General features: G+C 35.2%; 3 protein-coding genes, 1 long non-coding RNA gene and 2 pseudogenes across 12 annotated transcripts; 3 read left to right on the top strand and 3 right to left on the bottom strand.

The window, feature by feature from the left end:
• Window positions 1-8,749: 8,749 nt before the first annotated feature.
• On the bottom strand, window positions 8,750-11,496 carry LOC141406108 (uncharacterized). The gene is made up of 3 exons (XM_073991190.1): window positions 11,178-11,496; window positions 9,150-9,357; window positions 8,750-9,094 (listed from the first exon to the last, which is right to left on the bottom strand). The coding sequence occupies exons 1-3, from the start codon at window positions 11,251-11,253 to the stop codon at window positions 9,064-9,066; spliced, it is 315 nt and encodes a 104-aa protein (XP_073847291.1). The 5' UTR covers window positions 11,254-11,496; the 3' UTR covers window positions 8,750-9,063.
• Window positions 11,497-18,761: 7,265 nt separating this feature from the next.
• On the top strand, window positions 18,762-19,947 carry LOC141390781 (uncharacterized). The gene is made up of 3 exons (XM_073963747.1): window positions 18,762-19,250; window positions 19,315-19,391; window positions 19,477-19,947. The coding sequence occupies exons 1-3, from the start codon at window positions 18,866-18,868 to the stop codon at window positions 19,789-19,791; spliced, it is 777 nt and encodes a 258-aa protein (XP_073819848.1). The 5' UTR covers window positions 18,762-18,865; the 3' UTR covers window positions 19,792-19,947.
• Window positions 19,948-46,788: 26,841 nt separating this feature from the next.
• Cerk (Ceramide kinase) lies at window positions 46,789-112,681 on the top strand. 9 transcript variants are annotated; one of them, XR_012413314.1, is made up of 6 exons: window positions 46,789-47,663; window positions 103,796-104,230; window positions 108,767-110,304; window positions 110,373-110,584; window positions 110,786-111,308; window positions 112,361-112,681. XR_012413314.1 is itself a non-coding variant. In XM_073991099.1 (5 exons), the coding sequence occupies exons 2-5, from the start codon at window positions 103,966-103,968 to the stop codon at window positions 110,895-110,897; spliced, it is 2,127 nt and encodes a 708-aa protein (XP_073847200.1). In that variant the 5' UTR covers window positions 46,946-47,957; window positions 103,796-103,965; the 3' UTR covers window positions 110,898-112,681. The 9 variants fall into 9 exon arrangements, 5 of the variants coding, with proteins under 5 accessions (XP_073847200.1, XP_073847235.1, XP_073847209.1 ...); XR_012413312.1 differs by having other exon boundaries at window positions 46,946-47,957; XR_012413315.1 differs by having other exon boundaries at window positions 46,991-47,058.
• On the bottom strand, window positions 76,859-78,802 carry LOC141406099 (U4/U6 small nuclear ribonucleoprotein Prp31-like; annotated as a pseudogene).
• Window positions 77,143-77,645, bottom strand: LOC141399572 (U4/U6 small nuclear ribonucleoprotein Prp31 pseudogene; annotated as a pseudogene).
• On the top strand, window positions 92,146-94,313 carry LOC141390780 (uncharacterized). Its single transcript, XR_012409468.1, has 2 exons — window positions 92,146-92,370; window positions 92,449-94,313. It is a non-coding gene; the product is annotated as an uncharacterized lncRNA (long non-coding RNA).
• Window positions 112,682-112,914: the final 233 nt, after the last annotated feature.

Raw genomic sequence — 112,914 nt, 5'->3', positions numbered from 1 at the left:
TCTAAATTTACCTAAATTTCGTCAATTTTATTTTATTATATTTAAGTTAAGACACTAACGTAAAAATATAACCAGTAAGGAAAGGATCAAAGTCGGGCTGGGCCGACTATATGATACCCTACAACACTGTGAATATGTAAAATAGAAATCGGAGCGATATCTAGATCTTAACCGATTTTGATATAATTTGGCACATTTATTTCCACACCGAATTCAGTCACACATTCCAGATATCATTGAAATCGGACTTATATATCATGTTTGGAGCAGAAAATACACGAAATCGGCCGAAAATATATATGGGAGCTATATCCAAATCTGAACCGATTTCGATATAATTTGGCACATTTATTTCTAGACTGAATTCAGTCACACATTCCAAATTTCATCGAAATCGGAAATTTGGTACAGAAAATACGTGAAATCAGCCGAAAATATATATGGTAGCTATATCCAAATCTGAACCGATTTCTATATAATTTGGCACATTTATTTCTAGACTGAATTCAGTCACACATTCCAAATTTCATCGAAATCGGAAATATATAGCGTGTTTGGTACAGAAAATACGTGAAATCGGCCGAAACTATATATGGGAGCTATATCCAAATCAGAACCGATTTCGATATTATTTGGCACATCTATTTCTAGACCGAATTCAGTCAAACATTCCAAATTTCAGCAAAATCGGATGTATATAGCGTGTTTGGTGCAGCAAATAAGTGAAATCGGGCGAACATATATATGGGAGCTATATCCAAATCTGAACCGATTTCGATATAATTTCGCTCATTTATTTCTAGACTGAATTCAGTCACACATTCCAAATTTCATCGAAATCGGACATATATAGCGTGTTTGGTGCAGCAAATACGTGAAATCGGGCGAAAATATATATGGGAGCTATATCCAAATCTGAACCGATTTTCACCAAATGCAATAGCGTTCTTCCTATGGCTAAAAAAGTTGTATTCCCCAATTTTCAGCTGAATCGGACAAAAATGCGACCTGTATGTTGCGAACAAAAATACATGGACGGACGGACAGACAGACGGACGGACACGCATAAATCGACTCAGAAAATGATTATATGTATATCCCCAAAAGGAACTGTGGGTCTATTTCGTTTCCTTTTGTATGTTACATACAAATGCACAAAGACATAATACCCCTTACCACTGTGTGGTGTAGGGTATAAAAAGGAATGAAATCGCTATAATTAACCAATTCTTAGCAATCGCAGTTTTAATGAAAGAAACTGAAGTGGATACTTTTGACTGTGATTCACTGTATATAAAATCTAATGGAATTTGACACTAACATTACAGCCCAGTTCAGTCACCTGGGTATTGGTGTTACCTTATATTGTTCTACCATGGTTATGTTAAATAATTCTATAATAAATTTATTAAATAATTATCGTAGTTTGAATAATCTCAAATTTATATTGAAAATGTCATTCCCGCTTTCTTTGTGTCATTACCGTGGTTAGAAAATAACCATGGTAACAAGCACACGGCAATGATGGAAACGTAATTATTCTTGCATTCTCTTTGCAACCTTGGTATAGTGAAGACATACATAAGTTCATTTCATTTCACTGCAGTGAAAAAACCAATTAATGAACTTTATGTTCAATTGATATAATTAACATTTTTCGTGTACAAAGCTGCAACAAAAAACAGTTCCAATTGGATTAAAAAAAGAAAAACAAATCAAAAGGGTTTGGCTCAGAAAGAAAGGACTTTCAATTTTCATTTTTGTCATGAATTAAACTATAATCATCAACATACAAATACAATAATCAATCAGAAAATCATCTCAAAAACATTATAAATTCATCGAATCATCATCAAATTTAATACATATGTATGTACAGTCAACCAAAAAAGTCTACATACACCCTATAAATCTCGAGTTTTAAGGGTAAGGAAGCATTTTTATGAAAATCCAAGTACATAGATCTATTTCATATCCCTAATAAACAATATTACATACAACAAAAATATATTCCATAATACGAATAACGGTAAATTCTATAAAAATTAAAAAATTAGTAGGGAAAAAGTGTACATACACCCAATGAAATATTAAGATTACCGTAAAATTCATGAAATAAGCAATACAAATTTTACATTTTATTGCTTTATCGAATGTCTCTCGTTGTCTATGATATATTTTAGACAAAATAGGAACATATTTGTGCTTTAATTGACGTTATTTAAGGTCAGACTTCGCGTATAGCTCGTTAAGGCGGACCCTTGCAGATTTCTTTGAATTTTTCAGTCTGGTAGTTTATGAAACCCCAGGAAATACAGTAGGACTAATTACTTTTGAGATCCTAGAGCGCTTTGAAGTTGTTCTTATGGATAATATATGCTCCCGAGCTTCGCTAAATATGCGATTTCCTGAGTTTTTCATAAATTTTATAGTTTTCACAGCATTCCAAGGGTCAAATTTCAAGCAAGAACCTTGGAATCAACTTGTAATAAATTTTTGGACCTTAACTCAATCAGAAATGTACAACATTATTATACAAACCCGCTCCTAAGGTTTCCAAAGCATCAAAATAAAAGCACCACCAAATAATGCATGCAATTTGTATGAAATTTACACTGTTAACTAGTATGCCCTCGTATTATGATCGTTAGGGTCACTTGAAGCGCTATAAATGTCGGATACTTTTACATAGCTGATTCAAGGGATGCACGAGGATTGTACCAGACCTTATTACAAGGTAATTCGAAGTCTTCTGCATGTAATTTGCCCCTTGGAATGTTGTGAAAACTATAAAATTTATGAAAAACTCAGGAATTCACATATTTAGCGAAGCTCAGGAGCATATATTATTCATAAGAACAACTTCAAAGCGCTCTAGGATCTCAAAATAAATAGTTCCACTGTATTTCCTGGGGTTTCATAAAGAAATCTGCAAGGGTCCGCCTTAACGAGCTATACGCGAAGTCTGACCTTAAATAACGCCAATTAAAGCACAAATATGTTCCTATTTTGTCTAAAATATATCATAGACAACCAGAGACATCCGACAAAGCAATAAAATGTAAAATTTGTATTGCTTATTCCATAAATTTTACGGTAATCTTAATATTTCATTGGGTGTATGTACACTTTTTCCCTATTAATTTTTTAATTTTTATAGAATTTACCGTTATTCGTATTATGGAATATATTTTTGTTGTATGTAATATTGTTTATTAGGGATATGAAATAGATCTATGTACTTGGATTTTCATAAAAATGCTTCCTTACCCTTAAAACTCGAGATTTATAGGGTGTATGTAGACTTTTTTGGTTGACTGTATGTACAGTCAGAGTCAAAAGAAAGTTTACACCTCACAAAAAGTTGTTAATAGCAAAATTACACCGGTATAGGGATATAATAAATATAAAATATAAATGCAGTTTTTTAAGTGTGTAGTGGTGAATTAAAATCCATAAAATATTAGGTCTTGCATAAGCTTTATTATGAAATAAATGAAGATAGATAAAATAACTCAAAATTTTAAGAGTCAAAAGAAAGTTTACTCTCTTGCCAAAAGTAGGACAGTATTTTAATTCTTTTGGTTAACATGCCTTCATTTTGGCTTTTTACCTTATTTTGATCCTATTCGAGTGTCTAAATAATAAATTAACCTGTATATTGTGTGAAATCCGGTGATAATCCCCCCATTGGACCCGTAGTATTGCTTTCGAGCTATTTTGGCAAAAATTGGGCTTTATTTAACTTTCTTTCGAATTTTTTCGGTAAGCACTCAATGGATTTGAGGTCTAGAGACTACAATGAGTGATCCTAGTTGCATGGGAGTAAAATATAGCAACATGGTATTCATAGATGCGGGCGAAGCCTTCATATCCCTGCCCAAATGTCAGATCCCTCTTTGGTAAAGGCCTCATTTTAGTCCACTAGGGTCATTAATCTCGTGTCAATATGAGCATATGATATTGTTCTCGTACCTTTGAACCCATACAAACTATTTCTTTGAACCCCGCTGCTATCAGGTACCCGATGAACATATATAGGACATTCCATAAAGTTTGATTCTGTATACAACATTTTCACCGTTAAAAGCTTTGGTCATAATTTTCCACAGGTTTGACATGTTTTCACCAAATATAGTTTGGGAAAATGTATTTTTCTATTGCCATAACCATTTTCACATATTTGGTCGCAAAATATGCCACAACTGTCGAAAAACATGAACGAAGCTTTTAACGTTGAAAATGTTGTATACATAGTCAAACTTGATGGAGTGTCTTATATATGTTCATCGGGTGCCTGACAGAAGCGGGGTTCAAAGAAATAGTTTGTATGGGTTCAAGGATACAAGAATAATATCAGATACTCGTATTGACACGAGATTACTGATCCTAGTAAACTGAAATGGGGCTTATATCAAAGGGGGAGCTGACATTTGGGCAGGGCTATGAAGGCTTCGCCCATATTTATGAATAAAGTATTGCTTTATTTTACTCCCATGCAACTAGGATCACTCATTGTAGTCTCTAGACCTCAAATCCACTGAGTACTTACCGAAAAAATTCGAAAGAAAGTTAAATAAAGCCCTATTTTTTGCCAAAATTGCCAGAAAACTGTACTACAGGTCCAATGGGGTATTATCACCGGATTTCCCCAAAATACTGGTGGATTTATTATTTAGACAGTCGAATAGGATCAAAATAAATTAAAAAGCTTAAATAAAGGCATGTCAAGCTAAAGAATTAAAAATATCTTACTTTTGGCAAGAGTGTAAACTTTCTTTTGACTCTTAAAATTCTGGGTTATTTTATCCATCTTTATTTATTTCATAATAAAGCTTATGCAAGGCTTAATATTTTATGGATTTTAATTCACCACTACACACTTAAAAAAACTGCATTTATATTTTATATTTATTATATCCCTATACCGGTGTAATTATGCTATTAACAACTTTTTGTGAGGTGTAAACTTTCTTTTGACTCTGACTGTATGTACAGTGAGCGTCAAAATAAAGTTTACACCTCAAAAATATTATACGTATAACATATAAATGCAACTTTTTTTAAGTATTTAGTGGTGAATTAAAATCCAGAAAATATTAGGGCCTTCCCACGTTTCATTAGGGAATAAATGAAAATTGCCGAAATAACCCAAAATTTGACGCGTCAAAATAAAGTTTACACTTTTGCCAAACGCAAGAATTTTCTTTTTTCTTTAACAAAATGAATAGATATTTTTGCTTTTGAACTTATTTTCATCACTTACGAGCCTCCAAACAATAAATTAACGAGTGTTTTGGTGTAATCCGGTGATATTTCCCTCCATTGGGCCCGTGGTACCACTTTCATGTAATATTGGTATAAAATAGGCCTCTATTAAGGTTTTTGCCGAATTTTTTCGGCAAGTACTCTAAGGATTTGTAGTCTAGAGACTTCAATGGGTGTTCCGATATACATATGTACATAGGAGTCAAATATAGCAACTTGTTATTCATAATTATAGCCGAATGCGTTAGATCCCTGCGCATATGTTACGTAAAGCTTTGGTTTTAGCCCCATTCCTCCAGACTAGGGTCTTTAATATAGTGTCAATAAAGTTGGAAGATATTGCTCTCATATCCCGGAACCTATAAAAGCCATTTATCCGCACTTCGTTACTGTTATGGACCTCCTAAAGATACTACTTGTACTACTACAGGAATCGTAGTAGTACAAGAAGCAGTACCAAAAAACCAAGAACCAATGAGCAACAAGGTTGTCCAACCCAAAGTGCAAAATATCCTTTAAATAACAACGCATCAAATGAAAAGATTTCCTCCGATACTGTAAGTATCCAAATAGCAATGTTCGCGAGGAAATTAATACTATTCACCTATCCAAACTACTTTCAACATTAAATATAGAGGGCTTTCTGGACGTTTTTAACCCAGATATGCCCATTGCTTGATCGTTATGATTTTAAAATTATTTTTATATTATTTTAGAAGTAAATGTGAAATAATAACAGTATGTTTATATGTTTTTTAAAAATTTTTTGAAAAAAGTGGTTTTTGAGGCCACTTTTGGACACAAGGTTTTATCATATAACTGGGAGTTATGGGACACAAAACCTTTGACATATAGTCCAAAGACACCTTTTCGGCATCTAGTTAACGTTTTTTCGTAGTAGGCTCCACATCGTGTATGTTTTCGTTATAAAACTACCCAATAATTAATCGGTCATAACGCAAATCATTGTAAAAACTAAGCGATAGGTGGCAACTTCGACGAACTAGACCTCAAAACTCAAAAATAGTAGCTCAAAATAATTGAATCACATAATATCCCAATAGCTACAGATGTGTACTGAGTATATCGCCAAAATAAACGGTACTTTGATCAACATAACATATCAAATTAGCAAAAATTTTGTGTGTCCTATATATAGGACGTTGGGCATATCTGGGTTAAAATTGGCTTTGGCAGTGTCGAAGTCACGTGCAGAAGCGGTCCCGTCGCAAATCTTCTTACAGAAGATCAAAGAATTAAAGACCAAAGTTGCCAAGCCAGAACTGATTAAAGCAATTCAATCAGAAGTAGAGACCATTAATATCAAGAGAATGACCAGAATGGTCAATAAGGAGAGAGTACTTTCACAAAGATTGAAAAATTTTTTTGAAGGGATCAAACTTCCCTAATCGGTTAGATCTTACTAAGCGCGATGTTGAACATTTCATTTCATTCTGGCAATGTTATAATTGTTTCCGTTATAATCACTTCTCTGAGCACTGCAAACAAAAAATAGCCAATTGCAGGAAATGTTTTTGGGCTCATGATGATAGTAAACCGTGCACTCCAGATAATACTTGTCCAAATTGCGAAGGAGATCATAAGTCAACGGACAAAAAACGTCCAGCGAGAGAAAAGGCTTATGAGATTAAAAAAATTATGACCAAATATATGATTTCGTTCAAAGAAGCGAAACTAAAATATGCGCCAGTTTTCACAAATAGATTTGAGTTACTGAGTGAAGATTGAGCAGCTGCAAGTGTTTTACATTCAAAAAATTCCTTTTCTATGGTAACAAAAACAAATGCCAACAGAAAAAGGGAGGCAGAAAACGCAAAAAGAGATATGCAGGAGTACCAAGACGCCCTAAATCAAGGTGAAACATACATATGCTTCTCCTAACGGGGTCGCCCTACAAAACCCAAGTATTAAACCCTCAGAATATGAGAAACTCTTAAACTCATTGCTGCACATTGCCAAAGACGTGGAAGGCAAGGACAATTTGAATAGAGATCAAGCAGATATTTTAAACAAAATAAATCCACACTGGATAATGAAACTATTGGTCTGTTCCAGTACTGCTAGAATCTACTATTTTTAATATTTTTTCGATAACATAAAGGAAACATGTTATCATAGTAAAAATAGTAGCTTCTTGCAGGTTCTGGAACAGAGCGTATAAAAATTGAACTGTTTTTAATAAAATAGACCATGCCAGGTGACTGTAATTCTCAGTCTCAGGAATAGATGAAATACTTTAATCACGATTAGATTGTTACAATATAACATACAAAGTTTGAATAAAAATGAGAATAAAGACATGTTGGAACTATTTATTGATAATAATAATATTGATTTTGCGGTACTTACAGAGACTTGGGTGAGTGATACATACGTCCTCAACCAACATCTGTAATTATAATTTTGTAGGGAAGTGTAGAAAAGATGGTTACGATGGCATAGACCTTATATTATAAGAAATATCAGATTTTCATTGTTAAAATTTACTGGTGACGTGAAGTCATTGGAATCACAACCTTGAATCTTAAGAAAACCGTGAAGATAATATCCGTTTATTTACCTCCCAATCTAAACAGAAGTAGAGCTGGCAAAACATCTATGGGAATATCGATATTATCGATACTTAATTTTTTACGCCAATATCGATGAATAGTTTTTTATATCGATACTATCGAAAATTTTGTCATCACTATAGCTCTCTTCCTTTACTTCAAGAATCTTCAAGTTTTACGACTTTTTACTCCAAAAGCGTTCCTTTACTTCAGACACCATACAAATCATATAGGAGCGTTTTACAAATTTTACTACTTTTACCAGTTTTATAATTTTCAGTAGTAAAGGAACATACCATAAATAGGAACCAAAAAGAAATGGCCACAATTTTTTTCATCAAATTATGCGTTCCTAGATCAAGTTCCATAGTCCCGGTCCACACTAGAGTGATTTCATTGAAAAAAACTCGTGAAATTATGCGTTTATAGATCGAGTTCCATAGTAGAGTAAAATCATGAAATTGCTGCAGTGAGGAATTGGGTCTAAGAACGCCTAATTTCATAAAATTGTAGGACCGTGGACCGAGACAAACAGATGTGATTGATTCTACAAGCTTTTTGTGTAAACGAATAAAACGATTTCATGAAGATTTTTAGAAGTTTAAGGAGAATGGCGCGGATGGTATGGTGGGATAGGAACGAGCTTGACCACCACCACCAACATCAGCCCATACACCAGGAGGTTGATGAAGAAGTTACACAGTCTTACATATGTAAGTATACGTACGCCCCATAAATCTCGGGTTTTAGAAAAAGTAATGATATTTATGAAATTCCAAGTACACAGGTTTATTTCGTCTCACTAATAAACAATATTTAATACAACAAAAGTATATTCCATAATATAAATAACGGTAAATTTTACAAAAACCAAAAAATGATACTTACAAAAGAATACATACGCCCCAAGGAAATATGAGTATTATCGTACAATTTATGGAATTAGCAGCAAAATTTATACATTTTATTGTTTTGTTTATCCGTTTTAGGTATTTGAGTATACAAAAGCCACAATATTAGTGTCAGATTATAGATTTTGAGATCCTAGAAAGCTTTTTAGTTGACCTTGTGCATAACACACCTTCCTGGGTGTCGATAAATTCACATTTTTCCTGGGATATCTCAGGAAGTTAATAGATTCCTCGGAATTCTTGGCTCAAATTACATACAGAAGACCTTGAATTGTGTTTTAATATGGCGTTATATAATCCTTGGACACCAATTAAATCGCCGATGAGTTGGGGGACAAAGTACTGTGAAAAAAGAAAAAATTGTACATTTGAAAAATATATTTATATATATTTATACCTATTATTTTTTCTATAAAGTTGTTTCCGTTGATTGTCTATCCATGTTTTAAGTCGCGCAGCCATCCTGTTGCGGAGACAATCAGTATTTATTATTAAGTCGTTGCATTCTTTTAAGCTTGGTAAGGTTTTTAAAGTAGAAAGCTCTCCAAATGTGGACTTCACTGCTTCTATTTCTTTACTTGTCCACTTGGAACGTTTGACTTTTTCTGGAATTTATAATATTTTTAAAAAGTTGGAAAATATTGAATATTAGGGTAAATTTTTAAAAAATACCTCATAACAAAATAAATTTTTGTGGTTTTTCTTTTTAATAAATGGTGCTATATCTTCTGAACCAATTAGAATTTTTATTGTTGGTATTCTATTAGGAATAAGGTCGTTATATATGAAAGTTTTAATTAATGGAGAAATCAAGATCTAAGGAGAGTGCAATGCAATTTTTTCAAGTACAGCTTAATTTACATTTCTGTTCTTCTGCTTAAGCTCTACAATTTTGGCAAATATTGCAAAACAATATTCCAATTGGTTTTTGAGTTTAATACAAAAAACGAAATTGAGTCGGGTTTACACAAAATCGACTTGGGATTTTGTTTTAGTATGCATATAGATTAAAAGAAATTGTTGTTAGAAGCGGTTTGCGTTATTAGTGTCGCATAGTGTTAAGGCCCCGGCACATACGGTCCGTTCTGCGTCGCGTCACGCGTTAAGAACAACAACCACATGAAAAATGTGTAAGTGATGCCAAGTTTGTTCTTGAAGTTGTCACGTGGTTGTTGTAACGCGACGCTCAACGTACCGTATGTGCCGCGGCCTTTAGAAACCCGTTAATATCGCACGTGTTAAACAAAGAATTTTGAAATTTTCACATTTTATAAAAAAACGGTACATAATGGTCAAATCTTCAACATAAATACAGGTATGTGATGGAAACCATTTCGACTCAATTTGCCATAAATCGAAATCGTATATCTCAAATATGGCTTAATGTTTTATTGAAATAATGACTGAATTTCAATGAACGGAAACAAACAAAACGATTCCCGTACTAATCACACAAAGTCACAAACTTTTCAGCTTCTCTGAATCGTTTCATTCTCACAACCAAAACAAAAACACAAACTTTTCAATGTAAAAAGATGGAAACCGTACGATTGCGGAAATGTAACTTCGGTTATGCTTTGCCGAGTTGTTTCATTCACCACCGAAACAAGAAGTATTTTTGGGAAACGTTTGCCGTGCGTATTGTCAATGACACACACACATGTGATTGCTTAACAACCCTATAAGATAGCATCAGCATACCACAGTGAATTTTATCAACCACCAATCAGAATACCACAGTGAATTTTATCAACCACCAAACGTTTTTGATTTATTCACATGTGTTTATTACTATTCCGTTTTCTATCTGCTCTTGTGGAGTTGAGTACTTTTCGCTTTTCGTTTTGTTCGCACTCACGAATATATATAAAACAAAACTAAACAGCGAGCTCGGCCTATGTTCCTATGGAAAATACGAAACGAAACGATGTTATGTTATTTAAGTATTTTTACGTACTCTGCTGAATTTTGAAAACATTGTTAAAAAAGACATTTTGTGAAAGAAATTTTAATTTATCATTTAAGACAACTGAAATGTTTATATATAATTTCGATTCTACAAATCGACTCGAATCGTTTTCCATCACACATCAGATAGTTTTTGTTTCTAGTTAAGAAAATTTTGACTTACTGCCCTTTTGTTGAACAGGAGAGATATCGCACCTGTTCAACAAAAGGGTAGCAACTCCAAATTCTCTTTTTTTCAGTAGAGACAAAAAACTGTTTATGCATACGTAGTATCTCTGTGGACACGAAGAGTGAAATAACGGTATTTTTGACGAAAGAGTAGACAAAATGATGTGAGATTTTTACAGGAGGTGGAGTTGATCATTATGTAAAATTTTTTAATAAAAATTGAAAATATCAAAATTTTGAGTTGCTAACCTTTTGTTGAACAGGTGCGATATGTATTTTTTGCACTTACTCATTTTTATTGGTGGTTCTATCAACATCGAATTTTCTGTTGACGCTGAATGGTCGGATAAGTCGCCCACATCCATATCTTGATTTTCCCCACCAGAGTTAATATTTTTCTCATTGTCTCTCCTGCAGCGGCCAACAAAAGTTTCGACACAGTTGCTATTTCAGCCACCTGTACAGGTATTCTATATATTGACTTGTGTATGGCTTTGTGATGTCCCATAAAATTCGCCAGTTGATCAATGGTGGCGTTATCTACTTTAAGCAAAGATGTATAGGTGGCAAGGTGCTTGCGCAATTTGGTTCCCATTAAAGTCCATGGTTTCTCCGCTCCACATTCTATGGCAAATTTTCTCAACAGTGGACAGGCCCGTTTATATTCTTTTGACAAATTTGACTGCATAACGGTGCTGAATATGTACTTATTTTTTCTTTTTACACCCGCCTTTTCCCTGTGTTCCAAAATAGCATCGATAGCTGCGATACACAATGGATCCAGAAGAATACTGACGGTTCTTCCTAGTTTGCCTCTTAATGAGACACGTACGTATTGCTTGGCAAATTCTATAGCATCTTTGGAAATTGTTTCAAAAAGACCACCAGTGTCAGTTATTCGTTCCTTCTTATCGTAATTGTCTTTTTCGAGGCGCTCAATTTCGCCAGCTCTCCTTCTGTTAAAAAGTTGTATACAAGTAAGAGTTGCCTCCATGAGAACTTTCCATGTCTTCAAACTAAACTCCTGATTTATCTCTTTTATGCAATTCAACATTTTTTTTCTTAGTAATTCGTAAAGCTTCTTATTATCGTCTTTACTAGGTACATAGTTCATCTGCTTTAGTCCGTCGTTTATTGGCACGATCTTCCAGGGCTTTTTTATGAATTAGTGTTGGCGTTTCTTCAACCCATAGGGCGATAAAATTTTTTCTTATCGTCATTTTGACATTTTATGAATTCATTTGATTGAATTTTTGCACACTTTTTAATTAAGCTAGACAAATTTGTTGCAACTGAAGGCGTAGCGAATCCCTTTCGAGGGTCCCAGTGAGCTGTTATTCGTAAATGTAAATGTAGTATTAATCTTGGTTTAGACTATACACGTATATGCTTCGTTTACATTTACGAAATCTACTCGATTTCAACTGTCATTTCCTTTGGGTATACGTCAAATGAAAACTCATCTGACGTTTGAGCAATGGAATTGACAGTTGAAGTCGAGTGGATTTCGTAAATGTAAACGTAGTATAAGAAGCATATCTTTCAAATAAATGACGCAAAACGCCTTTTACACTTGCACTTAAAACATGTGTGTTGAGTCGGGTTTACACAAAATCGACTTGGGATTTTGTTTTAGTATGCATATAGATTAAAAGAAATTGTTGTTAGAAGCGGTTTGCGTTATTAGTGTCGCATAGTGTTAAGGCCCCGGCACATACGGTCCGTTCTGCGTCGCGTCACGCGTTAAGAACAACAACCACATGAAAAATGTGTAAGTGATGCCAAGTTTGTTCTTGAAGTTGTCACGTGGTTGTTGTAACGCGACGCTCAACGTACCGTATGTGCCGCGGCCTTTAGAAACCCGTTAATATCGCACGTGTTAAACAAAGAATTTTGAAATTTTCACATTTTATAAAAAACGGTACATAATGGTCAAATCTTCAACATAAATACAGGTATGTGATGGAAACCATTTCGACTCAATTTGCCATAAATCGAAATCGTATATCTCAAATATGGCTTAATGTTTTATTGAAATAATGACTGAATTTCAATGAACGGAAACAAACAAAACGATTCCCGTACTAATCACACAAAGTCACAAACTTTTCAGCTTCTCTGAATCGTTTCATTCTCACAACCAAAACAAAAACACAAACTTTTCAATGTAAAAAGATGGAAGTTGTTGTTTCATTTCATGATTTCGATTCTACAAATCGACTCGAATCGTTTTCCATCACACATCAGATAGTTTTTGTTTCTACTTAAGAAAATTTTGACTTACTGCCCTTTTGTTGAACAGGAGAGATATCGCACCTGTTCAACAAAAGGGTAGCAACTCCAAATTCTCTTTTTTTCAGTAGAGACAAAAAACTGTTTATGCATACGTAGTATCTCTGTGGACACGAAGAGTGAAATAACGGTATTTTTGACGAAAGAGTGGACAAAATGATGTGAGATTTTTACAAGGAGGTAGAGTTGATCATTATGTAAAATTTTTTAATAAAAATTGAAAATATCAAAATTTTGAGTTGCTAACCTTTTGTTGAACAGGTGCGATATGTATTTTTTGCACTTACTCATTTTTATTGGTGGTTCTATCAACATCGAATTTTCTGTTGACGCTGAATGGTCGGATAAGTCGCCCACATCCATATCTTGATTTTCCCCACCTGAGTTAATATTTTTCTCATTGTCGTCTTTTTTTCTCCTGCAGCGGCCAACAAAAGTTTCGACACAGTTGCTACACAGTCTTACATAAGTATACATCAAACCCGTTCGTGGGTATTGATTTGGTTACGAAGTTTTTCGGCAAATCACACACACGCGACCCGAACGCAAAGTAAGAGAGCAAATGTTTTGATTTTTTTACTTCAGTTTTGTACTGAATGTCATGCAAGCAGGTTGATGCCGCTTTATTTGTTTTTTTGGGTACACTGAAAAGATTTTGCAGTTGTACAGCAAATATGTGGAGGGAAGAATTTGAAAATGATTTTTTGTTTTGTATTAATATTTTTAATGACGCAGAATGCCTCGTCTGCAATGCAACAATAAAACATGTACATATATCCATCTTACCTTAGGCGTCATTATAATACGCATACAAAATATCATTTAATGACGGGAAATGTGCGAAAAAAAATAATATGAGTGGATAATTTTCACTGTGAGGTTGAAATCGATGTTGTTTAACAATTTTTATTTTTTTATCTAAATTTACCCGAATTTCGTTAATTTTATTATATTTAAGTTAAGACCCTAATGTACAAATATAAAAAGAACTAAATCGCAATCATTAATCAACTCTTAGCAATCGCAGTTTTAATAAAAGAAACTGAAGTGGATACTTTTGACTGTGATTCACTGCATATTATTTTTAATTTTAGTCATAAAAAGCGAACGCGCCAACAATATATTTTTTCTATTTGAAAATTTTGCATTTTTAGGCGAAGATCATTTTTAGTATTAATTTTTTTTAATTTATTAATCGGGCTTTTTTATGATCTATAATGCAAATGAAAAAAGGAAAAAGGAAATGAAAAAGGAAAAATGTACAGGTTTCCAAGGATTATATAACGCCATATTAAAACACAACTCAAGGTCTTATGTACAGTATGCAAAGTTCATATTCGTACACCCCTAAAAAATGAATAAAATCGTTATTAATTCCATATTTTATGTGCAAATATGAAATAATTGATAGGAATTACCATAACGAAGAAAGATTGAAGGATAACAAAACTAATTTTTAATTTATTCCGTTATTTAGTTATAGATGGCGCCTGTGTGGTGGCAAAGTTCGTATTCGTACACCTATAAGCACTATATATTTAGAGTTTTTAAGGATTTTCAAAGCCAAATACCGCAAATTGTTGTTCTTTTCTTCTTTTAGAATGCCTCTGGTATAGAAATATGTAAAAATAACGGTAATTTTATCAAAAATTTTGCATAAATAAAAAGTCGGACGAATATTTGAAATACTTAAGAAAAATGTGCTAGATATGATTAACTGTTGCAATTTATTCCCGAATTTTGTACCAAAATAGTAAATAGCAGTCCTTCTGTAACAATATTCGAAGTCTAATATGAAAATAAATGTTGCCGGCGTTTGGAAATGCAAAGAAACGTAATCCGGGCTTAGGTAAAGTAAGCACATTTTTGGTTTTTACTTGGTAAAAATCGCAAGTTTCGTTTTATATTTGACATTAAAAGCATTGAAGTTTTAGAATACGGCTTCGAAAATCATTTTATGTCGAAAACTGTGAGAAATTATGAAGAAAAACTAAACTGTACAAGTTTTCATACTGTCTGCGTACGACTGAAATTCTATGCTTACTATGAACGAGGGTTATGACTGCCAAAATTGCGAAAATAATGGTTTTTACTTCTTGAAAATTATTTTTCTTTACCGAAGGATCCAAAGTGAGTACAAAAATGTCAAAAGAATGAAGTAAATTGTCTAGGAAAGAACGTGGGTTAACCTTTTGAAGAAACGAGTTATTTTCGGGGAAATTTTCTTCCTTAAAAATGTATTATTCCTCGTAATTTCCGATATGTCTTGACATAAAATGATTTTCGAAACCGTATTCTAAAACTTCAATACATTTAATGTCAAATATAAAACGAAACTTGCGATTTTCACCAAGTAAAAACCAAAAATGTGTTTACTTTACCTAAGCCCGGATTACGTTTCTTTGCATTTCCCAACACTGACAACATTTATTTTCATATTAGACCTCGAATATTATTACAGAAGGACTGCTATTAGCTATTTTCGTCCAAAATTTGGGAATAATTTGCAATAGTTAATCATATCTAGCAAATTTTTCTTAAGTATTTCAAATATTCGTCCAACTTTTTATTCATGCAAAATTTTTAATAAATTTGCCGTTATTTTTAGATAGTTCTATAGCAGAGGCATTCCAAAAGAAGAAAAGAACAAAAATGTGCAGTATTTTGCTTTGAAAATCCTTAAAAACTCAAAATATATAGTGTTTATAGGTGTACGAATACGAACTTTGCCACCACACAGGCGCCATCTATACCTAAATGACGGAATAAATTAAAAATTTGTTTTGCTATTCTTGAATCTTTCTTTGTTATGGTAATTCCTATCAATTATTTCATATTTGCACATAAAATATGGAATTAATAACGATTTTATTAATTTTTTAGGGGTGTACGAATATTAACTTTGCATACTGTATGTAATTTGAGCCAAGAATTCCGAGGAATCTATTAACTTCCTGAGATATCCCAGGAAAAATGTGAATTTATCGACACCCAGGAAGGTGTGTTATGCTCAAGGTCAACTAAAAAGCTTTCTAGGATCTCAAAATCTATAATCTGACACTAATATTGTGGCTTTTGTATACTCAAATACCTAAAAGGGAAAGAAATCAGCAAGGGTCCGCTTTAACGAGCTATACAAGAAGTTTGGCATTAAATAACGGCACTTAACACCCAAAAATTATTATTTTTTCTCTAAAATATATCTCGGACACCCAGACACATTCGCCAAAACAATAAAATGTATAAATTTTGCTGCTAATTCCATAAATTGTACGATAATACTCATATTTCCTTGGGGCGTATGTATACTTTTGTAAGTATAATTTTTGGTTTTTGTAAAATTTACCGTTATTTATATTATGGAATATATTTTGTTGTATTAAATATTGTTTATTAGTGAGACGAAATAAACCTGTGTACTTGGAATTTCATAAATATCATTACTTTTTCTAAAACCCGAGATTTATGGGGCGTACGTATACTTATGTAAGACTGTGTATTTCAGCCACCTGTACAGGTATTCTATATATTGACTTGTGTATGGCTTTGTGATGTCCCATAAAATTCGCCAGTTGATCAATGGTGGCGTTATCTACTTTAAGCAAAGATGTATAGGTGGCAAGGTGCTTGCGCAATTTGGTTCCCCTTAAAGTCCATGGTTTCTCCGCTCCACATTCTATGGCAAATTTTCTCAACAGTGGACAGGCCCGTTTATATTCTTTTGACAAATTTGACTGCATAACGGTGCTGAATATGTACTTATTTTTTCTTTTTACACCCGCCTTTTCCCTGTGTTCCAAAATAGCATCGATAGCTGCGATACACAATGGATCCAGAAGAATACTGACGGTTCTTCCTAGTTTGCCTCTTAATGAGACACGTACGTATTGCTTGGCAAATTCTATAGCATCTTTGGACATTGTTTCAAAAAGACCACCAGTGTCAGTTATTCGTTCCTTCTTATCGTAATTGTCTTTTTCGAGGCGCTCAATTTCGCCAGCTCTCCTTCTGTTAAAAAGTTGTATACAAGTAAGAGTTGGCTCCATGAGAACTTTCCATGTCTTCAAACTAAACTCCTGATTTATCTCTGTTATGCAATTCAAAATTTTTTTTCTTAGTAATTCGTAAAGCTTCTTATTATCGTCTTTACTAGGTACATAGTTCATCTGCTTTAGTCCGTCGTTTATTGGCACGATCTTCCAGGGCTTTTTTATGAATTAGTGTTGGCGTTTCTTCAACCCATAGGGCGATAAAATAGTCACACAATTTTTTCTTATCGTCATTTTCACATTTTATGAATTCATTTGATTGAATTTTTGCACACTTTTTAATTAAGCTAGACAAATTTGTTGCAACTGAAGGCGTAGCGAATCCCTTTCGAGGGTCCCAGTGAGCTGTTATTCGTAAATGTAAATGTAGTATTAATCTTGGTTTAGACTAAACACTTATATGCTTCGTTTACATTTACGAAATCTACTCGATTTCAACTGTCATTTCCTTTGGGTATACGTCAAATGAAAACTCATCTGACGTTTGAGCAATGGAATTGACAGTTGAAGTCGAGTGAATTTCGTAAATGTAAACGTAGTATAAGAAGCATATCTTTCAAATAAATGACGCAAAACGCCTTTTACACTTGCACTTAAAACATGTGTTTGGGAGTTTACGTCATTTATTTCACAGTTATTGTATGGAATTGACAACTTAAATGATGCATGTTTTACAAAACGTGTTAAATGTAAAAAGCGTTTAAATTTGATGCATGTTTTACAAAACGTGTTAAATGTAAAAAGCGTTTAAATTTCCAAAACACCAGCATTAAATGTAAGTGTAAAACGCGTTTTACAGTTCAAGCTAATACCCCGGTTACACTTAACAGGATTTAATAAACCCACTGGCTTCAAATCTTCATGAAGTGGGTTAACCCGGCAAAAAAACTCTAATGTGACCGTGCTATAAAGACTACTGCTTGGTTTACATTTACGAAATCCACTCGATTTCAAACGTCAATTCCTTTGCGTATACGTCAAATGAAAACTCATCTGAAATCGATTGGATTTCATTTGACGTTTAAGCAAAGGAATTGACAGCATACTACTTTAGGCATTTTTGTAAATTTTTCATTATTGATTTGCAAACAAACTATTAAAGGGATATAAACTATTTAGAATGCGACTTCCGATTTCTTGCTATAGACCTTGTATTTAGGTGAAAAGATAACTTTTTATCTTTTCACCAAAATACAAGCCCTTTAATGACACAAAACTTTTTTGTTTATTGTGCTTTCGATTTTACATTGCACTGCATTTAGTAAATATTGCAAAAGTTCTAATGTAAACACGACTTATGCTAAAACGTTCACTAATTTATTTCCATTTTATAAATATATGGCCCGTTATTACATCTTGTCTTTTAAGGAAACTTTAGTTATACCGTACTTTAAATAAAGTTTGGTAAAAAGTAGACTTTAACCGGTTTTCATTATTACAACTTCCCTTTAAAGTAAATGTCACTTTTTCAGACATGTGGCAACAAAATGGTTACTTTTTGCAGATGTAATTGGTATTAAATGTTTTTTATCATAGTGGCATCTTCATTTTAGTTAAAAGAAAACAAAACAAATTTGTAAATTATTTTGTGAAAGAAAAAATTATTTATTCTTGCAAAAAAAAATCTTAAGCCACAATGGAAACCTGTCAAAGAAAACGGGCAAAAAATTTTACAAAGGAGGAAGAGCTCCTGCTTGTAAAATTAGTAGAGGAACAAAGAAATGTTATAGAAAACAAAAAATCAGATTCCGTTGTTTGGAAGCAAAAAGAAGAAGCCTGGAAGAAAATTGAGGACGACTTGGCAGCCAATATTGGAACACGTCGACCTTGGAGGACACTACGTGATAAATATGACGTCATGAAACGTCGGTCAAAGAGTGAAATTGCAGAACAAAAGTTACAGACTTATCGTACGGGTGGTGGATCGGCGACCTGTAAAGTGTCTACTGTTTCGGAGAAAATTGCGTCCATGCTGGGAGATTCGGCAACAGGCTTTGAAAATACTTATGACAGCGATTTTAGTAAGTCCAAAAGAGCAAATGACTCGTTTAACAAATGTGTGAAATTTGTATATTTTCGTTGTAGTTGTTGAACCTGATGTCACTGATTACTGTGAGCTAGATACCTCCAATGAATTTATTGTGGAAAGCAATAAGGAAAATGTAAGTTCCACAGTGGGTCCCAAACCAACATTTTAACTTTAGGGTGACTTGTTTTATTTAACTTTACATTTTTATATATTTTTAGAACAACAACATGAATATTACCATAGAAAGAAACGACTGGTCGACCGACTTTGGCCCGCAGTCTTTAAAAAAGCCTAAATCAAAGGTGCTTGTTACCGGTGGCAAAAGGAAACGTAATTTAGAAGAAGAAAAGATTGAACTTGTTCTTTTACAGCAGAGCTTTTACAAGAATGAAAACCTTCGTGCTCAGGAGAAGCATGAACAGGAAAACATGCGTACTCAAGAGAAACATGAACAAGAGATGTCCTCTTTGAAGCTAAAAAATGAAATTCTGCAGCTAGAGTTGGAGGAAAAGAAATTAAAATTTTTAGTGTAATTCATTTTGTTGCTTTATTAATCTCCTTTTTTAAATTCATTGTATTTTTTGTTACATAGTTTAGAATTATAAATAATTAACATTGTACCTTCTTTAAAAGACTGAATATAAACATTGAAATAAAAACTGAAGTACAAATACAGTTGGTCGAAAAAAGTTTTAAAGCGGAGTTTTAGTTAATCGGCATTCGTTAAAAGGCTGAAAGTAGATTTCAAATACTGAAGTATTAACTGAAGTACAAATACAAATTCTATTCCAGAACGTACAAAAAGCTACTAATTTTAACTACGATAACATTTTTTATTTATGATATTAGTAGATTCTCGCAGTACTGGAACAGAAATAGTGTTGGCCATAACTTGTTTAAAACTAAAGTATATTAACAGAGTAATAGCTAATAGGTTTTCATTACAAAATCCATTGGCATAAGTCACATAAAAACGTATCTGAAATCCAGTGAATTTAATTTTCGCATAAGGAATGGATTTGAGATCCCCTGGATTTCGTAAATGTAAACGTAGTGTAAAGCAAAAACAGCAATAGTTTTCTTTATATGGCTATACTGTGTGTGTTAGTACTGTGATATTTTCAAAGCCGCAGATATGAATGTTCCGGCTCACAATAGAGTAATTTCAATGAAATTTTTTACATGAAATTTTGCTTTTTTGGAAAAACATGCTTTCATGCGTTCGTCAAATTTGCTTTGTGTTACTGTTCGTATTGTTACGAATGTAACTGATAGGTTTAAGTTAGTTTAGTTTAATTTCCGTTAATTTAAAAATTTGAATTATAACGTAAAGTTTGTATTACGCAGTTACTTTATTTAAGCAACAACAACTACCATGTAGAACTCTCTTCATCATTCTAGTCGTTACATTACCTTTTGTTAATGTTCTTTTGTTTGTTTTGCCATAATAATGTAATTATCGTTTAGTTCCTACTTCTTGTATTTCGTGTAGTTGTTTGTTGTTGTAATTACGTCATTACTGTGCTTGTCTACTTGTATGTATGTGAGTATGGTTGTTCGCTTAGTGCGAATGTGCGTCTGTGTGTTCGCTGCACAGATTCGAGAGGTCGCCATATGTTCTAGATATTTCTAGACCAAGGAGATTTTGGGTATAAATAGAGTTACGAATGGCAACATTGAGTTGAGTTGTGTTTTAAGCGTTGAACTGAACAGATCGATAAAAGAGTAGCTGCGTGCTAACTAGAGACTTGCTGTGTGCTTTGTAATTAAAGTCGGTTCTGAATAAGTGTAATAAAGTAAATAAAGCATTGTAGAAACGTAATCTAAAACGAACCCTGTTTTATTTGGTACAAATCGTATCGGGGAATAAAACAACGTCTACACGGAGATTAGTTAAACCTAATTCCGTAACAGTATGAAACAAACAGTCCGTTTTATTTTACATTTGTTTTTAATTGCATGTCAAAATTTCTGTGAAATTACTCCTAGTGTGCACCGCGAATATATTAAATCAGTCTCGTACTGTAATTGTTACAGTACAGCAAACTAATAGTTTTTACATCTTCCACTATAAGAGGAGGGTATAAATATCTTTGCCATTCTGTTTGTAACACTTCGAAATATTCGTCGGATATGCTGCGAACGAAAATATTATATCTCCATGCTACGTTTAAATTTGGAAGATCTTTTAGGAAGTTCGTACCAAAATCTAAACAGTAATCGAGAAACGGATAGAAGAACGTCGCAATAAGAAAAATACCAAGCCAGTGCCAGGAAAACTATAGCACACAGTTTTATCATAAAAAAAAATAGTTGGCAACCTAAACTTCTGAATATACCTTGTAAAATAATTTTCAATCAAAATCGTTCTTGCAAATGAATTGGCTTGATTTATAACTTGAGTGTCCTCCATATAATCTGGAAAATTTTCTTCAGGTATTAGTTCAGTCTCAGTTGGCGGAAGTGGGTCCTTCTCTATTATGGCTATATTGTGAAGAACTGCACATGCCACGATAACTGCCATTTTCGTTGCAGTAGCCAAACGCAGACCTGTTGATAATACAGGAAAACGTCTCTTCCAAACACCAAAGCATCTCTCAATCGTATTGCGTGTACGAATTTGAGATTCATTATAAAGTGCTTCTGCTCTAGTGCTTGGATTTAGCAATGGAGTCATCATATATTTACATTGTTTATATCCAGAATCTCCGAGAAGAACATAATTTTGAAAATGACCCTCTTCGAATCGAAATTTTAAACGACTATTTTGGAAAATATTGCTGTCATGTGAAGATCCTGGCCATCTAGCTACCAAGTCTTGAAACATAAGTTTAGCATTACACACGGCTTGAACATTGAATGAAAAGTATCCTTTTCGATTACGAAATATTTCTCCGTCATTTCCTCCTGGGGATTGAATACGGACGTGGGTACAATCAATGGCTCCAATAACTTTTGGAAATTTTGCAATATAAAAGAAATCTGACGATATCTTTTGCATTCCGTTCACATCAGAGGGAAATTTAATATAATCCTTTGACATTGAGGCCAAATCACTCGACGTTTCTTTAACTACACGACTTGCTGTAGTGACACTAACGCCACAAAAGTCACCAACCGTAATTAGGAAGCTTCCACTGGCATAAAACCTTAATGTAATCAATAGCTTCGTTTGAGGTGACACGGCATATGGTCTGAAATAAAATCGATTAGTGATTCAGCGATTTATAAATTATTTTGTACATACTTTAACACTTTTGCCTGTATGGAACAGCCGATTTTTTGTAATAGAAATTGAAACGTACTTTTTGAAATTCTGAACCTTTTTACAAACTCCTTTTCATCATAAAATTTAAGATAGTCCACTTGTTGACGGAATGTTTTTGCTGCTCTTCTTTTTGGCTGAATATTTTCGTAAATATCATCCAGTTCTTCAATATAAAACAAACGATTTGTATTTTCCATTTTTTATTTGAATATATTTTGCTGTTATTGTCATATTATTTATATAAAATATGGCAACATGAATTGAGTAAACTCAACTTTAAAAGTTATAAGGAAGATGGTCTAACCTTTTGCTTATCGGACAGTTCATAGGTAAATGGAACTCGTAATAACCAAAGCTGGTTTATCTGTCCGATAATATAATTTCTTTAACTATCGGTCACATATAATAACGGGCCTATGTATATTATTTTTATAAAAGAGGGACTAGAATACAAGAATAGAAGAAATACGTTGTTTTGTTGCATATTAAATGATTTCGTTTTACGAAATCCTAGAATCAAATGAAGTGTATTTACATCTGTTTTTTTTTTGCGTCATTTGCTTACGCACACAATCGCACATACACACTTATACAATAACACAAACACACGCAGACAATATATTTATTCAGAAAAATAGGAATTTCACAACACAAATGTGTATCAAATAACTTAAATTAATTCCAAAAACAAACAAAACATAATTTTTGCAAGTTTTTTAACCATTTATTTTCACTTTTGTCATCGTTTGAGTATTTTTGTTTTTCTACAACACACACAAACAAAGACATCATAAAACAGTTGCATTTTTTGGTAGTTTATGACGAAAAAGCAGGGTTGCGTATAAAAGTATGGTGTTTTCGAGCGTTGTTTAGAATAAATGACGTAGCTATCGTCATTTATTTTTGTATGGTAAATGATGCAAAATGTTGCCTGTTTTAGCAAATACATGACGAAACAGCTCTAAATGACGAAAAAGTTGCTAATGTAAATTGGACATTACTCGAATCAACCGTTTTATATGTTTTTGCAAGATACTAACCATGCCGAATCGCCATTCATGCCAATGCAAATTTATAGTAATGACTTTAAAAATATGTTTTCAAACCTGAAACCTTCATTCTAGTCATGCATTAATTGAAACTGCCGAGTCGCGATATTCATAGAAATACATAGTCACCCTTATTACGGTTGGCGTTGTCGTATCCAAAATTGCAAACTGACGTGTCGTAACGTCTAATTGGTATTATGTATGTATTTGTACAAAAAAGCAAAAATTTAAATTTTTAAAGAATTCTTTTGGTAACAGAAATTAATAGAATTAATAGTAGATGATTTTTAAACTATTAATTCAGAAGAACAACTAACACAACAGTTTTTACAATCAAAATAAGTGTTCGGCGTAGACGTTTTTGTGGTCGTTGGCGTAGTCGTTGTCGTAGGGATATTTTTTTGGTACCACGTAACATTTACGACAACGACAATTTTTTTTCTCATACAAAATTAAAAAAATTATATTTTTTTAATTGTAAAACAATTCGTAGGAAATCATCTCTTGAACAAAAATTAAGAAATTTGCATTGCATGAATCCTTATGGGAGGACTCTAACAGATTTTCAATAGAAAGTTTGTCATCTGATAAAAACACGAAATTTATCTTATGCAAATGAATAAAAGTAGTAAAGTTTGTATTTATTATAGTTATTTTCCAATATGTTTTAATAATCATTGCCTAAAAATCTTTTGAAATTGATTTGTTTCTATTTTTATATGCTGTCGTTTACAAAATCGGTCACGCTCTTTCCTCGTATTTCAACGCCATACGTAATACCCATTTGTCGTATTAAATAAAATAAATGTTATATTTAAAACGAGAAATCCGTTCTGGGAATTAAGAATGTATTTCTTTCGATTTTTTAAGGATGTAACATGCTATAAAAATCAAAAATTTTCGTTGTATATAATTTTTCATCACACAAAAAATGTAACTTACGACTACGCCTACGACAACGTCTACGTCACTCGAACGTCTACGACTACGCCAACCGTAATAAGGGTGAGTACGTCGTATGTCTTTTTGGAGAACAATTATGCATTTCTTGGTATTTTTGCAGGGATGCACTGAAGATGGGGCCGAAGTGCTGGAAGTTGTCGAACGTTAAGTAAAATTAACCAGAAACAGTTTAATCGAAAAAATGGTGGAATATAAATGAAATCGCGTGTCCTGTCGTTGATCTGTTAATTGATACCAGCCGCACGAATGTTCACAAAATGCGTTTAAATGCAACTAATGTCACATTTTGGATCGTTTCAAAATTTGCCGTGCTGAAGCACATATAATGCTAAGTTTTCATTTACGAAATCCACTCAATTTCAACTGTCAATTCCATAGCTTAAACGTCAAATGAAATCTCATCTGGATTTCATATGACGTTTAACCTATGGATTTGACAGTTGAAATCGAGTGGATTTCGTAAATGTAAACCAAGCATAAGACAATGTTTCAAGTTACGAAATGAAACTCACGGATGCAATCCTTTAAACGGATAATAAAATACAATATATGATTATTTCAGCATATAAAACTATGTACGTATGTATATCAGTACCAAAGTGAAACAAGAAAAATTTAATAATACCCCGTTTATATATATCAGGATTTAACAAACCGACTGGGTTTTAAATGTCAATTCCATTGCTTATATTTCAAACAAATCCTCATAAAGAAGGTTAACCCTGCAAAAAGCTCTAATATAAACAGCATATAAAATGAAGTATAAAATGATATAAAAATTTTTTTCAATTGCAGAAACGATCAGTTCATAAAAATAGGCGGCATCGTCCATTTTTCTATGAGTTTCAAGTAGTTCTATCTTAGCCGACAATTGTGGTTCCTTCATTCTAGTCTAGCCTTCAAACTTCTCCACGATATATCGTCGGAAACTTTGTTTTGCTTTTCTCTTGAAACAAATTAATTGATGTAATAAGCGTTGTTTCAAATTTCAGTACCGCTTCCAACATACTGGACGAGCGGTATGAAAATGGTTTAATTATTCAAATTCCAATGGTGGGATATCATTGTCATTAAAATCTGCATCAGTATACATGTATTTGTTGTTGTTTTCAATTTGAAATACATGTATTTTGTTTTTATATTTTTGAACGCAACACGCAGAGCTATAGGTTTCGCCCTTAGAAAAAAAAAATTATAACAACAAGCCGTTCATATTCAGTTCGTCTTCGGACGGCTCACCGTGAAGACATAAAATTACATGTAGAGACTACGCCTACGGGCTTTAAAACAATATGGCGTCATGTTAGGCTATCGCTTGACATGTGCGCTTTCGAAAATTAACCTATTACGCCTACGGGCTTCAAAATAAAATAAATTTAACTTACTGCTTGTTGTGGCGATATAAGTCAAAAGACTGGCCAAAACCACTTTAAAACCAAAACAAAACAAAGCCGTTCATATTCATAAATTTTTTATTAAAAATCAATTGAATTATAATTTTGTCATACGCCGACCGATATACGTCAACCGCCAACGCTTAGAAGATTTGACAAGTAAAGGGGTTTGACATTTCATATTCAAACGTTGGCATACCTCTACAATGTAAACAAACGAGAGTAAACAAAACAGAAGGCCAATAAAGAAAACTAAAGTCTTTCTCAATTGTAAGAAAAATATTGTTTAAAAAATCGTCAAATATTGTTGTGGCGATATCTCAGAGGGACTGGCCCAACTCAACTGTCGCTCCAACACTGGAAATATTTCCTCTCCCTTCAAATCGATCTGTGATGCCGAAGAAAATGCAGAGGTGCCACACAAGGAAGGTGTATTAACTTGTCAATTTCTGGTAAAGTTTTAATAAATTTCTATGAAAACTTGTGTTGTTTTAGGAAAACCTCATCAAAGATTTATGGGTGTGGTGGAAAAATCAGCAGACGATTTAAAGGACCAATAACGAAGATGGCAATTTTAACGAAATTGAGGAAGAGATGGATCCTAATGAAGATTATGATGACTTACTATGAAGAAAGGGTGCTTCTATAGTCCCTTTCGGAAAGAAAGCGTGCTTCTATAGTCCCTTTCGGAAAGAAAGGGTGCTTCTATAGTCGCTTTTGGAAGGAAAGGGTCCTTCTATAGTCCCTTTCGGAAGGAAAGGGCGCTTCTATAATCCCTTTCGGAAAGAAAAGGTGCTGTGTAGACCCTTTCTAGAGTCCGTTTATGAAAGAAATGGTGATTCTAAAGTTCCTTTCGAAAAGAAAGGGTGCTTCTATAGTCCCTTTCAGAAAGAAAGAGTGCTTCTATAGTCTGTTTGAGAGAGAATGGTGTTCTATAGCCCCTTTCTGAAAGAAAGGGTTTTCTCTAGTCCCTTTCTAAAAGAAAGAAAGGGTGTTCTATAGTCCCTTTCTAAAAGAAAGAAAGGGTGTTCTATAGTCCCTTTCTGAAGGAAAGTGTGCTTCTACAACCCATTTCGGAAAGAAAGGGAGTTTTATAGTCACTTTCTGAATGAAATAGTGCTTCTATAATCCCTTTCGGAAAGCAAGGGCGCTTCTATAATCCCTTTCGGAAAGAAAGGGTGCTTCTATAGTCCCTTTCGGAAAGAAAGGGTGCTTCTATAGTCCCTTTCGGAAAGAAAGCGTGCTTCTATAATCCCGTTCGGAAAGTAAGGGTGCTTCTATAGTCCCTTTCGGAAAGAAAGGGTGCTTCTACATCCCTTTCGGAAAGAAAGCATGCATCTATAGTCCCTTTCGGAAAGAAAGGGTGCTTCTATAGTCCCTTTCGGAAAGAAAGAGTGCTTCTATAGTCCCTTTCGGAAAGAAAGGGTGCTTCTATAGTCCCTTTCGGAAAGAAAGGGTGCTTCTAAAGTCCCTTTCGGAAAGAAAGGGTGCTTCTAAAGTCCCTTTTGGAAAGAAAGGGTTCTTCTAAAGTCCCTTTCGGAAAGAAAGGGTGCTTCTAAAGTCCCTTTCGGAAAGAAAGGGTGCTTCTAAAGTCCCTTTCGGAAAGAAAGGGTGCTTCTAAAGTCCCTTTCGGAAAGAAAAGGTACTTCCAAAGTCCCTTTCGGAAAGAAAGGGTGCTTCTAAAGTCCCTTTCGGAAAGAAAGGGTGCTGTGTAGGCCCTTTCTAGAGTCCGTTTCTGAAAGAAATGGTGATTCTAAAGTCCCTTTCGAAAAAAAGGTTGCTTCTACAGTCCCTTTCGGAAAGAAAGGGTGTTCTATAGTCCCTTTCAGAAAGAAAGAGTGCTTCTATAGTCCCTTTCGGAAAGAAAAGGTGCTTCTATAGTCCCTTTCGGAAAGAAAATGGCTTCTACAGTCCCTTTCGGAAAGAAATGGTGCTTCTGTAGTCGCTTTCGGAAAGAAAGCGTGCTTCTATAGTTTCGAAAAGAAAGGGTGCTTCTATAATCTATTTCTTAAAAAAGGTGCTTCTATAGTCCCTTTCGGAAAGAAAGGGTGCTTCTAAAGTCCCTTTCGAAAAGAAAGCGTGCTTCTATAATCCCGTTCGGAAAGTAAGGGTGCTTCTATAGTCCCTTTCGGAAAGAAAGGGTGCTTCTACAGTCCCTTTCTGAAAGAAAGCATTTTTCCATAGTCCCTTTCGGAAAGAAAGGGTGCTTCTATAGTCCCTTTCGGAGAGAAAGAGTGCTTCTATAGTCCCTTTCGGAAAGAAATGGTGCTTCTATAGTCCCTTTCGGAAAGAAAGGGTGCTTCTAAAGTCCCTTTCGGAAAGAAAGGGTGCTTCTAAAGTCCCTTTCGGAAAGAAAGGGTGCTTCTAAAGTCCCTTTCGGAAAGAAAGTGTGCTTCTAAAGTCCCTTTCGGAAAGAAAGGGTGCTTCTAAAGTCCCTTTCGGAAAGAAAGGGTGCTGTGTAGGCCCTATCGGAAAGAAAGGGTGCTGTGTAGGCCCTATCGGAAAGAAAGGGTGCTGCGTAGCCCCTTTCTAGAGTCCGTTTCTGAAAGAAATGGTGATTCTAAAGTCCCTTTCGAAAAAAGGGTTGCTTCTACAGTCCCTTTCGGAAAGAAAGGGTGTTCTATAGTCCATTTCAGAAAAAAAGAGTGCTTCTATAGTCCCTTTCGGAAAGAAAAGGTGCTTCTATAGTCCCTTTCAGAAAGAAAATGGCTTCTACAGTTCCTTTCGGAAAGAAAGGGTGCTTCTGTAGTCGCATTCGGAAAGAAAGCGTGCTTCTATAGTTCCTTTCGGAAGGAAAGGGTCCTTCTATAGTCCCTTTCGGAAAGAAAAAGTCCCTTTCGAAAAGAAAAGGTGATGTGTTGTCCCTTTCTAGAGTCCGTTTATGAAAGAAATGGTGATTCTAAAGTCCCTTTCCGAAATAAATGGTGATTCTAAAGTTCCTTTCGAAAAGAAAGTGTGCTTCTATAGTCTATTCTATAGTGCTTTCCGGAAATAAAGCGTGCTTCTATAGTCCGTTTCGGAAAGAAAGGGTGCTTCTATAATCTATTTCTTAAAAAAGGTGCTTCTATAGTCCCTTTCAGAACGAAAGAGTGCTTCTATAGTCCGTTTCAGAAAGAAAGGGAGTTCTAAAGCCACATTCTGAAAGAAAGGGTAAAGTCCCTTTCAGAAAGAAAGGGTGTTCTATAGTCCCTTTCTGAAGGAAAGTGTGCTTCTACAACCCATTTCGGAAAGAAAGGGAGTTTTATAGTCACTTTCTGAATGAAATAGTGCTTCTATACTCCCTTTCGGAAAGAAAGGGTGCTTCTATAGTCCCTTTCGGAAAGAAAGGGTGCCTCTATAGTCCCTTTCGGAAAGAAAGCGTGCTTCTATAGTCCCTTTCGGAAAGGAAGCGTGCTTCTATAATCCCGTTCGGAAAGTAAGGGTGCTTCTATAGTCCCTTTCGGAAAGAAAGGGTGCTTCTACAGTCCCTTTCGGAAGGAAAGCATGCATCTATAGTCCCTTTCGGAAAGAAAGGGTGCTTCTACAGTCCCTTTCGGAAAGAAAGGGTGCTGCTATAGTACCTCTCGGAAAAAAGGATACTGCTATAGTCCATTTCGGAAAGAAAGGGTGCTTCTAAAGGCCCTTTCGGAAAGAAAGGGTGCTTCTATAGTCCCTTTCGGGAAGAAAGGGTGTTCTATAGTCCCTTTCAGAAAGAAAGGGTTTTCTATAGTCCCTTTCAGAAAGAAAGGGTTTTCTATAGTCTCTTTCTGAAGGAAAGTGTGATTCTACAACCCATTTCGGAAAGAAAGGGTGTTCTATAGCCCCTTTCTGAAGGAAAGGGTCTTCTATAGCCCCTTTCTGAAGGAAAGTGTGCTTCTACAACCCATTTCGGAAAGAAAGGGTGCTTCTATATACCCTTTCGGAGAGAAAGGGAGTTTTATAGTCACTTTCTGAATGAAATAGTGCTTCTATAATCCCTTTCGGAAAGAAAGGGTGCTTCTATAGTCCCTTTCGGAATGAAAGGGTGGTTCTACAGTCCCTTTCGGAAAGAAATGAAGCTTCTATAGTCCCTTTCGGAAAGAAAAGGTGCTTCTATAGTCCCTTTCGGAAAGAAAGAGTGCTTCTATAGTCACTTTCGGAAAGAAAGGGTGCTTCTATAGTCCTGTTCGAAGTGTGCTTCTATAGTCCCTTTCGGAAAGAAAGCGTGCTTTAAAATCCCGTTCGGAAAGTAAGGGTCCTTATATAGCCCCTTTCGGAAAGAAAGGGTGATTCTACAGCCCCTTTCGGAAAGAAAGGATGCTTCTATAGTCCCTTTCGAAAAGAAAGGGTGCTTCTATAGTCCCTTTCGGAAAGAAAGAGTGATTCTACAGTCCCTTTCGGAAAGAAAGAGTGCTTCTATAGTCCCTTTCGGAAAGAAAGAGTGCTTCTAAAGGCCCTTTCGGAAAGAAAAGGTGTTTCTAAAGTCCCGTTCGGAAAGAAAGGGTGCTGTGTAGGCCCTATCGGAAAGAAAGGGTGCTGCGTAGCCCCTTTCTAGAGTCCGTTTCTGAAAGAAATTGTGATTCTAAAGTCCCTTTCCGAAATAAATGGTGATTCTAAAGTTCCTTTCGAAAAGAAAGGGTGCTTCTATAGTCGCTTTCGGAAAGAAAGCGTGCTTTATAATAACGTTCGGAAAGTAAGGGTCCTTATATAGCCCCTTTCGGAATGAAAGGAAGAATACAAAGCAACACGTTTCGACGTAAGTCAACGCCGTCATACTACAGAGGCACTCGAAACGACTTTATAAAACGGCGTCAGAATGTTGATAAAACACGGCAACTCTATAAGAAATAAAAAAAATATTTTTTAATAAAATTCGAATTTATATGCAGTGTACATCAAAATATGAGATAAAAATTGGCTCAGATTAGCGCAATATTCACATTTAATATGTTCCCTCATATTTTATATTTTAGGTCTTCAATATTACCAAGTCTTTAAAATTGTCGCTGCAAATTGTCACAGCACCACCACAAAACGTAACTTTCATCAGCAAAAGTAGATTGTATCAAGAACTGAAAAATTCAGATGTTGGCAACAACTTAGACGAGATTCATAACAATTTCCAGAGGTGTATTAAAAAAATACCATTAAAATAGACAGCCGGAACAAATATGTTCCAAACCCTATTACTGAACTTTTCGACGAAATAACCAGACTGAGAAGAATTTACGGAACCACTAGGAGCTGGGAAGACGCTTTGAAGCTGGATGACATAGAAAAAAATAAGTATAAACTAATTGCAAAAAAGAAGAAAAAGAACTTCAACAATTTTACAAAGGAGCTCTCGGAAACGAGAAACTCAAAATAAATGTGGAAAGCACTGAGGAATGTAAAAAATATCAGAAAGAGAAACCACCTAATAATCAATGGAGCGAAGAATAAAAGGAAGAACAGTTACCAACAGTCCCAATTTCAGACCAGAAACCAGATTTAGACATAAATGATATGAAAAAGTTCCTCAGCGCTAGAAATCCAGACTCGGCAGCAGGTGCAGATGCAATTTCCTACAAAATGATTGACAGTCTCAGTGTTATCGGCAAATCTAATTATTTCAAAGCCCTTTCGGATGTATGGTTAAACGGTGAGTTCCCAGAGCAGTGAAGAAGTATTACGCTGGCACCGGGGCCAAAAAGAAACAAGGATTTATCCAACAAATAACAAAAATTCCAAGAGGATCCTATGCTTTCATGCAGGGAAAATCAACATCATTATGTATCAATGACATTATCAACACCACAGAAATATTGAAGAAAAAGGGCAAAAAAGTAATAGCAGCTGTTATAGACGTCGAAAAAGCGTTCGACAATGCAGAAATGGGCCTCAACTCCCACATAGTAAAATGGTTAAATGACGATGAGCAGAGAGTTAGTTCTAGGCAATAAAAAAATCAGCATTTATAACGGGTTATCGCAAGGCAGTGGGCTCAGCCCAATATTATTTAGCGTATACACTGCAACGTTACACGACATCCCATCCGAAAATTGTGATTTGTTCCAATTTGCGGATGATTTTCTGCTACTTTGATACGACAGAGATCAATCAAATCAAATATTAAGGCATACATCTTTCCTCCAGTGGTTCCGCTAAAATCCACTTAGACACAACAACATCTTCAATCAATAAAAAACTGTTCTTTTCTAAAAAGTATTAAGTGGCTGTTTGGAGGCAAGCCATCAAAAGCGCTGCATTTCTACAAAGCATTTGCGAAACCGAAAATTGAATATGGTACCTCGACTATTTCCAACCTGACAAAAACATCCGAACAGAAACACAAAGTGTGTATGCAAAGTAGCTTAAGAAGAGCTTTAGGACTAATTAGATCCACCCCAGTACCAATTCTTTACCACATAGCGGCTGAATTGCCATCCGGTTTCAGGTTCGAAATCGCAACCGCCAAAGAGTTGGCGAAATGTGTGGCCTTCGATCTGCCGGGAGCGTGCCTTATGAGACGAAACGATTAAATAAACACCAGCTATGCAAACGTTTGGAAAAATTCAAAAACACATTAATCGACATCGGCCCAACTAATTTAATTAGCAAATCTACACAGATTATCAAAACATATGGAGATTTCTTTTATGGTAAAAGTAAAAAAGAACCTAGCCACGACGCACAGTGTTGCCGCTTCCTTGTAAACGTGGACAAAAATAGAAGGAGTTGACCTAGGTCGATTAATTTTTATACAAGTACTTATGCGGGCATAGGAATGAAAAATTCCCATTTTGGACCATATCGGTTCAGATTTGGATATATCCCCCATATATATATTTCTCCGATTCTGCTATAACTCAGCCAATTTTAATTGAACCGCCTTCAAATTTAATATGCGATATTTGCTTGGGCGTCTGATCAGTTTTAGCGATTTTGTTAAAAATCGGATCAGATTTCGATATAGCCCCCACATATATATTTCCCCGATTTTGCTATAACTCAGTATATTTTAATTGAACCGCCTTCAAATTTAATATGTTATGAATCGGATCAGTTTTCTATATAGCCCCCATATAATATCCCCCCGATTTTGCTATAACTCAGTCAATTTTAATGGAACAACCTACGAATTTGTTATGTGCCTCTCAAACTGATTTGAAATTGGTAGCTAAATTTAAATTCATACTTTTATTAAATATTAAAGTCAAAGTTTATTGAGACTCATATAAAAACATTAAAAATGGTATTGGGAAACAAATACATAAATAAAGAAACTTAAAACTATAAGGTATTATTTTCATTTCCATAATATGTTTATGTTTTTTTATTAAATATTATTATTATTTTTTATTAAATATTCTTATATATAAGTAAATAAAACTGTTATTACATATTTAATCATTATTAATTGAATCAAATTCTGTTACAATGTATGGTTGAATGTCTATCAGCTGCGCTAATTCTTCCTTTTTGGCTTAAAACGCTAATTGATGGCTCTGATTGTAATAGCATATACCTAAAAAGATCTGTATTTGTTTTTTCTCGGTCACATTTTCGTGTATGATTTAATCTGGCACTTCTTATTTTATGACATGATTCGATTGCTTCCTCAGACAAATTACCTAACGAAATCGTAAAATATTTTACGAAACCTATGCCATGGACCAGCACCTTGTGTACCGTTGCGGGCATATAATACCAGGGATAGAGTTTCAAATATATGTTATGGTTTCCTTTAGAAGTGTGTTAAATTGTTCTACGTTAATTTGTTTACCAGAAGAAATTATTTTCAAAATTAAAGAGAAGTTTTTAATTAAATTAATATCAACTCGTGTAATCTCGGAGAACAATTCAATGTTTGCGAAGAAGGCCCTGGCAGTATTGCCATCATTTGTAGTGCGCTAGATGCCACTATCTTCGTAATTGTGCCATGGTCATGATTAATGGCTTCCTATCTCGATTTAGTTGACGTGACCAAATCAAGATATCTATCTGCGTCTAAAATAAGAAAGTTTACAGGTTAAATTTACCATAAATGTAACCAATCATATCACACTTCTATCCCAACAGTGACATCTACTATCGGCAAAATTATTTCAAATTCGATCTTTTTGACGTGTTTTCGACAACGTAAAAGCGTTTTAACAAAAATAAAGCGAAGTAGTCAAATAATGTGAATTTATCCACTGAGGCAGAACAGGGATTCTTGCTCCTTTCGTACAAATTGTTTATGATGATATGGTTGTGGCTCCGAGAATCGGATTTTATAGGATGTAAACTTTGCATTTTTTAATTCGAAAGGGATGTCTGTTTCATGTACCAAATGTGTCGAAACTGCAATTTGCTGCAATTTTTAGATACACTCCATGAAAGAACACGAAGAACACGTTACTGTTTCAATCAACATAACGGTACTTTATGTATACACATTATATGTAATCTTTTTTTTTCATAAATTGCAAGACTATCGACCACTCTTTAATTCCCTATTCAAAAGTTGTGGAATATGTCAATAACTTCTTTAAAAAATTTCCATGAACATGGATTTCTTTTTCAAATACATTTTAGTAAATTTCACATACGAAAAATGTTTTATGTTTAACGAGCTACAGTATGCAAAGTTCTTATTCGTACACCCCTAAAAAATTAATAAAATCGTTATTAATTCTATATTTTATGTGCAAATATGAAATAATTGATAGGAATTACCATAACGAAGAAAGATTTAAGAATAACAAAACAAATTTTTAATTTATTTCTTCATTTAGGTGTAGATGGCGCCTATGTGGGCGGCAAAGTTCGTATTCATACACCTATAAGCACTATATATTTGGAGTTTTTAAGGATTTTCAAAGCGAAATACCGCAAATTTTTGTTCTTTTCTTCTTTTGGAATGCCTCTGCTATAGAAATATGTAAAAATAACGGTAATTTTATTAAAATTTTTGCATGAATAAAATGTCGGACGAATATTTGAAATACTTAAGAAAAATGTGCTAGATATGATTAACTATTGCAATTTATTCCCGAATTTTGGACGAAAATAGCTAATTGCGGTCGTTCTGTAACAATATTCGAGGTCTAATATGAAAATAAATTTGGTCGGCGTTTGGGAATGCAAAGGAACGTAATCCGGGCTTAGGTAAACTAAACACATTTTTGGTATTTACTTAGTGAAAATCGCAAGTTTCGTTTTATATTTGACATTAAATGTATTGAAGTTTTAGAATACGGGTTCTAAAATCATTTTATGTCAAGACATATCGGAAATTACGAGGAATAATAAATTTTTCAGGAAGAACATTTCCCCAGAAATAATGAATTTCTTCAAAAGGTTACCCCACGTTCTTTCCTGGAAAATTTACTTCATTCTTTTGACATTTCTGTACTCATTTTGGATCCTTCGGTAAAGAAATATAATTTTCAAGAAGTAAAAACCATTATTTTCGCAATTTTGGAAGCTATAACCCTCGTTCAAAGTAAGCGTAGAATTTCAGTCGTACGCAGACAGTATGAAAACTTGTACAGTTTCATTTTTCTTCATAATTTCTCACAGTTTTCGACATAAAATGATTTTCGAAACCGTATTCTGAAACTTCAATACATTTTATGCCAAATATAAAACCAAACTTTCGATTTTTACCAAGTAAAATCCAAAAATGTGTTTACTTTACCTAGGCCCGGATTACGTTTCTTCGCATTTCAAAACGCTGACAACATTTATTTTTAAACTAGACCTCGAATATTGTTGTTCTTAAATCTTTCTTCGTTATGGTAATTCCTATCAATTATTTCATATTTGCACATAAAATATGGTATTAATAACGATTTTGTTAATTTTTTAGGGGTGTACGAATATGAACTTTGCATACTGTATAACTTTATAGCAGTGTTCGAAAATAAACACTATGGTATCGTACCGTACCGTTCTGCACTAAAAATCGTAGTGCTCCGACTGCGGAGGACTAAAAATCGTAGGGTTCCGACTGCGGAGCACTAAAAATTTTAGTGTTCCGACTGCCGGAGCACTAAAAATCGTAGTGCTCCGACTGCGGAGCACTAAAAATTTTAGTGCTCCGACTGCGGAGGACTAAAAATTTTAGTGTTCCGACTGCCGGATCACTAAAAATCATAGTGCACCACGTGTTGGAACACTAAAAAATAATAAAGGTATTATGTTTTCTTATGAAAATTAAATATTTGGTTAAATTTGATCAAGTGAAAATTAAGATAAACTGTTACATCCATGTATGTTTAAATTAGTTAAACGCATTGCGAAATATGGTCAAAATTATGAAAAAACAATATGTAGTTTTTGTGGAATGAAGCAGAAAGATCGTCGTGCCGGAGCACAAAAATCGTTTTGTACCACGTTTTGAAACTATAAGGTAATGAACCATACATTAATTTATTATGATTTCTGAGGAAATTAAATATTATATATATATTTTTAATAAATAAAAATTAAAAGAAAATGTGAAAAACATCTGATTTGGTTTTTGGACAATGGAGCACTAAAAATCGTAGTGTTCCGACTGTCGGAACACTAAAAATCGTAGCGTACCACGAGCCGAAACGCTAATAATAATGTTAAGATAATCGTCTGTTTATTATGTGTTTATTAAATATTTTATGTTTTTAGAATAAATAAATATGTATTTATTTATTATTTAATAAATTATTTATTAAATTATTATTTAATAAATAAAAATTAGAAGAAAATGTGTAAAATATCTGATTTGATTTTTAGACATTGGAGCACCAAAAATCGTAGTGTTCCGACTGTTGGAACACTAAAAATTTTAGTGTTCCGACTGCCGGATCACTAAAAATCGTAGTGCACCACGTGTTGGAACCTAAAAAAACAAACGAATTATGTTTTCTTAGGAAAATGAAATATTTGGAAATTGTACCTGTAACTTTTTGTATCAAAAACAAAATTCCTCAGTGAATTCAGTTGAAGAAAGTATGTATGTGGATTTTCCCAAGTAGACTTGTACGTTTGAAGACACTTATTAGTTTGGGGAAATTGTACCTGTTGATATTTGTACAACAAACAGTATCACTCAATGAGAATGTGCTGATTTTCCGCAAGCAGGATTGTACATTTAAAGTCAACTTTATGATTTCGGGATAAATACTACCACACACTTATTATTTTGGGGAAATTGTACCTGTTGCCATTTGTACAAGAAACAATATTCATCAATTAATGATGATGATTTTTTTCTAATTTTCTAAAAGCTCTCAACGTTTGTAACTAATTTAAAACACGTGCATTTTATTTATTAATTTTTACTCGTCCCACAACCCATAAAATATTTAATTTTCCTAGGAAATTCTAATTAACAGCGTTTCGATTTTTAGAGATCCGGCAGTCGGAACACTACAATTTTTAGTGATCCGGCAGTTGGAACACTACGATTTTTAGTGATCCGGCAGTCGGAACACTACGATTTTTAGTGCTCCGCAGCCGAACACTACGATTTTCATTGTTCCATTGTTTCGATTTTTAGAGATCCGGCAGTCGGAACACTACGATTTTTAGTGATCCGGCAGTCGGAACACTACGATTTTTAGTGCTCCACAGCAGAACACTACGATTTTTATTGTTCTATTGTTTCGATTTTTAGAGATCCGGCAGTCGGAACACTACAATTTTTAGTGATCCGGCAGTCGGAACACTACGATTTTTAGTGATCCGGCAGTCGGAACACTACGATTTTTAGTGCTCCGCAGCCGAACACTACGATTTTTATTGTTCCATTGTTTCGATTTTTAGAGATCCGGCAGTCGGAACACTACAATTTTTAGTGATCCGGCAGTCGGAACACTACGATTTTTAGTGATCCGGCAGTCGGAACACTACGATTTTTAGTACTCCGCAGCCGAACACTACGATTTTTATTGTTCCATTGTTTCGATTTTTAGAGATCCGGCAGTCGGAACACTAAAATTTTTAGTGATCCGGCAGTCGATTTTTAGAGATCCGGCAGTCGGAACACTAAAATGTTTAGTGATCCAGCAGTCGGAACACTACGATTTTTAGTGATCCGGCAGTCTGAACACTACGATTTTTAGTGCTCCGCAACCGAACACTACGATTTTTATTGATCCATTGTCCAAAAATCAAATCAGGCGTTTTTCACGTGTTCTATTAAATTTTATTTTTTAATTTGTATTTATTAAAAAAATTATAAAATATTTAATTTTCCTCACAAATCATAATAAACTCATGTATCCACAGTCAGAACACTACAATTTGTAGTGCGCCATTGTACAACAACCGAATCAATGTTTTTCATATTTTCTACTTAAGTTCCCAACGTTAATATATGTCTTAATTTGTACTTATCTCAAAAATTATAAATATTTAATTTTCCTCGCAAATCATAATAAACTCGTGTGTGGTACATTATCATTACGTTATTTTTTAGTGTTCCCGACATGTGGTACACAACGATTTTTTAGTGCTCCGACTGCGGAACACTACGATTTTTAGTGTTCCGACTGCGGAGCACTACGATTTTTAGTGCTCCGACTGCGGATCACTACGATTTTTAGTGTTCCGACTGCGGTACCCAACGTTTTTAGTGTACCAAAATGTGGAACACTACGTTTATCGTTGTGCTCCGGAACAGTATCACTAAAATATTTTTTAGTGTTTGTGTTCCGGAACACTAACGCTAAAAATATTTTAGTGATACTGTTCTCGGAGCGGTACACTATGTTAGTGTACTGTTTATTTTCGAACTCTGCTTTATAGTAACACCAAATATCGACAACATCTTTGAGGTTTGTCCTATTTAACGAGTTCTCAATAAAATAAAACCATAAAATTATAAAAAAGTCAAGAACACATTTATCGATTTTTGTCCACTGAGGCAACACTGTGCGACGTCATATTTCAAATTGTAGCTGAAAAAATTGACAAATAACAAAGCGAAGGATTTGATGGCTCCGTAACCGAGGATTTCTCCGGTGCTGCTCTGCATCACATAAACACAAATAGTACTCAGTCCTTTTTTACACACAAGAAATTGTCATCAATGTCAACAGAATTACTAGCCTTTTATCAGGTGACATGCTACGCCCAAGAAAATAACATTAGCTGTATCTTTTTACGTGATAATTAGTAATAATTATTACTAATGTTGCAGATGTTGACAGTTGTATAAAGGAAAAGTTGCTGAAAAGAATGTTTCAGCAACATTTAGTAAGTAAAAAGACACCCCTATTACTAAAATAGCGATTCTCACCTACAGTTTAAGTGGACTGCAGGCCACCACAAACAAAAAACTTAACAACTATTTCATTGATAATTTTATACGGAATTGTTTTGCGTCACAGGTAGAAATTCGCTTTATTCCGGCTCATACAAACATAAAATGGTCCATTCCACCGCTTCATTGACTGGTACTTTTCTGGACATTAAATACCATCTACATGATGCTATTAGTGAAATATCTAAGTCACTTTGGTCTGAATGGTCACAGGAATACACTACTTTGGCACAGAATGGTAATTCCATTTATTACAATTTTTTTCCGGAAACGTCCAGAACGTCCTGGTTTAACAAATACTCTATGAGTCCAAAACATTACAAGACCTTGAATAGAATTCTTAGCGGACATTGCCTTTGTAGTGCAACTTTAGCTAAAATGAATGTAGTCTGATCTAATCTTTGCGATGTTTGCTTAATTGAGGATTCGGCCTCACACATAATTTTTAATTGTTCAAAGTACAATGTCGCGAGGAGATCTTTTCCAGAATTACACATAGCCCAGAAAGTCTGCGTTCACCTTGCTACTTTTCAAAAATTATACTAAAACATTACATAAAATTAAATCGATGTTTAACCATTTTTATTTTTTTATCTAAATTTACCTGAATTTCGGTAAATTTATTATATTTAAGTTAGGACACTAATGTAAAAATATAAAAAGGAATGAAATCGCTATCATTAACCAATTCTTAGGAATCGCAGTTTTAATGAAAGAAACCGAAGTGGATACTTTTGACTGTGGTTCACTGTATATTGTTTTGTGCATTTGAAAAAAATTATTCTTGGATTTAAAACATGGTACTATAAAAATAGATAACCTTGTGCAATCATATGTTTACAATTTCTTCAAAAATATACATTTGACAACATCTCAATGTCAAAAATGATTGCATATGTATACTCAATTGTAAATAAATATATGTATGTGTGTATTTCGGTTACATTTAGAATTTAAATGAAGTAAATACTTGAACTTTAGACCGAAAATTCTTTATACATAATGGTTTTAAAGGAGAAACGTCTGTTCACAAGTTTGCAAGTCTGCAGTCTTCTTCCGAATCGCCATATGTACATGGCATGGTACAAATACACAGGTAGCCGCATCGGCAATTGTTGGTAACATAAGATGTCAAAATTTGGCATTAATTCAATGCAATTGACACATTATGTTACCATCAGCTGGCATGATAATGCTACCTGTATTATTGTACCATGGCCATATATTTCCAAAACGATTAATTTTCAAAACGATTTTAACCCCCTGTTTTTGTAACTTATTTTTGTTCGTTCGTCTATATTCGTAATAATTTAGGCATTCATAGCTCAGACCCCAGATGACATACACATCTAATTTTTCGTATACCCGTTCCATATATCGGATTCCTCATTTAAAAATCAGCGCTCTACATTTGCGCTAAAGCGAGTAAATCGATCTACAAAATTTGACAATTCGTGTGAGAAGAATAAAATTTTTTACAAAAACTGGGGGTAAGAGTACATATTAAAAACGTACACATGTACATAAATAAACAAAAATTGTTTTTGTCTTTCATGTCATCCTCTTGACATGGGGGTTGGATTTGAAAGGTTAACTTATGCTAATGCTATGTTTACATTTACGAAATCCACTCGATTTCATCTGTCAAATCCATAGGTTAAACGTCAAATGAAATCCAATGGATTTCAGATGAGATTTCGTAAATGTAAACCAAGCATTACAGAAAATACCAGAGATGGGAGTCCGAAAATACAAATGATGTTACCTTTATTGTTCTACCATGGATTTAAATTTGCATATCTTAAAATTTTAAAAAATATAAAATAATTTAATACACACTAGAAAATTAACATCAATTTGGAAATTGTAATATAAATAACGAAAAAAACACTCACTACGAGAATCACTAAATTTTAGGAATATGCACAAAAAATCCTAAACACTTCAATCGTTCTCAAACAACTGACCACATTTTTCACTTCTGTCGATTATCTTTAATACTAACGGGAATTGTCGCTACATTGACAGATTACATATACAGTGAGTGTCAAAAATATTCGGTTTTCAAGTTTACCTATAATAACACCTCAGTATTTTAGAACCCCATACCCAATATTCAAAAAACCAAATACTTAAAAAAAATGTTGGTCCTGCGGCAATTAAAAAATGTATGTAACATGGATCCATGGCAACCTTATAAGCGAGAATAACAAAGAAGAAGTTGTTAACCCTGTTTTCTATGCGTCAAAAATATTCGGTTTTTGTAAATTTTATTAAATATTTTGGCAAAAAACTGGTCAATATCGAAATTTTTCTGCAATATGAGTATAAATTTCAATAATTGCGAACAGAATCTTTGTTCCTGTGTGCAAAAATATTATATTTCATAGCAAATTATTATTTCTATATTTTCGTGACTTTTGAAAATTATTTCAAATATATTCGACTAAATATTCAAAAATAAGCAAAAATCCTCTATTTCTGCCGTTTTTATAATAAACTAGCGGACCCGGCGAACTTCGTCTCGCTATTAAGGAATAAAATTTCATACAAAAACTCAATTTTCGATTTTTCCAATTTTCCGACTTTTCCAGAGAGATTTTCTAAAATTTTCTTCCGTAAAGACCTTCTCCTCGAAAATACGAATAACTGACAAAAAATTTTAGAGAAATCGGCCTAGCCGTTCTCATTTTATGAATTACTATACATTTTTTACACCATTTATATATATATAGATTTTAATAATTTGCTATGAAATATAATATTTTTGCACACAGGAACAAAGATTCTGTTGGGAAATACTCATATTGCAGAAAATTTTCGATATTGACCGGTTTTTTGCCAAAATATTTAACAAAATTTACAAAAACCGAATATTTTTGACGCATACAAAACAGGGTTAACAACGTGTTCTTTGTTATTCTCGCTTATAGGGTTGCCATGGATCCATGCTACATAAATTTTTTAATAGCCACAGGACCAACATTTTTTTAAGTATTTGGTTTCTTGGTTATTGGGTATGTACTTCCAAAATACTGAGGTGTTATTATTGGTAAAATAGAAAACCGAATATTTTTGACGGTTTAAAGCATTTTCTTTTTGATAAACACATTGGCTCACGGGAATGACAAAAAATAGGGACACGGCTAAAATGCCTCAAAATCATATTTTAAGAAATAAAATTATATGTATGACATTAAAATAGACTTTTTTCATTCTTCGTGAATAAGTCGATGTGCTTCATTTATATTAAATATTTTGAAATAGGTCTTAATGAATATCAGTATTTTTTTGAGCACAAAACGATTGGGGGACACGCCATTCAATATTTTTAACCCTAAATGCGTAGGGATGCAGACACCAGTCTTTTCGCAATATTCACCCATATATACTGTAAAATTGTGATTTGAATAATAATATTAATCCACAAATGTACATAAAATGTATAATTCTGTATATAAACATACCAAAAAATATATCTAAAAAGAAAGCTTTATATTCTTAAAAAAATTAAAATATTATAAAAACTGTATAAACAAACGCAATGTGTACATATTATAGGCTTGTTCGTTTACTCAACAATTTGTAAAAATTTTTACAAGTTCAGTAACTTCTGGTGATCGGCTAAAATCTTTTGCATTGGACTGTAGAGTAAACGAATAGCATCCAGTAACAATTTGTACAAATTTTGAGTAAACGAACACACATATCCACTAACATTACAACAAACAAATATACTTTAAAGAAAGTCTGAAAAACCTATAGGTTTTCTATAAGTATTTAAAATAAGTTTCAACGGCGTTTGAATTAGACATTAAAGGCCTGCGTACATAAGCTGCCTTGCTTTCCTGCTTCATTTCTGACATAATAAAAATAAAAGAAGAAGGCCGAGCAAATTTCGAATTGGGTTGCCCTTTTCTTTTTTATTCTTTTATCAGAAGCGAGCAAGGTAAGCAGGCAAGGCAGCTTATGTACGTAGGCCTGGGTACATAAGCTGCCTTGCCTTGCTTTTCTGCTTCATTTCTGACATAATAAAAATAAAAGAATAAAGAAGGCCGAGCAAATTTCGAACTGGGTTGCCCTTTTCTTTTTTATTCTTTTATCAGAAGCAAGCAAGGTAAGCAGGCGAGGCAGCTTATGTACGTAGGCCTTTATTGCCGGGTTAACCTTCTTTATGAGGATTTATTTGCCCTATGGAATCCAGTGGGTTTAATAAATCCGGTTAATAGTACGTTTAGACTATGGTGGATTTAGCAAATTCCGGTCGATTTAACTTGTCATTCGCATAAAATATCTGTCAAATAAATCGACATTAAGTGCATTATCTCGTCTAAGTGCAAATGGGGTATAACCATTGTCCTTAATGTTTACTGTGCGAGTACTTCAAACTGATTTGTACGACCTTAAGCATACATTTATTGGGAGGATGATGTGGTTGGTTCATCTAGTTCAATACCATTCGTTGGTATTGTTGAGGTTACGAAGTTTTTCGACCCAAACGCAAGGAAAGAGCGTGCATGAGAGAGCATGTTTCGATTTGTCTTTGTTTTGTAGCTGAAACGCCAAATCTGAAAATCGCCGTTAGAATAATATTATATAAGGACATTGACAACACTTAAATTCGTGAATAATGGTCGCAAGTCGCACCAAATGTAAAATGTGTATGAATGAGTTTGAAAATATCTTTAACGACAAGTTCTAATATTCAATCAAACACACAACTATTGGTCGTACATACATACATGTTCGTACAGCATAACAAGCTTCATTGTTTTTCTAGATTTATCTTCAGTCTGTTGTTTTTTTCTTGTATTGTGAACGTGCAAAAATGGATTCAAATAAGAAATGTTTTGACAAAGCAAAAATGAAAATTGTAAAAGAAACACAAAGTGGAAAATCAAGAAAAGAAGTGACAAAAGAATGCAAAATAGGAGTGTCTAAGTTATCTAAAATAATAAAAAAATCACAAAATGTGGAACAAAACTATTTTGCCCTCAAAAATGTAAACTAGAAGAAGGAAATCCAAATTTGAGGAGCTTAACAAAGTGATGTCTTTGTGGTTTGGACAAATAATGCAAGTGGATGGACCAATACTCCTTGAGAAGGCAGTATTGGCATGGAGAAACTGCTGAAAATGTTTGAAATACTGTTACGAATGTAACTGATAGGTTTATGTTAGTTTAGTTTCCGTTAATTTAAAAATTTGAATTGTAACGTAAAGTTTTTATTACGCAGTTACTTTATTTAAGCAACAACAACTACCATGTAGAACTCTCTTCATTATTCTAGATGCTACTTTACCTTTCATTAATGTGCTTTTATTTTGTTTTGCCATAATCATGTAATTATCGTTTATAGCTATATTACATTACGTGTATTTCATGTGTATGTTTTGAATTTGTTTGTCCTCGTGTAATTCTTTGTGTGTGCGAAAAATGACATTTTACATATGATTTATAATTTTTGCTATTACACCAGTATATGTTTTTTTGTGTGACATAACCTATAAATGTAAACAAATCCTTTATCAAATCGATTTATTTAAGTTTTTTTAAGAAATTATTTCTTTAAGCAAATTTTGCAAATTTCTGCTTTCATCAAAACAAACAAATCAGCTCTTTTCTATTTATTGTACATACAAAAATAGGAAGGGCTCTAAAACGAAAAGTTACACATGGGTTCACACATCATTTTGATAGATGAAATTTTTTATATGGATCACACTATGTGTACAACATGTAGATGTAAAAAATGCAAAACATACACATAAAATACACGTAATGTAATATAGCTATTAGTTGCTACTTCTTTCTTGCATTTGTTTGTTCTTGTACTTACGTCATTACTGTGCTTGTCGTCCGCCTGTATTCCCCCATGTATGTATGTGAGTATGGTTGTTCGCTTAGTGCGAATGTGCGTCTGTGTGTTCGTTGCACAGATTCGAGGTGTTGCCAGACTTTCTGGATAATTCTAGACCAAGGAGACTTTGGGGTATAAATACAGGGGAACTGGCAATGACAAGTGAGTTGTGTTTTAAGCGTTGAACTGAACAGATCGGTTAAAGAATAGCTGCGTGCTAACTAGAGACTTGCTGTGTGCTTAGTAATTAAAGTCGGTTCTGAATAAGTTTAATAAAGTAAATAAAGCATTGTAGAAACGTAATCTAAAACGAACCCTGTTTTATTTGGTACAAATCGTACTGGGAAATAAAACAACGTCTACACGGAGATTAGTTAAATCTAATTCCGTAACAATACGTTAAATAAGGTATTATTTACAGATTAGGAAAGTAATTGCTCAGCTAGGCTTTGATATTAACGAAATAGGCCTCGATGACTGTCAGTTTTGTTGGTTAGTGTGTACTATGCTTAATGAATACACGGCAATGATGGAAACGTAATTATTCTTGGATTTAAATGAGCAAATCTTATTTTTTTTTGTAAAATATAATATAATTTAATACAGACTAAGAAATTGAATTTTGTCGACGTTTCGACTTAAGGTCGCTCCAAACCTGAAATAATAGGGGTGTCTTTTTACTTACTAAATGTTGCTGAAATATTTTTTTAGCAACTTTTCCTTTATACAACTGTCAAAATCTACAACATTAGTAATAATTATTACTAATTATCACGTAAAAAGACACAGCTAATATAAAATCTAAAAAATCTTACCGTTTGCCAGTGGTCGGAACTCTTGACTGCATCCGGAATTTTATTAAGTTCGTCCATTATCTCCAGCCACTATCTCTTTGCATTGCCGCAAATTTTCCATCACCCAATCCTTGTCGGGTGCCACCGTGGTGCAATGGTATGCACGCCCGCCTTGCACGCAGAAGGTCGGGGGTTCGATTACCCGGCCAGGCAACATCAAACATGTTTTCAACGGTGGCAAAATACCCCTCAGTAATGTTGGCGACATTTCCTGAGTATTTCAGCATTGAAAAACTTCTCCATAAGTGGTGTCTTAAGACACGCCGTTCGGACTCGGCGATAAACAGTAGGCCCCATATGAGAGATATGAGAGAAGTCTCCCTTTTCCCGTATGGGATGTTGTGGAACAATGTTTTTTTTTTTCAATCCTTTGTTGGCTTCCAGGAAAGTTAGAAGCGCAGAGTGCTGAGCAATGCTTGCTCTAGGACAACGAGGTTTTTTCCCTAAAAATAAAAAGAAACAATTACAATAAATAAAAATTAGAATAATTTATGTTTTACTTATACAATTAAAATAAATGAAAATAAGAATAATTTATGTTTTGCTTACGCGCTCTCCATTTTGTGTGCATCTTTTTTGACACTTGCCATTCTACCGATATTCGTCGCTCAAGTTTGCCGATTTTTTGTCGAAAACTTTGATTTACAGAATAGCGGTAATATCGGGAATTCAACGGAACATTTTCGTATATGTACATGTACGTATGTAACCGGATGTTACCATTTTTTTTATTTTACCATGACCGTCACCGACACCGACAAAAATCGGTAAAATTCAAACACACATTTTTATTTAAGTTTTTTTTTTTTGTTATAAATTTAATACCTACCTGTCAAATCAATAATGCTTTTATCGGTCTTTAACGATAATTGTTGGCAATTGTATATAATCGCACTACTGGTATTCATGGCTTCCAGTCCAATTTATTAAATTTACAAACAAAAAATGAGTAAAAACGCTTGATGCCTGTACCCGAGAACCTTTCATTTTTTAAAAATTAATACCTACTTTAATGAACGAAGAAATTATGTGTGGCACACTTAAGCATTTAACCGACGACAAACGAGAAAAATCAACGGGTAGTTTGTGTTCGCACACTGTATGCTCTCATTAGTTCAATTCACACTCTCAGACCGTAATGTTTGGAGTTCGCCTGTTTGCGGTATCGGTGTAATTTTTACGGTACATAACTGGGTGTTCATGTTTTTAGCTGCGCGTGATTAGAAAATGTTGGTTGTGCACTTTTGCTGACTTCGTAAGCAAAATTTTAAAGATTGACAAAAGAAAAGGTCAACGAAAGTTAAGCACCATAATTTGTATAATAATGGTCATTGATAAACAAAATAACCGAAAAAATCGCGAAACTATAAATGAATGAATTATACTAGTCTATTTCCGAAAGGAAACAATCAATAAAGCAGTAACAATAACAAAATCATCACAGAGAACTGAAACGAAAAATCAACAAAAGAAAGCAGAAAATAATTGGTTAATGAATGTGGTTACTGTGGCCTCAAGTGGAATTGTTTGTATTTTTTGTGAAACGTTATTGTTTGCAATGTAAAAAAAGCGTCATCGCTTATGCATAATCGGGCGGTCGAGAAGGTTTCTATATAAAGAATATTACAACATTTAACAGTAAAACATTTCGTTTATTTGCTCAATTCATGAATTTGCTGCTTGCTGTTCTACGCTGAGAACATTCGACCCCCATGCAAGTACAAAGGAATGAGGTTACATTCGTTTTAGCAGAATTGGATAAAATATCTGAGACTTTGCGTTAATAAGTAGGTACGAACACCACACACCGTCAATTGTTATTGTATGTAATGCAACAACAAAACATATTCGCAGCAATTCTGAGAGAATTTTATTTTATATTGCGCTTTTACATTTATTCGCCACTCCATATTGAGAAAACATGTTACCACTACTAACCGGTCTCTAACATAAAAAAACAAACAAGCGTTGAGCGGAATACGATTTCCAGAGATACTAAGATAATTACCAAACAAAACACCATAACCATCTACATACATACACAGATACATCAGATAAACGAATCAACAAACTCTGACACGGTAAGTTGTCGTTTGTTTTCAATTCTTCGGTGCGGTGGTGAAGTGCAAATTTGCGATAATAATACAAGAAAAAAAAAAACAAAGTCAGAATTATCGCTTCAATTTTCACTACCTGTGATTTTCAAATCTACACGAAAACAAAATGAAGCAAGGAGCAATGTTAAGATCTGTTGGGTCGAATCTTCAGCACTCTTCGTTAAAATCTTCAAGATATTATTTTAGATGCCACCCTTGTCAAACAAAGCATTTCAGATAATATCCCGTTTGCAATTAACCGGATTTAATAAACCCACTGGGTTTCAAATGTCCATACTATAGCGCAAACGTCAAATAAATCCTCATAATGAAGGCTAACCCGGCAAAATGCTAATGCAAACGCCGTTTAAAAAGTCAGTCATCGTTTGGCTCCATTGTACCATGCTTGTCCCTATATTCTCGCTTTGAAATTTCAAACCAGTACTTGAATGCTGTAACTCATTTTTCGAGTTAACGACAAAAATCGGTAAAAAAACGTGAAAAATTAATGAAGTGTCAAGGTTTCTCCACATAATTGAGTTGTGGCTATGATTAAATAGTTTCAATGCAGAACTGAAGAATTTCTTCCGAAGTTTTCCAGTAGTCCTGTTTTACATAAAACACCGTTTGCATTTCAACTTTTTGTCGGATTGGCTTTCTTTATGAATATTTATTTGACGTATACGCAATGGAATTGACATATGAAATCCAGTAAATTTATTATATCTGGTTGTATGCAAACGTACTATTAAGCCGTAAAAACATTCAACGTTTCCGTAAAGCTGGGCGTCAATTCTGATAAAAGAATAAGAGAGCAAGGGTAACATAGATAGAATTTTTCTTTATTCTTTTATCAGAAATGACGCCCAACTTTACTGAAACGTTGGATGTGTTTACGGCTTTAAACTCATTTTTTTGCACAAGCACACAGAACAGTAGTGGGATTCTGTAACTCATTTTTGCTGTTACCGACAAAAATCGGTAAAATTAAATCGCAAAATTATGACTAAAAACATAAAGAAAATTTGACATCACTGTTTGTGTCGGTAGAGGCTAGCGACTACTTTTTATTCATCGTTAACTTACCGAAAAATTTCGTTAATTATCGAAATTATAAGCATTTTCATTTTACCGACAATTATCGATAACAGCAAAAATGAGTTACAGAATCTCGCACTACTGGTGTTTCTTGGAATTTACGTTATTTTATGCAATTGACAACTTTGGCTACATTACGCTATATGTTTTTCACGTGTATGACATCAGCTGGTGTGTGGATTAGTATACCTAAAGTGACAAAATACATATAAAAATATATATAGTGTAATTTGCCCATTAAATTATACATTTTTCATAAAACATATTAGGTGTAAAGGTGCAAAACCAATGAAATAGTCGCTTGCTTCCAGCGTACACGCAGAGAAAAAAATATGATTTATCCAACTATATTCGAAGAGCAAAATATGTATAGTAAAGATATTGTTAAATTCCAAATGTAGTATTGCGATTCCAACAATTGGGTTTTGTTAAATCCAAAAATAGTTTTTGTCAACTGGACAATAGTTCTCTCTTTTCTTCGACAATTTTTTCTCTTCTCTCGCTATTCGATGCCGTGTTGAAAAAAAACAATTATGGTGAGTTTTGTTTGTATGACATGATGCCTTTATCTTTGTTTTTGTGTGTATGTATACCAACAATGAGACACTTGTTTTTATTTGTTTCTGTTTTGTTTCATTCTTCTAACTTCATTGTGCTTTGAGGTTTGGTGTTATACCGGAGTTTATTATGGTGTTTAATTATTCCTTATGTTGTGGTTGGTGCTTGTGGCTTTTTGTTTGTCTTTGTTGTCAGACAATGCAGCAAACCATGTATTGTGTTCATCAATGATTGCAATATTATACGCGACATTTATATCCAAGTTATGTGAAAAGTGTATATGAGAAGTGTATACACTCAAATCAAAAATTTCTGGGCTGGTTTTCTGGGTTGACAATACTTTTTGTAAACAAAATTAGATTATGATAGTTCCTACGATTTTTGCAATATTGCGGAAATTCGAAAGTTGTTTTTGTTTTCTATGTTTGGAACAAAAGATGGTATTTTTGGATTTGGATTACAATGTTTGAACAAAACAAATACATTTTTGGAACCAACACAGATATTTTTGTTCCAACAAAAGCGAAAAATATTTTTTTATCTGCGTGTACGTAAAATACATACTTTTGAAAAATTTGCAATAGTTTTGTTTCGTATTTTCCATATGAACAATACAAAACAAAACATAACCCACGTTTACCGAACTCGCTGTTTTGGAAAGTTTGTGACTTTTTGTGATTGGTACGGGAGTCGTTTTGTTTGTTTGCGTTCATTGCTTGCTTGACGCTGAATTTCACGTTAAGGTTAAGGTTAAGAATAAAAAAGAAAAGGGCAACCCAGTTCGAAATTTCCTCGGCCTTCTTTATTCTTTTATTTTTATTATGTCAGAAATGAAGCAGGGAAGCAGGCGGCAATTGTCGGTTAGGTGAAAATAGAGTTGAGCAGGGTTTAAAATGCTAATGCCATATTAGCAAAAGCACCGAATATTTGCAGCTTTGCCTGCTAAAATTTCTTCGAAATATGTTTAGCAACAATGAACAACGGCAACATGTAGCAACAAATTTCACAAAAATATTGCTAGCGATGCTGATGCTATTTGATATTAGGTCTGTACGATAAACCAAAAGTTTGTACAAACTTTTACAAAATGCTGTCCGATAACAAACTTGTTCATTAAAAGAGAACTGACAGAACTTGCAAGTAGTTGCAAGAACTTGCAAATACTTTTTACTTGCGAAGTTATCGAACAGGCCTATTGTTGCTATAATAAAAAAGCATCGGATACGCATACTCATATTTTGCAGCACACGTGATCAACACATATCAGACACTTTCATACGGGCAAAATGTGCCTCATCGAAATAATGGTTTTAGACCGCAAGTATGTTTGGACGAAATGTGTTTCAGACAATTTGGAGTCGATTGAGCAATGTCCGTCCGTCTGTCTGGCTGGAGCGCACGATAACTCTCGAACGGATCAATTGATTCGATCCAAAATTTGGCTTTCGTAATATTTTGTCCAAACTTAGTTTAAGTTCGAAGATGGGTTATATCGGTCCACTCCTTCCGGTACCTCCCCCACAAAAGTTCGAAAATGATCGGAAAATTTGTACGTACGATAACTCTTGAAGGGAGTAACCGATTTGGTCCATACTTTGCAAATCGTGAAATGTCTATCAGACTTAGATGAGTTTCCAATATGGACTCAATCGGTCCATTCCTTTGGGTACCTCCCACACAAAATTTTGGATAAGTTCCGTTTAGGACCTGCTCTCGAATCGCTTTGACTTTTGTTTTAGCAACTTGTATCCGCTGCCCCCCATACGACGGTACAAGTTTCATCAGGGCCAAGTCCACACTTCCTGAGAAAATAGCCCCAAAGTTGCAAAAAAAACCCTATGACACCGTGTGAGGTGGTTGGAGCGCAAGATAACTCTCGAACGGATCTGCCGATTCGGTCCAAAATTTGGCCTTAGTAATATTTTGTCCAAACATAGTTTAAGTTCGAAGATAAGCCATATCGGTCCTTTCCTTCGGGTACCTCCACCACAAAAATTCAAAAATGTTCGGAAAAATTGTTCCTACGGTAACTCTTGAAGGGAGTGGCCGAATTGGTCCATACTTTACACATCCTAATGTGTCTACCAGATATAGATCAGGTTCAAATATGGACTGTATTTGTCCACTCCATCCGGTACCTCCCACACAAAATTTCGGATAAGTTCACTTTAAGACCTACAATCGAATCACTTTGATTTTTGTGGAAGCAACTTGCATTCGCTGCCTCAATTACGATGGTAAAATTTTTTCAGGGGCAAGTCCATACTTCTTGAGCAAACAGCCCGAAAGGTGTAAAAACTCCCTATGGCAACATATGTAGTGGCTGGAGATCCACTTCCATAATGGTCAATGTCGATCCATTCCTTTAAGTATCGCCTCCGAAAAACTTTTGATCTTTAATCCTAATCAAAATTTTTGTCGGTTAATACATCCAACATTTTTAAAACCCCCTAAATACATAAGTTTTTTTTGGGAAAAAATTGTTTCAATATACACAGGCTGAGGGTATATCTCTGTCAGCAAAGCTGACTGATACTTTTTTACTTGTTATTACTGCGTTGGCAACTCTAATCAAAAAACTACCCTCGGATGCTAATTCGTTCTTGCGAATGGTCAGCCGACTGCTAAATATGTAGAGTGGTTGTCGATTATGCCTAAAGAAAAAAGATTAGGCGTAAAAACAAAATAAGCAAAAATGTACAAAAATAAATATGCATTCGGTTGCTTATTTAGCCGTGTGTGTCAATATTGTGTAGCAGTTGAAGTGTACAGCTAATGTTAATGTTTTTAGATGCTGGCTGTTAAACCCTGCACGCAGAAAAATTTATGTTAGAGATATGTTTGGATCCAAACAAATAAATGTTTGGGACCGGTTGCAAACAAATATATGTTTGGATCCAAACATAATATGTTTGGGTCCAAACAAATATGTGTTTGCAACATTTTGTAACATATCTCAATTTGATATGTTTGGGTAAAACATATTTTTTATGTTAGAACATTTTTTTCATGGGTGGAGAGAGGATGTTTGTTAATGAGAGTAATAACAGTGCTCTCGCGGCTGTGAAATGCTGTTTTATAATGAAGAGTTGTGTGTATTGTATAATAGAAGACGTAGAAGCGAAGAAGAGGGCTTTGGTGGTATGTATGCGACAAACTCGTGTGTTTCTTGTTTTGTTGTTGTTAACCAACTTAGCAGCCGAAGAAGAATAGAAGAAATGATATGAATTATATTTTTTTTCTTTCTTCAGTGTTTTAGATGCCTTTGTAGAGTCAAGACGGTAAAGTGAGTGAATAAATCAGTGTTTTGTGTTTTCTTAAAGAAATTGTGCTTTTTAGTAAATTAAATGCCCAATACATTTTATAATTGAATCGGAAAGTTGAATGGAATTATTTTATTGGACAAGGAAGAAATCGCATTTAATATTGGTAATTACATACATACTTATGTATATTTGAAATATGGCATATCCATATTTATTTAATACATTACATAATCATTTGATTCTAGATGCCGATTCCCCGCTGATGATTTCAACTATGAGGACAATTTGTTTTATTTCACAACTATGAAGAAGCGTTCAACTACGTTTCTATATATTTTTCCTTTTTAAAAGTGTGACTATTTACAAATTTTTTCAATCAGTTTTTCTTTTATTAAAGTGTGTCATATATTTCTTTGGAATTTTGTATGTACCTATGTGTTTGTTGTTCTTTTGCCTTTCAGTAAACAACCTCAACATTTGTGTGTATACTATAGAGATTGCCAGTGAGTTCTTACTGAGAGCAAATGAGCACACATCTCAAAGTGTATTACATTGAATTTTACGCTCCCTTGCTCTCAGTAAGCGCCCACTGGTGCATGTGTTTGATTTTTTGTGCCTTTTGGGTTTGTACTTTTTTGCACCCAAACATATAAAATGTTTGCACCCAAACATAAAATTGTTTCCACCAAAACATATATATCTTTGCACCCAAACATAAATATCTTTGCACCCAAATATATATATTTTTGCACCCAAACATATCATTGTTTGCACCCAAACATATATATCTTTGCACCCAAACATAAATATCTTTGCACCCAAACGTATATATGTTTGCACCCAAACATATATTTGTTTGCAGACCCAAACATATATATGTTTGCTGCAAAATATGTTTGGGACATATGTTAGAGAGGCCGTTTTTTGCGTGTCGAGTTGAGGCATATGGGCAAACTGAATGCCTCGGCATAAGCAGCATGGCATTCTTGCTTAAAGCCGGATGATGGCGTTTTACGCCACCTTATATGGTTTCAATCTGTCAATTCTTTTGTTATTGTGAGTATGAAAAAATAAACAAACATTTCGACATATTGACGAATTTTCGGCCAAAAATTAGTTGTTGTTTGCTACTTACTTTACGTGGTAAATAGATCTTGGTTGGGCGTCATTTCTGATAGAAGAATAAAATATTTTTTCTTTTATCAGAAATGGCTCCCAACTTTACTGAAACGTTGGATGTGTTTTCCGCTTTAGACATTTGTGGTAAAAGAATAAAGAGCGGCCGAGCTAAATTCGAACTAGGTCGCCCTTTGCTATTTAGTTATCTATCAGAAATTACTTAATTAAGAATGAAGATTTAATAAATGTAGAAGTACTATTGCTATAAGAGTCAAATGTTAAAAACATAAGACCCAAACTCAATCAGCTCGTTGCTTGCTTTGCTCTAGTACAATAATAAATGAAAACTGGCAACTAGTTCGAATTTGTCTCCGCCGTTCTTTATTCTTTTACCAGAAATGAAGCGACGCAAACAAGAAAACATCCATTGAGTTTTGGCCTTTAAAGCCTCGGTACATTAGCTGTTGGATTTCTCGCTTAAGCGTACTAGTTCGAATTTATCTCGGCCGTTCTTTATTCTTTTATCGGTAATGACTTAAAGCCGAAAACACATACAATGTTTCAGTAAATTTGGGCGTCAATTCTGATAAAAGAATAAAGAAAAATTCAATGTGTTTACGGCTTAAGGCTGATTGTTGTTGTGTTCCAGAATTGCAAGAATCTACAAATTTTTACCATTTATTTCGATAACATAAGGGAAAAATTGCTATCGTAGTAAAATTTTGTAGATTCTTGCAGGTTCAGGAACAAAGCTTATACATATATCATTGGCACAAACAAATTCAGATGTTGAACATGCATTACGTATTACTATAGGGTGTCGAACAATTTTATACCCTTAAGTGATATGATAACGGGAACGGGGTAATGACGAATGTTGTTTGTTTTTGTTGTTGTTTTTTAAGTATGCCAAATAATGAAATCCAGAACAATTGTACTTGTGTTCGATACAAAAATCAATAAATGTTTACGTGTCTACAACAACAGAACCGCTACAAAAATCTGTTTTCACTCCGTATGAGGTGGATGGACGACCAGTTGATTTCGTGTACCTCATCGGTGTATTGTTTATGGAACGCACTGCAGGCTGCAAAGGCATATAAAAATTCCATTGTGGGATGTTCAATTAAATACATACATACGTACATACATTCCTATGTTAAAAGTTGAGCATATTGTTTGGACAGTGATTAAAAATTTGTTTATGTATTTCTGTAAATGCAAAGATTTGAAAAATCCCATTGTCAAAACAATTATACATATATACATACATACCTTCATATTTTAGGTTTGAAGATCAGTAATTAAAAACTCCAAACATTTACAACTATATGCACATGCAACCACAATATAATAAACCTCGATATTGATCTCCAAAGTGAAACGGATTCATGTATGAATGTCATCTCAAATTTTTAATTTTCAAACAGAAACCATAGCAGAATTAATTATAATCGCCAACAGGTTTTCTTATATCGTTCATTTTTAATTCAATCTTTCAATTTCTAATTCAACTAATTAATTGCTTGAGTCACGTGCAAAAAAAAAACCGGAATCTCTTGTTCTTACACAATCGCCAACAAACCGGTATGTGAGAATTTATCAAGATTTTCTTATTAGATGTGTAGCAGACTTTGCAATAGACATTGCTTTAGAAAAAATTCCTGTGAAAAAGCCATTAATTAAATATGTACATATTTAAAGTCTATTTGTATTATTTAAACATGATTGATTTTATTCAGAGTTCCATTAGATCTTATAAATTATTCTTAATTAAGTCGGGGATGGCATCCTTTCTTTAATCCGAAATCGCACACAATTTTTGAGTAAAATTTTGTTTCATTTCTGGCAAAAGAATAAAGAAAAATTCGATCAACGTTGCCCTTGGTATTTTATTCTTTTATCAGAAATGACGCCTTTACTCTAAAGTTGGATGTTTAGATTTAAAATACTCTATTAAAAAATTCAAAGAAATGTTGGATTTATATTTTGCTAATAATATAATCGAGTCTGTAAGGATTGCAATGTCCATAGATTGAATAAATAAAAAAGAATATTAAAAACATTTACATAACATATTTTTTTATTTCAAAGCCTTGCTAGGCCATAACAATGTATTACATAAAGAATTAGAATGTTTGAAATTAAGCATAATAAATGCTTACACCTGGGAAGTTTTAACGGTTTCTGAAACTACAATGTTCATATATGTGAAAAAAAACAAACAAATCGCCGGAGGGATTTTCAAATAAATCGCGGCCAAAGTTCACATTTTTAGGGCCTTTTTAGGTTTTTTCGATTTTGCTTGGAAACCGCAAGCCCTATGGAAATGGGATTAAAGAAAATGTTAGTAGATATTACCATTTTTGAGAGATAGAAGTTCAAATTTTGACAATTTACTGACTGCATCGTCTCCTTATTAAAGAAGGCCATGACTGCAATTTCCCAACTTAAACTTATATATCTCAAAAATGGTACAACCTAGGAAAAAAATACGAAAACCAATCTTATAGAGAATTTTTACAACTATAAGATTTTTCAAGCAAATCGTGAAAACCTAACAGAAAAGAAGTAAAAAAGTATCAGTCGACTTTGCTGACAGAGATATACCCTCAGCCTGTGTATATTGAAACAATTTTTTCCCAAAAAACGTATGGATTTAGGGGGTTTTAAAAATGTTGGGCGTTTGAACCGACAAAAATGATGATTAGGATTAAATATCAAAAATTTTGCGGAGGAGATACTAAAAAGAATGGATCTGCAGCCACTACATTTGGTATCATAGGGGTATTTTACACCCTTCGGGCTGTTTGCTCAAGAAGTATGGACTTGCCCCTGAAAAAACTTTTACCATCGTAATGCAAGTAAGCGAATGCAAGTTGCTTCAACAAAAATCAAAGTGATTCCATATCAGGTCTTAAAGTGAACTTATCCTAATTTTTGTGTGGGAGGTACCGGATGGAGTGGACAAATATAGTCCATATTTGAACCTGATCTATATCTTGTAGATATATTAAGATGTGTAAAGTATGGACCAATTCGGCCACTCCCTTCAAGAGTTACCGTACGAACAATTTTTCCGAACATTTTTGAACTTTTGTGGGGGAGTCAGGTACCTCCCGATATGGCTTATCTTCGAACTTAAACTATGTTTGGACAAAATATTAGTAAGGCCAAATTTTGGATCGAATCGGCAAATCCGTTCGAGAGTTATCAGGCGCTCCATCCACCTCACACGGTGTCATAGGGGTTTTATGCAACTTTCAGGCTATTTCCTCAGGAAGTATGGACTTGCCCCTGATGAAACTTGTACCGTCGTATGGGGGCAGTGAATACAAGTTACTAAAATAAAAATTAAAGCGATTCGAGAGATGGCTGAACTTTTCCAACATTTTGTGTGGGAGGTACCCGGAGGAGTGGACCGATTGAGTCCATATTGAAACCTTATCTAAGTCTGGTACACATTTTACGATGGGCAAAGTATAGACCAAATCGGTTACTCCATTCAAGAATTATCGTGCGCACAAATTTTCCGAACATTTTGAACTGTTGTGGGGGAGGTACCGGAAGGAGTGGACCATCTTCGATCTTAAACTAAGTTTGGGCAAAATATTACGAAAGCTAAAATTTGAACCGAAACGGTTCATCCGTTCGAGAGTTATCGTGCGCCAGACAGACAGACGGACGGACATTGCTCAATCGACTCCAAATTGTCTGAAACACATTTCGTCCAAACATACTTGGGGTCTAAACCCATTATTTCGATGAGGCACATTTTGCCCGTATGAAAGTGTATATACCTTCGTTAGCATAAATGCTGAGGGTATAAAAAACCTAAAATTGTGACCTGAAGTTCTATATCTCAAAAATGGTAAACCCTAGGAACAAATCATAACGGTAAATCCTCTGGAGAATGTTCACAGCGACAAAATTTTCTTTAGTCACATTTCGATAGGACTTACGGTTTCCAAGCAAAATCGCGAAAACCTAAAATAATCCTAAAATGTGAATATTGACCGCGATTTATTTAAAAATCCTTCCAGCGATTTTTTCTTGTTTTTGGATTTTTCTCATTTATGAACATTGCTGTCTCAGAATCAGCGAAAACTTCCCAGGTGTAAGCGGTTTTCATTCAAAGTTAGTTAAGGTGCACCCTGCATGACATTGTTTTATAGGTGGCCATACAGTCATAACATTATCCCAATTTGAACTTCTATATCTCAATATGGTAAAACCTACGAAAATGCCATTGAGGTCAATCTTGTAGAGAATTTTCACTGCTACAACATTTTCTTTAATCTCATTTCGATAAAGCATGCGGTTTCCAAGCAAAGTCGTGAAAACCTAAAAAGCCCTCCGTCGATTTTTTTTTGTTTTTTGATTTTTCCCATCTATGAACATTGTAGTTTCAGAAATCGCAAAAACTTACCAGGTGTAAGCACCTTTCATTTAAATTTAGTTAAGGCACCGTGTATATTTTCAAAAAAAAAAAAAAAAAATACTAAAGACTACTTTTCTACCCTCCCAAACCACTAAATATGAATTTTAAGGAAAATCGGTTGAAAATTTTAGGTATAAAAAATCTCACATCATAAAATAGAAAAACGCCTTTTTAAAAAAGTGGCACATGTGGTAAGAAATGACTAGCTTCCAAAATCGATTTGGCGGTGGTCATATTTGGTCATTTTTTTTAAAGTTTAAATATATTTAGAAAATATTTGTAAAAAAAATAATTTCCAATATACATACAAACATTGATTTTACTACGCTAATTTTACACATTTCTTTGTTCTTTTTTAAATGTTATGAAAGTACTCACCATAAACATCCCGATTTATATTAATTTTATCACATTTCTGTATACACACAACAAAAAAGTATATTTTATAACGTAAAATCTTTCTAGTCTAATATGGGGAAAGGCTGGTTGATGCAGGACTTTCCAAATGCTATTAAATTGTTTGTACGTACTCGGACATAACCGGTAATGATTCTTCATAGTCACTTTTTCGAAAATAACTTCAAACACTAGAAATTTCTAGCCAAATTGCTTACAAAGGTACATTACTTACAATCATGCCAATATTACGTCAGGAACATAATTTTTTCTATCGGAATCAATGACAAAACTACTAAGAACGATAGAGAACTAATTATTCCACCATTCGGATTACTAAAATGGCATAAAAAGCGAAAAATTTGGAAATTTTTAATCGACTATTGTAGTGCATCATTTTCAATGATCAATTTAAAATGCCCATTGTTACCGGTAAGATTTTATTATAACCGTACTGTAAACGGAACATTTTTATATGCCATCTTAAAGACAACTTTTCAGCCTACAAAATTGTTTTTGAGATTGTTAAAAGATCTCAACTAGTTTCCAAGTTATCAACGTTTACATTTTTTATTTCAGGTTGCATAATTTTCAGTGCAGTCACTGTCTATTAGCCTGCAGAATATCGAGACATTCCCTTTGTGAATTAACAAGCAGAAATATATCTTGAGCATAGCAAAAGGTGGAAAGTTAAATTGATAACATAGCTTTCTAATCAATATGGAAGTAGAATTAAATGCTTTGGTCAAGTCAAGAAATCTTACATTCTTTTAAATTCTGCCTAAAGGCCTCGACACATAAGAAGCATGGCATTCTTGCTTAAGTCATATCTAGTAAAAGACTAAAGACCAAGTTCCACCTAATTCAAATGTGATTCTGAAATGATTTTATTATGTCGAACTTGGTCTTTTAGTCTTTTACCAGATATGACTTAAGCAAGAATGTCATGCTTCTTATGTGTCGAGGCCTTAATAGTACATATGATTTCCAATTTCCATGATTTTCATCTGTCTAGACCACACACGTGAGAGATAGGCTAGTATTATCCTACTAATTACAATATGTTGAACGCATTCCTGTGTAGTACGAAGTTCGGACCTGTGCACTGTGGTCCCAGCCCGCGACAGAAATACAAAAATCGATGTCTACAAATTATGATTGTAACTATTCAAATCTATCTTAGACACATCAAATTTTAGTATTCCGACTTTCTTTTTACAACTTCTAACGGTACTTGCTAAAGCAGAGCCACAGAAGTGAGCATTTCCATTTGAAGAAATTGAGACATTGAAATTTCCATTAACGTAGTGACAAGTTACAAGTGATATCACAAAAAAGTAATGTGTAAAATTACTATTGTAAGAAATGGAAGTTAATGTTAATGGTATTGTTATTGTTTTTAATTGGTAACATCATAAAGTTGTACATATCTTTATTTTGTAGTAATTTTTTTTTTTTGAAATGTGTTTTTGTGTGTGTTTTTTATTTAATATTGTGAAAAGAATTAGACTTTTAGTACCTTGGATCCTCGCGGATCCTCACGTTATTTTTATTTAAATGTTCGTAGAAGTGTCCAGAATTAGAAAAAAATTATGTCGTCTGCCGAAAGTTGCCGAGCGGTATTCAGTTTTCATTATACTGAGTATACTCGGATTTTTGTGAATGTTAAGTATAGGGTTTTTGGGGTGTTTTCAAGCAATCGGAGTTGTTGTTTTGCATTTTGTTTCGATATTATTTTATAAAAACTTATGTTTTTATGATTACAGTATGAATGTGTGTTTTCATATTTGTATGTTTTTGAAATATGGTGTACAAATTCAATTCCAGCATGGGACGGACGGTATTCGAAGAAATTTTAGCAAACCTTCAGGTGGATGTTGCGGGATATGATTTATCTAAGTTGTCAGATCGTATACACTATCCCTGCATAGGAATTTCAAAAATGTGGATACAGAACAAGAAAACAACAAAATTGATAAACATCATGCAAAGTGACTTGCTATAAAAGACACCATTATTTTTGAAACATACATGCCACTTCAAGAATTATCTGCCGTTGAAAGTAAAAACGATTTAAGCTCCACACGGAAATGGTTAAATTGTCAATCAGGACCACCTATGTGGTTTTGTTTACTGTTTATATATCCTGGTACATTTTTAGTCGATCTGGGAACTCTCCAAATCGAGATATCCTGTAGCTAATATATATTGTTATAGACGCCAACCCATCCTCGCGAACTAAAAATCTCATAAAACATCTTAGTTTCCAGATATTCCCTGTTTGAGACCTATAGTACATTGTTTACATCTAATATAATCTGGTAGGCCCTTGGTCGATATGTTATCCCACCTAGTGAGAATATTCTGTGCTTCATATTGTTGATACTTGTTACCAGTTAATTCTTGTCAAGAATAAAATGCATAAAATGTCTTGATTTTTACATACGTTTTTGTAGAAAATTTAGGCCAAATACTTAAATATGCCAAATATCTGGAGTTATCATGATGAATTTTGGCAGGAATGTTTGATATAAATTAAACACGCGATATGTCAAATTGCAGCACATTCAGTTGGAAAATACGGCCATAATCGTGAAATTATAAAAAACGGAAAATACGTCTATATTTGGGATATACCAAAATATGGACCTCTATCGACCATGGATCTACGCAAGATATTTAATACAACCAAAGAACACAAAATGCCAAATTATAGCGAATTCACTTTGAAAATATAGACAAAATCTTGAAATTAATAAAGAACTGGAAGTACCGTTATGGGGGGTCTATACCTAAAAGTGGACCAATCCTGAAGATTTTTGGAGAAAATAATCATCTAGTCACTACGAGTTTTCGGTAAAATCTTCAGATCAATATCTTGATTAGAAATATTTTTGTCGCTCTCCCCCATACACGCTAAACCACAGTGCTGTGGTATAAAAAATATTATTTAATACAATGACAATGCCAAAATAATTTTTGTAAGACTTTCCCACCATACCATTGCTATCGAAAACGATATCGTTTACGAATGTTTCTCGATAGCTTTGCGGGTACTTTGTTCGAGGACGACACACGAGAATGAATTGAAAACGATTCACTCGTCACTCAGTTTGTGGCAGGAAATCCTTCAATTTCGAATATCATTAATAATATTATTAGTGAATGATTGACGATAATTTTTACGATAGAGGCGAAAAACATTTTTGGTGGAGTTTCTTGATGTTTCTGTTATGTGCCTTTTTCGTCTTTATTTCATTGTTATGTTTGCGACTTGATGTGTAACTTTCATAAACACCCCCCATACCATTGCTATCGCAAACGATCCGTTTTCGAATGTTTTTCGATAGTTTTGCGGATATTTTGTTCGAAAACGACACTCGAGAACGAATTAAAAACGATTCATTCGTCACTCAGTTTATGGCAGGAAAACCTTCGAATTCGAATGTCGTTAATAATATTATTAGCGAATGAAAGATGATAGTTTTTACGAAAGTGCCGAAAAAGCATTTTTGGCGGAGTTTCGACTTTATGACATGTTTAACTTTATCTGACGTCTCTTGATTTTTCTGTTATATACCTTTTCTTCTTTGTAATGTTTGCGATTCAATGCGTGTAACAGTTTATAAACATTGTTGTCTTGTATTTGTATCCAATCTTTATGTTGTGTTTATCATCACTTCTTGTTAATATTATAAGTAGCATTTATATCGAAAATATTTGAAAAAAGCAAATGGGAATTTTTCACGAACTACATAAAATTATTTTTTAAAACGTAAAAAATTTCCGAAGTAAAAAATGTTTCTCGAAACAATTTTTCTTGTGAAGAAAAAACATTCGCAAAATGTTCGAAAATGATATCGTTTTTAAACTTTTGACGAACAAAAGAACAACGTGCTTGTGTACACCCGAAAAACATTTGCCAATCCTTCGTCAGTGATATCGTTTTCGAAAGTTGTGCCGGACATTCGAATAATATCCGCACTTGGTATGGGGGGCATTGTTGTCTTGTATTTGTGTTTATTAACATTTATTGTTTATATTATACGTAGCATTTATATCAAAATTATTTGAAAAAAGCAAATGGAAATTTTTTACACATTTTTTACATTGATTTTATTACGCTATTTTTACAAATTTCATCGTTCTTTTTGTAGTTATTATGAAAGTACTCATTAACAGCTTCCCGATTCATAATAACTTTGGTCTCACTTCTGTATATTTATGCAGCGACGCAATACAACAAAAATTGTATATTTTAGAGCACAAAGTCTGTTTTATTTTTACATAAAAATTGTCAACTTTGGTACTGCGCCAATCAACGAATACTAACGATATTTACAAAAACTTATTATTTTCAGGTGGCTTGATGTGTTTTTTATTATTCTGTGCAAAAAAAAAATAAAATTTCGAAACTTCAAAAATAGGGTTTTGGCCAAAAATTTCCTGATTGAAACCTATGTGCCTCGTTCAGATGTACTCCAAGGACCGGAGTCAGCTCCCTGAGTCTGGCTGGCTCGACAAAACTCATCATGCCCATTTGTTAGTCCCGCAGCCTCTGCTGGGAAATTTGGTCTTAATTCGGGTATTCCACCAGAAGGTATATAGTGAGCGGCTGCAGCAGAGATTGTGGCCTTTTTGCTACCCGAACACCAGATAATATGGACAGTTCTCTGAAGCAGTGATTGGCTAATTATCTAGGCTAATTATCTTTTCCATGCTTGATGAAAGTGCGGCGTTTAGAAGTGATAACGCCAGGTGGAGACAATTAAGGGGGAAACTATTGGTTTCCAGGTTACAATACCCCATACTTCAGTTTCAACATATGTTAATTTTCTACAATAAGGCCCATATGTATGTATGTTTGACATACGACCATGTGTTGTGTTGTTTACAGTGACTTCAAAAAATCACAGCAAAAAAATTGGAATTTACTTGTAAACATTTTTGTCCTTTAATTTTTCACAACTTTCGACATGGATAATCAAGGCAAGAGTGCATCGATCAATTAAAAAAAAATTAAGGATCGTGCAAGATCGCCATGTTATATACCGTGAGATAGAGGGGTCCTTGGGCATTTCTTCCACCAACTAAAATTTGATATTGATATACATCCATCAAAATTGGTTAATAGCTAAAAAAGGCTCTTGTGGATATGTTCAAAGAAATTTTAAACAAAAACAATCGCGGTGCTTCAAACGAAATTTATAAGATCGTCACAGACGAATCTTGGAAACAGGAATCGACCGTTTGGGTCTTCAAAAGCGAGCCAAATCCAACGAAAACTGTTCATGGAAGAAGACCTGTTTTTCGGCAAAACTGACCGTGTGACGACTATACGGCTTGAGAAATGTAGGACGGTTAATTCTGAGTGTTATAATACAATTTGTTTGCCTGAAGTCTACTCAGGAATTCCAAAAACGAACAAGAGAAGACGAATCGTTCTGCATCATGAAAATGCGAGCTCTCACACATCGATTCAAACCAGCATCTGTTTGTCCGGACAAAACGTGGAATTGATTGATGGGTTATGCGCCATACATCCCTGACTGGGGATCCAATGACTTCATTTGTTTACAGTGATTGCAGCACATCATGAAAAAAAAAAGATTTCCATCGCCTGTAAAAGCGTTCAATCAAGCCACTGAAAACAACCCAACACATGGTCGCATGTCAAATTGTCCTGATTACGCTTAGTATAAAAACTGTCAAACATCCAAAAAAAGGTCAAATGACACCTGGCGACACTGCGTGTTGCTAGTGCCCCTCGTAGTTGGTATTTATATATTTGAACTTAATTAAACAAAAATTGTTGCATAATCTAAAAAAGCTTACTGAATATTCATTCGTAAGTACATATATTTGTATAAAATTTCATTGAGCTGCGATCTCAGTGAGAAGTTTTCAAAAAAACAAAATCACGTTTCTTAAGAAATAATTGGTAAAGATATCGCCTATATCGATGTCTAAAATTAAATGGAAATTAACGATTTTTTCAATATCGGTTTGCTTTAGCAGGATATATGAAGACCACAATATTATTAAAAAACTGTTGCTGAATTACAAATGCATGAACAAACTTTTTATAGTGTATGTATGTATGTATGTTTATGCATATGGGGAACGATACAATTAGTATTTCCTTGATAATTTATTTATTGCATTTCGATAAGTGATAATTGTTTTGTTTACGGCAAAACTAATGGAATATTACTGTTCACAAACAATACACGCTTTAATTGACTTTTTATATATATATGTAGGGTTCTCCATTGAAATTGTTCATGGATCAAAGCACAGTTGAACCGCATAAGTTACGTGGAAATAAGAACTAGCGGTCATTCAACAGCGGTCACCACTAAAGAGCATGGTTTGGGGCATAAAAGGTACTATAATAAGAAGAATTAGTTTATACCTATCATTGTAGCTAATGTTAAATTAATAACTGTACATTAGGCTGTTTTCAATTTGGATTCATGAATTTTTTAACATATGTGCATATACAGTATGCAAAGCTCATATTCGTGCACCAGTCAAAAATGGTTAAAATCGTTATTAATTACATACACATAGCCAAGAAAGTCTGCGTTCACCTTATTACTTTTCAAAAATTATACAAAAACATTACATAAGTGGGTAAATGAGAACAATTTTTCTTTCATAAATATTTTATGCGCACTCTTTAGTACAAGAATAAAAATAACAACTCCAGAAAATACATTACTATTACGAAGATAACGGTATAATGGCCCCGGCACATACGGTCCGTTTTGTGACACGTTGCGCGTTGAAAACAACAACCACATATAAAATGTGTAAGTGATGCCAAGTTTGTTCTTGAAGTTTTCATGTGGTTGTTGTAACGCGACGCTCAACGGACCGTATGTGCCGCGGCCTTAAAGCGCTCGGCACATACGGTGCGTTGTGCGTCGCGCTACAACAACCACATGAAAAATGTGTAAGTGATGCCAAGTTTTTTGAAAAACAACAACATGGCTGGCGCATTAAAGTTAAACATAATTTAACTGTTTTGGGACAACGCATGTCCCAACGTGTCACTAAACGGACCGTATGTGCCGAGGGCTTAAGAGTGTTGCAACTGCTTAATTAGAGACCCAAAAAGTCTGCGTTCACTTTGTATGTTGTTATAGTCCCGTTAGTTTTTAATCTTTTGCTGTTTTCTCCCATTTTTTAATCAATATTGCCACAACTGATCATTCTGTGAGATCGTTTGCACATTTAACTTAAAATAGTGAATAATTTCTAGAATGGAAAACATGGGCAAATAAAATAGCATTGATGAAAGGAAAATTATAGGTGAATTATGGAAAAAGCTATGGAAATGTTGGTGAAATGTGGGTAGAACATATTTGTCCATACAGAGAGTGATAAAGAAGTCGAAATTTTTTCGTCAAAGCCCAGATTTGGACGTTCAAAAATATTATCAAAACGGAAGGAGCGTAATAGCCTAGACAGACGACAGTCTTAATTTTCATTAACAGCCTTAATTCAAATTAATTTGAACATTATCCCCATTTTAAATGCACAAAATCAAATTGAATTTATAATGAATTTAGCAATTTTAATATGGCAATGCTGCCGAAAATCAATTGTCTTTTGTCAAATTTCCATGTTTAAGAAAATGAAAAAGGGAAACAAATCAGCAATTGTCGCGTATCTTTCAAAAAAGTAGTGGTCTTTCGGGAATAGAATAGCAGCTAATAGTTTCTCAATGGTAGAAAGCATGGTTCAAGAAAAAAGGTGATACAGTAATACCAGCTGATGTCTTAATTTGCTATCAAAACAAATTTTTAATCAAAAATAAATAACAAATATTTCTCTTCTATAAAGAAAATCTGTGTAGAACATCTTTATTTAAGCTTCGAGAAGAATATTTTACCGTTTTCTTCTACCTTTTGTGGATATTTCGCGGAAAAAATGTGACATATACATATATATATGAAGACTATATATGATATGAAGACTACGGTCTGAATTCGCCCAGATTCGCCTTTTGGATCACCTTGTTAAATTCGCCTTGGTAGAAAGTATATTTGTTTCGCATATTTTGGCGAACTTTTGCAAAACTTTATGAAATGGTCTGCTGGGTACAAACAAACAACACAAACAGCTGTTTCAAAAATGCAAAAGCTATCGTCTGTCAGGGTAAAAAGTTAATTCAAATTAAGGAATTTTTAATGCAAATTAACTCTGCCGTCTGTCTAGGATATAACATTATAAATATAGTAACATTATTAATATATATGAAAGTTGCATTAAAAAGTATTTGGACAGAAACCGCTAGAAAAGTACTACATAAACCAGGATATCGAGGTATCGTCGCATTGAATTTGATAATGAATACATAAACAAGCCTCCAGAATTCTGGAAACAAGTGATATTTTCGGACGAAAGCATGTCCTGCATTTTTGCAATAAAAAGACGTCAAATTATTTGGAAGAAAGCTGGAACAGCGCTTGAAAAACAAAATCTTGTTTGGCACGGTAAAACATGGTGGTGGTGGTGTTATGGTTTGGGGGTGTACGGCAGCTCCTAGAGAGGGCAAACTTATATTTATTGCATCGACAATGGACAAGTATGGTTACCTAAACATCTTGAAACACAATTTAAACCAAAGTGCAGAAAAACTTGGCTTAGTTACGACATTTTGGTTCCAACAAGATAACATTTCAAAGCATACTGCTGAGTTCCATGTTCCGGGAAAGGGGAATTATTGAGGTACACTAATAGCGTCTCTTATCGTCGTTATTTGCATTATGAACGAATATGTTCTACCTACTGTTTCACCAATATTACGATAGCTTTATCCATAATTTACCTATAATTTTCCTTACATCAATGTTAATTTCTTTGCCCTTGTTTTTCATTTTTGAAATATGGTTTGTCTTTTTACGTACTGAACTTTACTGAACATTTTTTCTTCAGTAAAGTTTTGACAATTGTATAATTGAAATGTTGCTAAACATTACTGAAGAAACAATGTTCAGTAAAGTTCAGTACGTAAAAGGACAAACCTATAATTTACTACTTTAAATGAACCCCCAGTTTTTGTAAAAATTTTTATTCTTCTCACACGAATTGTCAGATTTTGTAGATCGATTTACTTGCTTTAGCGCAAATGTAGAGCGCTGATTTTTAAATGTGGAATCCTTAATGATATATGGAACGGGTATACGAAAAATTAGATGTGTATGTCATCTGGGGGCTGAGCTATGAATGCCTAAATTTTTACGAATATAGACGAACGAACAAAAATAAGTTACAAAAACTGGGGGGAAATGTGCAAACGAGCTCACAAAACGATCAGTTGTGACAATATTGATTAACAAATGAGAGAAAATTGCAAAAGATTCCAAAAAAAAAAAACTAACTGTACTATTACAACATACAAAGTAAACGCAGACTTTTTGGTTCTCTAATTTAGCAGTTGTAGCACTTTTATACCGGTATCTTCGTAATAGTAATGTATTTTCTGGATTTTTTGTTTTTGCTCTTGTACTAAGTCTGTGTTTAGACACACAAATTTCTCGGGAAAGTAAATTGAGTTTTTGGGAGAGAGCGGAGAGGAAAGAGCTCCTCAATACTCTTTCCTACCCCCTATTGCCTAAAAACTGAATTTACTTTCCCGTGTGTCTAAACACGGACTAAAGAGTGCGAATAAAGTATTAATGAATGAAAAACTCTTCTCACTTACTCATTTATGTAATTTTTTTGTATCATTTTTGAAAAGTAATAAGGTGGATGTAGACTTTCTGGGCTATGTGTATTTTATTTGCAAATATGCATGAAATAATTGATGGGAATCATTAAAAAAGTAACAAAACCCATAGCAGCTACACAGAGGCTCAGTCTTCGGTCAAACGAGAGTGGTAAAAACAACAAATAACTGAAGATTGGAACCTGGAATTTCAGAAGTTTGTACGAAGTTGGAAAATTGAACAATACCATTATTGAAATGAATAAGCTTGAAATTCATATACTTGGTTTTAGTGAAACATGGTGGACAGATAAATCCCAATAATCATCAATAGACGATTTAGATCCTCTGTGACCAAATGCTCAACCTATCCAGGAGCAGACGTACCATCAGATCACAGCCTACTGATGATGAATATCCGAATGAAATTGGCAGTAATCCGAAAAAAAGAAAAAATCCCGTAAATTGAACAACAAAAAAATGAAATCAAGCAACATCTAAATTATAGAGTCAAAGAAACAATTTGCCCTGTCGCAAACAACTCCCTAGGAAACAATACATGAACAAATCAGGAGGAGTGGATGCCAGATGAAATCACAAAACTACGAGAAGAACGGAGCAAGTATAAAAACCTAGATTACGAACAATATTAGGAAATTAATAAGGAAATCCGGGCTGCAACACGGAATGCAAAAAATGCATTGCTAAATCAAAAATGCCTAGAAATTGAAAACCTTCAATACATGAATGATGACTTCAATCTACATAAAAAGTTGGAAGAAGCTGCAAGAATTTACAGGAAAACTGCTCCAGCAATTATCGTAGAAGAAAATAATTAGCTGATCCTCAACGCAGAGTATAGAAAAGATACTAGAGTTGTGCCAAATGAACTATATGAAACTATCTAGTTCATTACGCAGTTCCAATGGCCTACATCATTTATATGAACAAACTGTGTATACCTAATATCACACGTTAGATTTTATGATGTTACTCATACGTTTTGGAACTAGTACAGGGAAGTGGGAACAAGAAAATCGATGTGAATGCTGACGCCACTGGAACCCCAATTACCAGATCTGAGGTGGAACAAGCTCTAGTGTCTCTAATGCCATGCTCATACCAGCATTTTAATTAACCTTTATTAACCCGTTCATACGTCATGGCACATACTTCATACCAACATATTTCCTATTTTCATACATTTTGTTTGCTGATTTTAAAGGAAGTCTCAACCAAAAGACATGCAAATTAGTTGATATGAACTGGAAAAATACTTTTCTTTCCTTCAAACATCTATTTTATATTAAACTAGCAAAGTGCCCGCTACTTCGTATGCGGAAAGGATATAAAAAACAAATAAACAGTATAAAATATGAAAATGGCGAACACTGAAAATTTTATTGCACTAATACCAATTTTAATCAATATTTATTGTTATTTTAGTACTGTTCGAATCCTCTTTAGTTCGATTTGCAAAAAGATCAGCAGTATCTCACCCTTACATATTAACAGCGAGACGAACTTTGCACACCAATACTCACCTTAAATCCAAAGAATACAGATTCCAGCACTGTCTCTACACCCAACAACAAATTTAGTGCCATTAAGTACTCTTCGTACCCATAAGTACGATTTACCAAAACTACCTCAATCCTTCACTTTAACAGTAACCTTAATTCCAAAAAACAGGATTTCAGCGCAATCCGTGCACTCAAATCCAAATTGTACCATTTGGTATATTTCGTGCTCATAAGTACGAATTTCAAAAACTACCTCCACGTCTCAATCCTACACTCCCACCGTAGTCATACCAAATTCCAGGATTCCAGCTCTATCCGCTCCCTCAAATACCCACTGTACCAAAATTAGTGTCATTTAGTACTTTTCGTACCCATAAGTACGAATTTGCAAAACTACCTTAATCCTATACTCCAACAGTAATCTCAATTCCAAATTTAAGGATTTCAGGTCTATTCGTTCACTCAAATCCAAATTGTAAAAAATTTAATACCATTTAGTACTTTTCTTAGCCATAAGTACGAATTTCCAAATCTACCTCAATCCTACTCTTCAACAATAATCTCAATTCCAAATTTCAGGATTCCAGATTCCAAATCCCATTTGTACGAAATTTAGTACTTTTCGTTCCCATAAGTACGAATTTCCAAAACTGCCACAATCCTACACTCCAACAAAAATCTCAATTCCACATTTCAGGATTCCAGTTTTATCCATTCACACAAATCCCCATTGAACAAAATTTAGTACCATTTAGTACTTTTTGTACTCTAAGTACGAATTTCCAAAACTCCTTAGTTCTACACTCCAACAGTAATGTCAATTCCGAATTTCAGGATTCCAGCTCTATCCGTTCACCCAAATCATAAGTGTACCAAATTTAGTACCATTTAGTACTTTTCGTACCCATAAATACGAATTTTCAAAACTACTTCCGTTCTACTCTCTAACAGCAGCCTTAATCCAAATTTCAGGATTCCAGCTCTATCCGTTCACCCAAATCGTAATTGTACCAAATTTAGTACCAATTAGTACTTTTCGTACCCATATGTACGAATTTTCAAAACTACATCCATGCTACCCTCCAACTGTAGCCTTAGTTCAAAATTTCAGGATTCCAGCTCCATCCGTTCGCCCAAATCGTAATTGTACCAAATTTAGTACTTTTCGCACCCAAAGGTACGAATTTTCAAAACTACTTCCATGCTACCCTCCAACTGTAGCCTTAGTTCAAAAATTTCAGGATTCCAGCTCTATCCGTTCAACCTATATCCAAATTGTATAGTACCATTTAGTACTTTTCGTACCCATAAGTACGAATGTTCAAAACTATTTCTATTTTACTCTCCACCAGTAGCCTTAGTTCAAAATTTCAGGATTCCAACTCTATCCGTTCGCCCAAATCATAAGTGTACGAATTTTCAAAACTACGTCCATTCTACTCTCCAATGGTAACCTTAATTACAAATTTCAGGATTCCAGATCTATCCGTTCGCCCAAATCATAATTGTACCAAATTTAGTACCATTTAGTACTTTTCGTACACATGTGTACACTTTTCCTAAACCACCTCCATATGTCAACCGTACCTTTTAACCTTGATTCTCACACCAAATTTCAGCCTTTAACCTTTATCCGTTCACAAAATACGAATTGGTACCAAATTTAGTTCACTTTAGTACTTTTCGTACACTTATAGTTCGAATTTCTAAAAACACTTTAGCACATCTTTCCTACACTCCATCAGTGACCTTCATTCCAAATTTCAAAGTTCTAGCTCTACCGGTTCGCCAAATACAAACGGTACCATATTTAGTACCTTTTAGTACTTTTCGTACTATTCCAGTTCGAATTTCCAAAAACCCAGCCTTATCTGACCCCTTCGGACCAAAAGTGATCCACGCCCAAAATTTCAGGATTCTAGCTTCAGCCGTTTCGTCTGGGCGTTGATGAATCAATCAGTCAGTCAGTCAGTCAATCACTTTACTCTTTTATTAATATAGATATCCTGCTTTATCTGTTCACCCAAGTCCAAATTGTACCAGATTTAGTACCGTCCAGTACTTTTCGTACCCATAACCAAAAATTTTCAAAACTACCTCAATCCTACAACTCAACAGTACTCTTAATTCCAAATCTTAGGATTCCAGCTGTATCCGTTACGCCAAATCCAAGTTGTACCAAGGTTAGTACCATTTAGTACTTTTCGTACCCAAAAGTACGAATTTCTTAAACTTTCACAATGCTACAGTCCAACAATAATCTTAGTTCCAAATTTCACTATTCCAACTCTATCCGATCACTCATATCCAAATTGTACCAGGTTTGATACCATTTAGTACTTTTCGTACCCATAACCATAAATTTTCAAAACTACCTCAATCATTCACTCCAATAGTAATCTTTATTCCAAATCTCAAGATTCCACCTTTATCCGATCACTCTATTCCAAATTGTACCAAATTTGGTACCATTTAGTACTTTTCGTACCCAAAAGTACGAAGTTCCAAAATACCTTTATACTACACTCCTACAGTAATCCTAATTCTAAATTGCAGGATTCCAGCTCCATCTGTTCAAAATGTACCTTAGTTGGTACTATTTAGTACTTTTCGTACTCATATGTACGAATTTCGAAAACTACTTCCATATCTCACACCTACACTCCAACAGTAATAGAAATTCCAAATTTCAGAATTCTAACCGTATCGGTTCGCCAAATTCAAAGTGTACCAAATTTAGTACCATTTAGTACTATTCGTACACATGAATGCACATTCCCAAAACCATATATCAACACATCTTCCAGACCTTGATTTACATTCCAAATTTGAAGATTTTACCTCTATTCTTTCCCATAATACGAAATAGTACTAAATTTAGTACGTTTTAGTACTTTTCGTAGACTTGTAGTCCGAATTTCCAAAAACCCTTTGGTACACCTTTTTATCTTTCCATCAGTGACCCTCATTCCAAATTTCAGAGTTCTAGCTCTACCGGTTCGCCCAAATGCAAATTGTACCAAATTTAGTACCATTTAGTACTTTTCGCACACAAGAGTACACATTTCCAAAACCACCGCCTTGTATCAACACATCTTCTAAACCTTGATTTTTATTCCAAATTTCAAGATTATAGCTCTATCCGTTCACATAATACCAAATGGTACTAAATTTGGTAACTTTTAGTACTTTTCGTACACTTATAGTCCGAATTTCCAAAAACCCTTTGGTATACCTTTCTATCTTTTCATCAGCGACCCTCATTCCAAATTTCAGAATTCTAGCTCTTCGCGTTTGGCTAATACTAATGGTACCATATTTAGTACCTTTTGGTACTTTTCGTACCGTTCTAGTACGAATTTCCAAAAACCAAGCCTTATCTGTCACCTTCGGACCAAGAGTGACCCTCACCCAAAATTTCATGATTCTAGCTTCAGCCGTTTCGTCTGGGCGTTGATGAATCAATCAGTCAATCAGTCAGTCAGTCAGTGAATCAGTCACTCTACTCTTTTATTAATATAGATTCTATTCTTTTCATTCATGTTTTCTATTTTTTCTTAAAATTGTGGCGTTTTCAACACATTTTTCAAACTTTCTATTTTCAAAATTAACGAGAGAGAGACCTGCCAAATAACTTTTCGGTATACAGACTTTCAGGCAGGCGTTTGATTTTTGTTTCTGGATTTGAACATGAATTGGAAGAGAAGACAAAATTTACTATGATTTGAATGCATACTAATCGTTCCACCGTTTACTTTTCATTCATGTTTTGCAGTTTTTCTAAAATGTTGGAGTTTTTCATAAATTTTTAATTTTGTCTGTCAAAATTAATTTATTTCTATAAATACTCTCATTTGTTAGAGATGGGACATATTTTATCGTTCTTCAGAGAGTAATTTAAATTGAACAACGTACAAAAATCGTTCTTCGCTCTCAGAATTTTGTATGGAAAATGAAGTAGTTAATCATTGGTGTCCAAAATAATTGAGAGAGAGAGAGTTGTTGGGAGAGTAATGTCCCTTTGTTAAACAACGGCTGACATGGCTCTCATTCGGATTTGTTATTCTCTGTTGTTACGACAACGTGCAGGCGTGTACATCAACATACATAATTTGGGCTCGAACAACGAATAGAGAGCGTCAGTATGAACAAGGCATAAAAGACAAGAGAGCAACAGGGCTCCTCGAAATTCCCATAGCAATACTGAAACTAATGGATGGAAACGATGTCATGGTAGAACAAGAAAAGGTAGCAGCAATACCCAACTGACTGAACTGGGCTGTAATGTTAGTGTCAAATTCCATGCGACATTTTATATATTTATTTCTATGTTCGATTTATATTAGGGATATACATTTTTTGAAGAGCAAATTTATTCATCAGAAAAAAACTATTTCCCATAAAGACTCCTTCATATCATTGACATGTAACCTCCTCCAGGTCCGAAAAAACATGCCGCACACTAAACCACCTCTTATAGAGGCGGTACTATATTTGTTAATATATGTGGTATTTTGTTAAACTTCAAAAGAATAAAGCCCTAATAAACATGTGCTTTTTTGTTTTCAAAAGCAAACGATTGAAACCGCTTCTCTTTTTTCAATGAATTACCAGCGACCCCAAATATTTTTGCAAGAATTCTACTTCCTGCGAGAAATAATCCATTTAGTGGAATGATATGGAAACATTCAAATTGAAAATCTAACGAGTTTTCATTCATGTTTTTCAAAATATTCAATCAAATGTGAAAAATTATTAGTTTTTTAAATTCCAATAATATATAGACATTTCCTTATTTTGTCTACATGTACGTTGACACTACGTTTACAAACAAAAACAAATTTCTATGTGGTTGTTGTTGAGTTGTATTTGTTGTAGTATTTACATTACCTGGTTTGTTCTATCCATATGATTGGCTAAAACCATGTTTATATTATAGCCTTTTGCAGGGTTAACCTTCTTTATGAGGATTTGTTTGACGTATATGTAATGGAATTGACATTTAAAACCCAGTGGGTTTGTTAAATCCGGTTATATATAAACGTGCTATAATTCCTACCTTTATTGCAATACCTAAAAAATCAAATGCAAAAAAGTTTTGTGACTACAGACTTATTACCTTGATGTGCCACATTCTACAATTTTTTCTTGAAGTTATCCATAAACAGATATATGCCGAATGTGAATGAAGCTGCTATGGGAGACTCTCAATTCGGTTCTTGTTCAGAAATGTAGAGATGTGCAGAAGGACGTTTTCATATGGTTAATTGATTTTGAAAAGACTTTTGACAACGTCCATGATACAATGATACAAGGTAACCTCACGCTCAGAGCTCACAGAGTTGTATTCGATTTGCCGTCCCTTCATTGACAAAATGATTTTGACAAACTTTGTATGTATATGTTAAAATATACATACATATGACAGTTATATTTACAATTTCAAATTCTAAACCAAATTTATTGTTTAACATCTTTAAATTAAAATTTGAACAAAAAATAAATTGCCATTTGAAAATTTCAAAGACAATGGCATTGCCACAGCCGGCAATGCTGCTGATGATATATTTCTTAAGGTTTAAAATGCAAGCACACCCGAAATGAAACCAGAACCTCAACGAATTGTTTGTGCCGCAAGTTCCAAATGAGAGGAGGCGAAATCTTCAAATACTCCGGCTACAACTGCTGTGGCTATTACAATTGTTGTGGCCACAACGTAAACAATTGTCAACAATTTTGGAAACATCACCAATAACATGCATAAGGCGCGATAACATGCAACGTACAATAAAGGATTCAATAACACCAACTCCTTCCCTACCTCAGGAATCCAGATCTTCGGATACAATAAACAAAATTAAACCCAATAAATATGTAGTCGCTGGTGGTGATACTCGTGGTGCTCCGCCACATAACAAAGAAGATAATCCGGCAAACAAAAAATATCATCTGCAACTTTGACCACAGATGGAGTTGCAAGACACAAACCATTGGCGGCTAAAGGTGTGGGTGAAGATTAAACCGAAACCATTTTTAAAATGCCGATGGCATCACCGCAACCAATTAAATTTCAATTTCGAAAATGTTAATGGCTCGTCTACAGCCCATTATATTTGAGGAAGAGAAAACTGAACAATAACAAAATTCCACTGCAACCAACGAAAATGGCAGAAGATAAATTGTCGACCAAATTGTCTATGAAAGACAAGAGCATGGCGGATGCTGATAATTTCTTTGGATGATTTACCCAGTCACAACTCAAAGCCTCAGAGGGTCTCTGGCTAAGAAACTAGACAAGCCAGTGACAGGTCAACTACGAATGGCCGCAGAAAGCACATAACCCAAAATCCTAAAAGTGTTTGCGATATCGAAACTCCCAAAAAGCAAAATCCTAAATCAAAACAGCAAAATCCACGGTGGCGAATTTACCTATACCTAAATTAAGTTTTCAAATAACTTATCTTGGAATAATGTAGTTATGGTTACATCACATTATAGCATCGAAGTCAGCCAATCGGTATGGGTCCAAGTGGGTATGGGTAGGTCCAAGTAATACCTACCCCACAAACGCAAAAAATGATATTTATTTAAACTTAGGGATCTGTTCTAAGCACATTTATGTCTATTGCTCTTTTTATTGATTTTTGCAGTTACAGAAAAGATTCTAATAAAAAAGACAATATTACAAAGTTGTTACGTTACTTTTTAATATTAAGTATAATAACGGTCTAGAAGATAAAATCTGTAATGTCTTATATTTAATTTTTTTCCACTTGTTGGCCTTAACTACAGCCATGGCAATAGTACACTTTTCTGCAGCCGAAGCGTCGGAGAACCTCGATACTTCCCGAGATATTGGACTCTGAAATTCCGAAAATTGCATTGTTTACGTGGAAACAAGTTACACTTTAAAACATAATGTTGTTTCCGTGTCCGAGATTTGCACCTATCCATAGGAGAAAGTGATAAGTCCCCGGCCGAAGGCCGGCTAATAGAATAAATATACAATTTAAAAAAAAATTAAGATTTTTCCGCCTGTTGTTCGTAAAATCTATTTGTCAGGGTCTGTCAGGGCATAACGTTCCTTCATTTTCCTCACCGCAACGTTTCTTTTTACTACCCTCAATTGGTTTGGGTAGAGGTTTTATAAACTTCACGGGAGGTGGTTCTTGTAACTTATCCAACTTCTTCTCAATATCCTCCTTGAACTTCAAACCAATCTCCCCGGGCAGCCAATACCGCCTTGGCGGCCACCAAACGAGCCGCGCCTCAAGTCGGTTGCCGTGTCCTAGATAAGTTATGAAAAGAAAACATAACCGGTATGAGGTAACATTTGTGTTTTGGAAAAGCCGGCCAAGGTTTTCTTTTGCGAACCCAAAACTTGGACATTACAGGCAGGCATTTTGGAAAGTTTGGTTAGGCCACCAGCAATACCCAACAATTAGGCAGCCGTAAAAGCACCTAAAAGAAGGGATTTTTGAGAATCGACATACTTTTTAACAATTTTTAAAGCACTTACCCAATCATTGACAGATTTGGGGCAATAAATGTCATGCGACTCTCCACATATTCATTTATTTGGTTTTAATGTTATTCAGCTCAATGGGCTTTTTCCGAGGGAGTTAAAAGGGTACTACAAAAAAGAAAGGAAACTTTAGCTCCCATATTCGGATATATTTATTTAATTATTTCTCCTTACCCCTGAGTGGCGGAGGCTGTCACTGAAGCAATCATAATAGTGGCATGTGTTAGTATAGCCTGCAGCTCTTCATTGTTCTTATCCTGATCCAAATCATTGCCCAATTCCTTGACAGCCAATAGATATTCAATTTCCCCCAAAATCAAAGACTCCAGTTCGGGAAAACGTTTTTGATACTTCTCCTTGGCAAATTTGTGAATAATTTCTGCAAAAGAAAAAATTGATCAACATTTCCAATTTCCAAAAAGGTTCCGAAAGACTTACATATCTCATTATTCACATCAACGGCCAATGCATTAGCGTCCACAATAAATCTATATTCTGGATCTGATTCCACACTTCCCAACATTTCACTTGCGGTACGTTGACGCTGAGAATACATTTCAATTTGTTGCAAGATATTCTGTAAACGTTCAGAGTCTCGTAGTTTACACAATTCCCTTATGGAACGCACTTGAACATCAACATCCATTAGATTTGGAGTTGGTTTGAGAAACTTTTCAATATCTTCCGTGACCTCCTCCGAGGTGGTCGTATCCATTCCCGCCAAATCATCATCGACATCATTATCATCGGCATACATTTTAAGAGCACTTGGCAGAAAAATCTGAAATTTTTACCATGGGTAAAATCAATTTGTTCCGTATGTTCGTTCGTGTACTTCAGTTATCAGTTTCTGCTTCCTCTCTATACAGACTCAATTCGGGCACAATACGAATTAAGCCAGCCTCTTCGTACGGATCTTAGCTACTCGTGTCACTCGTGTCTGCATTGGCACTGGCGTCCTTCTGCTGCGATGAATTGGAGTGGTCTCTATTGGATGTAGTGCCGATATTTACATATTCATCAGATGAAAGAACTGCAAACAAAACATAATTCCGATTTGCTTTTACACATTTATTTTATCGTGTTTCCACAGAATTTCAATAGATTCACATGGACCGCGATGTCTGCATCGGTTTTCACACTGCTTACAATTTTTTATTAGCAATTATTCCAAAAATTACGCAAATATTTTATATACACAAAAATTTCAAATAAATATAAACAAACAATATTTTGTTATTGTCAATGACATACAATAACAACAACTTTCATATTGTTTCGAATGCATGGTTGTATTTGGCAGCTCAAGGACGGGTTTTTCAAATGAGATTACCTTCTTATTCTGCCATGGACAACGTCTAGCTCGTCAAATTAATGTCTATTCTGAGAGGCATTGGTATTGAAGAAAAATAAGTAAGAACAAAAACTTGAAACCTTTGAAATATACCGTTGCATTTTTAAAAAACTTTGCTTGGACTGCCTGGGTCATAAATCAAGAAGTTTTAAGAAAAATGAATTTCGGTCAATAATTGTTGCAACCTGTCAAAAGCCGTAAAATTGCATACCTATGTAGAACTATAAGTACAAATTTCTCCAGACTATTATTAAAGGCAATGTTGAAGGAAAACGAGGCAGAAAAGAGTTATCTTGGATGAAAAATTCAGTATTGGACTGAATACAGTGATGAATGAAGTCTAATACACACTGCAAGAAATAGAGAACTAGTAGCACTAACAAAAAATTAAATATATAAAACAAATATGTACAAAGAATAATGTATTGTATGAACACTTTATATCCGAATACCGTATGTGCAAATAAAGAAGAAATTTAGGTGTAGATGGAGCATAACAAACCTGCAAAAACAGTTGTAAAATTATGAATGGAAATCATCGATTTGTTTTTATTTTCCGTTCACATATTTTGTCTTTGTTCATGTTCGTTACTAGGCGTTTACACCAGACAGTTTGTCTTCAAATACAACTCTGATTTACTAACACATACATACATTTGTCGGTTGTCTCCCAGCTGTCCATCATTTTTTCACAGACAGCAGGGTTAACAAATTTTTGACATTTTTTGTAAAAATGTGTGAGATAATAATTGAAATGTGTTTAAAACAAAAGAATATGAACAAAAACAAAATATGTGAACGGAAAACAAAAAGAAATCGACGATTTTCATTCATAATTTTACAACTGTTTTTGCAGTTGTCTGGACGGCCACGTCACACATGCAAGTTTTGGGTTTTTGACAATCAATACATGTACTCAACTGTCCTGTCATGTGTAAACGCAGGGTTTGTTTCCAACACATTTCAATTATTATCTTACATATTTTTACAAAAAATTTCAAAAATTTGTTACCTTAATGTCTGTGAAAAAATTATGGATAGCTGGGAGACAAACGACAAATATATGTATGTGTAAGTCAGAGTTGTATTTGGAGCATAGGAGATAGATGCTCTCTTCGTGTTCAACATTGATTTGGAGCAGGGTTACTCACGACTGTATTTAAGAGGTTTTCTTGAGTTTTCATTAGATATTTTACTTTGTTTTAAATATAATTGTCATTCTACAAAATTTTCTAAGATGTATTAATTCAAAGATTACAACAAACTTCGATGTGTTGCTGGATTAATAAAACTTAAGAGAATCTTGCATCTACGGTAACGTAAAGGCGTGAGCACCAATGATTTGGAGACAAATCGTCTGGTATAACCTCATGGGCTTACTGTGGCTCTCATATTTTTCTCATAGTTCTCCTCAATTTTTTTTAATGAACCCAGTCTAATATACAAAGTTGTCTTATCTTTATATGTTTTAAAATCATTAATAATTGTGTGTGTTTTCTTTTCACATTGGACTACCGCGTAGTACGTTTGTACTTTTGTTATGAGGTGAAGTTGTGTCGCTGTGAGTAATTGCCGCTTGCTTTTATGTATTTATGAGAAGTAGATTTATTATCTGTGAAATGAAAAGACGAAATAAACAATATAGAAACCTTTAAATACTTCCGCTATCATTTCAAGTTAAAACTAATTTTGTGAACTGAATGTAGGGTACTAAATACTGTATGAAATTATAAATTATTGTAGGACAAAGTACCGATTTTAATAATTAAATTTGTGGTTCAGCATCAAGCCTCTCCAAGTTCAACAATATGATTACACCTTATACAAACTTTATTAAATCCCTATAATTTACAAATCTTTATACGTACATATGTAAGTATATTTGTTGTTTATATATCAACCAAAAGTACAAGTAAATATGTTTGTACATACCTTTCCACTCATGCATACTGTCAGCGTACATACATATGTATGAAAAAAAATAATAAATACATATTAACAAGTCGTGAATTGTTGAAGGTGAACTGTGTTTGAACTTGAACTTGTGTCAGTAAAGTCTTGTTTTTTTAACATCTCTCCCTCTCCATCGGTCTTAGCAAAAACTCAAATACGACACAAAAACTCTGCTGCTTATTGTAGATTTATTGTTTCAGTTTCCGTGGCGTTATTTTAGCTTATTTTCATGCTAAAGATTCTTATTTTTAGCGAAAAAGCTGATCGTTTAGTATTGTGTGTGTGTTTTTTTTTTTTTTTTTTTTTTTTTTTTGAAACATGAGCAGAGATTGAAACAAGTCTTGCCGAAATTTCATATATGAATTTATTCCCACGATTATCAGAATTGTTGCTCTCGAAGAAATGGCATTAAAATCGACACCATTTCGGGGGGCCCAGTCGACAATGTTTGAACTTTTGCAAGTAAAATATTATTTTTATTTTTCGTTTGTAGCGCATTGGTGGATTGTACTCGGAAGATCTTCTGTTCGATTCCCAGGCCGTTATCATTGAACTCATATGAATCGGGGTGCAATCATTGATATGAGCAGAGCTCCGAATACTCGCTCGAATTCGAGAAGAGTTTCACTCGCGAGTGGAATTCGAGCAAGTTTAGGCGGCCAACTTGCCCCCACCCCACCACCAAACAAAAACTTACCCACCCCCAAATAAACTTGACCCACCCCCTCCAAAACATTGCACGGAAAAGAAAAATTACCACCTCACCCCAAATTTTCACTCGCGAGTAAATCGGAGCTCTGGATATGAGAGAAGTCTCTTTTGTCCCTTCTGCGATGTATGTGGAACAATTATTATTATATTAACGCATTGAAATAATCATCTTCATTAGGGTTGTTTTTGTTGTAACAGCTAATGATATGTTTGGAAGTTCATATTCTGCTTAATCTGGATCTGGTTTTAGCGCTATAATAGTTGTAAAAACCAACTTTTTGTTCAGTTTTTCAGCATTAAAATGTTCTTCATACTCCGAAGAAAACACCCACAATTCGTTTTTGTACCTTATAACGGTGGTCCACATTTAATAGCGTACTTTGAAAAATATTCCATATTTTAGCAAGACAAAACAATTGCAACTCACTCCGTCGCTAAATAAATATGGCTCACAATTATGACTTTTTGCATAATGTTTGTGTCACATCCAGATTTTTAAGATTTTTGTTAGTTAAGGGTCTCTTTAAGACCGAATACATCAATTTATAAAGCTAGAAAGTTACATAATGAATGGGAACAGAATATTTTATTCTAATTTTTTGGCACTTGATAAGTTTGTAAAAGGCTGTTATGTGAACCTATCATAACTCGGCAACGCAAGTGACGTCGTACGCATCGTCGTGATTGTGCGTAGATGATGATAGCAATTGCTTTCGGTTCGATTGTCAAATTTTGTAAGTATGGCAACATTTCGTGTAATGGCGCTCTGCAGCCAACTTGAATGTCAACGATTAGGATTCATTGCAAAAAAATATCCGAACAGACAACACGAACACCAGCTAAAGCAGAGGAATAAATAAGTGTAATTGCATATTGGAAAAAAATAAAAAGTACAATCTCTCCCCAATTAGAATTGGAAATTTATCAAAATTAGCATACACTAAAGTAGTGTATCCAAATTAACATCGATTTCTATCGAAATTAATAATCAAGGTGAGCCCTTAAACTTATTTAAGGAAAACTGTGAAGTGAACAAAAATTTACACAAAATTTTTGCCTTCTTTTCTTTAGATATCCCGTTGGCTAACGGTACCCTATCGTGTTATACATACTCTAGGTACACGTTGCCAACGTGGACCACACGTGTTTGGCGCTATCCAATTCAATTAACATACCAAAAGGATTACGCCACCGCCAATCCCACAGTTGTTCTTTTTATATTTGCGTGCACCTTACATTATTCCATATTCGAATTGCACCATAGGCTAATAGCTTCGAAAGGCAAACGCTGTACTCTTTTGAGATACTGGGGTATTCATACCAGGCTTACAACATTCCGAACGTTTCATCCCCAATGCCTATTGGAACATGTGTTTAGCTGATGACGTCATATGAAATCAAATCTTGGACAATACTCCCAGGTTGCCGTTCAGCATTCCCCTCAAGACCGCGGTTGAATTGTTGTTCGTACATTTTTCTTCAAGATTTTGTCAACGACCATCTGAATTGTTTCTAGCTCCACTCACCGCATCCTCTAAAGGCAGCATCATATGAAAATTTTGACAATCAACAACCCATCAAACATTTGTGCATGTTACACCTGGTGAATGTCATCTTACCATAAAGGAAGCTGAAGGCTGCCCATATATGAATAACCGATGGCGGCGGTAAGAGTTATATCCTACGTGCCTACCAGAGATCGGAGTAAGTAATCATAACCCTGTCGGGTATAATTGAAGCAGATAAACATCATAACTTGTGGTACCCACCCCCTTCAGTCACAGACGGGAGGGTGTGGGCCCAACTTTTTACAAGTCCCTCGACGGTCAGCCGAGTTACAACATCACATTTTGGAGATTTTTAAGGGATTATTTTACAATTCTATTTTCTTTATTTGTATGTATATAAGGCAACACCAATGTACGTATATACTCGTTGACATATCTTTTCAATTTTTCGATTTTGGTTGGTCAAAATTATAACGGTTCGTCGTCACGTGGTACAGCCCACTGGTAACAGTAAACGAGTCTAGTGCTCATGACGATTGTTTTTGTTAACCTGCCATAAGTGACAATTCTTAAAATCATTTCATGATTTTATCATTTCAATGTTTCTACGATTTTGCCAAAATTTATCACTGATTTCATAACCATATAAATCGTTAATAAGCCTAGATCGTTTATTTTATCTGACACTACCCCCCCCCCCCCCCTCCCTCTCCTTTTTTTTTTTTCATTGATTTAAGTATTGATTCATACTACCAATCACTTCCCGATCCATAGTTCAAAACAACACGATAATTAAATTGTTGAGATATTTTCGATATTTTTAACAATTTTAAATCGGTTTGTTTTCCGTGCTGACGACGAACCCTTCCAATATTCTATTCTTATGTTCAATTTTGCTCCTTTATTGTAATACCGATTTGGAAAGATAAATAACATTGTTCATTATCAATACTTTTCATTTATACTTCCTAATGCATACATATGTGCAATATATCTAAATATATTAGATATATTTAATTATTCTGGCCACTCTAAAGTACAACCTTTGTATACTTTGTTGTATTTTCTTTAATTTTTTTTTTTTTTTTTATAAACCATTTTGTCAATTGTTGATCCCACTTCGTTGAGTCAAAACGAAATTTTTGAAAATTGTTTAGAAAGAAAACCTACCCATTGAGCTCGATAGGATTTAGGTATCATTTGGTATAAATATTTAGTGCGCATTGGCACCAAGAAATGGGATTAACAAACAAAAATTAAATAATTTTTGTATGTATCCTACAATATTGTACCTTTGATTGTATGTATCCACCTTTTTTTTTTGTCCACTTATGGATTTGAATTATAATTATAATAGTTTTGAATTATAACTTGATCTCCTCCTGGATAAATATATATTTTTGTGATTCATGAAATATGAACTGAACATGTTCTAGAAAACTTATTTAAAAAGGATATGTAAGTGGGCGGGTTCAGTCAAGATATATTTTGGGGGTCTTCATGTATTATTGAAGCCCATATGGGGGTTCTCATAGAACCCATGGGAGGGAAAGAAGGGGCCCAACACCACCTAAGGGTACCCATGATAACAACAACAACAACAACTTGTCAGAACGCAACAACAACAATAACGATTAGTGATGACTTTCTTTGTGACGCAATATTTTTTTTTGTACGTAGCCGTATGTGGCGACTGAGTGTAGCCGGTGCACATCAACTAGTCTGGGCCCCCTACCACCTTGGCCAAACCAACCTACAGTTCCACATACGCCCCTGAACGTTACAAAATGGCGCCCAACGTACTGGCCAGGTTCAATCCTGGTGTACTGTAATTTGATTTTTGTTTTTCTTTATTGATTTTGTTTTCCTTCGACTTGAGGTGTTATGGTATTATATGATAACCCTTAATAGCGATTCAAAGCAATCAATTGTAATGACTTTCTTGATTTTCACCTTATAGAAAGGTATTTTATATGTCATTGGAGTATTATACTTATGATAATATCCAATTTGCGATAAAATGTGATACAAATCCATTATTATTTTTCAAGTCATTTAAGATATATTGTCATTCGCTTTTGACATTTAAGGTCAAGGCAATTAGCGATATCTTGTGTGTCTTGTTATTGCGTCACACCTTGAAGATCATCAACTGAAAGTTTTAAGAAGATTTATTGCTCTGCAGATATCTGCTAATATAGATACTTATAGTTGGTTTGCAGTTGAAATCGAATAAATTTCGTAAATGTAAAAGCTATTACATATATTCTGTTGTTGTTGTTTATAATTATTTATGACTGACCCAAACCTTTTTACATTATCCTTATATATATGAACGATAAATTTTTAAAGTTTTTTTTGACATTATTTGATTTAATTTTCTGAAGAAGAAAATTGGAATCATCCTTGTTGACATTTCAATTTCTATATTCTTGATTTTTTTTTTTGCGATTTGCTTTTGACGTTTTGAGACCTTACGTTGATTGATTTTGTGAATTTGTTTAAAGCAAATATTTTGACGAAATTGCACTCAATCTTCGTCAGTTTAGTAAACATTGAATTTGGATTCAAAGTTTTTTTTGAAAGAATAAATTTAGCTTCTGGTGATTTTGATTAGATCAACGTTGAATAAAACTTCTACTCAATGCCTTTTGACCTACGATTGTTGGAATATTTTTTTTCCGGGGAACACATTTATTGACGTTAATTGTTGCCCGCTTTATGACTTTGTCGTTTTCTTTCCTTTCTGGCACCCGCATTAGAGAAACTTTTTGCACAAATTTTATTTCCTGTCTGGGTTGGGAATTAAATGTGAAGCATCGTCGTGGAACCTGGTGAAGCCTTTCGAGATTTCAATTGGGATCTGTGGTGCATTAGCTTTTGTCAGATTTTTCAGAAATTTGTGATAGTAATTTACTATTAACTTTGCTGGATTTTCTGCCGTGGTACTAATTATCATTCCTTTTCCGATTGCGTGAGGCATAGGGTCGTCGCCCTCAAGACATTTGTTTTTCTCTTTTTGATTAAAAGACGGCAGGAGGGGTTTGATAGGCTCAAACTACCGATTGCTAGTTCTTACTTTTAAAATATATAAGCTTTAAGTAGTAATATATTTTTGTTTGTTTTCACGTACACACAGGGTGTACACAGAACTGGACTAACTGTACCCGAAGACTGGTTTTCAGCTCGACTCGAGGTCAACTGAAGTACCTTAAGGTTGTAGGGGCGGTTAGTCTGGAGAGCCTTCGGACGGCAGCGCTCAACCTTGAGTTGGAGCATTTTCCGTAGGACTGGTTGTTGTCTGGTTGTCGATTTCCCAGTGTATCTTTAGAAAGCCGTTCTATGCTTAACTAAAGATACACTGAAGAGACCTCGAGAAACTCTTTGAGGAAATTCTAACCGGCAACAATCACTCCTACGTTTGAACAGTCTACTCCATAGAACAATAGGGGTAGGCGAAGAGGACTGAAGAGCCTATCGAAGTCCTATATATATTTTTTTTTTTTCACCAGCTAAGACCTTTCTTGTTCTGATTCGAATATTATTCGAATTAATTTTACCCGGACTTACAAACTTTTACCCTGATCTACCACAGCTTAGATAATCTACTGTCTCAATTTATTCTGTTTTTCAGGATTTTTGAGTTTTTTTTCCTGCTTATGAGAAACTTTGCAGGATTTATTGTTTTTTGGTTCGATTCTTTTTTCGAAATACCTGACCTGTTGGAACCATTTAAATTTTCATATTGAGTTTTGTTGCGTATGAGATTTTTTATATTGGACTTTTCGGAACCTTAAGGCAGTAACCGTGATTGACTGTTTCATCTATATATCTTTGGTATTTTTGTTGAATTTATGGTATCATACCTACCTTTTTGAAAACCTGTCGGTCATTAGAGAAGACATTTTTGGATTTTGAGCTTTTTATTGAAATTTCTTGTTGGACTGAGTAGTACAAGGACATTTTTTTTTTGTAACTTTTGTTGATTTGTGGGACATCATGCAGCCTGCTACAGGTGCTAAGCCAAAAACTTACAGCATTATTACCAGGTCGACAAGTCAAGCAGTGGGAGAAGCTGCTGGAACAGAACCAGGTACCGGATCAGGTATCCCAGCTAGCGCTGATGGCAATGATCCGCCTACACCAAACGAATTTGCAAGTCCACCTACTCTTTCGCAAGTAAATGAGCAACCAAGCACAATTACTAGACCTTCTTTTAGCCCTTTGACTATTCGTGGCAATGACGAAGATCAGGTTGATAGGCTTAGTAGCACAGGAGTTCTTGAGGTAGTTCAGTCCGCCTTAGAGGCCACCCAAGCATCAATGGTTGAAACCATGAAAAAGGAAATGCAGAAAGCGGTTGCTGCTGCAGTTCAAGCTGCTTTTTCTCAATCTTCCGTTCCTCCAGCTAATCCTATTAACAGACAAGAACCACATTCTCAAAGCATTGATTGGCCTCATGATTTGCCACCCCTACAAACCGATACCAGACATGCAGGATCGGGTAGTAGAAACCAGGAAGTTCCAAATCGAAATAGGGAAGATTTTAGTAGGCCCAGGTATCCATATCTCAGTAAGTGGGGCATTAAGTTTGATGCTACCCCAAAGACACCAAATGTCGAAGATTTCATCTTTCGAGTAGAAAGACTTCGGAATAGTTATGGCTGCCCAGAACAAGAATTGGTTGATGAATTTCATCATTTATTGGAAGGTCGTCCTTGCCAATGGTATTGGGGAAAGATTAGACAGTATCCAAACATGAACTGGGAAATGTTAAAGATCAGTATAGTCCATGAATTTCAACGTTTTCAATCAAATCTTGATGTGATGAGGCAGATTATGGACAGAAAGCAGGGTAGGGATGAATCTGCTACTCAATATATAGATGCCATAAATAGCCTGCGTACTCAGTTGAGGGAACCTTTGAAAGATTTTGAAGTTATAGACATTCTCAAAGCGGGATTAAAACCCCGACTTGCCCATTTAACTTTCAGTGGCACCTTTTATTCTGTTGAACAATTCCGAAATGAAGTTAGAAAAGCTGAAGAGTTTCTTGAAAGGGAATCATCACTGAGATTTAGGACCAACCAACCCCCTCGAATGATAAATGAAATTAACGATTCTGATTTTGATGATTTAGTCCATGATGTTGAGGAGTTGCGTTTACGGCAGAAGCCAACTGGTGTTTCCAAAAATGAGCCTTCACGGTGTTGGAATTGCGGCAGCAATGGCCACATTTTTAAGAATTGCTCCAGTTCTCATCGTTCAGTATTTTGTTTCCGCTGCGGATCACCAGGGGTTACCACCCCACAATGCAATAACTGCAAACAAATTAGTCGTTCTAATGTTTCTAAGTCCGAATCCATAGCTACTCAGACAGTGGATTGACTAACCTCTACTGATGTTTCCACTCATACAGATCCAATTTTCTCTGATCCATGTAAAGTATTACCCAGACTTTCCAATAACTTAGCCAAAACCAAACCTGATTTGACATTACCTTTTCACGTCCGCATGGCCAATTATATGAAGACTCGTGATAGAATTTTCAATTCCGAAATAACGGCCGATACCACTGTTTTTGTTTCCAAACGTATTATGAAGACTCGTGAGCGATATAAACGTAGGCGACTTAAGAGGTTATCAATATCGTCTGCTCAATTTTCTGATTTTAGACCCAATGATCCTCGACCATTTAGAGAAGTTCGTGTTAATGGAGTATCAGTTTTAGCTCTTTTTGATAGTGGAGCCAGCGTCACCTGCTTAGGTAAAAATTGTTTTTCTTTGATTGATGAATTAAACTTGAAAGTTAATCCGGTTTATAAATGTAGCGTTGGTACAGCTAGTGGCCAGCGAGTTTCTTGTTCTGGTAAAGTTAGTGTTGAGCTCTCGTACGACGGTAAGACGAAAACCATGGATGTTTATCTTATTCCTGGTCTCGAGAATTCCATGTACTGCGGGGTAGATTTCTGGAAAGAGTTCAGTGTAGCACCAAAACTTATTAACAGCCTAGAGATCAGTTCTGAAGAAGTAGATTCCGATATGCATATCTTGTCCGATGATCAATTGGCTCTGCTTGAAAAAGCTAAAGAGAGTTTTATTGATTTTGAGAAGCACGGTCTCGGCAAGACAGATCTGGAGGAGCATGTCATTGATACCGGGGATGCTGTCCCAATAAAACAGCGACATTATCCAGTATCGCCAGCTGTCGAATCTCTTATATATCAGGAACTCGATCGAATGTTGAGCCTAGGTGTTATAGAACCGAGTACAAGTCCATGGAATTCGCCAGTCACACTCGTACGCAGAGGCGAAAAGAACAGGCTCTGCTTAGATGCTCGTAAGTTAAACGAAGTTACGGTGAAAGATGCTTACCCGCTACCATTTATTGATGCCTTGTTAGGGAGACTTCAAGACACGTACTTCATATCAAGTATCGACTTAAAGGATGCATTCTGGCAGGTTCCTCTGGCAGCAGAAAGCCGTCCGAAGACTGCGTTCACAGTTCCGGGGAGACCACACTACCAATTCACCGTCATGCCGTTTGGGTTGTGCAATGCAGCCCAACGGTTATGTCGGCTGATGGATAGAGTGATCTCACCGGAACTAAAGAACAAAGTCTTCGTATACCTTGACGACTTACTTGTAGTTTCTCCGGATTTTGACTCGCATGTCGAACTGCTTCGTAAGGTAGGTGAAATGCTGACCAGAGCGAACCTGACCATCAATCTGAAGAAATCCAAATTCTGTCGTCGAGAGCTTAGATATTTGGGGTATATTGTAGGTGGAGGAAAATTGAAGCCGGACCCATCGAAAATCAACTCGATTACTGATATTCCCATTCCTAAGTCCACTAGAGATGTCCGCAGGTTCCTAGGAATGGCCTCTTGGTTCAGGCGCTTCATCAAGAACTATGCAGAGATAACAGCTCCTCTGACCAGCACCTTGAAAAAGGGCAAAACTTTTTCATTCGATGATAATGCGATCGAGGCTTTTAACAAATTAAAAGTCGCTTTGACTACAAGTCCGATTTTAAATCATCCCGTTTTCGACAAGAGATTTTATGTCCAGTGTGACGCATCCAATTTAGGCTTAGGTGCGGTGCTGTTCCAGCTAGACGCTGAAGGTCTGGAACGTCCCATCGCCTTTCATTCCGCTCAGCTGACGAATGCTGAACGGAATTATAGTGTCACTGAGCGAGAGTGCTTAGCTGTGATCAGTGCAATAAAGAAATTCCGTCCCTTTATTGAAATGATGCCTTTCACGGTTATCACTGATCACAGCGCTTTGAAATGGCTGATGGGACAGAAAGATCTCAGTGGTCGGTTGGCGAGGTGGAGTCTGAAGCTTCAGGCTTTCAACTTCGACATTCAGCACCGTAAGGGATCGCAAAACGTTGTTGCGGACACATTATCCCGTTTGCACATGGATGAAATCAACATGTTCTCCGATGAAAAGCCATTGATCGACTTAAATTCGCCCGATTTTAAAAATGATGAATACACTCAGCTGATTGAATTAGTTCGTGAGAACGAAGACAGTCTTCCCGACTTAAAAATTGCCGATTCTTTTGTTTATAAAAGGACGATTCCGTCTGATGGCACACCGATCCATGAAAATTTCCTTTGGAAACTCTGGGTTCCCTCCGGATTAACCGAATCACTTGTTGAAAACGCTCACAAGTCTGTTTTAAAGAGTCACTGTGGTATAGGTAGAACGATAGCAGTCCTGCGACAATATTTTTATTGGCCGAAAATGGCTAAGCAAGTTCGCGACTATATTAACTCATGTGTATTATGTAAGGAGACCAAAGCTCCAAACAAGGTTTTACGACCGAAAATGGGAAGCGAAACCGTCACTGATAGGCCATGGCAGAAAATCTATGTAGATTTTATAGGACCTTTCCCGAGGTCAAAGTTAGGCAACGCTTACATTTTCATAGTGTTGGATCACTTAACAAAGTTCGTACTTTTGAAGCCTTTAGCGAAGGCAAACTCGCGAAATGTTATTCGATTTTTGGAAAGTGAAGTATTCCACAAATTTGGTGTCCCACAAACCGTTCACTCGGACAACGGGAAACAGTTTATTTCTTCCGAATTCACTTCTTTTCTTAACCGATATGGTTGTACTCAGATCCGAAACGCGGTATATTCTCCACAAGCGAATGCATCGGAGAGAGTCAACCGAACAATTATCGCGGCTATTAGAACGTATGTGTCCGAAGATCAGAAAGATTGGGACCGATATTTATCAGCTATTGAATGTTCACTTCGGTCCACAATCCATACATCCATAGGATGTTCTCCATATTTTTCACTGTTCGGAACACACATGGTCACACACGGTAGCGCGTATGCTTTGGCGGAAAAACTCGGCACTTTGGAGGACGGATCTGTCGAAATTTTACCTAAAAATAACATTCATGATTTGATTAAAAGCTCGATTAAAGAAAAACTACACGATTCGTACGAACGGTCCGCGGCACGATATAACACCAGGACACGCGAAGTAAACTTTAAGCCCGGACAGGAAATACTCAGACGCAACTTTGTATTAAGTGATGCCGCCCGCCATCTTAATTCAAAACTCTGTCGGAAATTTGTCAAATGTAGGGTTGCCAGAAAGGTAGGAAACTCCCTTTACGAAATTGAGGATCTGCAAGGACGTAAGATAGGGGTCTATCACTCGAAAGACCTGCAACATATAGTCCCTTTAAAATAGTTGCCCGGCTTTTGGTTTTGATTTTTTTTTGTCTGTAAATTCTATCTCAGGGTCGTAGTTCTTCCCCACCCGAGTTTGAAGATGAGGTTAACGTCCCGAATCAGCGTTACTCCGACTGGTCTTCGTAGACTGTTCGGGTTTGTTATGTGAACCTATCATAACTCGGCAACGCAAGTGACGTCGTACGCATCGTCGTGATTGTGCGTAGATGATGATAGCAATTGCTTTCGGTTCGATTGTCAAATTTTGTAAGTATGGCAACATTTCGTGTAATGGCGCTCTGCAGCCAACTTGAATGTCAACGATTAGGATTCATTGCAAAAAAATATCCGAACAGACAACACGAACACCAGCTAAAGCAGAGGAATAAATAAGTGTAATTGCATATTGGAAAAAAATAAAAAGTACAATCTCTCCCCAATTAGAATTGGAAATTTATCAAAATTAGCATACACTAAAGTAGTGTATCCAAATTAACATCGATTTCTATCGAAATTAATAATCAAGGTGAGCCCTTAAACTTATTTAAGGAAAACTGTGAAGTGAACAAAAATTTACACAAAATTTTTGCCTTCTTTTCTTTAGATATCCCGTTGGCTAACGGTACCCTATCGTGTTATACATACTCTAGGTACACGTTGCCAACGTGGACCACACGTGTTTGGCGCTATCCAATTCAATTAACATACCAAAAGGATTACGCCACCGCCAATCCCACAGTTGTTCTTTTTATATTTGCGTGCACCTTACATTATTCCATATTCGAATTGCACCATAGGCTAATAGCTTCGAAAGGCAAACGCTGTACTCTTTTGAGATACTGGGGTATTCATACCAGGCTTACAACATTCCGAACGTTTCATCCCCAATGCCTATTGGAACATGTGTTTAGCTGATGACGTCATATGAAATCAAATCTTGGACAATACTCCCAGGTTGCCGTTCAGCATTCCCCTCAAGACCGCGGTTGAATTGTTGTTCGTACATTTTTCTTCAAGATTTTGTCAACGACCATCTGAATTGTTTCTAGCTCCACTCACCGCATCCTCTAAAGGCAGCATCATATGAAAATTTTGACAATCAACAACCCATCAAACATTTGTGCATGTTACACCTGGTGAATGTCATCTTACCATAAAGGAAGCTGAAGGCTGCCCATATATGAATAACCGATGGCGGCGGTAAGAGTTATATCCTACGTGCCTACCAGAGATCGGAGTAAGTAATCATAACCCTGTCGGGTATAATTGAAGCAGATAAACATCATAACTTGTGGTACCCACCCCCTTCAGTCACAGACGGGAGGGTGTGGGCCCAACTTTTTACAAGTCCCTCGACGGTCAGCCGAGTTACAACATCACATTTTGGAGATTTTTAAGGGATTATTTTACAATTCTATTTTCTTTATTTGTATGTATATAAGGCAACACCAATGTACGTATATACTCGTTGACATATCTTTTCAATTTTTCGATTTTGGTTGGTCAAAATTATAACGGTTCGTCGTCACGTGGTACAGCCCACTGGTAACAGTAAACGAGTCTAGTGCTCATGACGATTGTTTTTGTTAACCTGCCATAAGTGACAATTCTTAAAATCATTTCATGATTTTATCATTTCAATGTTTCTACGATTTTGCCAAAATTTATCACTGATTTCATAACCATATAAATCGTTAATAAGCCTAGATCGTTTATTTTATCTGACACTACCCCCCCCCCCCCCCCCTCCCTCTCCTTTTTTTTTTTCATTGATTTAAGTATTGATTCATACTACCAATCACTTCCCGATCCATAGTTCAAAACAACACGATAATTAAATTGTTGAGATATTTTCGATATTTTTAACAATTTTAAATCGGTTTGTTTTCCGTGCTGACGACGAACCCTTCCAATATTCTATTCTTATGTTCAATTTTGCTCCTTTATTGTAATACCGATTTGGAAAGATAAATAACATTGTTCATTATCAATACTTTTCATTTATACTTCCTAATGCATACATATGTGCAATATATCTAAATATATTAGATATATTTAATTATTCTGGCCACTCTAAAGTACAACCTTTGTATACTTTGTTGTATTTTCTTTAATTTTTTTTTTTTTTTTTTATAAACCATTTTGTCAATTGTTGATCCCACTTCGTTGAGTCAAAACGAAATTTTTGAAAATTGTTTAGAAAGAAAACCTACCCATTGAGCTCGATAGGATTTAGGTATCATTTGGTATAAATATTTAGTGCGCATTGGCACCAAGAAATGGGATTAACAAACAAAAATTAAATAATTTTTGTATGTATCCTACAATATTGTACCTTTGATTGTATGTATCCACCTTTTTTTTTTGTCCACTTATGGATTTGAATTATAATTATAATAGTTTTGAATTATAACTTGATCTCCTCCTGGATAAATATATATTTTTGTGATTCATGAAATATGAACTGAACATGTTCTAGAAAACTTATTTAAAAAGGATATGTAAGTGGGCGGGTTCAGTCAAGATATATTTTGGGGGTCTTCATGTATTATTGAAGCCCATATGGGGGTTCTCATAGAACCCATGGGAGGGAAAGAAGGGGCCCAACACCACCTAAGGGTACCCATGATAACAACAACAACAACAACTTGTCAGAACGCAACAACAACAATAACGATTAGTGATGACTTTCTTTGTGACGCAATATTTTTTTTTGTACGTAGCCGTATGTGGCGACTGAGTGTAGCCGGTGCACATCAACTAGTCTGGGCCCCCTACCACCTTGGCCAAACCAACCTACAGTTCCACATACGCCCCTGAACGTTACAAGGCCTAGGAAATCGTATAGCGGGAGAATATAATGTAGAACCATCCTTAAAAACAGCTTATAGATGAATACGAAGCCTATACAAAATAAATTAAATGCATTTTTTCACGTTTTAGTTTTGTATCGGAATTAATTTTAGAAAAATGTTACGATTATATAATAACACTTGGACTGTATACAGACTAGAGTTGTGGCAATCTAGTTCAATAGAACGATCTAGTCCAGTGCGCAGTTCAAATCGTCCATATTGTTTGTATGAAAAAATTCAGTATACGTAATTTTACACTTTATTTTGGCACTACTCATACTGTTTGGAACTAGGACGGTGAACTAGGATCTAGATTGCCCAACTCTAATACAGACCCCGTCTTACCATTCAAATTGCTCCACAAACATCCCATAAGGGACAAGGGAGACTTCTCTCATATCAATGAGTGCACCCCGATTCATATTAGCTCAATGATATGGGACCTACAGTTTTCGCCGAGTCCGAACAGCGTGTCTAAGACACTACTTTTGTAGAGAAGTTTTTCATGGCTGAAATACTCAGGAAATGTCGCCAACATTACGGAGGGGTATTTTGCCACGGTTGAAAAGTGTTTTGATGTTGCTTGGCCGTGGAATCGAACCCACGACCTTATGTGTGCAAGGCGGGTATGCATACCATTGCACCACGGTGACACCCGATTACCAACATAATAATATGTTACATTATGTTTCGCAGGGCCTTAATCGCCAGAAGTTTGAGAATATGTCAAGAGGGACTTCCGTGTACAGTCCAAGTATTTTTAATTATAAGCTATTTTTAATGATAATCCTGTTATACGGTTTCCTAGGCCTTTTCCAAACTTATCAAGTGCGAATTAACAATTAGATTAAAATATTCTGTTCTTATTCAGTATATAACTTTCCTATATATATATACATTCTTGTTGCAACAAAAGCGAAAAATATTTTTTCTCTGCATGCTGATCTAGGGGTTCTCTTTTGGACCCTCATTTCTAGGTCATGTAGATCTCTCCTGACATGCCTGGGTGGGGGGTCATATCCACCATATGGTGATTAGGATGGCTCTCATGGTAACATCCGAGCAAGTACTGCAGCGAAAGCATGTCATGGCTTTGCTGTACTGGAAGAATCTTTGTCTCCTCATGTAAATGGTCCACTGAAGACATAAGGAGGTATCCTGCGGCATTCTGACAGGTTTGAATATTTTTCCATCGCGTTGCACTTACATTCGCAGACCACACTGCCGACACCTAGCTTACCACATTGCGTTATACATATGTGCTCAACATGGTTTCTTTATCTGCACCCCAAGTCCTGCGGAATAGAGACTTGAGAACCTTGAAATACAAGAGAGGTTTAGGAGATATCACATCATCTGGGGAACTACCTACTCATTCTACGAGGCTTGGACTTCTTTTTCCAGAATTCCACGTACGGCTGGCGTCCACATACATATATAATTGATTAGCCAACGTTTCACACACGGCCGGAGCGTAGTCTATAGAATGTTCTTAAACAGTGTCGTGCGCTTGACAATATCAACGTCTTCTGATAAGTCGAGCGTAATTAACAATGTCCTTTCGCACGGCATGCTCCGTTTGCGTCCTCGACTAGTATGTTTGGAGATGCATTATGATGGTGATTCCATCACGCTCCGGATGATTTAGAGTTCCTGATGGTTTTCGCAACATCATCCATTGTAAGTTGTGGTGTTTCGTCCTCGACAAACTGTTAAAATAATTTGCGCACGTCTTCCAGTCAGTCAGCACAACGTCGCCAAACGTGACTTAAGTCCTATGTTCCTTCTGTTAGGGACTGAAAGTGACTTAACCGTTTTCCATAATTCACTTATACCGCTTACAATATTGCAAGTCTTCAGATGACTCAGCCACTTGTCCGCTTATGTTCACTGACGAAACTGTTAACTTCCAGTGCCAGCTCCCTGACTCTGGGATCATCACGCTCATTAGCTAATTCCGTCGCTTTTGTTGGAAAATTCGATCTCACTTCGGGTATTCCACCAGCAGGTATATGACGAGCAGCTACAGCAGTTATGATGTCTGGAAACTTCCTTTCATCTACCTAAATCAAGGCCAATTTGGTTTCCCATGATTGATAAAAGTGCGGGTTTCATAGGTGATGAACATCTAGACAAAAAAAATATCCTCACCGCCAATTATGCTTGTCAGAGTATTTTGTATAATTATAATTTGATAAAAACTTCTCAGATGCTGTTCAAAATAACGTTTTCCCAATCGCGTGACATTATTCGATATCTCATATGCAATTTGTAATGTTTTATCTGTGTATTTAGCTAAATTGGTTGTTTGACAATGCGAAAGACACATCAGTAATTGATCTGTCAGTCCTAAGTACATTCATTGTTTGTAAATTACACATTATTATAATTTTGTGATTTTAATTTAAAATACAACAATAGAACCAGTTTGTTGCAATAATACATGCTTATACATATACCTATGTAAAATAATTATATGTGCAAACTAATATTATGATATTTAGTGCCGAAAACAAAATATATTTCCAATATTCTTTTTACATTGTAGTTAGTGCTTACGATTGCTTTTAAAATATAAAAGAAAATTGTGTTCTTATTAATTTCATATTAAAGAAAAATAATATATAAAAAAATTTTCATAGAAAATATTTATATGTGCAATAACGAACATTTGTAAAAAATGCATAATAATGAACAAAATTGATGTACATTTAACATGATATTGTATTGCCCTTGTAGATTAGGACTTGTTGTAGCCTTCGTGTCATAGAACCGACTAGGTTTCTTAAGGTGTTAGTCGTGATATACTCCCATTCCGCCAATAATGCACATTTCAATTCTTTGAGCGTCGTGCACTCCTTTGACTTCGCGAAAACTTTGGCAGATAGTATGTCCCGATGGTCTTCACTGTGTTTGTGGCCATGAGTTACAGCTGGCCACTCCAATAACGGTACATTTCGTGCTTTTAAAAACTCCTTTGTAGGTCGAACAGGGTGATTCGGGACAATATCCTGCTGGAAAGTCTAATTATATCCGTACAGTTCTCCAGCAAAATTTATTAAGTTGTTCTCTAACAACTCAACATATGTTTCGGCATTTATTTTTGTCGGAACAAAACTTAAATTATTCTTTCGTCCAGCTCTGAATGCAGCGCATACCATAAGAGATCCTACGCGAAAAATTCCCAATTTTCAAATAAATTCTAACGGTATTATATTTCAATTTTTTCTACATTTTGCTTATGTCCTGTCAATTTTTGCTTAGTGGTAATATCTTCCTTGGATTTAAATTGTAATCCCGTTAGTTGGGACATTCGATTTTAACTTACAAGCCAATAAAAAATAATTATATGAGAATTATAAAACATTCGCGTCTGTCACGTCATAAAGGGAACACTTAACATCGACGAAAGTTTACTTTAAGTTTTGTTCCGACAAAAATGAGTGCCGAAACATAAATTTAGTTGATAGAGAACAACTTAATAGATTTTGCTCGAGAAATGTACGGATATAATAGGACTTTCCAGCGAGATATTGCCCCGAATCACCCTGTTTGACCTACAAAGGAGTTTTTAAATGCACGAAATGTACCGTTATTGGAGTGGCCAGCTGTAACTCATGGCCACAAACACATTGAAGATCTTCGGGGCATACTATCTGCCAAAGTTTTCGCGAAGTCAAAGGAGTGCACGACGCTGAAAGAATTGAAATGTGCATTATTGGCGAAATTGGAGTATATCACCACTAAAACCTTAAGAAACCTAGTCGGTTCTATGACACGAAGGCCACAGCAAGTCTTAATCCACAAGGGTAATACATAGAGTTTCTGGTCGGGAATTCCCGGCCCGGGATTTCCCGGGAATTCCCGAAATTTTTTGAACGGGATTTCCCGGGAAAATTTTTTGAAATTCCCGGGAATACGGGTATTTGTATTTTCATGTATAAGTCATATATTATTTGTCTTATAGTTATTAAATATTGGAAATATAGTAGAGTGGCGATAATTCGTGCCCCGATTATTCGTAATGCGGGACCATTGGAAAAATCGCCATAATTCGTATAAAATATGTGTGTATTGGTCCTCTCGATAATTGGTGTTTGTTTTCTGGAATTCGAAGTCTGTATAACCTCACATAATTCTTGATTTATAGTTTATCACGGCTGTTCTAGTCTACATTTTTATTGGTGGCATTCTTGAAGGATATTAATTTGCTAAGATATAAAAGCTGTGATCCATTCGAATTGTTGTTTTCTCCAAAGTTATTGTTTGCAATATAAAACACTGTATAATATGTAAGTGACAAATAGAGCATATAAGGATTGGAAACCAGTAATAACAATGGTATGTATGTTCATATAAGTACGACTCTATATCATTGGTGCCAACGTGTTGCCATTGTGAAGCGGTGTACTCAAAAGGTCAGCCGTGTAAAAATTCGTTATAAATGGATTTGTTATATGATCAACACGCATTTCGAACCATAAGAAGAACATACGATATCGTTGACTTTAAAAATATAATCGGACAGCACTCTTCGATATCAAGGAAGCTTTGCTAGGATGGTAGTTGGAAAAAGATGTTTTATATAACCTCCGCTAATTAGTCAGGAATAATTGGATTTTGACCGCATACATAAGATATTCTTGAACAGCTGCCATATGTCATATATGATTTATTGGTTCTTTCAAGATTTTGGCACAACGTCGTTTAAGATGTTTGCTATTGCTTTTTGACCCTATTGCTATTTTACCCTTTATATTGTTCCAAAGAGATAACTAATGACACAACTACACATAAAGGGAGTAGGTATTTCATGTTTGCTTACTCTCTGTCACGTCTATGCCCCACGAATTCGATTTACCATAGTCCCGGGAATTCCCGGGTTCCCGGGAATGAGAAATTTTCATTCCCGATTTCCCGGGAATGGAAAAAAGTCGGGAATTCCCAAACTCTAGTAATACAATATCATGTTAAATGTACAACAATTTTGTTCATTATTATGCATTTTTTAAACATTTTTGTTTTTGCACATATAAATATTTTCTATGAAAATTTTTTTATAAATTATTTTTCTTTAATATGAAATTAATAAGAACGCAATTTTCTTTTATATTTTAAAAGCAATCGTAAGCACTAACTACAATGTAAAAAGAATATTGGAAATATATTTTGTTTTCGACAATAAATATGACAATATTAGTTTGCACATATAATTATTTTACATAGGTATATGTATTTCGCCTTGTCTGTGTCATCGTGTATTTAAACACAAATTCAAACTTGTTTATAATGGGATAGTAAATGAACTGAACGAATGATAGGGATATTGACAATAACTAATTCGGTTCCAATCCAACTGCTTCCGTCCAGCTAACCACAACAAATTTACGTTAAAAAATATACTTTATTTCATTTATAATTAATGACATATGTATGCGTGTGTTAATGTTCTCCCCTACCGTTAACTGCTATTCTATATATTATGTCCATTTGACTGTTTTAAATACCCTACAATCCAATCGAATTGCAAATTCCATCTTCACATATTAGAGAACTTTTAACTTTAGTGTCTTCCCAACATAGCAAATAAAAATAAAAAATAATAAAGCTTCGTAATAATATTATAAGAATCGAGAATTCGTAATCAATTTTTAACAATGCTTGAGAAAATATTACAATGCACAAACTTTTCTAAAGTCTATTTGTATACACATTTTTGTTGAATGACATACATACGTAAATATGTTGACAAATTCGTTTTTTCTAAAAACACTTTTTCGTATTTTACATCGATCTTTCAATTTCTATGCAATTCAATAATAAAAATATAAAAAGTAATAGATAAGAAATAAAGACAAATTGGCAAAGAAATAATTTAAAATATTTTGAATCATAAAAATTATCTGAAACTGGTGCTATAAAAACAAAGTGGGATGAATCTTCTATTAATGGTATAATTGAAGAAATCAATATTTGAGATTAATTGGCTAAGTGTACTTTACATTTTTTTTTGCAACAAAATCTCGCACAAATTGGTCAAATGCTCATACTGCAATAAAAACCTAAAGTTGAAACATTTTATGAGTTATATTTCAGCAATAATATTTTAAAAACTGCGCATATTTGTGCCGCACTTTTTTAATAAAATGTTTAGAGTGTAGTGTTAAAAAATTAATTTCAACCTCTGCATTATGAGGAAGATAGTTCTAGATTGAGATATGAAGGTAGTTATGGAAATTCGTACTTATGTGTGCGAAAAGTACTAAATGGTACTAAATTTGGTACAATTTGGGTGAACGGATAGAGTTGGAAACCTGAAATTTGGAATAAAGATTGCTCTTGAAGTGTAGGATTTAGATATTGAGATAGGCTCGAAAGTTCGTACTTATGTATACGGAAAGAACTAAATGGTACTAGTTTTAGTACAACTTGGATTTTGGTGAACGTAGAGAACTGGAATCCTGAAATTTGAAATTAATAGTACTGTTGGAGTGGAGTGTAGGAAAAGATACTAGATGTTGTTGATCTGTACTAACATTTGTTGAACGGATATAGATTGAATTCTGAAATTTGGAATTATGAATAATGCTGGAGTATAGGATTGAGGTAGTTTTGGAAATTCGTACTTATGTACACGAAAGGTACTAAATTTGGTACAATTTCGATTTAGGAGAACGGATAGAGCTGGAATCCTGAAATTTGATGTTAATATTACTGTTGAAGTGTAGGCTTGAGATATGGAGGTAGTTTCGGAATCGTACCTTTGAGTACTAAATGGTACTACGTTTTTTTTTAGATTTTGGAATTGGGATAGAGCTGGAATCCGGAAATTGGGAATTAAGATTATAGTTGGTGGGTAGGATTGAGATGTGTGTGGGAGAACGGATAGCGCTGCAATCATGACATTTGGAACTAAAATTACGCTTGATGTATTTTTGGAAATTTGTACTTATGTGTGGGTGCCAACGTGGTGCAATGGTATGCCTTGCACGCTGAAGGTCGTGTGTTCGATTCCCCGGCCAGACAAACATCAACGTTTTCAACGTAGACAAAATACCCCTCAGTAATGTTGGCGACATTTTCTGAGTATTTCAGCCATGTAAAACTTCTCTACAAGTGGTGTCTTAGGACACGCCGTTCGGACTCGGCAATAAACTGTAGGTCCCATATCATTGAGCTACTATGAATCGGGGTGCACTCATTGATATGAGAGAAGTCTCCCTTGTCCGGTATGGGATGTTTGTGGAACAATTATATTGTACTTATAAGTACTACATGGTTTCATATTTGGTACAATAGAGAGCTGGAGTAATGAAAAGGTACTAAAGCTTTTTTGAAAGAAAACTACTTAGGATGTGTATAGGAAAGAATTTTGCATCTTTCAATAAACGACACTCTAACAGTTTTATATATGAAACATCTGAAGTTAAACCCATTTCAGTGTTCGCCATGAAAATAATTAATAATTATGTAAACAGACTGTTTTTGCATCCAAATCAATCCACTTATGCATGAAGTTGTAGAGATTGAATCGGATTACAACTGGGCAAATACAAATTATATTTCAGCTCTTGGAATTGATTTAACTTATGATTTGGATGGTTATTGTGTCCAGATTTTAATGTCCGCACTTCTCCTGGAATTCACAGGGGCTAAATTTACCAGAAATGTGACCCCTTTGACAGGACCGAACATTCTCGTCAGAGAGGCCACATTTCTTATTTTCTTTTTAGTTTATTAGGTTTAGGTTAAGGTTAGTTTTAAGTTTAAACCAAATGAGACAAGCTCTCAAGTACTGAAGTGCGGGGAGCAAACACGATTTACTTACAGTGTACATTAACAATATATCGCTTATTGACTCAAAGAGTGGCATAACTCAAAAAAAAGGGGTTTTTTGAGTTAGCAATTTCTATTTTTTCTACGACTTCTACTTTATCTTGTGTCAAATTTTCATGTTGATATCTCTAAAACTCATCGAGGTACAGCTCATTAACAAAAAAGTTTTGTGAGTTTATGAAGCAAGAAAACACTTCAAATCATGCTTGATCATGCACAGAAATTTAGCACTGATATCTGGCTAGCCGTTTGCAAAAAATGGTTCAAGTAGTTATTTTATTTTTTGTGTAATAGTGTTTTGTTAATAGGAAGGTAAAATTTCAATCAACTTAAAATGTGTTTCTCTCGAAACTAGATTTTTTGAAATGTGTCACTCTTTGAGTAAATGAGCGATATGTAATACGTCAAGACAAGCCAGATGCTGAATTTTTGAATATGTTTTTAAAACGAAACATAATAGCTTTAAGTGTTTCATGTTATGTGCGTTTTAAACTTGTATGTGATAAAAAAAGACTCAATAAAGTTGAAATTGAAAAAAATTGAATTTTGTGTTATTGTATCACCTTCTTTCTTGCAGCATGGGAGCTACCAGAAAAAGCGGTCCAATTTAGTCCATCTTTGGACAAAATCTACGTACGAATTAAATATTACAAGAATTATTTGCTGCAACAATTTAAAAACTATTCGCAAAAAAAGGGTGGGGTTCCTGGAGGGGTAGACCCACCTTCCAACTTGATTTAACATAGACAACACTATTACGATACTCAAAGTTTCGACCAACTCGGATTCTCCGTTCTAAAGTTGTTGTGAGCACCAATGAGGCCATTTTTAGGAAGTAGGGACCTGCCTCTGAGCCAACTCGTACCATCGTAATAAGAACCGCGAGACCAATCTGTTGCAAAAAATTCAAAACGATCCGAGAGTTGGTCTCAAACTGCACTTTTCCGAACATTTTCAAAATTTAGTGCGGGTGTTACCCGAATGAGTGGACCGATATTGTAAAAATAGTACGATGTGCAAATTTTGGGCCAAATTGGTCAGAAAAATGTGATCTTCTGTGGAGGGGAACTATGAAATATGAATAATAATGGATAGCGTATGCATTATTCTTGGGCCAGTACTCGTATACCAGTAACGATCTTCTTTTTCATATTTGATTTAACGATTTCCTGGTTAATTATTATTTAAATGTTTTAACCAGTTTAGCTTAACACTCGTTAATATAACACCCATCCTTATTTGTTGTTTCTTGTTTTTTAGCACATCATTCAGATACTACAAAAAAACACACATATATACATATACGGTGTAAAAAGCAATATCAACTGAAGCAACAACAACACACAAAACAACAACCATAATATTAAATTATTTGTCCAGCATCTCTTGGCAATGACGGATTCACAATAGCAGTTGAAAAAAAAAGCAAAATGGTTTCGGATAACCACAAATCCCACGCTGAAAATATGGAAAGTAAGCAACGACATCATCCGTCAGTGGACAGTGACATACTTTTGAATACTTTTCAAATTAAGAAGAAACGTTATAAAGTACTGCTCAACTGTGATCACATTGTGTGGGAGCGAGCGGATGCCAAACACTGCCATGCGTTAAACAATTCGGCAATTAATGATAAAGTTTCAACGCCATCAGCAGCGGTGGTGCAAGGCGTTAATGTAGCAGCAGCTCAAAAAGGTAAGCTCATTTATTGTTTATAAATAATGTTTATACTACTTATGTACATACAAATTTACACAACACCTTGTGGTTCAAAAAGAGAGTGAGAAAGAATTAAAATGCAAATGTTTTGGCACAATTCTATGTGTAATTGGCATGTGCGTCATGGTTTTGTACAGGAAAACTATAATAGAATGATCATGCACTATGCATAGCTATTTATTTATCTGGCAATTGTCCATAAAGGGGGTGTAGGTTAGAAATCAACAACAGTAACAACAAGTAACAAAATAACGTTAAACCGAACATTTCATACCCTCCACCATGAAATATTCTGTGCTAAAATGAATATTTCTGTCCACTGTGAATCCTCATTATCAATTACACCAAATTTGGGCCGAAATGTAGATTAAAACTTCAAAATATATGAAATTGGTCGGTTCCAACGTATAGGTGATATATAATATGTTCGCAAAAGGTAGATAAAAACTTCAAAATACTTGAAATCGGGTAGTACGGTTATATGGTGGCTATTTCAAAACATGGAACTATATCAACATTTGTATAAAGTTTTCTGAGCACTGGGACACCTAAATACCAAATTTCACCTAATTTGGACCGAAACCGTCGATAAAAACTTTAAAATACCTGAAATTTTATGACCTCTTGGAATCCTAATTCTCAAATTACAAATTGCCACTGGAACCCACAAAATCTCAAATTACGTTGAGTCCGTTGAGTGACACTTTGTGACACGCGTTGTCCCAAAAAAGGTTAAATTATGTTTAACTTTAATGCGACAGCCATATTGTTGTTTTTCAAAAAAAAAAACTTGGCATCACTTACACTTTTTTCATGTGGTTGTTGTAACGCGACACTCAATGGACCGTATGTGCCGAGGCCTATAAAACGTCGACGCGTCACCCTTCACTTTGTATGGGGGCTATACTAAAACTTAGATCTATATGAACAAATTTTGTTAGAAATGTTTTTAACCTCTGGAAACACAAACTCCCAAATTTCAACCAATTCGGAGAGCAAATCGGACTAATACCTTTAAAATTATTTAAAACGTCGACGTTTCACCCGTCACTTTGTATGGGAGCTTTACCAAAACGTGGTTTATATAGCCCATTTGAAAAACCAAAAGTTCTATTGACCTACAATACACCCATCAAAATTAAATGAAAGTGGTTCCATATGAAATCATGAGTTCACTGGTTCTTTTGCATGAGTTCAAATGAAGTCGTAAAAGATCCGATCTTTTACATCGAATTATCATGAGTTCGAATGAAGTCGTGAAAAAAACGATATTTTTCATCGAATTATCATGAGTTCGACTGGAGTGGTGAAAGATTCGATCTTTGTCATAATATTGTCATGAATTTAAATAAACTGCATTGGTGCAAAATGTCATGACAAAGAACTGGTGCAAGATGCAATGACAATGAACTGGTGCAAGATGCCATGACAATGAACTGGTGCAAAATGGCATGACAATGGTGCAAGATGCCATGACAATGAACAATATCACGAGCATAGTTGAGCCGAAACTACTCTGGTTTGTCGTGCCAGCTGACGCTACTCAGTTGCGATAGATGGGAGATGTATTCCGAGGACTTTATTCACCCTATATTTGCTTATGGCCTTAACAACTGCGTCCGTGTGAATTCTATTTAAACCTGTTTGATATGCCTGTTGATCTAGGGGTTCTCTCCTGTATCGTTGGACATCTTCCACTAGAACGTGGTTATCCTCCTTGATGTGCCTGGTTGTGTCGGGCCTACTCACCAGTTGGTGATTGGGATGGCTCTCATGGTAACACCCGAAAAAGTACTGCAACGAAAGCATCTCATTGTGTTGCCTTACTAGAAGAATCTCCTCATGTATATGTAGTCATGAGGAGGCACCCTGTTGCTGTTCTTAGGGCGGCATTCTGACAAGTTTTAATCTTATTCATCACATAAATTCGGAGACCAAACTGGCGCCGCTTACCACAGACCGACCTATAGTGTTATATGTGTCAACAAGGTTTCTTTATCTGCGCCCCAAGTGCTGCCGGCTGGGAACATGAGGACCTTTTTCCTACATTTCAGTTATTTGCAGATAGCGCGAAATACGTGAACGAATGTGACCCGTAGGATTTTGGAGTAGTTTGTGGTCGGAACTCTGCTACAGTCCATCACGACATTCAACTCTCTTCCAAACTGCGCAGTCCATGTGCGTCCATGTGGTTAACAGAATAGCCGTAGATTAAGTGACGGATATCTGCATATTCCTGGCGAGGAAAAAATTTGGTAAGATCGTTTAAATAGGAGTTCAGGGCGGAATACAGAAGAGGTGGAGGCTAAACAATTCCGGAGATATCACCGCACATTGGGGAACTCCCTGTTTCACTCTACGGGATTTGGACTTCTTGTTCCTGAATTCCACGTACGACTCGACAAATATGCGTAGAGATAGCGTGCAGCTCTGTTGTCGTGCTGTGCTGCTTAAGGAATACATGCTAACGATCGGCAACTGGACAGCTATTTCTGACGCTGTGGAGGACTAAGGTCTCAAGAATCTTTGCTACAGGCGACAAAAGCGAAATCGGCCTGTACGAATCACTTTTGCTGGCATCCTTGCCTGTTTTAACCCTGCCCATTTTCCGGACTTCGGGAACAATGAGGGTGGCTAGCGAAAGGTTGAGAACTTTAGTGAGATACTCCACTCTCGGCTCATCCAGCTGTTTCAGCATTACCATTGAGATTCCATCAGGGCCCAACGCTTTGGATGATTTAGCGTTCCTGATGGCATTCGCAACATCATCCATTGAAAACTGTGATGGTTTATCCTCGGCAGGAAGAGATCTGATGCGGCTCTTCTCTTCGCCCTGTCACTCCCGCGGTGCTCGACAAACTGTCGATTGAAATAACTTGCGCACCTCTTCGGGTCTGTCAACGTAATGTCGCCAAACGTGACTGAGGTCCTATCTTCCTTCTTTCCAGGGTTCGAGAGTGACTTAACCGTTGCCCCCAATTCACTTATTCTGCGTCAAATGTTGCAAATTTTCATATGATTTAACCGTTTGTTCTGGAAATGCTCCTCGACCAACCTGTTAACTTTCAGTGCCAGCTCCCTGCCCTGTGGTCACTGGGGTTGGCACGACGAAGCTCCTCACGCTCATTTGCTAATTCCATCGCCTCTGTTGGGAAGTTTGCTCTCACTTCGGGTATTCGACCAGCAGATATATGGCGAGCGGCAGCAGCAGTGATGATGTCTCGGAACGTCCTTTCCGCTACCCGAAGGATTGGGCAGATCTCTGAAGAGATGATAAGTGGACTCTCTGAAACTCGGCATATAAGCTTACCCATGATTGACGAAAGTGCGGCGTTCAGAGGTGATGAAATCGGGCGGTCTGCTAATGGAGACAATTATGGGGAGATGATCTGATCCAAGAGAAATGCCAGTTGACGTCATTTGTCAGACCAGGTGACACGATGGATATGCCTGGCGAACCGTAACACTCTCCTCTAACTCTGGTAGGGGCGTCCTCATTGACCGAGCAATACGTAGAGCTATCAATCTGCCCAGCCAGCGCTGTACCCTCTGGTCGTTTCCGAGGACCGAATGCCACATCTCATGATGCGCATTAAAGTCCCCCAAGACCGTACGGTTATGGTGGGATGTATACGTTCAGCAACTATATCTCAACAGTTCCACACTTGACTGCTACCCCCATACATTACATGTAGAGGTCATTAGAGTCAGGCTCAAGCGATATAGGTCTGTATTGAACAGACTGATGCAATAGGAAAGCTAATCCTCCACAAGCACATCTGGTGCGATCCTTCAACAGTTCGTTGTAACAACGCTGTAAGCTGCACTTGTTGTTGAGCTTGGTTTCCTGCACCGCCGCGACCTTAATATTCTTCCGGTTCATGAAGTCCACTATTTCCTCGATCTTACCTCGGAGTCCATTGCAATTAAATTGCAAAAAGGATGCATTTTCTGGGATTGGAACAACAACGGCTGGTGTTAAATACTGCGTGTGCGGTTGCTGTTGGAGGGACTGCGGGTGAGTTTCGTAATCTGACGATAACGACTCACTGGAGGCTGTGTTCACGCAGCATGCACCAACATAGTCCCTCACGTGGACAAGTCCAGAGCAACCCCTTAGATGCATGGATATGGGAGCATGCATTCCGGGATATGCTGCTCCCAACACAGAAAAACGATACATATACAAACATGTGTACACTGAGGTGGCAGCCGCTGCCCGAAAAACGGATGTTGTGTGGCTCCGGGTTAATCCGGTACGAGAGAACCCGCTGCAGCGGGATTGTATGTATATGTGGAGGGAGTAGGATGCATTGCTATACCTGGACAATTCATGGATTTGGGAATAATGTTTAGATTGGAGCTTATTCGCCGTTACAAGTGGCGCATCCTCTTAGCACTCCCGTGTTTTCTTTCCTCTATGTTTCTTGCGGAGACGGCCCTGTCGTACTTAACATGTCTTTACTTGCCTCTATCTCCGATGCTAATTCCACTTTTTATTCTATTTTTCAGAAGCCGAATATGAAAGAGAACAGCTTTCACATCGAGCCAGTTATGGAAATTGCAGTAATGTTGTACACTTACACGAAGTTATTCGAGTTTCTAAGGGTAATACCAAATCGGCCACTGTTCGGAATGCTCATAATCCCCTCGATGCTGGTGGAGAATCACAACAGCCACATAATGTGACAACACCAAGCGATACATTCTTATCAATGTATTATGCCGAACGCATTGTTGCCTCACCAACCGACTGTAATCGTTGGCACATCCGACGTCTAACGTTGCACAACAAAGATCCCTATATTATTGCCAAGTGGTATGACAATTTGCTGAATTTGTTACAGCGGTCCCGACAAACTCGTGTTAAGCGTTTATTGGTTTTTATTAATCCCTATGGAGGGCGTAAATTGGGACTCCAAATCTATGAACGTTCCTGTAAATCAACATTCCAATTAGCTGGTATTGATGCATCCTGCATAATTACGCAAAGGGCTAATCAAATACGCGATATTCTTATGTCCCACGATCTGACACCGTTTGATGCAGTTTGTTGTGTTGGCGGAGATGGTACGGTAGCTGAAATGATTAATGGTCTCATAATGAGATCTCTGCAGGATGCCGGAGAATGTCTACGACGACCAGATAACATTCCAAAACCCAGTTTACCGGTGGGTATTATTCCGGCAGGCAGCACCGATACTGTAGCTTATAGTTTGCATGGTACCTCTGATCCTCAAACAGCAGCTATTCATTTGGTTTTGGGCAGAAAACGTGGTCTAGATGTTTGCAGTATCCGCAATGCTGATGGTATCATACGCTTTTTCGCCAGTACCATGGGCTATGGTTACCTTGGAGATGTCGCCGCCAAAAGTGAGAAATATCGATGGATGGGCACAAAGCGTTACGAATACACGGGAGTGAAATCATTTCTCTTAAATCGTGGCTATGAAGCAGAAGTGAAAATTCTGCTCAATGAGGATGAAGTAGATGGTGAAGATGCCATGCCTGATATTATTTGCAATGTAAATTGTGAAACTTGTAAATTGGATACATCATCAGACCACATCGACATGGACAAACCTTCATCGTCTAAGACATCTTTGCATTCTGATCAGAAGTGTGAAGCAAGAAAATCCCATAATTATAACCATTCCCAATATCTTGAGGCCAACAACTGTGATATCCACGATTCCACCAGCCAAAAGAATGACATTGTTAGTAATAGCAATGTCACTCTTGCCTTAGAAGATAGAGCAGATTCACCCAGTAGCTCATCTTTGTCTAATAGCGACAATATGCAGCAACATGAAATAGCATCAAACGAAAAGCAAAAAAGTGAAAACAGACAAAAATGGCGTATTATAAGAGGTGAATTTTTTATGGTCACAACAACGAACATAACATGTGCCTGTAGTCGCAGTCCCAACGGTATGTCCAAATATTGTCACTTGGGAGATGGACATTTGGATGTAATATTAGTTCGTAAATCGAATATGTTTAATAATTTACGATTCGCCATCAATACAATGGCTCGAAATGGTGATATTGTGAGTACTAATGGGACATTTATTTAGTATCGATATAATTTTGTTGTTTCTTTTTTCTTGGTTTGCAGCGTAATTTGCCCTTTGTGGAAATATATCGCACAAAACAGTTCATATTTAATGCTAGACCCAACATTTCACCCCAAGACTATAATAGTATTCGTGGATCTTGCCAACCTATAGCCGATTCGTATCCTGATGCCGAAACAAATTTGCCAAATAAAGTATATTCATCTTGGAATTGTGATGGTGAAGTCATTACAGATTTGGAATTGACATTGACGTGAGTATATGTATATACCAACGGGTAAAGTTGTTCACCGCATCTTTCTGAAACAATTCACAGATAACCATGATCCTCATTGAGATAAAATAGAGTGGGTGATGTTCATGGGATTTTTTTTTAATTTTATAATTTCCACAATTAAAATTATTAGCAAGAACCGCAATTTTTAATAACCATTTTTCTTTTTCTTTCTTTTAGTTCTCATCGACAATTGATTGACGTCTTCATGCGTGGTCCCTATATTTACAGTAAACCATCAACAAATCCAGAAAACAGTTCCATTTTCAGTTGCTGTCACTCGGATTCCTAAGAGTAATTTGCGTTACAGTTTTAATGAATATGGGTGAAGGAGAGCTAATTTGAAACCATGAGCAACTATACTTTTATATGTAATAGAATATTGTTTGCGTGTGATACATATATATTAAGGCTGTTTCATTTGTTAATTAGATCATAGATTTGGTTATTCTATACCCTAGAGATTAATAATCGAAATGTGGTGATTTGGTTTTCCTTTGTTTTTATATATGTATGTATGTACGATTCTCAAAGAAGACGGCACAAAACAAAATGTATTATCTGATATTATCATTGGATTGTTATTTTTATTTTTTAATTTTCAAATAAGTAAATATGTTTATATGTATTTATTGTAAACACTTATTTAGTCCGGTCAAAATAGACATGCGTATAAGGGGGAAATAGCAAAAATTCTCACAAAGCTGAATTTTGGTGGAGAGCTAGGGTTAGCCATTTGAAGCAACGTCCTAAAAGTCCCCATCGATCCCATGTGTGCAAAACAAGTTATTCGGGGTCAAAGGTCATTTTTGGAGGCATTATTCAGTTTTTTTTTAATTTTTCTCAAAAACGGTAAGACTTAGCAAAAGCCGGCTAAAGTAAAAGTTGTAGATTCAATAATTGTCTACAAGAGTGGTCTTTATGATTCTTAAAAAAGACTTACCATTTTCGAGATATCGCGATCTAAAAGTCAAATAAAAAATTAGCCGCGTACGTACATTATGAGGCGAACCGGTTAAAGTAACGACACTATGTGTTAGATACTTCCGTAAGCTTTCAAACGATATCCACTTTGCAGTAATCGGTTCAGTAGAACCGGGTCTAACCCGGTTTTTAAATTTGGCCTTTCGGGTCTATTAACCGGCGAACCGGATCCGCAACCGCTGAAAATTATACATCTCCGTAATCAGCGCAACAAACCCTACCTTTGGACAAAACTTGAAAAAAATCGGGGAGTTGTCGTTGGGGTCGTTCCCGTTGGGCTTTCGATTATACATGTGGGTTAAATGGGCTATTTTTGCATAAAATGACTCTAACATTGAATAACTCCACTAAACACACTCCGATTTTGTTGGATTTTTTTTTTAGAAGATAGCTATAATTTCGCTCTTCAAGAAAATATATATTTTTTGGGGGGACAGACCCGATTACTTCGCTTATTTTAGCCGGTTCGTCTGAATATGTGCATATTTCCCTTATAAGTGCATAAAAATCATGTGTTTTTTAGAACAAGAATGGTTCCTTCTAAGAAAAAAATTATAAGGGTCAAACTTGTAGGTAATTTTTCTGTCTACAATATTTACTTTAGTCACTTTTTGATTAGATCAACCGTTTTCCAAAAATAAATCCGAAAACCTAAAAACCCTTTAATTTTGACCTTTGACCCCGAATAATTTTTTTTGCACACATGGGATCGATGGGGACTTTTAGGACGTTGCTTCTAATGGCAAACCCTAGCTCTCCACCAAAATTCAGCTTTGTGCATATTTCCCTTATGAGTGCATAAAAATCATGTGTTTTTTAGAACAGCTATACCTATATAAAAGTCAAACTTGTAGATAATTTTGCTGTCTACAATATTTACTAATGGCAAGCCCTAGCTCTCCACCAAAATTCAGCTCTGTGGGAATTTTTGCTATTTCAATGTATATTTTGACCGGACTAATTATGTTGTGTTCGTTTATATTTTCTGCAATTAAGCATTCCCGTGTTTTGTTTGACTGTTTCCCTTTATTTATATGCATATATTGAACGGTAATAATCGAAATAAAAGTGATTCACATACATGTCTACAAATTAGGTTTGTCCTTGTACTTTCTCAGTAAATATTACTCAGTAACTTCTTTTTACAGAGTAAAGCATTTTATACTCTTTCAAAGGAAAAAATTAAAAAAGTAAAAAGACAACATTCAGTAAAAATTTTCAATTTGATTAATATTTACGATTTTGATATTTGAATATTTTAAACTTTGACAACTGCCTAAAGCTACAAAATGTTACTGAACAAAATTCTTTCAGTAAAAATTATA

This window comes from Musca autumnalis, unplaced genomic scaffold, assembly GCF_047663935.1.
Source record: "Musca autumnalis isolate F117 unplaced genomic scaffold, ASM4766393v1 scaffold_1, whole genome shotgun sequence".
Taxonomy (NCBI): Eukaryota; Metazoa; Arthropoda; class Insecta; order Diptera; family Muscidae; genus Musca; species Musca autumnalis.
This window is presented reverse-complemented; position numbering and strand designations above follow the sequence as displayed.

Coding starts and splice junctions, on each gene's coding strand:
- LOC141390781 (XM_073963747.1), top strand. CDS start 18,866: ATGGAAACCTGTCAAAGAAAACGGGCAAAAAATTTTACAAAGGAGGAA. Junction 19,251..19,314: donor TACTTATGACAGCGATTTTA/GTAAGTCCAAAA, acceptor TTTTCGTTGTAG/TTGTTGAACCTGATGTCACT. Junction 19,392..19,476: donor TGGAAAGCAATAAGGAAAAT/GTAAGTTCCACA, acceptor ATATATTTTTAG/AACAACAACATGAATATTAC.
- Cerk (XM_073991099.1), top strand. CDS start 103,966: ATGGTTTCGGATAACCACAAATCCCACGCTGAAAATATGGAAAGTAAG. Junction 110,305..110,372: donor TGGCTCGAAATGGTGATATT/GTGAGTACTAAT, acceptor CTTGGTTTGCAG/CGTAATTTGCCCTTTGTGGA. Junction 110,585..110,785: donor GATTTGGAATTGACATTGAC/GTGAGTATATGT, acceptor TCTTTCTTTTAG/TTCTCATCGACAATTGATTG.
- LOC141406108 (XM_073991190.1), bottom strand. CDS start 11,253: ATGGATGTGGGCGACTTATCCGACCATTCAGCGTCAACAGAAAATTCG. Junction 9,358..11,177: donor AGAACCACCAATAAAAATGA/GTAAGTGCAAAA, acceptor TATAAATTCCAG/AAAAAGTCAAACGTTCCAAG. Junction 9,095..9,149: donor CTTTATAGAAAAAATAATAG/GTATAAATATAT, acceptor CTTTTTTCACAG/TACTTTGTCCCCCAACTCAT.